This window comes from Cavia porcellus, unplaced genomic scaffold (genome assembly GCF_034190915.1).
Source record: "Cavia porcellus strain 051 isolate PalLab524CR breed Dunkin Hartley unplaced genomic scaffold, mCavPor4.1 scaffold_7, whole genome shotgun sequence".
Taxonomy (NCBI): Eukaryota; Metazoa; Chordata; class Mammalia; order Rodentia; family Caviidae; genus Cavia; species Cavia porcellus.
In genome coordinates this window covers 29,034,627-29,146,761 of record NW_026947490.1, presented here as the reverse complement: position 1 = coordinate 29,146,761, position 112,135 = coordinate 29,034,627, and the positions used below count along the sequence as shown (strand labels likewise).

General features: G+C 51.8%; 10 protein-coding genes and 1 long non-coding RNA gene across 20 annotated transcripts; 10 read left to right on the top strand and 1 right to left on the bottom strand.

Annotated features, from left to right (window-relative positions):
• The first annotated feature begins 13,007 nt into the window (after positions 1-13,007).
• Positions 13,008-22,519, top strand: LOC100715391 (cytoplasmic tRNA 2-thiolation protein 1). The gene is given in 9 exon segments (XM_063254028.1): positions 13,008-13,126; positions 16,540-16,637; positions 17,087-17,268; positions 17,270-17,502; positions 17,504-17,557; positions 20,395-20,522; positions 20,525-20,630; positions 20,632-20,702; positions 20,705-22,519. Coding segments are annotated over 9 exon segments (1,242 nt in total). The 3' UTR covers positions 20,956-22,519.
• Positions 22,520-23,374: 855 nt separating this feature from the next.
• Positions 23,375-27,461, top strand: LOC134477081 (uncharacterized). The gene is made up of 3 exons (XM_063254027.1): positions 23,375-24,036; positions 27,034-27,090; positions 27,247-27,461. Exons 1-3 carry the CDS (start codon positions 23,375-23,377, stop codon positions 27,431-27,433), a joined length of 906 nt encoding a protein of 301 aa, XP_063110097.1. The 3' UTR covers positions 27,434-27,461.
• Positions 27,462-30,450: 2,989 nt separating this feature from the next.
• Klk14 (kallikrein related peptidase 14) lies at positions 30,451-34,986 on the top strand. Its single transcript, XM_003465400.4, has 5 exons — positions 30,451-30,950; positions 31,707-31,878; positions 33,472-33,725; positions 33,929-34,065; positions 34,571-34,986. Exons 1-5 carry the CDS (start codon positions 30,911-30,913, stop codon positions 34,727-34,729), a joined length of 762 nt encoding a protein of 253 aa, XP_003465448.3. The 5' UTR covers positions 30,451-30,910; the 3' UTR covers positions 34,730-34,986.
• A 10,939-nt stretch (positions 34,987-45,925) lies between these two features.
• Positions 45,926-54,758, top strand: LOC100715865 (kallikrein-13). The gene is made up of 6 exons (XM_003465471.5): positions 45,926-46,079; positions 46,594-46,680; positions 51,370-51,559; positions 51,872-52,140; positions 53,000-53,136; positions 54,451-54,758. The coding sequence occupies exons 2-6, from the start codon at positions 46,629-46,631 to the stop codon at positions 54,637-54,639; spliced, it is 837 nt and encodes a 278-aa protein (XP_003465519.2). The 5' UTR covers positions 45,926-46,079; positions 46,594-46,628; the 3' UTR covers positions 54,640-54,758.
• Positions 54,759-60,074: 5,316 nt separating this feature from the next.
• Positions 60,075-90,468, bottom strand: LOC111755541 (uncharacterized). Of its 5 annotated transcripts, XR_010048695.1 has the most exons (10): positions 90,175-90,468; positions 88,589-88,753; positions 87,732-87,798; positions 87,306-87,485; positions 82,104-82,294; positions 73,143-73,187; positions 65,090-65,278; positions 62,066-62,181; positions 61,169-61,280; positions 60,075-60,640 (listed from the first exon to the last, which is right to left on the bottom strand). It is a non-coding gene; the product is annotated as an uncharacterized LOC111755541 (long non-coding RNA). The 5 variants fall into 5 exon arrangements; XR_010048694.1 differs by lacking the exons at positions 62,066-62,181; positions 82,104-82,294 and having other exon boundaries at positions 90,175-90,461; XR_002790099.2 differs by lacking the exons at positions 62,066-62,181; positions 87,306-87,485; positions 87,732-87,798; positions 88,589-88,753; positions 90,175-90,468 and adding an exon at positions 84,400-84,538.
• On the top strand, positions 71,963-76,199 carry Klk12 (kallikrein related peptidase 12). 2 transcript variants are annotated; one of them, XM_003465472.3, is made up of 6 exons: positions 71,963-72,363; positions 72,484-72,538; positions 72,893-73,052; positions 73,797-74,056; positions 74,799-74,932; positions 75,866-76,199. In XM_003465472.3, the coding sequence occupies exons 1-6, from the start codon at positions 72,346-72,348 to the stop codon at positions 76,019-76,021; spliced, it is 783 nt and encodes a 260-aa protein (XP_003465520.2). In that variant the 5' UTR covers positions 71,963-72,345; the 3' UTR covers positions 76,022-76,199. The 2 variants fall into 2 exon arrangements, with proteins under 2 accessions (XP_003465520.2, XP_063109285.1); XM_063253215.1 differs by lacking the exons at positions 71,963-72,363; positions 72,484-72,538; positions 73,797-74,056 and having other exon boundaries at positions 72,926-73,052.
• Positions 77,100-81,465, top strand: Klk11 (kallikrein related peptidase 11). 3 transcript variants are annotated; one of them, XM_023563169.2, is made up of 6 exons: positions 77,100-77,352; positions 78,972-79,037; positions 79,362-79,518; positions 79,836-80,101; positions 80,584-80,717; positions 81,023-81,465. In XM_023563169.2, exons 1-6 carry the CDS (start codon positions 77,292-77,294, stop codon positions 81,173-81,175), a joined length of 837 nt encoding a protein of 278 aa, XP_023418937.2. In that variant the 5' UTR covers positions 77,100-77,291; the 3' UTR covers positions 81,176-81,465. The 3 variants fall into 3 exon arrangements, with proteins under 3 accessions (XP_023418937.2, XP_063109283.1, XP_063109284.1); XM_063253213.1 differs by lacking the exon at positions 77,100-77,352 and adding an exon at positions 77,390-77,972; XM_063253214.1 differs by lacking the exon at positions 77,100-77,352 and adding an exon at positions 78,009-78,157.
• Positions 82,850-86,620, top strand: Klk10 (kallikrein related peptidase 10). Its single transcript, XM_003465474.5, has 6 exons — positions 82,850-83,002; positions 83,476-83,575; positions 84,415-84,604; positions 85,182-85,456; positions 85,591-85,724; positions 86,146-86,620. The coding sequence occupies exons 2-6, from the start codon at positions 83,485-83,487 to the stop codon at positions 86,296-86,298; spliced, it is 843 nt and encodes a 280-aa protein (XP_003465522.1). The 5' UTR covers positions 82,850-83,002; positions 83,476-83,484; the 3' UTR covers positions 86,299-86,620.
• Klk9 (kallikrein related peptidase 9) lies at positions 89,428-95,306 on the top strand. The gene is made up of 5 exons (XM_013147868.2): positions 89,428-89,917; positions 90,087-90,243; positions 92,360-92,625; positions 93,707-93,843; positions 94,640-95,306. Exons 1-5 carry the CDS (start codon positions 89,809-89,811, stop codon positions 94,796-94,798), a joined length of 828 nt encoding a protein of 275 aa, XP_013003322.2. The 5' UTR covers positions 89,428-89,808; the 3' UTR covers positions 94,799-95,306.
• A 545-nt stretch (positions 95,307-95,851) lies between these two features.
• LOC100716239 (kallikrein-8) lies at positions 95,852-100,203 on the top strand. Of its 2 annotated transcripts, none has more exons than XM_023563167.2 (6): positions 95,852-95,981; positions 96,299-96,479; positions 96,882-97,041; positions 97,197-97,453; positions 98,772-98,905; positions 100,003-100,203. In XM_023563167.2, the coding sequence occupies exons 2-6, from the start codon at positions 96,410-96,412 to the stop codon at positions 100,156-100,158; spliced, it is 777 nt and encodes a 258-aa protein (XP_023418935.1). In that variant the 5' UTR covers positions 95,852-95,981; positions 96,299-96,409; the 3' UTR covers positions 100,159-100,203. The 2 variants fall into 2 exon arrangements, with proteins under 2 accessions (XP_023418935.1, XP_023418936.1); XM_023563168.2 differs by having other exon boundaries at positions 95,853-95,981; positions 96,337-96,479.
• Positions 100,204-102,925: 2,722 nt separating this feature from the next.
• On the top strand, positions 102,926-109,749 carry Klk7 (kallikrein related peptidase 7). 2 transcript variants are annotated; one of them, XM_063253210.1, is made up of 6 exons: positions 102,926-102,957; positions 106,402-106,583; positions 106,881-107,034; positions 107,119-107,366; positions 107,522-107,658; positions 108,996-109,749. In XM_063253210.1, the coding sequence occupies exons 1-6, from the start codon at positions 102,941-102,943 to the stop codon at positions 109,149-109,151; spliced, it is 894 nt and encodes a 297-aa protein (XP_063109280.1). In that variant the 5' UTR covers positions 102,926-102,940; the 3' UTR covers positions 109,152-109,749. The 2 variants fall into 2 exon arrangements, with proteins under 2 accessions (XP_063109280.1, XP_023418989.2); XM_023563221.2 differs by lacking the exon at positions 102,926-102,957 and adding an exon at positions 105,906-106,108.
• The last annotated feature ends 2,386 nt before the right edge of the window (positions 109,750-112,135 follow it).

The window sequence follows — 112,135 nt, the reverse complement described above, 5'->3', positions numbered from 1 at the left end:
CACTCAAAGTAAGCACTATGTTGACTGCTGTTATCACTGATTGGATTTGTCTGTTTCTTCCTTTGATGTAATTTCAAATATTCAGCCTGTGCTTTATGTGTCTGGCTTCTTGTGCACAATCTATTTGCTTACATAATATGAGTGGGTGGATAATGGGTGGACGTGTGTGTGAATTCTCATGGTTGTGTCCTGTATCAGTGATTTGTTTCTCGATTGAAAGAATTTCACTACATTCATATATTATATTCAATCCTTCTAATCAAATGGACTTTTGAGTTACTACCAATCTGAGAGTTTAAGGAGAGTGCTGGCATAAACACTTCCAGTTTATCTATACAGTTGTGTTAGATACGTTGCTCTTCGGGTTTTAATAATTATCTCTGTGTATCACATGTCATATTCTGTGGAGCTCAGTGTTGAACACAAGACTTCTTCCGTCCTAGGGAACAACTCCTACTGAGCTGCCTCCCCAGTCCTATTATGAAAACTTTAATTCCCAATAAATTCAACTCAAAGTAGTATTATAAAAGTGGGTGGACTCTGTTAAGCCTCTAGTATAGATCCAATGAAAAGTGAGACTTCTCTGAAGCACTTTTCGTGGATTTTGGCTACATATTAGAGTGTAGCTGTGAAAACTCTCAAGGTTATCTTAGCCAGATTTTTCCCCATAGTCTGACTGGAGGACAACTAAGTATTCAGAATTGAGAAAATAATTAGTCTCACCCAAAAGTCTTTATTTTCCTGTGTACCTGACCTTAGTTAGCAGTGTTTTAGTAATGATGTTATTGAATCTCCAATTTGGACATTGACAGTGAAACTTTATCACTGTTCCTTTAATACACTTCATAGGCATTGCTAATATCCAGATCAGTGACAGCATGACCTGACTAAGTAATGGATCAGAAACCAGCATATCCTGAATGTGTGTATGCGTGTGTGCATGTGTGTGTGTGCGTGTGTGCGTGTGTGTGTGTGTGTGTGTGTGTGTGTGTGTGTGTGTATTTCCCAGCTTAGAAAGCAGAAGGTGGAACATAGAGAGGGTGACTGCCTTTTCAGTCTTCAATCTATTAGTGCAGAATTATTGAAATATTTCTCCTAAACTCTACCTTTCCATTATTACAAGAATTCTCTTGTAGTAATTTATAGCCCAATAACTATGAAGATGTGCCCTATATGAATCAGTGTTTGAAGGATTCCTTTCCCTTGAGGTTCCCTGGGCTCCTCTCAAGCACAGGACAGAGGCTCTGGGAGAATCCTCACTGATACCTGTCTTTGGGGTTACTTCCTGCTAATGCTACTGTCCAGCAAGGCCCCCATACCTCATCTTGTGACAGCAAAGAGAATTCAACTAGAACTTCTGAATTGGCTGTGATTTGATCCCAAATATTTGTGGATTAAAAACCTGAAAGTGTGGGAGAAAGACTTCCCTTTTCTGACCACATTATTCCACACAGAGAGCTTGGCAATCCAGCTCTGCCTCAGATCAGTAGACAGCACCCTCCTAGAAGCCCAAAAGTAGGAAAAACCTTGACTTCTTCTACAATTTTTATAAAAGGTAAGGATGATTTGAGGAAATCAGGATCTGGCACAGATACATAATAATTTCTTCTCCAGAAGAAGTGGTGGAATGAATGATAGACTTCCCATTTCTGCTTCCCACAGCAACTAAACAGCTAAGATGGTAAGATCTGGATTTCCCCCGGTGGCTCACCTCAGTCTGGTCCACAGGAACCAAGCATTAACATGGAGCACAACCCTGGGTTCCACAAACACATCCCTTACTTTTCTAACATCAATTTATACTTTAGCATAATAGTAGCCAGCTGTGTATCTCAGCAATGGCCTGAGGGACACAGGAAGCAATTTTTGTGTTCTCCCATATTGTACAATGAAAGGCAAGGTGTGTGCACATGTGCAAATGTGTTAAACTAGGATTTATACTCACTTGTGCCTCCATCTAACAGATTTGGTGCATGCTTCTGGGAGGGTGCTGTCTACCTGAACATCACAGAGACACACACATATCACTCTAAGATTTGCTTTTTAAAATGAGTTTTCTTTTGATTTTTCTGGTAGAAGTTCCCCAAATCAGTACATAGCACATGAAAAAATAAGACCTGCAAGTTTTGGAGGAGGTCAAGTTGAATCATCCCGGGTCAGGGATATACCTCAGTGGCACAGTGCCTCTCTGGCCAGCAGCAGGTAATGAGTTCAATTACTGGTACCAAAACAAAACAATGAATTACTCATAGATGATGAAGATGATCCACTATGGTGAAATACATGTTTTCATAAAGAGGAGTGGTGTGTATGTATTATGATGATGATGATGATGATGATGATAGTGATGATGATGACTTTGATGTTGGCCATGTGAGCCAAAGTTTCTGTGACATTGAAATGGAACAAGAGTTGAGTGATACAGGCACAGGGAATGCTGACCTCCTTGATTCAAATGATAAAGATAATGTGAATATGTATTGGAGTAGTTGGAATGTTGAAAAATTGTCATTCAACCTAATAGAAGGATGGAAAGTTAGAACTAGGTTTAAAAATATAGTAAGGGTCTTGGCAGGTGTGAAACATTGGATAAATGTCAACACATTCAGTGTTGTAATAAATGAATGAATTGTAATAAATGAATAAATTGTAATAAATGAAATACTACAAGATTCTGTAAAATGTGCAAAGGTTGGTATACAAATAAAATGTTCCATATGCACCCATAGCCATATTCAAACATGTGTTCATTATAACCTCTCACTAGCCGAATTGAAAGCATTGATAGGTCTAATATACTTAGCAGGAATTTCTCATGGTAATCAGAGAAATTAAAGAACTGATGGAAAGGCAATGGGTCAGAATATGGTATAAAAATTTATGTCCTTATAAATGTGAGCATTTATTATGGTTGATTTAGAAATTTATCCTAGAACTCAACCATCACTTCTTTATTCATATAATAATACTCTAAATGTTGTTGCTTCCATCTCTCAAACTAATTGGAATGTGAAATTCAACAATTGATTTACCAGTTTCCATTGATGTTACATTTCTTGTCAGAGCACAACTTGATGGACATGGAAACTGTACTCAGGAACAAAGAAGAAATTCCAAATGAAATGCTGCAATTTAAAATACAAAATTCTATCTCATACAATCTTTGTATTTCACAAAGACATACATTACCTTTTATATGGCAAAGAAAAACAAACTGGTACTGCTGATGTTAATATTCCACTGTGATGGAAATTCTGATAGAGATACCTTGGCAAAATAGAAGCCTAAGATGGAAACGTTGTACACCACCACCAAAGGTGGAATAGATACTGTTGATGAGTTATGTAGTAACTAGGATGTCACTCAAAACACAAAGCATTGGCCAATGATCCAAAACTTGTGTGACATAAAAAGTTTGATAGTTTACAAAGGACATAAGAAGTGTAAGATGCCATGGAGAAATTTTCTTTGAGGATTGGGACTGGAACTCATAAGGGATCATTTACAGCAGTGGAAATACAAAATATTTCTTCCTAGGGATCTACACAAAAAATGTGGACCACATTGGTGAACTGACAGGTGAACAGGCAGGTATAGCATCCCAAAGACCTACTACAGCAACAGGAATAAAAAGATGTCAAATGTTCCCAACAAGACAAGAAAACAGAACATTTATACCCTCAATGTGATCAAACTTGTGTATAGAACATGTCATTTTCATGTGTGAAGACTGCCTTGGGTGTGACAGTTGAAGCAAAGCTTATTTCTCTGGGAGACTTTTGTTTGTGCTGATACTGTAACTCACATAGGGTATTTCTGACATGATCTCTTAAGTTTTGTAACCAACTACACAGCCGATACGAAAATGTTGATGCTTATTCTAAATATGCAATACATATTAAATATTTAGTCCTCTGTTTCACTGATGTTTCATGCTCCTGTTAACTACACATTGCATACCACAATAAGAACTGCCTGAAAAAACAGAAAGACAAGCAAGATCTCAAGTATTTCCTGCATAAAATGCCAAGAAAGCAAAACACTAGTGCTTGTGTAAGCAATTTGTGTGTATGGAATGTGATTTTTGTAGTGTGTGAAGACTGCTTTAGTGTCATAACTGAAGTAAAGATTATTTTTTTGTAGAGTGCTATTGGTACTCATTTAGCAATTTATTTTGGTTGTTAATTTTTAGACTTTGTACACCCAAACCAGTCAATGTTGAAATTTTTGATGATTTTTTATAAACACTCTATAAATATTATAAATTCAAGTTTTATGCAATTATTTTCCCTGTTAAGCACTCACTATTTAATATAACTCAATAATTAAAATTAATAAATCATCAAAAGTAATGGCTTAAAGAATAAATGTGAGTTTGACACACCCATGGTTATGGGCCTTCATGACAAAAAATATGTTCCATGCCTATTCTAAGCCCAGAGCTTGCCTTGGAATCCCTCCTGCACTCAGGGTCATTGAAAACCAGACCTTCCACTTATAGAAGACACTGAGCTGGACCACAGAATTTCCAGAACAACATTTATAGTAGCTAACAACCAATTTGCAGGACAATGGAGTACAGACATAGAAATGAGATTTCTGCCTAATTCCTTCATTTTCTACGATGTGGCAAAACCTCTCTTCCTCCCAAACTCATGTTGAACCAAGTGCATGCAATGGACATCAAGATGCCTCAGGGTATAAGGAGTAACTGTCTTTCCAGGGCCTCTACAACACCTCATCAGCTCCTAATGTTGGGATGGTGATCTCCACTGTGCAGAACCAGCGTTGCTGGAGTCCTGAACTCAAATATTACCCAGCTCTGCAGAGGGTAAGATCCCACATGCAGAGCCATATCTTGGGCCCAAGGACACCCTAATAAACTGGACTCCAGCAAATTTCTTCACTGCCAGAGACTCTGTGATTTGGGAACAGGCAGCCCTATTCTCCCATGATCTGAGCTTCTCTAATGCTCCTCTGATTTCCTGGCTCATCCTAGGGCTCTTATGATGTCTAGATGTCCCTCCTTGTTTAAGGGCAGTGAGTTTGTGACATATAAAACTGAAGGTGCCACTAGAAACTAAGAGTGAAAAATGATACCAGGACATTTGGGCCATATATACAAAACCTGAGAACTAAAATAACAAAAGATTCGTGGTGGAGGACCTTAGTTTCCAGAATTGATGATGACAATGGTAACAAACATTTGTAGACCTTATTTACTGAATTTTACATCTAAGGAGAGTTCTCTAAAATATACTTTTTGAAAAGACTTTTTCAAAGTTGATACTTGCAACTTACATTCTTTCAGTAGACAGACCCAGGAGAGCTGAGCTGATGCTCCCTTATTCTTGAGGGTCAGCTGGGTACCCGGTCTGTTTCTTGGACACAAGATCACCTGCTGTACATGTGACAGGGCATGATATCATCACAGTGAAGTCCTGTTTCCAGAGCCAAGAGATTTCAATGACCAATTTAAGCCACTTATACCTTCTGGACTTTTTTGGGGCGTGGAGATCATTTTTTCTATTGGATATAATGTTTTTTGTCCTATTTTACTTTTCTCAAGAATTATTCAGCCTTCCAAAGGCATATTCCATTTCTTTACAGGAAGGGTATTAATTTTAATTAGTTTCCTAGATAAGGCTATCATTTATTTTGCTTTCACTTTTTCTTGAATGAAAAGTACTACAACCTTATCAACTGTGGACTTAGTCAGCTTTTCCTGTTCTTATTTGGAAACTGCAATAAACAAGCTCTACAGAACAAAGCCCAGGAGGGCTCATGTCTCCAATTAGGACTATTAAATATTGCAGGACCTCATTTCAGAGCAACTTCATTCCTCAGCCAATTTCCCATTAGAACAAAGTTTACCCAAGAACCCTGCCTGCTTAGTGTCTGTGTACCATGAGGTATTTGAAAGGGGGATTGTAACCTAGGTTTTGTTTCTGTTTGAAAGGCCAAGTGCATTGAATTTCTACTTCCAGCTAGGACCTCATTTAATCAAGCCACTTTCTTCCAATCACCACCTTTTTAATTCCTGAAATAACACATAAGAAGAAGGTATACAGTATTCTGGAAATCTGAGAATTATGGTTGCTTTCCTGCATCTTGTTTATTTTCTTATTGAAAACTCAACAAATGCTCCAGACTTATATGCTAATATGTTGATCACATATTAGTTGGCACAACATTTAGTTTATTTTGAGAAAGAGAATTTTACCAAAGGACTCTGAGGTTTCCCACATTTCTAACAACAGTAGAAAGATCTATAGAGAAGGACAGTCTTCTCTTTCTCTTGGACACTTGCTCATCTTCCTGGGTAAACACAGGTGTCAAGTGCTATCCTGGATGAAGAAAACTAAAGAACATATCTTCACAGTGTAGCACAGATAAGGCAAAGATTTGGTTTGTGAGTGGGCAGTTAGGAAGCATCATCCAGAGTCCTAGTGACGGGCAAAGCACAGACTGGACAACATCAGAGTAGGTGTCCATTTCCTTCCCTTATGAGTTCAAAAATAGTTAATTCAGGAAGGAGAGCTTTGGAATAGACAGTAGTTTTCAGCCTGTCATGACAATGAAGGAATTAATGGGATCTAGAAATCAATGGTCTACAGTTTCAGGTTGAAGAGTAGCATTGGTCTCTAACATGGGACATATAGATTGGGCTCTTAAATTGGAAAGTTCTCCCTGTGCAATGAGATAAGACAAACCTCAGGGAGCAGAGGAGTGGAGGCAGATAGGCTGACAGGATCCCAGAGTAAAAGTCTGAGAAGAGAAAGAGGATAGAACATGACCTGGAGCAGGGCTACCGGGATGTTGGAAGAGGAAGCTAACTGAGCCATTTTCTGGAAGGGACATCTGCAAGATTCATTGTTCCGTGGGTGTGGTGGGTGTGGGACAGATGTCTGTGTGATACTGGGGATCTTCCTTTGGATAAGTATTCCAGTATCAAGAGGTAAAAGTGTAGTTGTGTGGGGCTCCCAGAAGATGGGAAAATAGGTTTGAAAACCATCAGGACAGAATAATAAGAAGCAATGAAAGGAGAAAAGGAAGAGTCAGGTTTGAGCTGCGAAAACTCACACACAACTGGCTCCTGAAGTGGGAGGAACAAGAGGTAAACATGGAGGTAAATATGATCTTTCCCTGCTCTGGGAGATGGTACAAAGGTCTGGCAGCGAGAGGGTGCATTCTCATCTCCAACCTCAAGGCTCCAGAAGTCATGAAACTCAGCAACATTAGGGGAACTTCCCTGCTGAGATGAACTGTTCCAGTTCTTTCTCCCGACAAAGACACAGAACTCTAAGACCTGATCTGATGTGACCTTGAGAGCCAGGCAACATGAAAAATCTCCAGGGATTAGAAGCAGGAGTAAAAGCAGGGCCCTGTGGACTTAGATCAGATCTGAGCCATGACATCCATAGCTGTCAGACACAAAGGGCCAACGCGGTAAGATTACAAACTAACCCATTCCCAAGTGCTGCCCATGGTTGATTATCACTCAAAGATTTCCGGTCATGTCCAGTGAGATCCTACTTCCCTTTGCATTGGACCATGTAGTACTTCTCTATCCACTGCTTACAGTTTTCAGAGGTTTCAGACCATAGGCAGCTGGATCCACGGCATGGTGGCCTGGCCATGGGGTTATGGCAGAAGCCAAACAGTTAGAACATGGCAGCAAGAAGCAGGACCAATCAAGGGAAGAGGGGGGATATAGATTGTTCCTAGCCACACCCATGACCTACCTCTTCCCACCAGGCTCTACCTGCAAACCTCACACCCAGCTATATACCCATCAGTGGACCAATCCAGTCATTAGTACCACACATCTGTGTTCCAGTCACCTTCACCAGAGCATGCTGTCAGTGTGTGCTGATCACAGTGACACTGATATCAAGCATTTTGGAGTTTCTGTTGGGAGCTAGGATTCTTCCTGGAAATGTCATAAAAGGTTCTTACAGGGGAGAATTTGACAACCACTGTAAAACATGAGATGATCACTAGAAGGGAGACTTCTCTGGCATGGGCTTGTAAGTGTGAAAGCTCCAAGTGATCAACACTCTCACTGTAGACAGTGTACTAATAACCTCCTGATAGCTAGTAAATTACCTCTAGACTAAAAGATTTAAAACAATATTTTATCTCATGGTTTCTAGGGCTCTGAATTCAAAGTGTGACTCATCTGAGCCTTTGGCACAGATCTTCTTACAGGCTGTACTCACTTTGTCAAGGCTGTCAAGCAACAGTTCTTGAGAGCAGTTGTGTGAGAGCCTCATTTTCTCACTGGTTGGTGGTTCAGGACTGCCCTCAATTCCTGCAAATATAGCCCTCTCCAAAAAGGCAGCTCACAGCATAATCTGCCTTCATTAAAATGGAAAGCAAGAGAAACACAGGACAAAAATCAGGCTTCTACTCTGTGATAGTGATGGTAGAATTTGTCACTTTTAACATTTTAATTATGTTTTCCTCATTAGAAGCAAGTCAGTAGACTAATCTCACACGAGCAGGAGGAAGATACACAAGATCATGGCTGTGGTTTGTCCCCCAAGGGCTCACATGTTGAGTGTTTTGTCCCTGTATTTTGATGTCATAGATGTGGGGACCTTAAGCAAATGGGGCCTAGGTGAGATTGCTCCTTCAAAAGAAACCAACAGATATTACTGGGCCTCAGTTAGTTCTCAGAAGAATGAATCGTTACAGTCTGAGTCCATCCTAAGTTTGTGGCTTCTTCTGCATATGGCCAGTTCTTTTAAATATTTTTCACTATTAGTGACTCACCCAAAAGTCCCTCATCAAAGACCAAAGAGATGCTGCTGCTAAACTTTAGACTTTTATCCTCTAAAACTCTGTGCCAAATACACTTACTTTCTAATGAACCACCCAACCTCAGGTATTTTGTTGCAGCAATAGAGATTTGAATTACAAACATGATTATTAAGGGTTAGAGACTGAGGCCCAAATTATTCTGCTTTCCACAATCAGGAATAAACAGTAAGACACTGTCCCTGGATGGAGGGTGGGCATGCAGTGGGCTGAGGGCAAATGGCAGTGGAACACTGGTAAGGAATTGTATATGCACCTATACCTATACCTGTAGAGTCCAAATTAACAAGTATTGTAGTCAAACTTTGCATGGAAAAAAGTTATATAGGACACAGAATTTATTATATTATTCCATAATGGTCACCCAAAGACCCAAATACAAAAGAAAGAGTGCAGGAAATCTGTCCACACATTAAGACCCAAAGAATCCAGCTGAGAATCTGAGTACCATGGCAACCTCCTGCATGAGTCCAGCTGAAGACCTAGAGCCCATGACAATACCCCCCATGAGTCCAACTGGAGGCTAGAGCCCAGAACAATGTCTCATGCTGTGGTGGATTGATAACTGGTGCTCAAGTTGTAACACCAGCTGAGCAGAATCGTCTGTGTCATGATCTGTATTGGGAAGTCCCAAAGGTCAGCAGTAGAAGCCGGAAAGTCTGTGCCAGAGGGATGAAGGATCTGTGCCAGGGGGTTGAGGATACTGCACTTGAGTGAAGAAGTGATGCTCAAATTAAGGATAAGAGTGTCCCCAAAAAGTACCATAGCCATCCTCGGCAACATTGAAGTCATGAGCTCCTCCAAAGATGAGAACATTCAAGTTCATGTTAAGAAGCCAGCATGACAAGCTTCTCCAGGAGATTTAATAGCACACATCCTACCCTCTGTAGCCAAAAAGTGATGCTCAAAGTAAGGACCAGAGAGCCTCCAACATGACCCACAGCCATTCTCAGAGAAAACAAGGTCCCAAGCTCCTATGACAATGAGAACAGCCAAGTTCAAATCAGGAAAGAAGCTCAGCAAGCTCCTCCAAGAACCAACTGCAAAGGGAAAACCAACACCAGAGAGAACAACAGTCAGAAGAACCCACAATGCTAAGCTTTTCCTCTCTGGGTCTCCTTTTCATCTTGGAAACAATCCTCAGGTGCGACATTCATAGCCTGCACCATGACGATTCTGCTCAGCTGGTGTTACAACTTGAGCACCAGTTATCAATCCACCACAGCAAGCCAGGGAAAGTGGTGGGAGTATAATAATCCAAGGCAGGGCTGGAAGACAACAGAGTGACAGGAAAGGAAAAAAAAAAAAAACACCCTGAGGTTTTTTTCTTTGTTGTTAATGACCTAGGATTATGATTTTGATTATGTAATATGATGACCCTTTGCTAAAACCATTAGCCCTAATCATGATTAGGACAAACACAGAACATCCTGTGAGCACACAGAAATCCCTAAGGAAACCCACAGATGCAGTTTACAGGGGAGGAAAGGTTTGTTCTGAGTTTATAAGAAATATGGCAGACTATGTAAGTGAAGTCAGGAGATAAGGAGGTCACCAAGGTCAGACAACGGGATAGAAGAGTAGAGACACAACATCTATCCTTGTGTCATTTATTGTGACTACACAAGAGGCAGGTTTGGGGTCCAGAACTTTGCCTTAACCAAAGTGAGAGGCTTCTTTGGGCCCTATCACTGGGGTGCTTTCCTGGGGTGGGAATCATGATCTGACTCCAGTGATGGAAAGCGACCTGCAGACTCTTGTGTACGATTCCTGATGGGATTATGGAATTCACACCTGGTTTGCCAGGCATGAAAGCTTAAGCCAGCTCGGCTGGTCAGGGCACCAGGTGCAGCCAGCTCCTTAAGAGTTCTTCATGAGAGGCCAAGAGTCAGGGTCAGAAAGTCCCTGCTTCTCAGACAAGGGCAAGGACTTGAGACACCAGTGAGGAGAGTGGAGGAGAAAGGAGAAAGGAGAAGGAAGATGAAAGAGGAAGAGGGAGCAGATGTAAAAACAGGGAAGAGGAGCAGGGAAAGAAGTGTGGCTCAGATCCGCAGAACCCAGCACAGCCAGAAGCCCATTCCCAGAAGCAAGGCATCCTAGCCCCATCCTTCACTTCCTCTGGACAGAAAAGGTCAAAGGAAAGCATAGCACCAGATAGTTGGGGAGTTTCTGATAGGCTTCTGTTGAACTTGCAACTTTGTGCTTGCCAGGAAGGCACTTACAACCACTGAGCTAAATCCCGTAAGTTAGGGACTTCTTTAAAAAGATCTTCCATCGTGCTTTAGTAACATCCAGTAAATTATATATATTCAAAGTCTACAATTTGTTTCTGATTTACATACATACAGGAAGTCATTTTCATGAACAAGATGATGAAGATACCCATCATGCCCCAAAAGCTTTCTCATGCCCTTGGCAATCCTTTTCTCCTGCTTCCTCCCCACCCTAGTCCCAGGCATCTCCTGCTGGCTTGCACAGCACCCTGGGTTGTATGCTCTCCATACAGTGTAGGCTTTTCGTCTGGGTTTTTCCACTCAGCATAATTATTTTTAGATACTCAAATTGGAGCACATGTCCGCACTTTGTTCCTTTTTTCTTGCTAAATCCCGCTGATGGACACACACAGCTTCCTCTGTGGCTGTATGTATGGGTCATTCTCAGCTTGGGCTATCTATGTTCTATAAATATTAACATACAAACATATGCTCTCCTTTCCCCCGGGTAAATACCAAGGACAAGGACTTACAACTAGTAAGGGCAAGCATGTGCTCAGATATTAAGAGATTGCCAAACTGTCATGCCCAGGGATTACACAGCTGTGCATCCTCACCAGGAGTGTGAGGAATTCCAGATGCTCCTGCAACCTCTCCAGCACAGCACGCCTGCTCTTTCACTCCAGACCTTCTTCTTTTGTGTTACCTCACTGGTGAGTTTTTGCGCTTCTCATCTTCATGTACTTATTTGGCATCTGCATGCCTTTGGTAGTGTCTCTTTAAGTCACTGGCCCACTTCCACATATTGCATTTTTTCTGACTGTTTCTTTGTCCTGTTGAGTTTTTTTCCTAGTACTGCAGACAGAAAGAAGACACTCTACAGTAAAGGCAAACCCCTTTTAAACTGCTTTTGAGACAGTCTCATTAACATGCCCAGGCTGACCACCAACTTCCCATCATCCTGGTACGGATTTCCGAGTAGCTTGCATTGCAGGTGTGATCTACCAGGTCCAACTCTTGAGTGCTTATATATTTATTTATAGAATATATACATATATATTCTATATGGCAAGTTTATATTCTCTGTAAATATACATCTACACATACATATGGACATAATGCTATCACATATTTTGGGTATATCTCTATATACATTCTGTACATTCTATACCAGTCAAACTTTTCTTCCAGACCATGGCTGGGGCTAGTGAATTCTACACTGCCATTTTCATCCCCAGTTTGTAACCCTGCAGCTGTGCATTCTCAGGGCTGAAGATCAGGACACATCTGGGCCAGGGTCCAGTTCACCTGGCCTAGTGCTGCATGCAGCTGACACAGAGCAGCCACAGACCTGGGTCTCCATGGTGGGAATGGCTGAGATGTTTCACTCGACTTGAGGCCTTTGTCCAGATTCAGAGAGTAGTGGGGTGAGAAGCCAAAATATCCTGTCCCTCCCTCCCTGCCACGGCCCAGGCTGGCTTCTCTGCCCCTTCCTCAGCCCAAATTGGCTCCCTTACTCTGAACTCAGAGTCTCAAAACTTTACACCCAGGAAGACATGCACAATTTGACAGCTGTAAGGAAGCCCACACATTCTTTTGGTCTTGCCTGAGTGGTGAGAACCCTTGGGGCCCATCAAGATGGACAGAGATAAGAACTTCAGAGTGCAGTTCCTTGGCACTGAAGCCTGAACCAGACCCAAGAGAGATCTACAAAACCAGACTAGAAGGTAGCTGGAAGAGAAGTGGACCTGGGACAAAACAAGGACAGCATGAGCACACTACAGGGACACACACACACACACACCTCTTTCCTCTGTGTCAGATAATGCTGAGCTCAGTATGTGACCCCTTCCATGGCAGTTTATCCAGGGCAGTTTCTATCCATGGGATGATACTAAGAGCGTTATGACAAGGACCAGATGCAGGGTGCAGTCTTCAGACATGTGAGATGCTGTGGAGAACAAAGCCTCCATGGACAAGAGAGACACAGAGACCCAGCAAGACTTCACCACACCGTGGTCAACTGCTCAGGAGTCTGACCCCCATCTACCTGACCCCTACAAAGGGCAGGGAATGTTGAGGACGGAAAGGTGAGTAGGGCTTCCATTGCACACTGAGAGGTTTGACTTTACCCTGAGAGCACTCATGAAAGACATTCCGAAGGGCAGAGACCATGTTAGATCTGGGTACACTATGGCAAAGACTCGGGGTTGGGGGTTAGGAATGGGGGCATTGGAGGAAGAGAAGCCAAAGAAATCTTTGGTTCTTCCTCTTGGATGTCAGGGTCTACAGGGTCTCTGATAAACGAAGACTGGTCTCACCTCTCGGCCATCTTGGTCCCCACTTCCCTTTAATGTGCAGGGATCGTGCAGTAGCCTCACTCCCATCCATAGGTCTGAGCAGCGGGCCTCACCTGCACTCATTCCCCAGAGCCAAGACCTGTGCAGGAAAACCACACCCCGAGTCGCTGACAGCTGACTCACACACAGAATCCCTTCACCCCACCAAGCTCCCTCTCCCAGGGCTACCAGCCTGAGCACACTGCTACCACCCTGCCGCAGGGGGCCTGCCCTGAGCCAAATCCCTTCACTCGCCAACTTCTTGTCCTAACCGCAAACCCGCCTCAAAGGGCAGAAATCACATACTAGTCTACACTAGTCCCACAAAAATAGGAAACCAGCACGCTGCAACAACCTCCGAGGGATCCAGGGATCCAGTGTGGTGACACTAAGCTACCATAGCAACCACAGTACAAACAATGCCGTCACGCCTCACGCCCCTGCGCAGCCTCCAAAAAACTACAGCCGCATGCAGAGGGAAACCAGGGAATGCATGGGTTGCTGGGAGTCGTAGGCCAACCAGACTGACAGCCACAGTGGTTCCAGAGGGGCTGTTGCATTCTGGGAGTCGTAGGCAGAGCAGACCCAAGGCCTTGTGGGAGTCGTAGTCTGAGCCACTTCCGTGTCCGGGGACTTTTTGAGCTGTATTCCGCCCAGATGAGTCCGCCCCACGTGGGTCGCTGCACGCACCGCGTTCTGTTGTGCCGTTGCCTTGGGAAAACTGAAGGTCTCTGTGGAGTGGTGACACTCATCTCTGTGCTTTCCAGTGCCTACGGCCCACACGCTTCTGGTCTCTTGCTAGGGTACCCTCTTCTCCCTTTTCTGGATAAGAGCATCCGCCTGACCCTGACCCCCCAGTGGGTACATCTGAGAGCCCCTTCACCCGCTCTAGAGCCTCTGTCCTGATGGAGCCACCTCGCACTGTCTTCATGACATGGCTGTAGGCTGGAGGCGACCGTAGGTTCTGTGTCATGTCTGCACACAGGCTAACTATTCCTTCATCGCTGATACCTACAGAACCCAGGCTCCGTGCAGCCCAGGTCATCTTTCCCTGCCTGCTGCCACAGCCTGCGCGCTGCCCTCCTGTTTCTTCTGCCTTTCCCCACACAGAAGCTTACAGAACTTTAAAAATCTGTCAAATCTCATTATATCTCTGCTCCACACCTTACCAGGGAAACTGTCACCCTCTGAATAAAAGTGAAATTCAAAATCATAGTCTGTGAGGCTCTGTCAACATGTACATGTACATGTACAGTCTAATCTCCTGTCAAGTCTTCCCTCTCTGAGGATATGGACTCCTCAAGATTGGGTGACCAAAGATTCACAGGGTGATAACTGAGTGCAGACTAACTTATATCCTGTGCTGCAAAGTGGCGGGTGGAGATCGTGGCTGCTCTGAAGACCAGAGAACAGCTGGATAAGAACAGGATTCTGCAGTGAGAGGGTGACACAGATCAGGCTAGAGCATCTTGAAAACAGGGCCCTCAGGAGGGATCCCCAGTGGGTTATTTGGAGGATGAGGCTGTGACTGCATCTGAGGACCTTAGTTCGGTCACCCATGAATGACAGAAGGTGCTGAGTGGGACCTGAGGACATAAAGAGTGTTTCACAAAAGGTAGTGAGCTGAAGGATGGACTCAGGACCTTGTGCTTGACAGGCAGACCCTGTGCCACTGAGCTACAGCCCTGGCCCTAGATAAACACTTAGGACATGTGGGGAGGTGGAGTCCAAAGCCAAGGGGAGGGGAAAGGGCTTCAGGGACACTGCTCAGCACTGATGGACGTGCTTGATGGTCATGTGCTGCCTGCTGTATCACCCGGAGGGGACAGTGCTCCGGGCAGAGGCAGGCATACTCCTTGTGTCCTTGAGAGCAGAGACTATTGTGACTGAGAGGCTGAGGTCAGATAAAAGGAGCCAGAATGCCTGGGGCCTCGTGGAGCATTCACATTTGCTACCATGAGATGAGATCCATAGACTCATGTCACATGAAGAAACGCTGTGTAGAGGAGAGGAAGTGGAGGCCAGATCAGTGAGGTCCTCCCTGCAGTGGTCTGGGAGAGAGGTTAGCAGTGAGGATGGCGTGCTTGGCTTCTGTTCTGCTTTAAAGGTACAGAGAGGATCTGCCACCTTCTCTCTGACAATCCAGGACTTAAGTTGTGAGGATGCCCCTACAGAAAAGGTCACAACTTGACCTTGAAATTTGGAGTCACCCACGGGGGAGTGAGGGAGTAGTGAGAGAGAAAAGAGTCCCAGATCCCCAGGCTTCTGGCCTGAAAAACTGAAGAGTGGAGGTCCCTTTTACTGCAAAAGTCCTTTGGTTAAAGGAATCAGGGACTTGGGGCTGGCCCTTGGCCTTGTGGAAGTTACTGGCAGTAAATGCTAACTTCTAAAATCACAGGACAGAGGGAGCAGGTGCTCCTGAGTTGAGGTGTGAGCAAACGTGGCAAACCCTAGCTGGTCAGTGAGGGCTACTGCAGTAGTCCAAGCTGGCTATCATGGTAGCCTGGGTAGGAGACTGTGCCCAGGGAGATTTTACGGGTTCCCCAGGCAGGCAGGATCAAGGAAAGTGTGGAAGGCTGGTGTCACTGCTGGGGTAGAGAGGGATGAGGCAGGAAAAGGGGCGAGCTCCACCGGTGTGATGGGCCCTTCCATGTCACCATGGGGACAGAGAAACTTGTGCGCCTAAACAGGCAGAGGCCGACTGGAGGTAGAGCTGAGTCCCCTGCCCCGGTGTCTCTGGAGAACGTGATCACCTGCCTGTCAGAAGAATGGGTAGGGCCCATTCCCAGAGACAGCAGCCTCCCCCACAGTGAATCCCTTTGATCTTCCAGGTTTACCCACCTCCTCCCACCCCAAACAGGCGCAGACCCCTGGCCACCCTCTGGCCTTAGAGTCGCTGACCCTTGTCTCCTGAGCCTGACCCACCCAGAGATCCACAGCACAGACAGCCACCCTGTCCCTCAAGTCAGGGCTGTGCAAGGTGCGAGTGGTCCTTAAAGGCACCCTCATCCCTCTAGAGAGGACGGACTAAAAGGTTCTTGCCCTAGAGTAAATTACTGTTCGGTTATGGTGGTGGTCTAACCTAGCCGAAGCCAAAGCGGGAACGCCTACCACTTCCTGCTTCTTCCTCGGCCATAATTGTAACTCCCCTACTTTTTGCGCAGAAAGAAAATTCCAATCAGCTCCTTGCGCCTCATCAGTGCCCGTCCTAAGCGCCACCCCCGGTCAGAGGTTATATGTAGATCCCGTACCCCACGTTCAGGTAGAAGTGGGGTACCCTGATACAGAATGTGCGCATGCTCCAGCTCTGGACCAGCTATGGTCATGGATTCCTCTCCGCATCCTTGGAATAAAGGCTATTTTTTACTTTGTATTCTCTCTTTTATCGTGCCGAGAACTCTTACATGGACCTAATTCTGAGTGTTACCTGCTCGTCTCCTCTCCTGAAACCACCTCTGCTTTTGGTGCCTTAGGGGTACAATCTGAGAAGTCTTCCCGGAGATGGATGGTGGTGTCCCTCATCGTAACCCAGACAGAAACTTCCAGTCCTGTTCAGGACGAGGCTCCTACCCGTGCGACGCTGACCCCCTCTGCTCCTCATGGAGGCGCCATCCGCACAGCCTCCCCGCAGTCAGGGCACCGAACATCACCCGCTTCCCCCCACCTCTCTCCCGTCCAGGAGACGCCACCCCGTGACTCCGTGACCCGGAGATGCCCGCCCGACCTGTGCTTCCTGCCACGCGGCGCGCGCCGCCCTCCGCCGCCCGCGCTCAGGGCAGGCGCTGTGCGGCCCCCGCTTCTGCGCCGCCTTCGGGGCCGAGGTGCTGCACATGGTGGTCGCGGGCCACCTGCTGCCACCTGGCGCCGTGGTGGTCGTGAGCGCCTCTGGGGGTCAAGGACTCCACTGAGCTGGCGCACGTGCTGCGGGAGCTGGCGCCGCGCCTGGGCCTCACACTGCGCCTCCTGGCGGTGGACCAGGGCATCGGCGGCTACCGGGACGCGGCGCTGGCGACCGTGCGGCGCCAGGCGGCGCGCTGGGGCCTGCGGCTCACCGTCGTAGCCTACGAGGACTTCTTTGGGGGCTGGACGATGGACACAGTGGCCCGCAGCACGGCCGCACCGTGTGCAGATGCTGCGGCGTGGAGCGCTAGGAGAGGGGGCGCGTCTCGTGGGAGCCACTAGGTGTCTTGACCAATGAGCGAAGGCGCGGCAGAGGGGAGAAACCCGCCGATGGGGCGCATGTGCGGCGGAAGGGAGGGCGCTGGGGCGCATGTCCAAGAGGTGAGCCAAGAGACCCTGTCCAGGGCCCAAATGGGGTACCCTGATACAGAATATGCGCATGCTCCATGTTACTGAAGAACATTCATGGGGCTGAAGCTCAGCCTGGAAAGTTCCCAGTCCTAGGACATCGTGGCACCAGGTGGAGCATTATTGCATTATTGGGTCTGGCCGCCACTCTGGGCTGCGTGCACTGACAAAGGAGTCGGTTTCTGAGATTTAGATCTTTGGTCCTTTATACTTATTTTTAGTTGTTTCCAACATTCTGGGTTCTTTCTCATCCTTTCTTTCAATATATTACATGTCTCCCCCATGCCAGATGCAAACTATGACTATAGCAAATTTCTTACACTGTCTTCACTTCTGTTTTCTTATCCCTAAAATAGGAATGTTAGCCCCGTGTGGTGGTGCGTATCTGTAATCTCAGCACTGAAGGAGGCTGTGGCAAGAGGATTCTGAGATTGAGCCCAACCTGGGCAGTTTAGGGACTTAGAAAGACCTTGTCTCAAAAAATAAAATAGCCTAGAATGTACCTCAATGTGAAGGCTCTTAGAAGGAGGGGGACAGGTATATTAATGACACCTAAATGATTATGACAGACCAGTTAGGAGTAAACAATGTGCACATGTATGTGTATAAGTCATTTGTGGGCGTAAATATAGATACTTTCATTATAGTTACGCTGCATATAAAGTATACATACAATGATATATATTACATATATATGTGGTGGTAGAGTCATCCTTGTGCTTGGGCCAAACATACAATTGTGCACAATTCCTACTTTTGCACATTTCTCACATACAAAATTACAAATGATCATAAATGTTACTGAAGAACATTCATGGGCAGTGTATGTAACAAGAGGACTTTATGACATGAGAGGGAGTGAGAAGTCCTGGAATCTGAAGGCTGGAGGTGAAAGGGAAGAGTTGTAGTGGAGGAAGCTAGTGAAGCCAGCTTGGGATGCCCGGAGAAGTCCAGTGTGGCTAGAACCCAGAAAGAAAGGGCAGAGGAAGCTGGAGATGCAGGAAGAGTGCCATCCTTACCCTCTGGGCAGTGGGGAATCTGGGGAAAGTGAAGTCTTTGAAAAACTCACCAGCGCTGCAGTGAGGAACCTGCATTAAAGAGGCGAGACAGAGCCAAGGAGACCAGTTAAGAGGCAGCACTGTCACAGGGATGGCAGCAGGAAACCAGCTGGCACATCAACACCCCGAGGGGTACGCAAGCCCAGGAACCTCTGTGTTTCTCCTCCCACTGTGCCGGGGCGTGGACTCAGGATGGCAGGCTGAGCCTGATTCACTGCTTTAGCATACTGTTTGCTCTGCATGTGGACACATCCCTGAACCTCTCTGGGCCTTTGAGTTCTCTGATGGAAAATAGAAGAATAATCCTTTCCATGTAAGGGTGGTTAGTGTGGAAGAACAAAAAGTTGCCTTGGGCCTTCAAATTAATTAGAATCACTTATTAATTATGTTTTAAAGATAATGAAAGCGTCTAGAAAAATCCCTAACTTGTAAAGATGATTCTTATCCTCTGTGTATACAATGTTTTCAAAGGCATTTTGCAATCATTATGCTAATTATCGAGCTCATAAGTGGGTTTGTAATGACAGGGTATGGAACAGACCCAGCCTCCTGTGAGTAATGCAGTTTGTAACCTGAAGTCACCAGGCTCTCGGACAGTAAACATCTAGCCAGACATAGTTTCTGGGAACAAAGACACCTGCTCCCAAGGTCCTGGGCCTTGGCAGGTACCTTTAGAAAGTAACTATTACTTCAAACAAAATTATAGCAAAGTTCTTGGTGGGTTTTGCCTCATGAACTGGGGCTTCTCAACTTAAGCACCTTTGGGGCCAGGTTAATGGGGGGGGGGGCTGTACTGTGCACCGCAGGATTTTAGCAGCATCCTTGATGTACACTACTTACTAGAACCCTCCCCCACACTTCCACCCCACTCCTACCCTCCCCCACATCGTGACAACTCTAAATGTCTCTCTAGGTATTGCTAAGGCTGGTTAGGCAAAATTACCCCTACTTGACAACCACTGATACAAACTCAAATGCAACTTGAAGAGATACAGAGTTGGACTTAGTTTCCATTTTAGTCAACAAAAATAACAACACTGTGTGGCCAGAGTCACTGAGTCAGGCATGACTGGTTTTATGTTGGTGCTGTGACAAATTACTTTGTAGTTTGTGGTAGTTAGAGATCAGGCAAGGTTCTCTGCCTGGGCTAAGGGGTCAGCAGGGTCGATGTCCTGCAGGAGGCCCTAGGGAAAAGGCTTCCCTGACATTCCTTCCTCCAGAGGCCACTGCATTCCCTGGCTCCTGGCCATTCCTCCACCTTCAGAGCCTGCCCTGGGTGTGGAGTCCTCATGGTACAGTGCTCCAGACCCTGCTCCTGCCCTCCCATCTGCCATCCTGACTGCCACCTCCCTCTAACACTGCAGGGAGCTTCGTGATTGTGCGGCACCCGCCCAAGTCATTTGAGGTTCTCTCCCTGTACAAGTCAGCTGCCCCCCCCCCCAATTCCATCTGCAGCCTCAACCCTCCCACCCTAACCCTGTAACCCAACACGGGCACAGCTTCCCGCGATTAGGAGGGCCGCTGGGGCTGGGCCTACAGGAGCACAGGGCTTGATGCCACAGGCGGTGCTCGCTGTCCCCCTGCAGCCCCGCTGGCTGCCCCGCGGTGCCCTTTTGGAGGCGGGGTCTGGGGTCGGGGTCCGGGCCGCAGCAGTTCTCACCCTGTCTCCCCCACAGGCCACAATGACGTCGTAGCCGAGATGGTGCTCATGAACTTTCTGCGCGGAGAAGCGGCGCGGCTGGCCCGGGGCGGGGGCCTGGGCTCGGCGGGCGAGGGGGGCGCGCTCCCCGCTGCCGCCCGCTGCAGTTCGCCTGGCAGAAGGAGGTGGTGCTGTACGCGCACTCCCGCCGTCTGGACTACTTCTCCGAGGGGTGCGTGTACGCGCCTCGGGCCCACGGCGGCGCTGGACCTGGTGCACTCGGCTGAGCGCAGGGCGCTGGCCCCGGCCGTGCGTCCACCACGGCCTGCTCCCGCTGCGGGGTGCTGGCCAGCCGCGCGCTCTGCCAGGCCTGCGCGCTGTTGGACGGCCTGGCCCGCGGCCGGCCCCGCCTGGCCAAGGGTGACTGCAAGCACGAGCGGGGTAGGGGAATGAGGGACCACGGAGCCGCGCCCAGGCGGCCTCCAGGCCACCGCCTTCGAGGACCCGGGCCCCGCTCCCGGACAACGAGGGAACCTCGCTACCTTGGCCCGAGGGGACAGCACCGCACGACCTGAACCCGGAAAGGCAGCTGCCTACTGAGGGGCCCGGGCCCTGTCAGCAGCGTGAGCCCGGTGATCCCTGCTTGCAGCTGAGATCGGCGAGGTCACCAACGGGGCGGACGTAGGGCCTTCACGGTCACCGTCCACCATCTCCCTGCCTAGCCCAGCTCCAGCTCCAGCCCCAGCCCCAGCCACAACCCCAGCCCCAGTTCCTGCAGCCCCATACCGCCCCTCACCCCTCTCCACTTCCTGTGCGGCAGCCTGGGACTCCTAACTGAGCTAGGCCTTCCCACCTGGCTCCAGAGCACCCGGGTATTACTGGGTCCCCCTCCCCATGCTGCCCTCACCCCTCCCCAACGGACCGCCCTGCCACATCTCTGTCGTGGCCCAGTGAGGCTGGCAGGCACCCAGGCTTTGGGCTTCTTCGGAAGCAGAGGCTAGTGAGCCTGGGCTGCTGACCTAAGCTTTTGATCTTCCGCGTTCCCTGAAAAAAATCTCAAATCCTGCATCCCGGCTTTTTTGGGAGGACTGAGGTCCTGAATAAACGGTGGTCCAGCCGGCCGTCCACACGAAGGTCCGGCCGCCAGAGGGCTCCTGGTCAGAGGGTTGCGGTCCAGGGGTCCAGAAGGTGAGGCCGCGTGGCTTCCTGCCTGACTCCTGGGGAGACTTCAGTGATGGGGACCCCTCTGCAGGGTTTGCCGCGCTGGCCCCCTGACCACGAGTGCCCTCGCTTTCCCATCTCCCTGGACTCTTAGGGACCTCCTGGAAAGAAGCTTTTCTTGATGCGGTCCTCTCACCTCATGCAGCCCTTGGTGGGGGGCTCCCCCCGGCCCCCAGCCCTTCTGCCTGGCTTGACCGCGTGGCCCGCGCTTTTCAGTGTTGTTCTATCCAAACGAACTGATGCCCGAAGGCAATCACCAGATCGCTTCCCATCAGATAGTATCTTGTCAGTCATCAAGAAATACTTGCTCACCCTAAAGGCTTTTCTGGACATCGTTCTTTTTAAACTTTTCTGGAGCCTGCAGTCCTGCAGCTTAGAGGTAAAAAATATACAGCGCCAGGTGATGAGAAACCACATAAGGGGGAAGGTGGTGCTCTTGTAGTTTGGAGGCCAAGACATCTTTGAGAATGTGACTTTTAGGCAGACACGGAAGAAAAAGGTCATTAGCCTTTACGGAGAGCTTGTGTCAACAGAGACCACGAGCCCAGCTGGAGAAAGGAGACAACATGGAGGACAGTAAAGAGCTACCAACGTTAGGTTAGGGTTAGGCTCTTGGTCAGCAGTACAGGAGGTGAGACCTTGAAGCTTCCGGCCTGACCAGTGGAAAGACTCTGCGATCTCAGCCTCCACCCTGGAACCCACCAGGTCTGCCTGGAAGTCTTCTGGAACTCCATTCCCTTTCTGTCCTGGACAGTGGACACGCCAAACTCCAGCCTGTCTCCTGTCCTCACTGGGAGGCCATCCATACTCCTTGGTACCCTGTTTGCTAATTAGATTGGGCTGGAGGGCATAGGTTGGTGCTCTACCAATCCCTGTATTATCTCAGGGTTAGAGTGTTGTCAGCTTTTCACTCAACAAACATCCATGAAACGCGTCTATTGTGTATTTTGAGATAGTCTTGATAAATTGCCTAGGTTGGACTTGAACATACAATCTTCTTGCCGCAGCCTCCCAGGCGCTAAGCCCGGGTCTTGGATTTTATTCTAAACCTGATGTGTCCAATTTCAATTTTTACACTTACTCAGGATGCTGTGAGGAGAATGGGCTGTAGGGGGCGCAAGGCGATTTGCTCGATGGTCCGGAAGGATGCTTGTTGGGCCGGCACGGTCAGCCTGTGCTCGGTGATGTGAGTCTGATGAAGGACAGGCGTGTGGCCCAGAGAGATGAGGTAACTTCCCCAAGATCACACAGAAGCGCGCCAGGGAGGGAGCAGGGGCTCTAGACCCTTCTGCTTTGCCTCTTGCCAGAAGCCAGAAGACCTAGGTTCTTGCTGCAGATGTGTCGCTGAGTCACAGCGTGGCTGGACACGGGGACCTTGTCGTTTGGGAGCTCGGGAGAGGGCCTGGCACTGAGTTCCTCCCACCGCCACCTCCATGCAGGGAACCCAGCCCGTGGCTCGCTAAGTCTAAGTTTCCCTGCTGGGTTCGAACTCGCAGTCCTCCTGCCTCAGCCTCCCTCAGTGCTCGAGTTAGGCCAGTACCAAGGGGCCCTGCTGGCCCTTTTTTTATTAACCCTTTACCTTCCTTGGGCGACCCTGAGAAGCTGCTGTTCTCGGACGTGGCCACTAGGGGCCGCTGTGCAGCAGCTGGCCCGTGACAGCAGGGCTTCCAAGCCTAAAAGGGAGCCCCGAGTCCCCGGCCCCTCCTGGACCCCTAGCCAGGCCCCAGGAGACGGAGACTCGGGTCAGCAGAGCTCCTAAGGATCCACGGAGACATGGGCGCTCTTTTACCTGGACGGTCTGGTGTTCATGTATTCAACACACACCAGTCTGGTGCAATTTGTGATAGCAGTGAACGAAACATACACAAAACCCGCCCTCGCCAGAGGTCTGAAAACACGAGGGGAAGCAGCATATGCGGCAGGGAAGGCGGCGGCGAGCACGGACTGGAGCGTGTTGTGTGCATTCGCAGAGAGTGGCAGGCCCAGGAGAAGGCCTGTGCGCAGAGCAGGGCCGCGGGAGGAGCCTTCCTAGAAGGGCCAGCGTGTGCAGTGGGTCGGAGGGGAGGCCGGAGCAGGAGGGTTCCCAGGCCTGCCTGGGGTCTGAGAGCGGTGGAACGTGCAGGCTTTCGGAGGAGAGGAAAGATTAGGATCACGGCTTTCTTCACACCACAGACACTTCCTGCTGCCTCCCAGCGCCAGGCCCTGCGGAGCAGCGATGGGGAAACAGCTGAGTCAGCCGCGTCCCTGCCCTCCATGGGCTTCCTGTCTGGTGCAGGAGGCGGCACGGACACTGGCAAGTCGGGACCACAGGGCTACGTGCCGCAGAGGGCTAGGAAGGACACGGGGGAGCCCGGAGGTGGGGCGCCCGGCCCGGCGGGGTGCGTCACGGATGCTTCCTGGAAGAGGTGTTGTTTAAGCCGAGACCCAGGAGATGAGTAAGAGCTCGCTGGGGAGGGGACAGAAGTGTCAGGCAGGGAAGGGCAGGCGGAGGCCTTGGGCAGGGGCCGCAGTGCCGGGCGCTCAGACTCCACCAGGGCAGGGGTCCCCGAAGGACTCAGCAGGCAGTGGCCAGTGCTGCATGGCTAGGGCCGTGGGGTGGGGAAAAGCCCGGGCACGACCTGAGTGCTCCCCAAGAGCTCCCCAAGAGCTGGTAATGGAAGCCCTACCTGAGCGTAAAAAGAGGAAGCCATAATATGTCGCCTAAGCAAGCCAAGGGAGACTTCCCCTGACCTGAGGCAGAGGCTGCTGTGACCCCGGAGAGGCGAGGGTAGGGGAGGCTGTGGCTGAGGCCTGCAATCACAGGAACCCCCTGCAGGGACCCAGAGGCCTCCCTGCTGCTACAAGACTAATGTACTGATTAGGAAAACAATTATTAATATATGGTCGTGAAAGTGTAGTAGTTCTTCTATAATAGGGGAAGAAGCATCTTGGAAACCTAATTCATAAGGGCAGGCCATAAAGATATATAGGGGTTAGCCATGCTGGCCATGGCAGAAGGTCTGTGAAACACCAGCATTCCCCACAGCCTCTCAGAGGCCAAGCTGGGAGAGCTGGACTCCTCCCCCCCCCACACACACACACCTCTGGGTGCTGCCTTGGGCTGGGTGACTGGAAGTTCTGGGGGGAAGCAGCCGTGCCAGGCCCTGGACACCCGCAGCACAGTGGTGCAGGTGGGCACTCCCAGCTCCCCAGCCCCATAACATTCTAAAGGCCTTCATAAAGCCCTGGTGAGAGAGACACTGCCTCTCCCGTGGACGTTTGCCGAGGCCCAGGGTACAGGATAGTTCTGTGCAAATCCCTGCCCTGTCAGAACTGACACGGAGCTGCGGGGCACAGAAGTGTAATAAGAGCAACTGAATTAAACCTGAGGGATGTCCAGCGGCACAAGAGCCACAGAGCGAAAAACTCAACAAAGAAATGAATTTCAGAATAAAGTAAGTCACAGGAAGCAAACCAGCCAGGGCTGAGACAGGAAATAGAAGACCTGAGAAGGTGTGAGCAGGGCAAACTTCAAGCTGAGATCTGAAGGAGGGTGACAGGCAGAGTGGTGGGAAGTGAGCCCAGGCAGCCAAGATGGCACAGACAAAGGCCCTGAGGCAGGAAGTCACCTAGCAGATGGCGAAAATCAGGTGCCCAGGGGTCGGGGTGTGGTTTTTGGTTTCTGATGGCAAGGTGAGGTTGGAAAAACAGATGGGTGCCAGGCACAGTTGCTCGGGGGCCTTTGGTTTTATGACAGCACAGTGGGGACTCTGATGGGTTTCATGCAGGCTTCAGGGGGATGCTGCAGTGGATTTCAGACCTTACGGAGTGCAGACTGGGCTCTCCTGGGGAGGGAGAGCCGGAGGCACGGAGTGTGGAAACATCAGGGAGACCCACTCAGCTGTTGTCACACCTGCGCAGGCGCACAGCTAGCGCACGGTGGTGGTGAGGGTGACACACGCATGGCAGGGAGAGGGTGGATTCTCTGTTGTCTTTCCAGGAGCTACGGTGACAGGAACTGTCAAATGGGAGGCAGGCGGGAGCGGGGCAGGAGTCGGGCCGCTCCTGGGGTTCGAAGTCAGCCCCCAGGGACCACAGGAACAGAACTGGAGTCAGCGGGTCTGAGAGGGAGAAGCCCCAGGGGCCCACACGGAGGCTGCCTGGCGGGTCGCAGGGTGGAGACTGACTCATACACTGCTGAGCAGTGACCACAGAGCCGCCTGGGACCCCTGGCACAGAGGCATCCAGGCAGGAGGGCTGGGGTTCGCACCCCGGCACTGCCCTCACTCACCCAGCTGCAGTGGGCGTCCCCCTCCTGGCCATCCTCATCTGGGAGCTGGCGTCCTGCATTATCTTGCAGGCTGAACTGGGGCATAGCACAGGGCGAGTCCTAAAATACCACCACCCCAGACTCCCGGGAGCCAGGGAAGACAGAGGGGCATCTGTCAGCTCCTCCCACATGTCCTCTTCCTGCACACTCTGCCCCAGGGGCCAGGGCTCCATCAGGGGATACTGCTGGGAGTTTAGCACCCAGATGATCTGGGTTCAAGTCCTGGCTCTGCCTCTTGCACAAGCTGCTTCTGATAAGACCGATTCCTCCAGGTACCCAGGAGCCCTGGACCTCCTCGGACTTCCCCGAGGCTCCAGTGCCCCCGTGTGCCCGGCCCTTGGCCACTTGCCCTTTACTGTGCACAGAGACACAGGCAGTCAGGAGCCCCTAAGAAAAGGGCACTCCCAGCTCCCCCAGCCCCATAACATCCTAAAGGCCTGCGACCACTGCCCCCGCCCCACCCCGCCCGTTCCCACGGTCCCACCCACCGCTTGTCTCCACCGCTGAAACCACAGAGCCCCACAGCCCACTCCCTGACCACAGCCTCCCGTGCGTCTGACGCTGTGGGTGGCGCTGCCCTTCCTGTCACTCCACCCCAAAGACACTGGCCTCCCCTGCAGCCTCCCCGCCAAGCAGCCCCCACCCCGCATCCTCTGCTTCCCTCTGACTGTCCTCAGCCAGCCTCCCTGCCTGCCAGGGACTCATCTGCCTCCACCCGGGCTGCCTGAGCAAATTGATCAACACGGGGCCTCCCTGCAGGATGGTGCCCTTCAGAAGCCTCTGTGCCTGCTCCATGTCCTTAGCCTCCCGAGTCCCCACCTGCCCGGGTGGCCCCTGAGTTCAGCAAGCTGCCGCCTCACAGGAGAAAACAGAAACGACTGGACGGCCCGGACTGCCTGCCCCTGACTCACACCCACATCCACACCACCCTTTCCTCCTTCCTTCCTGCAACAATGCAGGAGGTGTCTTCGCCCTTTGCTGCTAATCCCACCTCAGAGGCTGCACCCCCGCCCCATCTCCAGAGGGGCCAGGAGCTGCTGCCTGGGCTGGGATCCGGGCCACCTCTCATCCTTGTGCAACCTGGTGAATGACCTAACCGCATCTTGGCTTCCTGTCCGTACAGCGAGGGCCACAGAGTAACTTGGGGCCGCCTGAGTTCTCACGCCACCTGGGAAGGATGGTGAGTTTATTTATCTGTCACGCGTTGAAATCCTGTTAGACGCATGCAAGCAAGTGCATGCCTCAGAACCCAGAGAAGAAAGGCTTGGGGTGGCTGTGGAGTTTGCATGCTGCCTCCTGCCAAGGGACCCTGGACAAGCCACTTCCTCCTTTTCAGTCTCAGTTTCCCAGTCTGTGCAGTGAGGACCCCACAGTGCCTGTCCCGTGAAACCAGACTTCCTGTGACCTCAGTGTCTTCATCTTCCACACTACAACAGCCACACAGGATCAGCCCAGGACTCACTGGAGCCCCCGTACTGTGGAGTCCTCAGGGACTCCCTTTGCTAAGCCCTGGTAACAAGTGACATTATATACTATATTCATTTTTTTATATTTTTGGTCTGTTTTGTTCATTAGTGTTTTCCCAATAACTAGAAACATGGTAGATGGATGGGTGGGTGGATGGATGGCTGGATGGGTGGGGTGAATAGATGGATGGATGGATGGATGGATGGATGGGTAGATGGATGGATAGATGGGTGGATTGATGCATGGATGGGTGGGTGGATAGATGGATGGGTGGGTGGGTACATAGTAGGTACACAATAAATATTGATTGAAAGGAGGAAGGGAAAGAAAAGTAAAGTAGATAGGAAAGAGGAAGTCAAAGAGGGAGGGAGCAAGCTAATCCATACAAACAATGTAGCTGGATAAACAAAAGGTGGTATGTCCACACAGGGAATATTACTCAGCCCTTTAAAAGGAAAACATTCAGATAAGTGCTACAGCCGGGGTGAATCATGAGAACATTATGCTAAGTAACATAAGCCAGACAGGAAAGGAGAAATATGATCCCTGTCACATAGGTTACCCGGAGGTACCGAGTCCATAGAGAAGGAAGTGGCTCCTGGGGTCCAGAGGAAGGAAGCAGAAAGTGGTGGGCCAGCGGATGCAGAGTTTCAAGGGGGACTGTGGGAAAGCTTTGGGAGGTGCACGGTAGCCATGGCAGCATGTTGAGGAGAAAGTGCTTAGTCCCACTGGCCTGCACTGAAGATGGATAAGGTCATAAATGTGCATGTGTTTTACACAGCAAGCAGCCATGAAAAAGAACACCTCACCAGGGCCTGGCTGCGCAAAGCGCTCAGGAAGCAGGAAAGTTTGTGTCCACGGTGATGCCACCAACCACTATCCCCACCCAGCCTCCAAGTCCGGACCTGAGCCCCCAGGGACAGCCTCACGGGCTCTTCCCTCCCTCCACCCTCACCTCAGTGCAGAACGCCCCCTGCTGTATCTCCACCGAACTGGTCCCAGCCCCTTCTCTGCCCGTACTCTGAACACCGGCTCCCAGCTCCTACAAAGTCCTTTGCTTCTTCCTGCTCTGTTTATACCACCTTGGCAAACTCCTATTCACCTGCAGCACTTTGGAGCCTTTTCTCCCTGCCCAGGGGCTCATTCAGGCCCAGGATGCTGGACGGAGTCTCGAGTTGCTGCCTCAGCTGTGATACCGCAGTTTGTGGAGGGGAGGGCTGTGGCCATGTGTTCATTCTTTCCTTCAGCTCTGCATTGAATGCCCACATCCCAGCTAAGAGGACCCCATCCTACAGGCCGGTAGAGAGGTGTGTGGAACACCTCGGAGTTCAGCATCTGGGGGAAGAGGAGTGAGGAGCCCAGCTGTGGCTGCAGAAGTGTCACCAGCCTGTCCTGGACACCTCTGGGCTCACCAGGGATTCCCTGGAGCTCAGTGTGTTCTAGGAAACAGAATTCTATTTTCTTTTGAGTTAATTAGAGACTCACCTGAAGTCACATGTATAGGACAGGGAGTCTGATGTGCCCTTCCACACCTTCCCCGAAGGGGGACATCTTGTATATGCAAACCAGGAAGGCCGTGTGGCTGCCACGCTGTCACCTGGACTGCAGGTTTCACCCCACAGTCACCATTTAGAGGTGGCCATTTGCGTATGCACATGCACCCACGGATATAGAATTCATGTCACCTCATCTCAGTGTGGGTTCTGATAACCACCACCTTTACATCGAGACCCAGGACTCCCCACGTGTGGCAGTGCACCCCTGCCATCCCAGAAGTCTGGGAGGCTGAGGCAGGAGGACCCCAAATTTGAGTGCAGCCTGAACAACTTAGCCTCGAGCCAAGACCTTGCCTCGAAATATATAAACATAGCAATGCATTCATTACAAAAAAAAAAAAAGAAATATATAAACAAATAGGGTGAGGGATGTAGCTCAGTGTGCAGGGATCCACCCCCAGTACCACACACACACACACACACACACACACACACACACTCCCTCACACAGGACCCATCCTACAGGTCAGCTTGCTCGTGCCACCTTATTCATCCCTGTGTTCCCAGAGGATTTTTTAGGGAGGCTGAGGTGCCTGGGCAAACAAAATCTTGGGCTGCAGGCACAGTCTAGTAGGAAAGTAGCTGGGAACTGTCCCAGGGCAGGTGAGGCAGAGGGCAGGCGGAAGCCTTCTGAGTCACCGCGTGGTCCAGGTCCAGGGCTGCCAAGGCCCAGGGACAAATTATAATCATTAGGGAATTGAAGAGGCTGGGGGAGGGGCTGTGGACAGCAGGCCATCCCCAAAGTCCGGATAGAACCCTCAGTCCCAGGGCCCCCGCCCACAGGCAGACTGGACCCCTTCCCACCTCAGCCAGCCAGCCCCTGATGTGTCTGGGTCTCCACCCCCACTCCCTAGGTCTCTGTACCCAGGTCTCCCTGTCTCTGGGTCTTCAGCTCTGCCTCAGCCTGTGCACCCGGTTCCTCTGCACCCCAATGCAGGGCCCTGGCTAGGGGCCTCCAGTCCCAGTGCTGCCTCTCCTCCCCCTGCTGAGGCCCCTGCTCTGCACCTCTCAGGACTATGAGGACCCCAACCCCAGGGCCTCCTGCCCATCTCCCACCTGTCCCTTCCTGGGCTGCGTCTCTCCCTCTGTGGTGACCGCCCCTCAGCTCTTCTGTCTGTGTCTCCATCCTTGGAACCACTGCTCCTTGAGCCTCCCTGGGGTCACCTGCCTGTCTTGTCCCCTTCCCCTTTCTCCCATCCATCACCAGTTCCTTCCCTGCCTGCCCCGTTCCATCACCTCTGCCGCCATCTTGGTGGGGCGGCCACATCCCCACCCCCGCCTCTCTCTCCTCCCGCCCATCCATGCCACCTCTCCATGTGTCTCTGGGCTGCCTCTTCCCTGTGTCTCACTTTTCATCTACATTCTCTTCCCCTCTTTCCCCACCTCTCCCTCCCCTGTATGCCCCTCACTTCAGTCTTTCCACCTTCATGTTTTACTTCCCCTCTGCCCCCCAGCCTCTCCCTCTCCTTCCTCTGAGCCCCCACCCCAATTTCATCAGTCCACCCCCCAATCTACACCACCCTGGAAGGGCACCCTCTCCTGTCCACCCAGCTCCAGGGTCATCCTTCCCAGATTCCTTCTAGATTATAGCATCTTTCAAGGGCGGGTTCTTGTTAATGACTATGACCACTTCTCTGACCAGAAAGGGGTGGAAAGGTGAAGGAGGCAGGAGTCCTGGCAGGGAAACGAGACCATAAAAGTGGGGTGTCAGAAGGGCAGTGGGGGGCAGGGCCAGCTGCCCAGACTGGGGATAAAAGCCTTTGCTGACTTGACTAGGAAGTGGCACCACCTCTAGCTCCTTCGTGAGCCTGCCCAGCACCCTCCCTCCAGACCTCACGCTCGCAGCCTCCAGCCCCATGTCCCTGAGGGTCTGGGTCTCCGCGTGAGTGGCTGTCTCACTGCCTCAGCCCCTGGCTGTGTGGTGGCTTCCATCTGACCCGCTGTCTCTCTGCACCTGCAACCCCAGCCAGCCCCAGAATGCTGCTTCTATTCTCCGCACTCCAAGTCCTGGCTGTAGGTAAGAGGACAGTGGGGGTGCCGGGCGACAGCCCCTGGGAAGTGGTGTTGAGAGGCTTTGGAGTGAGGCTGCTCAGGGGCAGCCTGCAGAGAAAGAGGGGGTAGTGTGGGCTGGAGGCTGAAGGTCCAAGTCATGCAGATGGTAGGAAGTGGTGGGTTTGGGGACAGAGGCCATGGCAGGAGACTTGGAAGATATATAAGCAAGCAGGGAAGCCCCCAGGGCCCTGTGTGGGTCCTATCAGCACAGCGGACCCCAGAGCTCTCCTCCAGCAGATCAGGGAAGAAATAATACAGGAAATACAGCAAAGGTGAGAAGGGGTGAGGCTGGCGGGGCTGTGGTGGTGTGCAGTGGGTGGAGGAAGTCAGGATCAGATCGCCCATCCTGCAGAGCCAGGGGGCCTGGAGAGGCTGGGGAGGAGGCGGGAGCTCCCCGGGCATGGTGGGGAAGGGCCGCAGGGGGCACGTGGCATGCTGAGAAGTGAGGCCAGAAAGAACTCGTGGCAGCATTCTGCGGCTGTGGGTATAATATTAGATGCCATGGAAGTGACTTGAGGGAGAGGTCAAAACGCTCCCTGCCTGTCTTAGGGCAATCGTGGGGAGATGTTGCCTCCATGGTACACTGGTGGGGAAGGAAGAGCACAGTGGGAGAAGGGCTAGACGGGAAGCAAGGGAGCTCGTCCACAGGGCCTTCTGCTGCACTGGGGACAGACAGCGTTTGCTCACCTGCTCTCCCCGTCCCATCCCTGTCTGCTCCTAGCCATGGCCCAGAGCCCAGAGAACGACAACAAGATAATTGGCGGCTACACCTGCATCCAGAACTCCCAGCCCTGGCAGGTGGCTCTTCTGGCTGGGGCTGGACGGCAGTTTCTGTGTGGTGGGGTCCTGTTGTCAGACCAGTGGGTCATCACTGCCGCTCACTGTGCCCGCCCGTGAGTGCCCCCTGCCCCATTTTATGCCATGTGGGTTCTAGAATCTGTGGAGCCCCGGAGTTCAGCTGAGAACCTAGAGCCTGGTAGAACCCAGCATCGTAGCTGGCTCTTGGTTTCTGATCTAGAGAAGATCCTAGAGAGAAAGATCAGCTCAGAATGTAGAATTCAGCCTGTCAATCTTCAGCTCAGTTTAGATTCTGAAAACCAGTCATCACCTAGGAACCCATAAGCTGGTTTAGAGTTTACGCATACCTGGAGATCCCTCCACACGGAGACTTAGAGCAGCCCACCCCAGATTGACCATAGAATTCAGGCACAGTCTCCATTCAGAAACTCAGACCACTACCTAGAACCCAGCCTCCAGATCAGAAAATACTGTCTAGACATAAATCAGAACTGGTGGAACATGTGATGGTAAGATTAGAGCCAAAACCCGCAGCCCCTTCCAGATTCCAGGCTTAACTTAAAATCTAGTCTACAGCTCCTCTTGGACAAGTCAGAACCAGACTCGAATCCAGAGTTTAAGTGCCAGAACTCAGGTGATAAGAACCCGGAGCCCCTCCCAGATTTGAGGCTCAAGCTTAGAACCCAGGCCCTAGGTTTAAAAGTCAAAATCCAGAGTAGAGCCCATCCAGTGTCTATAAATTAGACCAGTGCCCCAGACTGAAGTTCAACCTAGAACCTAGAGACTGCAGCTCAGTGCAGACTCTCGAATAGAAAGCCCAGGTAAATTTACTCTCCAGATCCTTGAATTCCCATCATAACCTAGAGCTCCATCTGGAACAGTGAGCCCGCCTAAGGTCAAAAGCTCAGACCAAGAGCCCAGATTATAACCTGTGTCATTCAGCCTGAAACAATCTGTCCTAGAAAGAAGAGCCATCAACCCAGCTAGATCACAGATTCCAAGCCACCTAGACCTACAAAACCTAGACTATAAAAACTTCCTCGAGACCCCAGAGTTCAACCTATAAGTGAGCTCACCTGGTCCCCAGAACCTATGAGTTCAGCTCACAATCTCCTGCTCGTGCGGAATCTCTATACTATCCTGTAACCAACAGCTCACACCAGAATCTAAAACCCAAACCCAAGGCACAGTGCAGAGCTTAAACTCAAGCCCCCAGCCATCCTGAAATAGAAAGCTCCCCTCAGAATCTAGAAACCATGCCGTAATACACAGGTGACCTCGAATCCCCATGCTAACCTAGAGTCAGAACTGGGAATGGCTAGAACTGAAGCCCAAGGAAGTATCAGATTGGAGCTGACTCCATAATATTGACACTGGTTTAGAGCCTGGAGTCACAACCTAGGGGTCTCATTTAGAACTCAGAGCGTAGAACTTGGGGCTCTGGAATTGAATCAGGAATGCCAGCCATCACTTTACACCTAAGCAAAGAGCCAGAGCACAGCCTGAGAAGGGGTCCCTGGATGAGGTTGGGCTCAGAGGGGATGTGTTGGCCCAAGAGAAAGTGTCAGAGCCCAGAGAGGGAGGAAGACCAGACAGGGGGAAAACTCATCACCTGGGGAAGGGGATAGGCTCGGGAGGGGTCCCCAGCTCAGACCTAAGCAGCATTTCTCTTGGGGGACGTGGGCCAGGATCCTTTATGTCGCCGTGGGCAAGCACAACCTGAGGAGGTGGGAAGCCACCCAGCAGATACTGCCCGTGCAGCGCCAGGTGCCACACCCCGGCTACAACGCCAGGACCCACAACAACGACCTCATGCTGCTGCGACTGAGGCAGCCTTTGAGGATCGGGAGGGCAGTGAGGCCCATCCCCCTGGCCCAGTCCTGCGCTAGCAAAGGGACTCCCTGCCTAGTATCCGGCTGGGGCACCATATCCAGCCCTATCGGTAATGACTGCTAAATCCTGGAAGGAGAGGCCTAGACCCACGGGAATGAGGGAGGAAGCCTGAGGGAGGAGGCCAGGCCCGACCCCGGGGCCTGAGCAGGGGAGGCCATGCCCTAGAGCCTGAGTCTGAGGAAGGGGGCTGGACTCCTGGGTCTTAAGGGAAGGCAGATTGGAGTCATGACCCCTGAAACTCCCTTCCTTCAGCCAGGTACCCCAATGCTCTGCAGTGCGTGAATATCAACATCATGTCGGATCAACAGTGCCAGCAGGCCTATCCTGGCGCCATCACTGCTGGCATGGTCTGCGCCGGAGTCCCCCAGGGCGGCAAGGACTCTTGTCAGGTGAGGCCAGGGTGGGAGCTGATGAGAGGTCGTTTGGGGCAAGGTCTTCAGTACCAAAGGAGCTCAGGAGAGGAAAAGCAGGTGAGGTGGTAACCCCAGGGACAGAGAATGACAGCCCTGTGCCCTTCGGACTTGAGTTCTTTAGGCCTTAGTTCCTGGCCCTAGGGAAACGGCACCCCTTAGGGTTGGTGGAGTTACACAGCAGTCCATGGCAAGGGTGTGGAGCGGAGCCCTCAGTGGGGGAATTGGGAAAACTGTGCTGGGACCTCTGGAAAGCTGAGTGCATCTCTGAGAGAGGCAGAGAAGGGGAGAAGTGAAAAAGACACAAAGATGGGGAGAGCCCTGTGAGACCCCAGGGACAGAGACTAGCCCAGGGCCTGGGAGACAGAGGACCCTCAAAGGCCTTCTCCAGCTGGCTCAGAGCCGGGCATGGTGGTATCTCTGCCTACCTCCTCCGCCTCCACACCTGTACTCCATCTCTGTCCCTTCCCCTTCTCCTCCTCAGGGTGACTCTGGGGGACCCCTCGTGTGTGGAGGAAAGCTCCAGGGCCTCGTGTCCTGGGGGATGGAACGCTGCGCCCTGACTGGTTACCCAGGGGTCTACACCAACCTGTGCAAGTACAGGAGCTGGATCCAGAGAACAATGCAGGGTCAGCGACCATAGAGTCACTGCTGGCCAGCTGGCCCAGCCCTCCTCCCTCAGACCCAGGGGTCCAGCCCCGCACCCTGACCCTCACTCCAGGCACCACCCCTCTTCCCAGGGCAGCTGTTCAGTTTTCTCTCCCCTCGTTCACAGTGTCACTGTCATTACTCAGGACCCCCTTGGGCACAGAGAGGAGGAGGTCTTCATACCCATAAGAAGACAATTCTCAAAGTTCTTACCATCTCTGAAAATCAAACAAACAATAAAAGCCATACAACCCCGAACTCCACTCCCTTTTCTCTCAGCTCCCTGGAGGGGCTTGTGTACCGAGGCCCCCGGCTCCTGGGGTCCAGCCACCCGCTCTGCACGTGCCCGCTGCCTCGGGGTGGGACCCTTGGGCCTCCTCTCTCTCCACTGAGCTTCAGACGAGGAGCTGCTGCGTTTCCTGGGAAGCTGTGCCAAGTCCCGGGAAAGGTTCTCTCTTATTCTTTTACTTCCATCCTCCATTCCTACTCCTCCTCCCCGCAGCAAGGAGACACCAGCGGACATGATTCTGCGCATTCCAGGAAAACAGGCAGGGCCCGCTGAGTCGTTTCCATGGCATACAGACTCACTGTTAGGAATCTCAATCTCATTCCTACTTTCACAGTCAGGGAAAATGCCAGGCAGGGATCAGTCTCTTTGCTAAGCACCTCCCAGGTGTGGTCCTCAGAACTAGAGGGACAGCCACAAACAGGTCATGCAGAGTCCCTGCCCTCAGTGATCCAGGATCCTGGCAGAAGCAGTGGTGCATGCCAACACTCTGGGAAGCTGAGGCAGGAGGGTCTCAAGTGGAATAGTTGGGTCAAGTGGGTCCAGTTTTAGATTTCTGAGGACTCTCCATAGTGATTTCGACAGTGGCATACCAGGGTACATTCCCACCAAGTACAGGAGGTTTTATTCTTATTTTAAAAATGTGATGTCAGCACTCTTTATTATTTGATGTCTTGGTGATAACCATAGCTATTCCTCTGATAGGTGTCTTCCCAAAGTTAAAAGCATCACATTGGAGTGATCCATGCATGCCCACGTTTATAGCAGCACAACACATAACAGCTAAATCTTGGATGTGACCCAATACGCCCATTGATAGATGAATGGGTAAAGAAGATGTGGTATTTATGCACAGTAGAGTACCACTCCACAATAAAAGAAGGATACACTTGAGCCATCTGTAGGAACATGAATGCACCTTGAGACCATAATACTAAGTGAAATAAATCAAACACATCAGCTTACTCTAGGTAAGATGGTTTCTCTTCTGCAAGAAACTCAGATTTTAAATAAAGAACAAAATAAAAGGTAGATAATAGGAAGTAGGAGCTATATCTTTCTCAAACAGGAAGGGAATCAAGAGATAGAGGGAAGGGAGGAAAAGGGAAACAGAAGGAATTAAAGGCGTGTTATATATGTGCACCATCTCCACACAAGGAAATTACCCATCATCTATTTTATTAGCACATGTGCTAATAAAAAAAGTCAAATATGATATTTTTAAGATGGAAGATCACAAGTTCAAGCTCAACCTGGGAAGCTTAGCAACTCAGCAAGACCTTGTCTCACAATAAAATTAAAATACAAAACAAAATTGTTGGCAGGGATCTAGCTCAGCGGCATAAGCACCTGCCTGGCAAGCCCTAGGTCGTGAGTTCAATCCCCGGTACCAAAATAAAATTGTATGGAGGTATAGCTCAGGGAGAAAACCTTGGGTTCAGTCCCCAGTACCACACACACACACACACCGAAAACACTGAGTATGCCACAGGGTGAACAGAAGAGCAAAAACCAAACACACAGTTTAAAAGTAAAGCAGAGTCCCCAGGAGTAAAAAGGCCTTGAACTTCGACCGGGCAGACCTAGGCACACCATGGCGGACTCATGGGAGCTTATACAACACCTCCTGGCAAATCTTCAGGAGTTTTAACAGCCACTTGCTAAATCCAGGCACTATTAAAAGTTAAATTCTTCAAACTCACAGTTAAGCGCTTTAACAGTACAATCAGTAAGTCCACGGTGTGCTTGAGACCAGCTTGGGCTACACAGCGAGACCTTGTCTCCAACAAACCAAGCAACCAGCAAACACCTTGGTGGACACTACTGATGCCACTTGCCAGTGTGACCCTGGATGCCTCTGCAGGGGACGGTGACGTCTCTGTGTCTATCCCTAACTTGTTTACTTAACAGCACAGCGTTTGGATGTAGGAGGTTGTGTGGCCTCGTGTCCTGTGGGGGACCCTCGGCACTGGAGCTCTGAGGCAGCGGGAGGGGGACCCGTGTCACTAGAGGAGCACAAAAGGTCCCCACTACCTTCCAGGTTCTGGGAGGTACCACTGTGGTTTCTCAGGTGTGACACAAGTGACATCGTGCAGTATTTCTATCCGTGTCAACTTACTCCACTTAATAGGACGGCCTCCATGTTGTCACTAATGAAAAGACTTCCCCTTTTTCCTCCCCCTCTTTCTCCTCCTCCTCACCAAGTCTCTAATGGCCCAGGCTAGCCTCAAAATTGCAGTCCTCCTGCCTCAGCCACCCAGAGTGCTGGGGCTCCAGGCGTGCACCACCTCCTGGCTCTTCCCTAAGGCTGAGGGACCCTGCACCACGCACCTGGACGTCCTCTGCCCACCCAGCCTCTGTCAGAGGCTTAGATCACATCCCTCCGTCCACTCTTGAGACTTTCGCAGCAGCGAATGTGAGAATGCGGGGATCTCTTGGAGACACTGATTTTGTTTCCAAACCCAGAGGTGGGACTGCTGAATCATGTGGTGGCTCTGTTTTTAATTTGTCGAAGAGCTTCCATAGTGCTTCCCATAATGAGGGCATTTATTTACAGTCCCCCCACCCTGACAGTGTACAATGGCTGCCTCTTCTTCACGTCCTTCCTGACACTTGTCCTCGGTTATCTGCTCCGTACCAGTTCTCCCAACAGGTGTTAATTTACATTTACCTGATGATTTATTGCTAAGGAATACTTAGCACTGTTTTTGTAGTATTAGGGAAGCAGGGTCTCCTACATGTTAGGCAAGCGCTCTACCACTGTGCCAGATCCCCGGCCCTGTTTGCTTTTATTTGGAGACAAGGCCTTGCTAAATTGTCCAGGCTAAGCTCAAACTTGTAATCCTCCTGGCTCAGCCTCCCACATAGCTGGAGTTAAAGACATGCACCATGCTTCCTAGCTCTTGTGTATCTTTCCAGATACCTCTTAGGCATTTGTTTGTTTGTCTGTTTGTTTTGAGCAGGGTCATGCTGTGTAGCCCAGGCAGCTTCAAATTCACAATGACCCTCCTGCCTCAGCCTCCTGAGTTCTGGGTGTGCCACCGTGCTCAGCTCTGTCGTGTATGTGTGTGTGTGTGTGTGTGTGTGTGTGTGTGTGTACTTCCACAGACATTTTAGGATTATTTTTCTATTTCTGTGAAAAAAATGTTGTTGAAATTTAGATAGGAATTACATTGGATTTATAAATCACTCAAATTGGTATGGATATCTTAACAGCATTATGTCTTGAGGTCCATGAACACAGAATATCTTTCCATTTATTTGTGTCATGTCAAGTTCTTTCCTTTTTTTTTTGTACCAGAACTCGAACTCAGAACCTTACACTTGCCAGGCAGGTGCTTATGCTGCTGAGCTATATCCTTGGCCCTTTGATTTGTTCCATCAGTGTTTTAGCTGGATATGGTGGCACACAACTATAATCCGAGAACTCTGGGTAGCTGAGGCAGGAGGATCACAAGTTCAAGCCAAGCCTGGACAACTTGGCTATTTAGCAATGTCTTATCTTAAAATAAAAATTTAAAAACAGATGGGCTATCTATCTCAGTGTGAAGGTCCTGGATTCAATCCAAAAAAAGTTCTGTAGTTTTGTGTACAACTCTTTTACCTAACTGGATAAATTTATTCCCAGGTATTTCATTATTTCTAGTACTATTATAAGTGAATTTTTATTCTTATTTTCTTTCTGATATTTTGTTGTTAGTGTATAGAAACACAACTGATTTTTGTGTGTTAATTTCATAACATTAAACTTTACTGAGTTCAATTACTAGTTCTCATGATGTTTTTGGTGGATGCCTCAGGATTTTCTGTACATTAGATCATGTCAAGACCCAGGCATGGTGGTGAGAGCCCATAATCTCAGCACTGGGGAGGCTGAGTCAGGAGAATTGCAAGTTTGAGATCTGCAGAGGCCATCTCACATCTTTATTTCCCATTTGAATGTCCTTTATTTCTTTGTCCTGCTAGTAATTTCTCTTCTGGGGCTTCTACTGCATTCAGCAGAAGCAGAGAGAGTGAGTGTCTTAGAGAAAAAGCTTTGAACTTTTCACCACAGAGTGTGTTAGCTATGGGCTTATCACAGACGACCTTTATTATACTGAGATACATTCTTTCTGCACCTGCCTACTGAGTCTCTCTGGTGAAAGAATGTTGCATTTTTCAGGTGGTTTCTTGCATTTATTGAAATGAGCATCTTCCCCTTATCCTTTGTTCTCTTTATATGTTGTATCCATTGTGGATTTGTCTATAGGAACCAATCTTAGTCTCCAGTGATAAACCTCACTTGACTGGGAGGTATGACCTCTTTTCTTCTCTCTCTCTCTCTCTTTTTTCTTTTTGCTTCTTTTGAAACAGGGACTTGTGTAGTTCAGGGTGGCCTTGAACTCACCATTTAGCCCAGGTTGGCCTTGAACTTGCAGTGATCCTCCTGCCTCAGCCTCCTGAGTGCTGGAATTATAGATGTGCACCACTATGCCTGGCTGATTCTTTTAATACGCTGTTGAACCCAGTGTTTTGGTATTTCATTGAGGATTTTGCACATGTATTTATCAAGGACACTGGCTGATAATTTTCTTACTGTATGGTGAACATGTCTGAGTTTGTGGAGCTCGCACTCCCTGTGTCAGGAACACAGACACCACAATGTCTCTCACAAGTGGCAGCTGTACAGGCCCTGTGGGGAAAGGAGGCAAAAGAGTGTACCCCTGGGCCCTGAAGAGATGATACAACCCAAGCTGGAAATGGTAGAGTCACTTATAATCACAGCACTCTGGGAGGCTGAGGTAGGAAAATCCCATATTAAAGCCCAGCCTGGTCGATTTAGAAACTCAGTAAGACTCTTCCTCAAAAAAAAAAAAAAAAAAATTAAAGAGCTGAGGTTGTACCTCAGTGTGCAAAAGGCCATGCTATACCCGTCTGCCTGCATCCTTCTATAAGGCTAAAGAAATGTAGATGGTTTATGTTAAAAATTAACCCAGTTTGCAACTTGCCAATCCAGCTAGGATGGTTGAGTACCATTTTTTATAATTTTCGTGTTGTTACCAGTACATGTTTGCAATACGTGGAGCTGGAACATGCATGTAACACGTTCCTTTGTCTTTTTTTTTTTTGTACTGGAGATCAAACTCACAACCTCGCGCTTGCCAGGCAGGCGCTTATGTCACTGAGCTAAATCCCTTGCCCTAACCCTTTCACGTTTTGAAAATTCCTGACATTGGGGAGCATCTCACAACCAATTGAGCGTGAGAGCTTGATGACACACCTTGGCATCATGCCCTGGTTAAACTGGCAGCTTCTTTCTCTGTGGTGTGCGAAACAATAGCTCAAATACAATCGACAGCATTTATAAAGTCAGTGGGATAAGGTGCAAAAGAAGTTACATGTTTAGAGCACATTAAGTGGTTGCTCAGATTTCTCCAGGTGCTCTTTTAACGATCTACCTGCCCTGCTATTCCCTATCTTGTTTACTGCTTCTGACTGACACAGAGTCCTACAGACGTGTGCTGTCTGATATGGTAGCCACTAGGCTTATCTATCATGTGTGTCATCCCGTATTTCAGGGGCTCACTAATTATAGGTGCCTCATGGCGGCCCTGTTGGACCATGGCATGCTGAAAGTATGTACGCACTGTCTCTGGAAGTTCTACCAGCAGAACCGCTCTGGGTTATTCCCTGGCTTCTCACAGTGTGGTCCGGGGAGCATCATGGGAATTCTCTAGAGTGGACTAGAAAGAAAGAGACTCAGATCCAGATCAACCAAGTCAAAACCCACATTATCATAAGATGCCCACATGACCCCATGCCCATTAAAGTCTGAGAAGCACCACACCGTGGGGTCCATCCATCCTGTCGAATGACCCATTCTCCTAACAGGCACCTACGTTCCCCCATTACTCAAGCAACAGTGCGGTGATTTCTTCTCCAGGTACCACGTATGCACCTCAAAAGACTCTGAAATATCCACATGGACAGAGACCACTGAGCCAAAGGCCTGCTTTTAATCCGTGTCACCAAATACTGTTCAGTTTTTGTCTAGAAGGGTTCCTCTGTCCACACACCCTCAACAGTGTCCGTAGTTCACTCGTTCATTTAGCATGTGTTGCCTCCCTGTGTGCACTAGATACTGTTCTAGAAACCAAACGGTAAATCACCTCTGCCCCTGTCCCAGGGACACACCTTATAGAGAGAAGGGAGACAAGAAACAAGTACCACATAGAGTATGAGAATGAGAGAAAAGGCCACAGAGAAAAAATAAAGCAGAGGGTAGAGAAAGTCGGAGGAGCGCTGCAAGTTTATCGACAGCCCAGCAGGCCTGGGTTATCCAAATCCCACACACTGCAAAAAAGCCTTGGCCCTTACTCACATCCTGGAAGATAAACCCTAAGTGTTTGTGTACTCTGCCTGCTGACGGTATTTTTGTTTCCTCGGAGGCCTTTGGCCATGCCAAAATGTGACTTAACTGTGGGGACCTGGAGATGTGCATCAATTTGGCTTCTGGAGGACCTAGAGCCATTTAGGGAGGCAGCCCAGCCTGCACGACCAGCTCCGGAGAACGGTCCTGAGTAAGGCCTAAGCGGGCTCCTCTGGTTGGTACTCTAAAGACACCATTGCTGGGGGAGGGAAGGCCTGCTGCTCCCGTGAGTCTCCAGATGAGACAGTTGGGAGAGCATACCTGGTGTCTCCGAGAGTTGGTTCATACACCTTTTTCCCTTGCTAATTTTAATCTGCATCCTTTCACTGTAATAAAGCAAAACTATGAGAACAGCAGGTTTTTGGAGTTTCTTGAGTCCGTTCAGTGAACCCTTGAAACTGTTCTGGGGACCCCTGACTACCTGGACAAGAAAGTCTTGATTGAAAAGGCAACAGGAACAAGAGGAGTCATGCAGGTGCTGAGAAGGAGGCCCTAGATAGTGACAAAGGAAGGTACGAGTGCTCCAAGAGGGAAGCGTGCCCGGCATGAGACGGGAGGAGGAGAGGAGAGGGTGGGTGACGGCCTTCCAAACAGGGGCCTGGTGATACAGGACCTAACACACCCACAGGAAAACAGGACCTTCATTCTGAGTGATGTGGGAACCGCTGTAGGTGTAAGGAGAGCTGTGGCTTACATCTTGAAAAGTCACTCTGGCTGCTGTGTTAGTTCAGGCAGATGGCAACCCAGATTGAAATCTTGGAATAACCCACCTGAGACAGAAGGGAACACAGGGACAAGCACGAGCGACAGTGAAAAGTGGTCACTCCCTGGGTTGATTTTGGAAAGAGCACTGAACAGGGTCTGTAACAAAATGGAGGTGAGTTATACGCAAAGGAATTTCAGCGTGACCCCAGGGTTTTGGCCAGGCAATAAAGGATGGTTTGACCACCTACTACAAAATAAATACCGTAAGCAGAGCACATCTGGAATGTGAAAGGGGCGGAGAGCAGGAGTTTGGTATGAACATCACGACGCTGAGTAGGCAGTTGGATGCTAAATCGAAAGTTCGAGAGCAAGGTCTGGTGGGAGACATTAAATACGGGAGTCGTCAGCATACAGGTGGTGTTTAAAGCCACACGACCAATGAGATCACCAAAGGAGGGAGTGAGTGTAGAGAGAAGAGGCCCAAGGACCAAGCCTTGGGGTACTCCACTATGGAGAAACTGGGGAGATGGGGAGAAACCAGTTCCAGGCATGGATGAGGAGCAGCCGGTGAGTTATGAGGGAAGCCAGGAGACCATATTGTCCCAGGAGACAGGAAGAAACCCTGAGAAGGAACAGATACTCGTTAAATGCTGCTGCTAAACAAGTAAGAGGACCGGTGAGGGGCCAGCCTTGGACTCGGCCACGTGGAGTCCCTGGTCCCCTTAGCAGGGGTGCAATTGGTGGAGTCATAGAAGAGGTGCAGGGAGGGTGGGAGGAGAGGAGATGCAGGCTGGGAGGCTTAGAAAAAGGAACAGACAGAGCAGGCAAGGGTGGGCCAGGAGCACAAGGAAAGCTTGTGATTGTTTTCAATTATTGTTCTTTTATTGAAAGCTGGGAGACATGGCAGCATGGTGGGGTTCTCACGGGACACTCACAGGAGGACGGAGCAGTGGGTGACACTGGTGAGCAGCAGCTGTGGTGGACACCTCGGGAGGCTGGAGGGGTAGGCAGCGGCATAACAGGACATCTCATCTGGAGAGATGAGCGAGGAGGGAGGTGTGGGCACAGGTGCAGGTAGATGACAAACTGACCTTCATCTCTGCCACTCTGGAGGGTGAAGAGTGGGGTGTCATTGCTGCATAAGGGCACCCAACTAACCCAGCTCTGAAGAAGAATCCTCGAGCACCCATCCCTCTGGGGGCCCAGTTTCCGCCTGGCCAGCACAGCCTCTCTGACTCTGTGTGTTCCCCCATTGGTCTTCATCTACATCCTCCTGTCCTCTCCCACCCGCCCTGCCTTCTGGTCTCTGTGTCTTGCCCCTTTCGGGTTTTCTGTGTCTCCCCCTCCCTTCATGTTTACAGTTGGGGGGCCATCCTCAGGCCTGGGTGTGGGGCCAGCTTTCCCGTCCCAGCCCGCACTTCCAACCAGAACTTCCAGTTTCTGCTTAACAAAGAATCCCAGTTTGAAGCCAAGAGAGGGTGGGGCCTGGCACCGTGGCTGCCTCCATCTCCAATTTGGCTTCTCCAACAAATGCCTCTGTGGCCCTCGGTGCATGCCAGGATCTCTCTAAGCACCTTTAGGAGTCAGTTCCTTGACTCCTTTTCTGTGAGGTGGGTGCCATGGATAAAGCCACTTTACAGATGGGGACACCAAGGCTCAGGGCGACCACTGCACCCTGAGAACTGCACTCCGAGCTCCAGAGTCTGAGCTCTGAACCGTGCACAGCACCTGCCGCCTTCTTTAGCCCTTTCTTCTTCTTTCTCCAGCCCTGCTCTCTGTAAAGCTCAATCTAGGAGAGAGGATACTTGGCTTCGGTGCAGTTCCTGTGTGACTTTCAGCCCTGGGCTTCCTGCCACCAGGTTAATCAAGTGAGGGGGCGGAAGGCACCCTGACCTCAGGCCAGTGGAGCCAACCAGACTCACCAGAGGTAACCCCCAACAGCAACACTGACCCTGCCCTCACCCCGCAGCACATGCTAGAACCAGCCACCCCAGCCGGGTCCCAGCCCTTCCCAAGTGAGAAAGCCTTTCTCCAAGCACAAGTCCAGGTCACCAGAGGGCACAGGTACCCCGAGTGCCCACACAAGCCCATCACCTCACTTCACCCTGCTTCCTCCCTCAGGCTACCCCACCTGTTCCAGCTCCACTCAAAATGATGAGCTGTCAGTGCCTGCCCTGGGCTCTGCCCTGTGAGGCAGTGGGGGCCGGTGGGCAAGGACAGTAGCTTCTGTCGTGTCGAGAGGAATGCAGTGGGTCCCTCAAACCTCTCCCCACCCTCAGCCTCACATCCAGTCCTTGTCATCCTCACCCCCATGGTCACCCCCTCGATGCCTCATCTTATATCCAAACCCAGTAACAGGACCCATCAATGACCTTGTTCCTATGTCTCCCATCCACCACCAAACACTCTCCCCAAGTCAGCTCCACTGCCATCTGGAACCCCACGCCTCTCCTCGCTCAACTCACTGCATTCCCTGTGCCAACCTGCTGTGACCCTAACCACAGTGCACTCAATTCCTGTGAAAACCCAACTTCTAGTCCCAGGGAAAGACAGAAATCCGCCCAGCGTGGAAAATGGGGGGAGAAGGAGGGACCCTCTTGGATTTTTCTGGAGTTTCTGCCTCTTTTGACTTACTGTCTTTGAACTAATGGGCAACTTTTAAATGGTAGACAGTTGATAGCAAGGCAAATAATTCAAAACCACACGGTGAATTTTGTCAGTGGAAGGACAGTTACTCTCCTTGTCCCTGTGTGTGAAAAACCACCCTGGACCTGTCTCTGTAAATTCATTGCAGTATTCCTGATCGCCTTCCGGAATGTTGCTGTTTGTACCCTCTTACCGGTTAGACACTTATGAATGAGTCAAAATAAAATCTTTGACCTGTTCGTTCTACGTATGTTGGAGACTCACAGGTAGACTTTTTCCAAAAAGCATTTTTTAGCACCAGATTTGATCCTGGCCTGCAGCTCCTAACCCTCCAGTGTGGACCTCACCAGTTGCACTGTGAACTCTCGGCCTCCTCCACCTCTGCCCCTCGTTTATCCCTGCCCCTCATTTTCGTGATGGGCTCTCTTTCCAAATTTCATCCAGTCCCCAAGTGTGGCCTCCTGCCAGATGCTGACCCCACCTTGGTGGCTCTTAATCCTTAATCCTACCCCCTCCACCTGCTGGGATTAAGGGGGAGCCCCACCCAATCACAGTTCCAGAAGGCCTAGTCATTCCCCAAACACCACCCCTTCCTCCTTCCTCTTCCCCACCGCCACCCCAGCCCACGGACTCTCTTCCGGGCTGACTCCAGACTCCGTTCCTAAGGGGCTGTGTTGTCCCCGGGAGCCCAACCCCTGTCCCCTGCAAGCGTAAGACCGGCGGTCCTCCTCTGCACCTTGGAGCCTGTTCCCTTCTTGGCCTGATGGCTGAGGAGCAGGAAGATGCATGTGGGCATCTCTGTGAATTTCAGAAGAGAAAGGGCTGGCGGTAGTTTAGGAAGTGGACCCTGGATGCGCCCTCCAGGAGCTCTTGTATGTAGAGTACGCATTGTGCATACTTTGGAGAGGAGGGGAGGACACGAGATGGAAATAAACTTAATTTAGCACTGGCCAAAGGGTTTCAGACGGAAATGGATTTGTTTTCCCCTTCCCCTTGGTTGGGTCCTGGTGCTCAGAAAGTTCAATACGGGTTCAACAAGAGCTTGGGCGGAGCCAGATCCGGGTCCCAGCACCTCCTAGTAGCTCCGCCCCCAGCGAGCAAGGGAAGGCAGAGCCCAGACAGGGGGGGGTGTCTGTGGACCGCCTGCTGAGCCATTGGGGGTGGAGAGGGGAGCCAGCCACCGGGAAATGCTGGGCGCGCTGGGGGAGGGCATTAAGGGGTTAAAAGCCATGGGTCGAGGCTGAGGTAGTAAGCAGCTGGCTGCTGAGGTTGTGACCGCCGCCAGGACCCCTCACTCAGGTAGGGTCGCCGGGAAGGCGGGAGTTTTGGAGAAAGGGGGGGGGGGGATTGAGGGACGGGAGGGGCAAGGAGGGGGCATAGGGAGGACCCGGAATCCCCAAGGTGTGAGAAGCACAGGAACAGAGACCTACAGAGATGGAGGAGGATGCAAGGTGCAGAGTGATCAGAAATTTAGGGGAGCTCTGGGGCCCCCGGAAGGGGGCATTGGGGTCCGAACTGGAGAATACAGGGCAGCTCACAAGTGCAGCATGCACGGTGAACCCCTTTTCTGGAGGAAAGAGGAGGAGCGCTTAGCCTACTTGGGCTAGGGGCAGCCAGCAGGAGCCTGGAGGTGCACGCTGGGATCCCTCCCCAAGAATGGAGTGGGGGGAGGGGTCGGTTCTAGGGTTAGGGTTTCCACGCAAAACCAGCACAAGTGGAGGGGAGGCTGAAGACTGGAACCCACAGGTGCAGCGAATTTAAGACCTGGGGCTTCTGGGGTCACCGCCCAACACACCCCTTGACCTTCTCCCAGGTCCTGCCCACCCTGACCCCCGCACCGGAGCTGCCATGTGGCCCCTGGCCGCTGCCGTCGCCTGCCTGACCGTGGCCTTGTCAGGAGGTAGGTATGCACGGGGGCGGAGGCGCGGTGGCCACTCACACCGCGGTGGGAAGGGTCAGGCCAGGCGAGGGGGTGTGGGTCCCTGAGCTCCGCCTCCACCCACTCTACTCGGCCAGCAGCGTGACGACCCAGGAGCTTCCTCCTGTCCCTGTGTGACCTGGTTTCCCGCCTGGGGTCAGCCCAGTGACCCCAGTCCTTGCCTTCTGACCCCAGGGGTGGCCCAGCTCCAAGGCGCCCCTGCTTCAGGTCCAGCGACACCCCCGCAACATCCCCTCTCCGGTCTCCTTCCCCCGGGGTCAGGGGCTCAGAGAGGGACACGAGGGCTGAGGTGACTTTTGAGCCAGTGACTTAGCTCCCTTGTGCCTACAAAGTTTCCTTTTATAAACTGGGACAGATCTCTGCGTGGTTACCACCAAGAGCCGCTGTAAATGGGGAAATGGGGACACGGAGCTTGGACCCTGGGGTTACATCCCAAGACCTTTTGGGTGTCCTCCCTGAATCCTGGGGATGACCCCTACCCAGGATTTGCCCCCAAGGAGTTGTGTTTTCTTCACCGTGAAGTCCTCCTCCCCGCCTCTGCGGCAAGTTCTATGCAAACCCCACTCACGCAGCACGCGTTCATTCATTCCCAGAACAGCTGCTGAGCCCCCGGCGCCGCGCTGTGCTGCGTTCTACACGCGCTGAGACGCAGTCCCTGCCCTCAGCACCCAGCGCCTAGCTAGGAGGGATGCATACATTATTCAAACAATTACTCAGATAATTAGCTCACAGTTAATTACCACTGTGAAGTAAGACGAGGGCTGAGGAGCCACGCCAGGCGCTGAGACGCAATGGCCACGCTCACCCTGCAGAGATCCCGAGGATTTCGCTCTTGAGCCGAGGGCCGGAGGAGGGGTTCCGCGGGTGCCTGGCACCCAGACCTTCCTCGCCTGTGGGTGGGGTTGGCTTCTCTCTCTTGGCGACACTCCCAGGACTCACACTCATGCTCCCTCTGGGTGCCACACCCCAGGATTAGGAGCCCCACATGCTTCATCTTGTGGGATCCTCCGCAGCGATGAGGTAGGTCCTCTGTACCCCAGTTTCACGCTGAGAAGCCCAAGACTGGCAGGCAGAAGGTCCTGCCCCACACACTTGGGCCGGGCTGGGTCAGGGCTATAATCCAGGTTATGTATGCACCCTGTCCGGATCCTGGATTTACGGCTCTGAAAACTGTGCTCATAAATGTTGGCTTAATGAGCTTCTTAAACTCAGGTCTTTTTTTAAAAAAACTGAAACAAAAGCCCATTAAAAAGTGAAGTTATTTGCCAGGCGTGGTGGTGCAGACCTGTGAGCCTAACACTCAGCGAGGCTGAGGCAGGATAACATATTCAAAGCCAAACCAGGCAGATGAGCAATTTAACAAGATCCTGTCTCAAAGTAAAAACAGAAACAAAAGCCCTGATGAGGTAGCTCAGTATGAAGGCCCTGGGTTCAAACCCTAGCATTGCAAAAATTAAATAGAAAGATGCTGAGCTAGATGATAGATAAATACATGATAGATGATGATGATAGATAGATAGATAGATAGTGGCTGCACAATACAAACAAAACAATATGTTGATTGGGCTGAGTCCCTTGAAATTGTGGAAAGTGACCCCTTTGACCTCTGTAAAGTAGCCACTCTAGGTGATTCCACTGTAAATACCAAGCTGCCTGCCGAGGGCTTCTGCTTCCTTTTAAAAGTGAGCTCAGTGAGAATCAGAGAGGGTAACCGGCACAGATGACTGGCATCACCACAAGACGTTTGAGGACTGTGTGGCTGAAACTCTGAGCTTGCAATTCAGTGTCACTTATACCCCACCTCTAAAGTGATCACCCACCCCTGCTCCATGATTCCTGCGCAAGGTTTTAAAATCTGTGGGGCCAGTTGCAATGTTCAGCTGTGAGTAAGGAAGCCCCCGGGGAGAAGGAACCTCCCTTGATTGCAGCTAATCACCCCTAAGGACTTCGCTCTTACAGAAAGTGGAGCCCCTGCCAGCTGCTGCAGTGCATGCAGGTTTGAGATGCAGGGTCTTTTTGAGACGGTTCTCGTGTCTCATTATGCAGTTCAGGCTGGCCTTGAGCTCACTTTGTAGCCCAGGCTGGTCTTGAACTTGCAACAATCCTCCCACCTCAGCCTCCCGAGTGCTGGGATTACAGGCGTGACCCACCACGCCCGGCTGAAATCCAGGTTCTTACTGAGTCCTGCAACCGCCCCTGAGTGATAAACTGGACCCTCAGCCCTCTGGACCCAAAGTCCTCCAACCTTGGGTTCAGCTAACTGCGGGCCAAAAACATTCAGAAGGACACTGCATCTGCTCTGAACCTGCAGATTTTTCTTGTCCTGATTCCCTAAACACAGCACAACTATGTGCGTGATGTTTGGCATTTTATTAAGTACTGTAAGTCATCTGGAGACAATTTATCCCACTGGAGGGTTGTGCGGGTGATATGTAAGTACCTCACCATTGTGTATGAGGAGCTCTAGCATCTCTGGATTTTGGTGTCTGAGCCAGAACCAGTTCCCCACGAATGCTGAGGGACCAGTGTACTCTTCTTATTTGACAACTGGGGAAACTGAGGCTGGTAACTTGTACAAGGCTGCATGGTAAGGATTCAGCCAATTCAGGACTAGATTTTCTGTTACACTACTGTGCTGGCGATGCCAAGTATGGTGCCTGGCATACACATGGCTTATTGAGCTCCTTGTGTGCCAGGTACTGGTCCTAGCACTGTGGCTCTGAGTTAAGTAATCAGGGTGCCTGTTGTCTGGAGTATACAGCCAGGGTGGGGAGACTGTTTTAAGGAGAACGAGTAATAGTGATCACTGTGCTGATGAAAGTCGTTAGGGGTGTCACAAGGTGCACCTGGGGCCCAGGGACAGGGGCAACACCGACCAGGTGATGAAGAAGAGGGGAAATCTGAGCTGAGCTGTCATCAAAGAGGACCTAGATATGTGACTTTAGATTCGGGGTGCTGTGCAGTAGGACCTCACATGTCTCTGTCTCACCACCAGGTACAGCAGCCACTGGGCTCAAATGCCTAGGACATTTGAGCATTTGAAACATGGCTGGTATTACCGAAGTACTGTTTTTAATTTAACCTAACATTCTTCTAGCTAATTTAAATATTAGAGTCCTGTATAGCTAGTGGCTACCCTACAGAACAGCAAAGAGCAAATACAAGTCCAAGGGCCTCGTATGTGTTTTCTGTTGTTGTTGCTTTTATTTTTGTTTTTGAGACAGGATTTCACTATGCAGTTCAGGCTGCCCTTGAATTCACTTGGTAGCCCAGGCTGGCCTCGAGCTCGCAGCAGTCTGCCTGTCTCAGCCTCCAAAGTGTTAGGATTACACGTGTGCACCACCATGCCCAGTTTTGGTATGTTTGAAGAGCAGGCGAGTGAGGCTGGAACACAGTGAGCCAGAGGTAGGGGAGGTAGACAGAGGCTGCCAGGTGATGTAGGGTCCTGCAGACTTCAGAAAGGCTTTTGGGTTTTGTTTCAAAAGAAGTCAAATCTGGCAAATGTGTTGTTTAACTGTCTCATTCCACAATTCCTTAGGCTGCTTTGAGAAACCTGGATTTAAGGGATATAAAAGTGAAAGCATTTATATTGCTGTTGCAATCATTCATAGTGGGGAGACAGGACACGAGCCAAGACGGTGGCATGGAGCTGGAGCTAACTGGACACAGCAGCTAAAATGAACAGGAGTCCTTGATCGGGAGTGAATAGGAAAGAAGGGGAAGTGAAGATTATTCCTAACTCAAAACCTAGGTGGATGATTGAAAGGAGTAGTTTGGGTTGAGAAAAATCAAGGTAGGGGCAAAATATTTGAAGATATATGGAAGGCATCCAAGTTGATAGGGTTTGGATTTTCAGCTGGAAAAAAGAATTCGGGAGATGTGAATTTGGGAGTGGTTGACTTTTGGGTGTTATTTAGAGCCATAGAGGCACAAGTAAACATGGTTGGATGGATGGATGGATGGATGGATGGATGGATGGATGGATGGATGGATAAATGGATAGGTGGATGGATAAATGGATGGGTAGATAAAAGAATGGATGGATGGATGGATGGATGGATGGGCAAAAAATGGAAGGATGGATGGATGGATAAGTGGATGGATGGATGGATAAATGGATGGGTAGATGAATGGATGGATGGGTGAGTGGATAAATGGATGGGTGGGTGGATAAATGAATGGATGGAAGGATAAATGGATGAATGGATGGGTGGATAAGTGAATGGATGGATAAATGAGTGAATGGATGGATGAATGGATAGATGGATGATGGATGGATGGATGGATGGATGGATGGATGGATGGAGGCTACCAAGTGGATATACAGGGCCACCTCCTGAAGTCTGTTTCCATAATGGAATGACATAGAATATGGAGGCGGAAGTCAAGCTTCTGTTTCCTATCACAAATGTCTTCATCTCATGTCTTCTCACAGTTCACATTGCAGGGTTTGGCACTCCTGTAGGAAAGAAAAAATCCTTTTTTCTGATTCGTTCCACTGGATAGAAAGTGGCAACTCCCAGAGGCTACCAAATGAGTCATCGGCTTCCTGCCACCCAGACCCATAGTGTGACCCTTTCTCCAGTGCAGGGACCACAACTCTAGCCTTCTCCTCACCCTGATTCTCTAACAGTTCCTCTTCTTTACCAGGCATCTCTCGGGAGTATCCCAAGATACTGAATGGCACCAATGGGACCAGTGGGTTTCTACCTGGTGGCTACACCTGCCTCCCCCATTCCCAGCCCTGGCAAGTGGCCCTGCTGGTGAAGGGGCGGCTCCTCTGTGGCGGAGTCCTGGTCCACCCGAAATGGGTCCTCACTGCTGCACACTGCTTGAAAGTGTACGTAGGCTCTGGGGCGTGGGGTTGGGATGAATGGGCCCTGGCACTGGGGGGCGTGAACTGGACCAGGGAAGAGGCTGGAGTGAGGGCTGGCTTGGGCGTGGGTTCAAGCATGGGGCTTGGAGTGGACACACAGGGGATATGGCAATAGGGTTGAAGATCTTATGGGGCTGGAGTTGAGGGTGGGATGAGACATGTGTTTGGAGAGGAGGCCCGTCAAGGCGGAAAGAGGTTAGACAGGGATAAGAAGAGACAGGACTGGGCAAGACACAGGCTTCACTCTCCCCTAACCACCTCCTTCCTGCCCCGCAGCGGGTACACAGTTCACCTAGGCAAGCATGTCCTGGGGCGCGTGGAGACCCACGAGCAGGTGAGGGCGGTGGCCCGCTCTGTCCCCCACCCCAAATACCAGGTCAGCCCCACCCACCTGAACCACGACAACGACATCATGCTGCTGGAGCTGGAGACCCCGGTCCAGCTGACAGGCCACATCCGCACCCTGCCCCTTTCCCGCAGTGACTGCCTGCCGCCCGGTACCTGCTGTCGGGTGTCGGGCTGGGGCACCACCACCAGCCCGCAGGGTATGTGATGAGCTCGTACTGGTGCCGGGGCCTCTTAGAGAGGGGTCGAGAACTGGGAGGAAAGCGGGGAGGAGGAGCCCCTGGGAGACACAGACGTAGGCGTATGTAGAGGGACATGTTTGCCGTCATAAATACACGCACATTGATGCAGAAACAAACAGAAACGTGTAATCCAATGTCTGTTAATAGTATTGCATATTAAATATATAATTACAAGTCATATAAATTGTCTTCTAAATTATAAGTCATAGGTTTAAATAAATTATATAAGAATATTATATAATATAGTGTTTATGATCTATAAAGACACTATATAAATATATAATTTATAATACATTTAAACTATAAATATATATTACAAAATAATTTAACATGTTAACCTATGTGTACTTAGTAACGCATAGACATAAACAAGTGTATCCTCTGTGTAAATTGTGCGTACACAAGTACCATAGCAACAAGCGCCCTTTGTAACTCCTTAGCACCCCTCTCCCTCCTCATCTCTTTCCGTGCCTCTGGCACTCCGTGCCCAACCCTCTGACCCTTGCTCCCCGCCTCCAGCTCCCCATCTCTTACCACCAGTGTCTTCCCATTTCTGTTTCTTCCGGCTCTGCCTCCCCAGCTTTCTCCCCTCTCTCCTGGCCCACCTCCCAGCACACGCCCAGCTCTCCCCATCCTCCCCTCCACCTCCCGCCTCCCTCTCCCTGCACCGCTGTCTCCGTATTTCTGGCTCTTCCATCGCTTTCCCCAGTTACGCATCCATCTCTTCCCCTCTCTCCCTTGTCACTGCCGGATCTCTTAACCTCCACCCCACACCCAACCCAGGACAGACGTCCTCAGACCTCTCTCTGCTCCACAGTGAGCTACCCCAAAACCCTGCAGTGTGCGAACATCCCGCTACGCTCAGATGAGGAGTGCCGCCATGTCTATCCGGGCAAGATCACTACCAACATGCTGTGCGCTGGCACCAAAGAGGGGGGGAAAGACTCCTGCGAGGTGAGACCAGATGTTGCGGGCTTTCTCTGCCAGGACAGGAAGCCAGAGTGGCAGTGGGGCAGCTGTCGGAGGGAAGGGTTTCCTCCTAGCCCAATCTGGGGTGGGGGGTGTTGTCCTCTTGTATAAGAGTATGAAGACCAGAAAGCCAGTGCCAGAGATGGAAAATGGAATTCATCTTGAGCTCCAGCTTTGATGGAGCGGCTACCCACATCTCTGTGTTGAGAGGCCTGAAGGTTGGATTCCTTCACCTGCCAGTGATGGAAACCCAACTCCACTGTCAAAAGTAAAACACAGCAACAAAAACCCTGGTACTCGTATTGAAAATGCAGAGGTGATGGTTTCAGGTGCAGAGGGATCCAGGTGTACAGGTCATATTTTAGGAACTCTGTGTCTTTTTACCTCTGCTTTTCTCCTCTGTTTGGGCTTCATTCTCAACCGGGCTCCTCACCAACAGCCCAGAGCTCACCCCTGTCCTGTAAGCAATGCTACTGGAAAGAGAGAACGTCTCTTTTCTAAGAATTTACACAATGTCTTGAGTGTGATTCTCATTAGGCTGATCTGAGTCACGCGTACTGAACCATCACTCTGGCCTCAGCTGTGGGATTCTCTGAGACTCATGATGGATGCTGGGACTATGGGAGCCACAGTTGGGGACCACTGCACGGATTGAGAGGGGGAGGGGTCATTCCCCAAATGGAAAACTCAGCAAGTTATTTACTAAAGGAAATGTATGCTACAAGCACACTGAACAAGCTACAACCCATAGTGAAGGCTTCTGTATTTCGTTCAGTGGGGAAAACCACAATTTTGAGAGAATGCCATGTGCTGTGCTCAATTAGTGATGTCTGCTTGGACCAGGGAGAGGTGAAGAACATGTGCATCCAACACAGTCCGCATCCAGTGCGTTAACTCAGTAACTAGATGGCACAAAGGAGCCATCAAGTCGGAACAGGGCCAGCTGGTGGGGAGCTGGGGGTACAAGCTGGGATTTAGTTCCCAGAAACTAAGATGGGTATGAATTGTCACTACTTTCAAAGAGATCGAGGAATGGAGGAAAATAGAGAGTCGTGAAGGTCAGGCCCTCACCCCTGGGTCCATCTCTGCTGTTCTGTTCTTTTCCTGTTTCTCTCTGTGGTTTTATCTTTCTCATCTCTCGCTGTCTCTGTTCTCTCACACAACCTCTGCCTTGCTGAGTCGCCATCTATCTGACTCTGTCTGTCGGCATGTCTCTCCCCATCTTTCACTCTCTCCCTCCATCTCTGCCTTTATTTAGCCCCGACAAAGACCCCACCTCTCTCTCTCTCTCTCTCTCAGGGTGACTCCGGGGGCCCACTGGTCTGCAACAACACACTCCATGGCATCATCTCCTGGGGAGACTTCCCATGCGGACAACCCAACCGGCCTGGCGTCTACACTCGAGTTTCCCGATATGTCTCGTGGATCCACGAAACAATCAAAGATCACAAAACCCGGGAGCAGAAACGGACAAAGTCTACACAATAAAAGCTGGGTTGATTTACCTCCTTTCCACTTCCCACCGCACCCTCCTCACTTCGCTGGGCTCTTCTCTGTCCTTCCCAAAGTGTCCTGCTGGAATCACAATATATAACCTCAGCATGCTCCGTTCTAGCTGCCTTCTATGTTTCAAAAGCATTCAGCCACCAGCTTGTAGTCTCTAGATGTTGCGAGTGAAAGCCCCCAATTTTCTGAGTGTCCCAACCCAGACTATACCCTAGATTCCCCCAAACCACTCACTGTGGCCACCATAAACCAAGATGAGCACCCACACGTTCTATCTCTGGCAAGCATCTCAAATCCTTCCACCAACCGTCCTCAAGGTGGCACTGGGGATTGAACCCAGGGCTCGTGCTTACTCAGCGAATGCTCTACCACTAAGCTACACACCCCGAGAAATATTCCAGTCTGAACAGATCTTCGATGACATCCAGAAACTCTCCAAATATTTATTCACTGCCAATATTCTAGGTCCTGCTATGTTGGGCCTTCATGGAGGTTCTGGACTCCCGTGATGTTCCATCATGAAAATCTCTGGTCCAGAATGTTCTCCCCAACAGCAGCCTGTGCACCTCTGAACGATTGTCACAGCTAACTGTGGATCTTCAGAATAGTTCATCCTCCCACTACTCTGGGGCACATAGACCTCTCAACCCCACCCACCTCCCACATCCCCTTTCTCTGAGCCCCATTCCCACTAACATCACTGTCACTCTGGTCTCTACAATAACACAGATCAGTGTCCCAAGGGGCCTCTGTCTTGGATTGCAATCACTGATCACTGAGCTGCACCCCAGAAATAACATCCACCCAGTATTCTGTCCTGTGTCTATCTCAGTCTTGTTTCTCCCCCAGAAAGATCCCTGTCCAGTGTTTCTTGCTATTACATCTTTGCCCATCAACCCAAACATAATGGCTGAGTTCTTAGCTGCTGGAGTCTCTGCTGAACACAAGCCCTTGCCTTGAGCTTCCTCATCTGTAAAAAGGGCTCACATTCACCCTCATACCATCGTGGCTCACAAACACAGATCCGCTGAGTGTTCATGAAGATTTCACGCCTTTATTTTTCTCCGGCAATATTTTTTCAAGCTGACCACGTATGGCACCTTCCCAGGTGTTTATTTACTCAGCTGAAACTGGTTGCTAGCATCATTCAGCCCTCCAAGAGACAAAGGCAGAATGTGGTGACTTAAACCGACAGAAATGTCCATGTTGGTAGAGCTGACATGCGTTTTGGAGAGAAATTGTGAAAACAAAGAATAAAGAGATAGGTTGTCAGGCAGCGACACAAGCTGTGACAGGCCACTCCTTGACAGGGCCACTCACCTGGTGTCATCATCAGCAGAGTTATGCTTGCTGCCCTTCCCTCCCTAATCCTCTTGCAAGGCCGAGGTCCCCTCCCTTTTTTGCCCAACATTGTAGATTCTAGAGAGCAGCCCCACCTAACCGGTGCAGATGTCAACTGCTCAATCTGCCTGCGGACTGACAGGAGCCAGCGCATCTGGCGGCCTTCGTAACGCCCCTCCTGCGTCTCCAGTTCTACGACTGTGTCCATCTGGGAACCACGGGAGCCAGCCCCAGGAGGGTGAGGTCCACTGCCATGTTTCGGAGAAGGAAAAGGACGCGTGTGTCATGGCGACAAAGACCCCACTGGGTGCATAACCCTGTGGCCCTGCTGGGCTTCCTCCCCACAGAGGCCCGCCTCTATGGTACCCTTCACCCCTGTGGGAGCTTTGAGGAATAGCTTCTCTGGCCTCTTCTGGGCTGACTGCACAAAACTGATTTCCTTCTACCAACTCTTGTCTCCAGGGTTTTGGCCCTTGAGCGGTGGGCAGCCTGTGCTTATCCTTGTAACAAAGTCAGGAAAGGAAAGGGAAGGGAAGGGGGAAAGGAAAAAGGAAAGGAAAGGAAAAGAGGGGAGAAAGGAAGAAAGAAAAAAGAGGGTGGGGATTTAGCTCAGTGGCATAAACACCCACCCGGCAAGTGCAAGGTCATGAGTTTGATACACAGTACCAAAAGAAAGAACGAAAGAAAAAAGGAAAGAAAGCGTGGAGAGGCAGCAGGAATGAAGGGTAGGGAGCAGTGGGTAGGGGACAGGAGCGTGGCAATGCTTTTTAAACAGGACACTCACACAAGAGGGTTAAAGAGACAATTTAAAGAAAAAGAGCCAGCTACATGTTAGCAGCAGATCAGCACCCAAAGCAGCCAGTATAACAAATGCAAAGGCCCTAGAGCCTGTACAGTGTATGTGAAGCTCAGTGAAGAGGTCGGTGTGGCTGCGTCTGTGTGCACACAGAGGGGAGGATGGGCGCTAAGGCAGGAAAGGCAGTGGAGCCAGCTGTGGTCTTATCACCAAGAAGGACAGACTGGACCTGCTATTTACTAGAGTGGGAAAAACAGGTTTGGGGGAAAGAATAGTAGTTTTTAAACTGAAAGTAAACTTGATCCTTGGGGGAACTTCCAGCAAATAAAGCCACAGAGTGAGTGAGAACATGATGGCTGCTCTGTGAGGTAACAGCAAGGACACTCATTTCCCTGGGGGTATAAACAAGGTTTTATGTCAGGGATTCAGGAGGAGGCGGTTTTGAGCAGAGCAGAGATATCACAGGAATGAGGTCTGTGCTGCTCACTGCTCAGAGGCCAATAACTGGGAGCCAAGAGCTGGTGGCAGGCATCGGGGTTACTAGAGGGCTGGCACTGAGGCAGATGCAGAAAGTGGCATCTCCAAAGCGCCGTCCTGGGGTGCCCCTGGCTGCACAGGGCTTCTATGGGGAGAGGAAGGAGGCACCAGGAGCTAAGGGCGGGAAGGTTATGTGCTGAGCGGGGTCTGCCAGTGTGCACCTCCTTTTTTTCTCCCAAGCTTAGATCCTGTTTTGGCTTAAAACAGATGGATTCTTTTTCTGCAAATTAGATCTCACAGCAATTTGCATGCACAGAAGGAAAAGCTGAGGAGAGGTGTTACAGAAGTCACCGATGCGATGTCCCGTCCACAAGCTAAAGAGGGTTTACCAGTTAACCCTGCAGGTTGGCTTCCCTTTAGAATGCAGAATGCTGGTAAAAGGAGGGGGACGTGGGGATAACTGCACAGGATCAGGGAAGACAAAGCGAGCGGGAAGTGAAAGCAGCTCCAGAAAAGCCATCTGTACAGTTGCGGGGAACGTCTTGGAGGAAGCGGCCTGTGACCAAAGAAAGACTCCTACATGGAGAGCAGCCAGTCAGGGGCTCAGCTCTGCCACGGAGACACGGGAAGTCTCGGGCTCCCTAAGTGGGCTGAGAGAAGCTGCAGCAAGGACCAGGACCCTGGGCGGGGCGGGGGGGGAGTGGCGGGGAAGGACCTGCTGAGGAAAAAGTCAGGGTGACACTGGGCACAGAGCAGCAGCTCACGGGACCGGGCTGAGCCCTGCCCTGGCACCAATCTCCCGACACCCGAGCGTGCACGGGGCCGGGCACCTCATGTGCATCTCCTGACATGAGAAGCCGAGGCCAGTGCCCAATGCCAGTCTAAAGAAAGAGATCCAGCGGGACCCCCTGGGTCCACTGTCGAAGAGGACACAAGAGGACGGTGGCGAGCCACTGCACCACTGGCCCCAGCTCCCTGGGCGAATCTTCTCGGTTCCTCCAAAGCGCTCTTTCCTCCCCAGGCACTCCTTTTGCTTTTCTTTTTCTTTCCGCCCCAGAATAAACATTGGACTTTCTCCTTCACCAGCTGTCCTGACCAGTTCATTGGACAGCTGGGTAAGAACCTGGGGAAAATATTGCTGGCCAGGACTCTGCCTGGAGACAGTATTGGGATACGCTGTAGCTCTGTCGCTGGTTCCTAAGCACCTGCTCTTTCCAGGATGACTAGAGCAGTAAAAATATCTTCATTAAAATGTCTGGTCCTTGGCTTCTGAAGCCACCTCAGAAGAGCTTCACAGCGGAAAGGGGAAGCGCGGCCTTTTCCCTTGACAAGCCCTTGCCAACACCCCCGGATGTGGAGATGCTTTCTTCATATGCTTCAGCAGCACCAGGGAGAGAGTACAGAGCTTATGCACTGAGTGCATCCTCAGGTTTTTGCTGGTTTTGCTTTTGTTTTTGTTTTTCGAGACAGCATCTCCCTAAATCTCTGAATTACCCTGGCTGAATTCAAACTCGGACCCTCCTGCCTGACCTTTCTAGAATGCTGGGATTATAAGTGTATGCTACCATGCTTGGCTCTGGATGGATACCAACAAGGTGGGCTTCTTTGGTTTTTCCTTTTGTTTTGCTTCATTTTAGCTTTTGGAATGTCCCTAGAAAGCCAGATGGGGAAGGCTGGCTGCCAGAGGAGCCAGCGACCTGCACCCCAGGGAGGACTGGGGTTGCATGGAGCAGAGAGCCTGCAAGGGAAGTCGGCCCCCACCCTGTAATGAATGATTTGATCAATTGTGCTAAGATAATGAATTTCAATAAGACCCCACAAGAATGAGTACAGAGAACTTGCAGGTAGCTGGGCATGTGGAGGTGCCCAAACAGGTGACTAGGAATATATTCCTGTCTGGAAAGGGGTGCACCCCAGTTCTACCGGGATGGATGCCCCTGAGCTCAGGATCCTTCCAAATCTCACCCAATATGTCTCCTCATCTGGCTGCTGATCTGTGTGTGTCCTTTAAAGTACCCTTTAAACTTGCTCCCCTGGGGCCTGTGAGCTACTCTAACGAATGAACAGGACCTCAGTAGGGTCCTATAATGTATGGCCAGCTGGTCAGAAGAACAGGTACAACAGCAGCTGCCTCATGGGAAGTAGGGACACTCTTGGGGACTGAGCCCTCACCAGGTGGAATCGGACGCTGTTTCCAGGTAGCAGACACCAGACACCAGATTGGGTACAAAGACACCCAGCCAATGTCTGCCGCAGAATTAGCTGCTTCCTTGCTGGTGAGCAGAAGTCTCCACAACCTTTGAGGTCAGAGAAGTCCTTTGTGTTGGTGGTTGCTGAGCAGAAAGGAGGAGAGACCGAGTCCGGTCTCCCCCTTTTGAATGAGATGAGCAGCAAATGGAGTGTTCCTAAGCTGTGCTAAGGGGATTCAGTGCATTGAGCGGCCCTGAGGAGTGAGGAACAGGGGAGGAACCCTACCCGGGATGGTGTCATCACACTGGCTCCTGCTGGGTGAGGGGTACAGATGAGGAGCTGGAGGTGGTAGAGGCTGGGAGATAACCCAGGAGCCTGCTGCAGTCATCGGGTGACAAGGCCAGGGCGTGGGGCAGAGCAGGTGAATTAGAAAAGTTTTGCAGTAACAGCAAAGATATGTTGTTGAGTTTCTGCAAGCCACAGGCAACAGATCAAATACATATCGCATGAGTATTTTTGTTGAAAAATACCTCACTTAACAGACGCCATTATTCATTCACATTGGCCTCACAGCAAGAGGCACCACAGCTGTCTGAACAAAGCTTGTGTAGCGTGTGTCTCTCTGCTGACCACAGCAGTCTCTCTGTTCTTTATTGTTGGATGTATTTGAAATGCATCATAATTCACTTACCCTGGGGGACTGGAGCACATTCACACTGCCGCTGGATTCTTTGTCCTGCTCCTTCCACAACCCTCCTATCTCCCCCCATCCCAACCAGAACCTCCGCACCATGCTGAGGCTCCCCGCAAAAGTGCAAAAATGTGGAAAGCTTGTCATCCAGGAGACCAGGTAAAGGACACACGTTGCAGGACGACACTTGAGATGAGGAGGCCCATAAAACCCTCAAGATTGCCCTTGCAGGGGCAACCTTTGTCTTTATGGAGTTGGTAAATTTGAAAAGACAGAATGAATGGATAAGAATCTTATCCAAGTGAAAGTCAGGGATGAGTACTCCATCATCTCTGGATTCCAGAGGGAAACGTGGCAGCCCAGTCTTCAGTGCTTTCCTGTTCCGCATCCTCAGATTCAACCAATCCCAAGTTCAAAATAACTGGAAAGAAGATCTCCTGTCCCGAACACATACAGAGTGTGCTCTTAGTTTTGCTGTCAGGAAACACCTGTAAAGAAAACTTGTTACAGAGATGGGTGTAGCTCAGCAGCAGACTGCACAGCACACAGAGCCCTAGGTTTGATCTCGAGCACCGAAAACAACACACAATATAACACCTACTTACATAGGTTAACCTTGCATGGGGTATTTATAAGTTATCTAGAGGTGTGTAGAGTACACTTCAGGTGATCATAGCTACACCGCTCTATAGAAAGGACCATCGCTTGTACAGATTTGGCACCTGTCAGGGTCCTGTGGCCGATCCCCTTGGATAGGGAAGGATGACTAACTTAATGGTCAAAGGAGGGTGGGACTAGAAAGATCTGGTTTTACTGCTTTATCTATTGGGATCCTCAATTCCATCACCTCTCCTAACAGGAACTACTGCATAGGGCTTTCAGGAAGACTGAGTGAAACACTGGTGACTTAAAGCTCTAAGCACAGGTATCTCTGCTTCCAGAACCCTCCGTGGAGGAACATGGCAAGAGTAGGGAGAGGGTGCAGATGCCAGGGGGCAGACTGGGTCTCATCCCACCTGTCGCTCACTGGGCTGTGTCACCTCAGAGTCACTTGCTGTGTCGGGGCCTCGGCTTCTCCATCATCCAGTGGGTGTAAAACAGGTACTTAACACCATGTGGTTTTAACACCTAAAAGCAAAAGGCCAGACACAGAGAGCTCAAAACAAGCCACATAAACAAGCTGTTCCAGCTCCAAGGAGGCAAGGGGCCCAGGCCAGACGGACAGACAAGTTGCTAGGCAGCGGTGTTGAAACTGACATCCTCCTTCTGAGTGCATAAATAAACGTGCTGCCGAGGCTGAGCAGTTCCTTCCCTCCCATCAGGAGAGAGGGCTCCCCTGACCCCAGTTTTTGTCTTTTCTTTATTTCTCATCCTCTCACCATCCTTCTGCCTACGAACATCTAGAGCTGCAGCTGGTTACTACACAACATGAGTGGGAGATAATAACAGAGGTCATTTTTGCAACTGACAGATGAGTTTTAAAGCATCAGAAGGGCCGGAGATTTAGCTCAGTGGTTCAAGCACCTGCCTGGTAAGTGCAAGATCATGAGTTCCATCCCTGGTACCAAACAAATAAATAGTCAGAAGGACTAATCTAAAGGTAGAGAACTGTTCAGTGTGACTATATCAAAGATAAGCATTTGCCCATGAGAGAAGACTCCATGGGCAGACTAAATGGATGGGGACAGGTAAAAGATCCTGCAAATAAATGACAAAAGGAAAGAAAGGATATGAACAGGTGGTTTACAGAGAAATGCCCAAAATACTCATATGAAAAATGCCCAGTCATTATTTATCTTAGAATTGCACCCACAAATAGTGTATCATGTTGTATTTGTTAGATGAATATTTTAAAACTTCAAAGTTAAATAACCCCATATTAGCAGGGACAGAGAACTCTGGAATCCCCATACCCAGCTGGTGTGATCAGATCACTGCTGTCATTTGGGAAAGTAGCAGACCATTCCTTGGTTGATTTAAGTATGGACAATCCTCAGTTTGCAGTGGTTCAGGTTAGAAATCTTCTGTCCTATGATGGTGCAAAAGTGATAGAGTTCAGTGGGAACTGCACTGTGGATTCTCCCGGGCTAGCACTCAGCAGTAAAACTGTCTCTCACGATGCTGGAAAGCTCCCAGTCAGCCCTGGGAGCAGAGGGGTGCTGGGGTAGGTGTGCTGAGCACATTCTCAGTGTTTCAGTTTATGACGGGTTTCTCATACCACTAATAAGCCGAGCTTCTATGCATTCATGTCCGTGAACCCAGAAGCCCCGCTCCTGGGTGTCCACCAAGGGACCATGGTTATACAGGTCACGAAAAGGAAACCAGAAGTGAGGGCTGCAGTCTTTATCGCTGTGGGGGAAATCTGCAGGCTCCTTCATGGGAAAGGATTGGGGAGGTCTGTTGGGAATCCATAATGGGAAGATGTGGCATTTAAAAGAACAAACTAGCCAGGCGTGGTGGCAGACTCCTGTAATCCCAGCACTCAGGAGACTGAAACAGCAGGATTGTCTTGGTTACTTTTCTCTCATTCATGGGACAAATTACCTGACACCCAAAGGAAGGAAGGAAAGGTTTATTTATCTCACTATTTGTGGAGGTTTCAGTCCATAATCAGCTGACTAAGGCAGGGTGGCATGGCACAGGGGCAACATTTCAAGGCAGCAGCCAGTAAAAGCAGCCAGAGCAAAAAGAGGGGAGAACAAGCCTCTTCTCCTCCTTCTCCCTTATACTGCATGCAGACCACCCCTCTCCCCCACCCCTATCCTCTAGGGCAGATTTAGCACTCACAAAATCACTTATGACCTCCTGTTGCACAGGATGCTTACACAGTAAGGAGGTTGGCTCCCTGCTGAATCTCTTAGTTAAACTTCTAAACTTCTCAAGTTGATACAATGTATCAACCTTAACAAGGCTCACTGCAAGTTTAAGACCAGGGTAGGCTACAGAGTGAGCCAGAGGCCAGCTTGAACCAGGTAGCAAGACCCTGTCTCAAAAAGACCAAAAAAAAAAAAAAGCTACATGTGCACAGACAACATGACTCAAATTGTAAAGTTGCAATGCCGGACACTACCGTGGGGAAGCATACAGAACTGTGGCAGTGGGACATGGGCCAACCTCTGCAAGAAAACATCTGGTGACTTCTTATATAGTTAAACATACATCTCTCATAGGATCCTGCAATTTCACTCCTGGGTGTTTACCTAAGAGAAATGAAAACATATGTCCACACAATGGTCGGAAAAGTATTCACAGCAGCATTGTTTATAAGCGCCAGAAACTGGAAACCACCCAGATGTCCAACAACTGGTGAAGGAAAGAACAAGTGTGGGAGAGCCAGGCAATGGAATGTGCTCTGCGGCAGGAAAGAATAACTGTGGACAGACAGGGCAGAAACCGGGGTGAAACTGGCGCACGTGGTGCTGATGAAAGCTGCCAAGCATCCACAGGAAGTTCAGTGCAAAGCCACTGTGGCAGGATATGGTCAGTGGTTGCGCAGGACCAGGGAGGGCAGGCGGCGTGTGCAAAGAGGCACAAGGCAGTGAAAACACAGAGAGCGGGAGGAGGAGACTTGTGCCTGTCTTGATACAAAGGTGGTTATGTGATTGCAACCAATTTCCGAGATCCACTAACATGGATGCTAAAATGGGTAAAACAGTAACCTACCAAAATGAAAAATAAAAAGTAGAGTGTCAATGGAAAAAAAAAGACACAGGAAGAGCTATGCACCGTATACCATTGACAGAAAAATAAAATATATGCACATGAAAACACAATGCAGCTTCTAGAAATGTCTGTTTGTCATTCTTTATGACTGAGTAGTACTCATTGGGTGCACCTTGAGAACGCGCTCGTGGTGAAATAAATCTAACACACATGTGTAAGTATCACACTGTTTCTCTGGTGTGGGAAACCAAAAGTGTAAATCAGGACCAAAATGTGTACTAGGTGTTATTAGGAATAAAATGCTCAAGTGGGAAGGGGTACTAAGGAGGGATGAGGGGGGTAGGAAGAAGAAAAAAGAAACAAAGAATGGAAAGAAGCGAGATACAGAAACAAAGCCTTGTGAATAAGGAGGGGAAGTGGGGTGGCAGGGAGTGTAGGGAATGTGGAAAGAATTAAGATCCATCATGTACAGGTGCAAACTTCCCGCGATGAGCATGATCACTATATACATCCAAAATGTACGAATAAGCTTAATTTAAAAAAAAACACTACAACCCCTAAGGACATACAATAAAAAATAAAAGAAAATAGATCTCCAAGGTTGTGAATGCACTAGATGCCACAGTATTAGACCCCTTAAATAGCTAATCATCTATGAGGACTTCAGAGCCCAAAACAAATTGCAACAATCAATGTCACAACAAAAGACACGTAATAACAAAGATAACAGCAAAGGATCTCAAACACAACAGCGAGGACACACAATGACAATAGCCAATGAAAACAACTGAAAAGCACAGCGGACACATTATTAATAAAAATAACAGCAAAAGCTACACAGTGATCAAGATAATGTCAGAAGGAAACAGGAATCAAAGGAACAAAGGAGGAAGGCAAGGTCCTACCCTCATCAGTAATGACACTGCACCACCAGCTAACTTGACTGTCTTTGCCTGAGCTCAAGCACTACATTTTGTAGTAATACTAGTAATAATAACAGCAGTAGTAGTTGGTGGTGCTGGCAGGTAAACCCAGGGCCTAGCACATGCGAAGAAAGCTCTTTATCTCTAAATTCTCTCCAGGCCTTTTTAATTTTTATTTTGAGACAGGGTCTTGCTAGGTTGCCCAGGCTGGCCTCAAAAAATTAGCAATCCTCCTGCCTCCACCTCCCGATGAGTAGCTGGGATTAGGAGCATGCACCACCACACTTGGCTTGGTAAACATTTTTAAATCAAAATAAATAACCCGCTCTAGAGAGCTTTGGGGAGGATTACCTGGATTACCGTGTGGACATCCGGAGAACGCCTTGTGCGGAGCGCATGCATAATAAGTGGTAGCTGTCAAAGTCACCGCGAGGGCACTACGTGCACCTGCTGGTGACATAATTGTTCCCAGCACCACAGCCAAGGGCCGTGAGTGACAGCTGGAGATTTGAGAGTAGGAGGCAGCCGCCCAAAGCCTTCCTGTGGAACAGAAAATAATGACATAGCTGAGCTGGAGCTGCTGACTTCCAACACCTTAATTGAGGAAAGCCAGCCAGCAGGCGAGGCCTGGGCTTCCTCCCTCCTCCCTGACTGGGATTTCATAGCCACCTGCCCTCCTCTTCCTGTTTTCGCCCAGGGGACTTTTTCAGAACAATGGGAGCCTGTGTAGGGAAGGAATCCGGACAGCAGGATAGGACTGGGCCTCCCAGTGGGGCTTGGTCCAAGGGACAGTCCAGTCATGAGGTCCGGGCAGGTCTCCAAGTCGCCCAGCACAGGAGAGTGCACCTCACTCTCCCTCAATGCTATTCCAGTGAAATGTCGCCCTCCCCATTTTATAGGAGTACGGATCTAGATGGAGGGAGGCCGGTAGTGATTTCCCCCACTCAGGTTGAGGGGGAACCCCTTTCCAAACACCCTCTGGACTTCATCTCAGCCACCATGCCACCGGGAGACCTGCGTGAGGGACTCGGTTGGACTTTCCCTGTTAGCAGGGGCGGAAAGGCCATGTTTCACCACGTGTGGTGGTGCATACCTGTACCCTGGCATCCTGGGGTGCCGAGGCAGAAGGGTTGCAAGTTCTAACAGCCCAGGCAATCTAACACTTACAAGAACCTGTCTCAAAAAATAAAGCTTTGACAAGGACAGGGCATGGAACTCAGCACAAGGGCCCGGGTCTCCAGGCAGAGAGGTCGCAAGGTCAGGTGAGGAAGGCCGGGGTCACAGGGCCTTGAGGAGCCCAGGAGCCAGGTGAAGATTTCCAGAGGACAACATTGCTAGGTCCAGAGGGCCGTGTGGCCTTTCTGCCTGCCTAGAACAGGCTTAGATGCGAAATGGACGCCACTCCCCAAAGGGCTGTGCCATCTCTAGGGTGACCACACAGCTGACCCCAAGGAACAACCAAGATCCCTTTGTCCTCCTCTCCCCTGCTGGGTGCGGTTCTTGGGCCCTGCTGCTGCGGGGAGGGGGGGGCATGCTCCTGTTGTGGCTGCAAAGACCTCAGTGATTCAGGCAGAGGTTTAAGACAGGGAGTCCTTGCTTGGCGTTTGCGGACAGGGGCTCCTGGGTGTGGGACTCAGCAGGGACCTCCGTGTACCTCACGGGAGTCACAGGTTTGGGCAGCACTATGGGTCAGGGGCACTACTCCCCTTCCTGTGGGACCCCTGGGGGCGAGCGCTGCTCTATGACTCGAGGCTCAGCAGATCATGGTCAGGCTGTGGAAGGACAGTGCAGGGTGGGAGCCGGGGACACACTCCTAAGTGAGCTGGCCTCTGTCACAATACAGATCCCATCGTTCAGAGTGGGGGCCAGGGCATCTGCAGTGCCCGAATGGTCCTTAATTTAACTCTGACCTAAGTCCAACATATTCAAACTCAAAAAGCCAGCACTGGGTCTTGGGGGTGTGGGGGATCTGATCATGGAAATTCTGATCCATGGCTCTCTGGAGGAAAAAGAAGTCTAAAACAACTATAGTGTAGGAAAAAGCTCTCTGTTCCAAGTACATCCAATAACAACATAATTTCAGACGGGGGAGGAGTTCAAGAAGCCTGTGATTTAGTATGGCAGTCACTGTGTACAATAGTGTATTGTACACCCCCAAAATAGCCAACAGGAGACTCACCACAAAAAAATGACAAGTCTGTGAGGTGATACGTGTAGTACTCAGCTCGATTTAGCCATCCACAATGTATGGCTGTTTCAGAACATCACAGAGTCCACCATAAGCAATCTTTATCTGCTATTTACAAATTTTAAAAATTAAAAACAAAAACTGGATATGGAGAGAGACAGAGAGACAGAGACAGAAAGAGACAGAGACAGACAGAGACAGAGAGAGACAGACAGAGAGACAGAGAGGACACTAAAACAGACACACAGTGTAGCCCTACTGAAAATTCAAACTTTTCTAGAAGAATTTACAGAACAAACCAGACATGACGGAGCCTGCCGGTGATCCCAGAAGAACACTGGGAGCTGAAACAGGACAGCAAGATTGAGACAAGCTTGAGCAAAATACTGATTTTGTAAAACTCTATATCCAAACGAAAAATTTAAAAAAGGGGGCCAAGAATGTTTCTCAATGCAAAGGCCCTGGGTTCAATCTGTGATACCACATGTAATTTTTTTCTTTTTAATATAACTAAAAATTCAAGATCCAGCCCAGTATAGTGGCGCACATCTATAATCTCAGCACTCAGGGGAGCCAAGATAGGAAGATCAGAAATTCAAAACCTGCCTGGCCAATTTAGTCGCTGACTCAAAAAAAATTAAATTAAATTAAATTAAAAGGACTAGGGATGTGCTCAGGGTGAAGTCACACACACACACACACACACACACTTTCAAGATCACCCACTGACTGGTCTGAATGAACCACACGTCAAATCTTAAATAATAATGACCTGAGCAATACTGAGGCTCGAGTTCCCCTTTGACCCAGGGAGCCTACGAAATGCAGGCCAGTTGTTCCCTGCACTCCCAAGAGAGTCCTTGAACACACAGCAGCCGGCAGATGTCACTGCCAGGACCCCACCTAAGCTCCCCATACACATCCCCTGTCAGGATGGGCACTGTGCCCCGCGGAAAGCACATGAAAATCACACTGCATCCATGCGTTTACTTCAGCCAAACACGATGGGGTTGTCAGCCTCCACACCTCCCTTGGAAGAGCTGATGGGGTTCAGGGTCCGGGAGGACCGAACCCACACTCGGCTCCCACTCAGGAGATGGGGCAGCTCCTCCATGTGCCAGCCCTGTCCGGTCTGCTCCTAAACCTCAGGAGCACAAGTGGCTCTCTGTGGTGCCATGTGGCAGCCCTGGCACGGCAGCTGCCAACGTGTCCCATCCCTGCCCGTTAACAGCAACAGCCACAGCTGCAGTCAGCCTGCTCTGAAAGGGCTCTGTGTGCCTGACACCAGTGCTCTGGGCCCCTCCAGCCCGGCCCTCACACGATATCTGCAGGTATAAGGACGCGAAGGTGGAATTGCCTCTCCACCCCACGGTAGTGCCTGCAGTCCACACCTCCTCCAGGACCTCCTGTAAGGAAAGCCATGCCTCCAACAGCGTGGGAAAGTATAATAAATGTGTGGAGCACAACTCTGTATGACCCACGGGGCTTCGGACATGAAGATCCCCTGCAGGGCATGGGAAGCACATGGCTGTGTTTCCAGTTACACGAGAGGCTAAGGCAGGGGGATTGCAAGTCCCAGGGCAGGCTGGGCGATTTACTGATACTTTGCCTAGGGAAGTAGCTTGGTGCTTGCTGGGTTCAATCCTGAGTACTACAAAAGAAAGGAAAGAAACAAAGGGAAGGCAAGAAAAAGAGAGAAAGAATGAATGAAAGGAAAGAAGGAAGGAAGGAAGGAAGGAAGGAAGGAAGGAAGGAAGGAAGGAAGGAAGGAAGGAAGGAAAGAAAGAAAGAAAGAAAGAAAGAAAGAAAGAAAGAAAGAAAGAAAGACAAAGACGCAAAAGACCCAGGAAGGTCTGTCTGTCTAAGCATGCTCTATGCTGTGCATACGATGACAAAATCAACTCACAACGGGTCCGGCAGGAGTATCCCAATGGTGACTCGATCAATGCACGACTGTTTCCAGTGCACCCCAACTCCGTGCTCTGGGGTGTCGCATTCTGAGTCTAACACAGTCGTGACACTCATTTCTCTGGAAGCAGATATGAGACCGTGTGGTTGGAGCAGAGCTGGGCAGTTACAGCGGTGACAGGCACTCCTGTCCAGGAGATCCCGCTGCTGCTCTCCTCAGGATGTAACACACATACCCACCAAAGGGCCTGCGCAAAGGACCTGGCCAGCAGGGGGCTGTTGTCCTCTGGGAGGATCTCAAGTGTGAGCCCAGCCCGGGCAACTGAGGGAGGACAAATGAACAGAAGGGCTGGGGATGGAGCCCAGTGTAAAGACCCTGGGTTCAATCCATCGGCCTTAGTGCACACAGAGCACACGTTGATTTCTTGAAAATTATTCGGTAAAATCAGAGCATTCCCCACCCCACCGGGACTCTTTGGCAAGATTTAAAGCAAACCCAGCAAACACACACGGTAGGCCTCCGGCTTCTGGAAGCAATGTAGTCATCATCTACAAATGCGATGCAAGCCCATGTAGGCTGTTACTAGGAAATCGGCCCTCGCATCTGTCCAAATAGCAACGCCGCAAGAACCCCAACCACGCCCCAGAGACCCTGCCTTGGGAGGGGCTCTGGCCACCTCTCGCCATGGCTCCCCACAATGGCTGCAGTTGTTGGTGGCTTCTGATGCCAGCGCCCACCCCCTGGGCCCTGCTGTAGGCAGGAAGAGGCAGCCCCAGCACCCACCCAGGGCCTCCCAGAAAACACAGGCTCAGCATTGCAACCTCTGTCCCCAGCTGCCGGCTCTGCCTGGAGTCCCGGAGTCAACACCCCACACAGGCAGCACAGCGCTGCAACCTTCTTAATCCAGCATGGAGCTGAATTGAGCCCTCCGGCAGGTCTCACCTGCAGGACAGAGTGATAGCCCGATCCTCAGTTCCTGTGGATGCCAGATGCCCCTGGATGTCCTGGGGTTTAACTGAGTGAACAATGATACAAGGTGGCAGCCAGGACTTTGTGGACAACATCTCCACCATCCCCAGTGTGGGACTTTGGGGACAGCCTCTGCTTTTCACACTTTAGCCAGGTCATGCCTGGTGAACAGGGCTCAGTGCACAGGCTGGACATCAGGCATGTCAGTGGCCACTGCTCAGTGACCCCTGACAATTACCAAACATCCTGGACTGTAACACACGATCTTCCCACTTGAACCTGGCCAGGGAAGCCCCATTATCCCTTATCCAGAGCCACCCAATCTGCAGGAAGTGACAGTGGGGTCCCCTGGCTTCACAGGTGTCCCTCACATTGATCAGCCTGACACACATCTGCAAACACAGAAGCTGTGACAAGTGGAGACGGCCCCTCTCCCTTCTGAGACCTCCATGCTGCTGGCAGTAACCAGGGAGGGCACCCTCGTCTCCTTAGGAGGCTGTGGTGGCCCTCAGGCAGGCACCTGATGGGATGGACACCTTCTGTGCTAAACGTGGGCTTCACAACTCACAGAGTATCACGCTGCTTAGTACACACATCCTCACCCAGTGCAGTGCCACATGCTACCTGTTGGTCATCAGCCAGGTCCAAGTGGATTATCAGAAAGAGCTGACCTTGGCTGGGGATTTAGCTCAGAGGCCTAAGTGCCTGCCTTGCAAGTGCAAGGTCAAGAGTTCAACCCCTGGTACAAAAAAAAAAAGAGTTGACCTCTGATAACATATATATATTTTTTGTCTTTTTCCTTTTTATCGGTACCAGGGATCGAACTCACGACTGCCTGCTTGCAAGGCAGGCACTTATGCCGCTGAGCTTAATCCCCAGCCCCTACCTCTGATAACATATTAAAGTCTCTCGTTCCCTCTTCTCTTCCTCCCCGAGCTGTTAGGCAGAGGGTTTCTTTGGGGAGCGATGAAAATATTCTGGAAGTAGATGTCATGATTGTACAGCTTTGTGAAACTGCGATTGTGGCGGAAGTCATTGGATTGAGTTTAAACTGGTTAAAATGCAAATTTTATGGGGAAGGCAGATAGGAAAAAAGAGAAAAAGAGAAGGAGAGAGAGAGGAGACAGAGAGAGAGAGAGAGAGAAATGTAGTCTGATAAACACATAGCTTTAGCTTTTTCTAATATTTTAGGATCAGAAAACAGCCCACTATAAATCTGAATTTCCAGCTTCCCTGAGAAAGTCAGACGATTTGGCAGCATGGGCCTGGCACTGTCCAGCAGGGTGGCTTGCCAAGGATGAAGGGTGAATTTTATTGCATGTAAATTAGAGTGCAATAAAGCTGATTTTTTTTAAATCCACAAAAAGGGAAGGGTGAGTTAGGTGATTTCTAGAACAAATCAAACGCTGAAGTTTTATCACTGCAAAAAAACTGGGGGATGGGGTAGGGGGACACAGACACAAGGAAAAGGTGAAAGATGACATCCAGATGGGGTGGTGGCCTCCTGTTCCTGCATCTCTGGGTGCCTTTCTCCCATCCGCCTCCTGAGGTCTCTTCTATTCCTTTCTCCCCACTTTTTTCAACATGAGAGGAAAACTCAGAAAAACTGGAAGAGGCTTCTTTCACCCCTTAGTAATTCTCCTGTTTCTCTCCTTCTTCTCCTCCCTCTCTCCTCTCTCTCCATCCCTGCCATTTCTATTTCCCTCATCTCTCTTTTTTCCTTCTGCGGGTTTTATTTAAGCAATGGAAGCTCTTGTGCAAAGCAAAGCTTTCACGGAATTGCACGAATCCAATTTATACTGGTGTGTATGTGACTGTATGCGTGAGGGGGGCCTGCCAGGGTGAGCAGAGTTCACTGTGCCTTTAAAAGCTCAGTCAGAGCCAGGCTTTCAGGGAACCCCACTGGAGAACCCTCCCTGCCCCTCCCTAAGCAAGCACTAAGCCAAAATCTCTCCCTTCCTCTTCTTGGCTCCCCGTTCTCTGTGTGGGAGAACCTACACCTACACCTCGCCCCACTCCTGCAGCCTCTCCTTCCTCCTGCTCCTCCCTGTCCCTGGTCACTGGGGTGGTCCCACCCTCTCTGTGCATCCTTGCTGGAGTGGGGATTAGGGACCTAGCTCCACAGTCACCCTGAGTCATCACTCAGGCTGCACGCTGGTCACAGAGGAGGGGATTGGGAGTGGGGCTGTGTCTCCCCACCCTGGTCTTCTCCCTCCCCTCTCCATTGAGCCATGGAGCTCAGTTAGAGTCAGAAAAGAGCTCCTGTGGGATCAGAGCCTGCCCCACCCCTGTCCTTCTGGTCCCCTTCCCTCAACCCGGAAATTGGACGGGCTGGTGCAGCAAGAGCTAAAAGCCTTGCCAGCCCGGGGCCTGGAGCAGCAGGCAGACAGGAGGAAAGGGGACAGGTAGGGCAGCATGTCAGCTGGCAGAGGTGCCAGGTGGACAGTGGGAGAGCTGGCTGGAACCGTGGCCTGCAGGTAGGTGGACAGAGAGATTGCCGAGAGGCAGACGGGCTGAGCCCACACGATACACAAAGAGGACATGACAGACAGATGCAAGGTGAGCAGGGGCAGATGCTGGCAAGCGGGGAAAGGTGGGGGAGGATGAGGCTTCAGAGAGAGGAAGGGAAGGCAGAGGTGGGGACGGGGCCGATCCCTGAGATTCTTCGCCTCTCCCTAGACCTTGGAGGTGGCTGCCATGAGGCTTGGCGTCTTTTCCTTCCTGTGTGTTCTTGGTGAGTTCTGTGGACAGCGAGAAGCCAGGACCAGGGCTGGGTTCCCCATCACCACCCCAAGGAGGCTTCCACCTCCCAGTCCAGCTTGACTTCAGCCCAGTCCTAGGGATGGGAAAGGGGATCCCTCTGCCTGCCCGTCCCCAGCGGCCGGGGCTGTCTGCCTGTACCCTGGTCCATCGCACCTTCTGCCCCTTTACTTTCTCTCCAGGGATCTCTTCTCCCAGTTTCTTTCTCTCCGGGTCACTCTGGTGTCCCTCTCTCCCTCCCTCCCTTCATCTCTGTTTCTCTCCTCCTGTCTCCAGCCAACAATCTTTCTTTCTGTCCGACCCCATATCTGGCCTGTTTCCCTGCCAGGTCTCAGCTGGGCAGACAAAGAGAAGATCTTTGATGGTGTTGAATGTGCCCCCAACTCACAGCCCTGGCAGGTGGGGCTGTTTGAGGGCACCAGCCTGCGCTGTGGGGGGGTCCTCATCCACCCCAGGTGGGTGCTCACTGCAGCGCACTGCAGCAGCAGGTAAGGACCCGAGTGGGGGTGGAGGTGAGGTGCAGGTGGAGGTGGAGGTGGAGCTGGAGGTGGAGGAGGTGGTTGGGAGGCATCACTCACCTGATAGGATTTGGGGTGCTGATGCTGAGGTGTAAGAAGCCGGCCCTGCAACAAGAGAGTCTGAGGTTAGACCAGGACTCCAACTTCCTCAAGAGTAGGCTTGGGTGGGAGGAGGACCTCCCTGGGAGTGCCCTGGAAGCTGCCCACCTGTGCCTCGCATTTCCTCATGTGCCCTCCCTTCCCTGTGTGGCATCTGTCACCAGCCCCAGCAAGGCCTCGACCTGGGCTGGACCCAGTCAGGAACTACAGCTATCAGTTCTCTCGGCCAGTTCCGAGGTCTGCGGCTATGAGGTTTTTTATGAAAAGGAAAATCTGGCCTAAAGGGGCAGGGAGGCTTGGAGACAGGGACGCAGCAGGGCAGAGAGGCCGTTCCCTCCTCACCGGCTCGGCCAGCAGTGACGGCCACGCTTGCTCCGTGCTGGCGGTGAGCAAGGTAGATGTTCCTGCCCTGCTGAGCCCCACTGTACATAGAAAGATGCCCCTGCACGCAGGGGACCCTCGAGAGCAAAGAGCAAGGGACAGAGACCCAAAGCCAGAGGAGAGACTCCTGTGGAGAGTGTCGTTAACAGAGCATGGATACCAAGGTGCAGGCAGCAGAGAGGCCAGGGCCCAGGGACTGCAACTGCCCCTGCCGCCTGCTACCACTGCCCCTAGCAGGTACTGGGTGCGCCTGGGGGAGCACAGCCTCAGCAGGCTGGACTGGACGGAGCAGATCCGGCGCAGCGGCCTCTCCGTGACCCATCCCGACTACCGGGGATCACAACGGAGCCACGAGCACGACCTCCGGCTCCTGCGGCTGCGCACGCCCGCACGCCTGACCCTCAGCGTCCAGCCGCTGCCCCTGCCCAGCACTTGCGCGACCGCTGGCACCAACTGCCAGATCTCGGGCTGGGGTACCACCAACCGACCATGGGGTAAGGGACCTGGGTGCGGCGAGTGGCAGGGGCTGTGAGGAACGGTCCAGAGCCAGGACAGCTGGAGGACGGAGGCGGTGGGCTCGAGGTGGGAGACCGTAGTGGGCAAAACGCTAAAGGGCCTGTGTATGAGGTCAGAACAGAGGTCAGAGTGGAGTCAGGGCAAAGATCACACAGAGATAGGCTCGGGGTCACGGGCTCAGCGATTAGAGGTCCCTGGAGCTCTAGGCTCAGGGTTACAGGTTCAGGGGTTAAAGGTCACTGGAGCTCTAGGCATGGAAGCCAGGTGTTAGAATCACCATGTGGTTAGAATCCGAAATTAAAATCTGGAATTGGATCGCACATCTGAGATTAGAAGTCAGAGTCTGGGCTGTGGGGCCAGAGGTTCATGGAGTCTGGGATCAAATAAACAATGATCATAAGACACTTTGGAGCTGGGACACAGGAGATGAAGGCTTAGGATCCAGGTTAGGGTGAGCACTAGGACACCGGAGCAGAAGATGGAACCAGGACAGAGAGGTGAGAAGATTAAAGGTCAAAGGCCAAGGGAACCTGGCCAATGATGGGGGAGGGGCAGGAGTCACTAGGAAACTGAGGGGTAAACCTGAAAGCCAGGGCTTTTAGGATTGCAGTGTAGGATGGTGGGGCAAGGTATAGAATAGATGGGGTTTCCCTGCGAAGAGAGCTGTGGCCTCAAAATGGGGAGCTCTGGGACCCTGGAGCATCTGCCTTTCATCCCCAGATCCCTTCCCAGACCGGCTTCAGTGCCTCAACCTCTCCATTGTCTCCACCAACGCCTGCCAAGCCGTGTTCCCCGGGAGAATCACGGACAACATGGTGTGTGCAGGCGGTGTGGCTGGGAAGGATGCCTGCCAGGTGAGTTAGTGCAGGTGGGGCCCTGCCACCTAGACAGGAAATGAGGGGCGCAGCAGGAAAGGGAAAGACCGGGAGGAAGCAGGAGGGGAGCTGATGGAAGATGAACCAGGTAAGGCAGGGGACAGGGAGAGAAATGGGGTGAGAAAGGAGGGCGGGCTCAGAATAAGGATGGAGAGAGACAGAGGAAGACGGAAGAGGGGGCAGAGGAGGAAAGGAGGGTAGGGAGCACAGAGAAAGGGCAGGGAAGAAACCAAAGGACAAAGGACGAAGGATGAAGGAGGGCTAAGAACTGTCCAGACTTGGAGCTCAGACAGGGTCTCCCTTGTTTCTGGGGCACTGCATCTTCTGCATACCATCCCAGGCTGAGAGAGACTTGGGGACACTAATGGGAAGGGCCAGTAGACTTTGGTTCTACGTTCCTTCCCTCGTGGGCCCCCCAGAAAGGTGGCTGCTTTATTCTACTGGCCGGGGACATAACCACTAGTACCTAAGAGAATCTATGCTCACATGGAATCCCACCCTTCTCTTCTGGGATTGGTCATTGGTGATGCGTGCTCTCCCCCCATTGGCCAGAGTCCCAGTCACTTTCCTTGATCGAACCTTCTGTCCTTATGGAGTCCCGCCCTCCAACCCTGGGACTGGTCAGAATTGATGGGGCTCTCTTCCTGCCATTGGTCAGAGTCCCTGCCATTTCCTGACAGAAACTGCTTCCCTTTCCTTAGAGTCCTACCCTCCTTCAAAGGGATTGGCCCGTAGGGATGTATATTGTTTTCTATTGGCCAACCATTCCCATTGGCCTCGAGAAGGGACCCTGCGCTGTGTTCACGGCTTCCAAGCCCAGACTTGCAGCCATCATCCTGGAAGCCTAGGAGGGGACTGGAACAAGACTTCTCCTTTATTCATGCAACTCTCCTTTTCCTTCTGTCTTTTCAGGGAGACTCTGGGGGCCCGCTGGTGTGTGGGGGAGTCCTTCAGGGTCTGGTGTCCTGGGGGTCTGTGGAGCCTTGTGGGCAAAAAGGCATCCCGGGGGTCTACACCTTTGTGTGCAAATACGTGGACTGGATCCGGATGATCATAAGGAACAACTGAGCCACTTCCTCCATCTTCACCCTTCAAAACGGGTGGCCCTCAGCACAGACACCCAACTCCCTCACCACGTTCACTGTAGCTGGTTCAGGGAACCTCTTAGAACTCTCCTTCCCTTCTGGGACCCGTGCCGGGATTGGAAGTCTGTGTGGAATAAAGGCACCATTACTGAAGGAGGGGACATGTCTGTCTGCTTGACGTCCTTACACTGTGGGAGACCAGAGGGAAGGTCCCTGGCTCCCTGGCCTAGAGGTATCAAAACAGACATCAGAGAGGGCAGGAACTGTCCCTTAGGAATCCCCTAGGAATGAAGAAGGGAAAATTACTATGACAAGAAAAACAAGGGCCCACTTTCTCCATTGGCCCTGAAAGAAATGGCACCCAGAGCACAGGAGCTTTACGGTGACCTGTAAAGCACTGGGAGGAGAAGAAAAGACCATGGGCTCCAAAATACTAGATGAAAACCGCAAAATCGAAATGCACAACCATTTAATGCCATGTCCATAAAGCAAAACGCTTTCTGCACCATCCGGTTGCAGACCAACTCTGTCATGTTGAGCTCATGTTATCCTTTCTGTGGGATGTCAAGCTGTTCTCAGACATCTGCGATGACCTGGGATGTGAGATGGTCTTAGAAAACAACAGAATATAGCCTGAGTCTTTTTTGTTTTTTCTTATTGCTGTACTGAGGATTGAACCCATGGCTTTTGCACTGAGCTACATTCTCAGCTTTTTTTTCTTCAGTGAAGAAAAATTTTCCAGGCTAGGTTCAAACTTGTAATCCCCTTGCATCAGCCTCCCAGATTGCTAGGATTACAGGTATCCACCACCACGACCAACGTCAGTCTAGGTCGTAAAAGGGTCCTGCCTTCTCTAAGGATCTGTCTCCACCATCTCCCTCCACAAACTGAGGAGAAAACACCTCCCTCTGAAGGAGTGGGGGTGATCCCCTGGCAGTGCTGCTGAGCACCGCTGTGCTGGGCTCCTCCCTAGAATCCTCAGGTCACCTCCCACCCCACCCCAAGGCAGGGCTGTCACCCCCATGGAGCAGATGAAGAAACTGAGCCTCACGGGGTGGAGTCCCTCAGCCCACGTCACAGAGGAAGAGGCAGAACCAGGGTTGGAGGCCAGGGTTGGCTGCTACCGGGACCTGGTCCTACCCTGCCTTGTTGCACATCTGGTTAGGGGAGAGAGGAGAGGACGAGATCGGAAAGAGATCTGGCTGAAAACAAACCAGCTGGGAGCACAGGGGATCCGCAGCTGGGTTTTGCAGATGAGGAAACTGAGGTGGCTCGAGGGCTGGAAGTCATCGGGCTCAGGTTATCCAGCACTGAGTAAGTGTCATGGCTGGCTTTGGACTCTGAGAGCCACCATCGCAGGCCTGGGCAGCGGGAGGCGGGGTGAAGAGGGAAGGTCAGCAGACAAGAGAGCTCCAGAGGTGCCCTGGGACCAGCCCCTGTAGAGGGCTCCCCTCCCTTCCAGGGCCTTGGCTCCCACAGGCTCGGACTTGCCTCCCCCCACCCTCCTGTCCTGCCCCTTCACCTGGCAGTAGCCCCACCTCTGGGCCACCCATTTCCCCCCAGTCTCTGGAAAGGAAAAGGGAGGTATCCAGAGGGGCCCAGGCACCCAGGAGGCGTTGAGCTGTGAGGAGGGAAGCGAGAGAAGAAACAGAGAGAGAGAGAGAGAGAGAGAGAGAAGAGAGGAGAGAGATGAGACAGAGAAAGACAGAGAGCATTAGAGAAGAAAGACTAAAAGCAATGGGTGAGATCGAGGAGGGCACAGAGGGACAGAACCCTACAGACAGGAAGAGGAAAGCCACACATGCACACACACACATGTGCACACGCGCGCAGAAGCACAGGCCCACAGAGAATGACAGAGACAGACCCAGGGAAGGAAGGGCACACGCTCACGAAGGGAACATGGAGGCTCAGAGGGCTTGGAGAGGTGACAGGTAGGTGGGCAGTGCCCCAAGATGGCCTCCCACACCCTGCCCCCAGGGACATGAGGCAGGGCTTGGAGGCCAGTCATCCTGGCCAGCCCAGGGCCACCCCCTGCCTGTCTGCCTGGTGCCTGGTGCTCCGACCCAGCCTGCCACAGCTGCCACCACCGGGCCCCAGAGCCCCAGCCCCAGAGCCTGTGAGTGACTTGGGGTGGGAAGGGAAGGCCCCTTGTGGAGCCAGCCAGTCTTCCTCTGCCTCAGCTCCTCTTCCTCTGCCTCCCTCCCTCTGACCTGCTCAGCTTGGGCGGGGAGGTCTCTGTCTCTGCCTCTCTCATTTCCAGTCTTGCAGCCCCCAACCTTTATGACCTCTTACTCCAGCTTCAGTCGCTAAGTACAGCCCTTCCTTCACCTTCACCCCCACGCCCGCTGCCCAGGGCAGCTGAGGACACCGGCCCTCCCCTGGCCAGCCCCGCCCTGCCCTGACAGGCTGCCTTCCCAAGACACAGGGGTTCAGCAGGAAAGGAGGGCACAGGACCTCATCCCCCAGAGTCCCCTTCTTCCACAGTGGGAGACAGATCTCAAAGACTTCATAACACCCTGCTGTTGGGACAACAGAGATGGGATGGTTACCAAGTGGGGCCTGGCTCTCCTGGTCCTCCCAAACCCAAGCAGCAGGAGTGGGAAGGAAGAAAAACATTCTCCAAATGCCCTGGGCTCCTGCCTGCAGCCCGTGCCTTGGCCCCAGCTGAAACCTTTCCCCACAGTGTGCGCAGCTCCTTGGCTTACCAGAAGCCTCAAGCTGGGACCCAGCCCCCCTCCAAGACCACGCTGGAAGCCAAGGGCTGGGAGTACGGTGTGCTGAGGACCAGGAGGTTCCCCAGAGCTTGTTTCTCCTGGGAAAAGCAGGCAGGGGTAGGGAAGAGTGGGGAGCAGAAGGATAAGGGAGAGGTCACAAGGCAGCCCCAGGTCTCCTCTTAAAGTAACTGGGTCCCTGTCTCTTCTTGTTCCCAGAGACCTGCCCTGTCCCCTTCCAGGCCATGAGGATTCTACGATTGATCACGCTTGCTCTGGTGACAGGTACGGGAGTGCTAGGGACAGAGGGGCTGGATGTTGTGGCAGATGTCAACCCTTCAGACGTCAGAACCACAGGGGGAAGTATAGGCAGTCCCAGAGGCGTGACCGTAGGAGCTGGGAGGTGGGGACGGGAACCCAGGACAGTGGCCTCTGGCCCATCCGTGTCACTTCAGTCCTTTAAAACAGGACCCATGCGTATGACAATCCTGGTGCAACCCCAGACTGCGACTCACACCACTATCCTCTGTCCCCATATTTCTAGGGATTTTCCCCCACTCCGCCTACCTCTTCCCATGCCTGAGCCCCTCTTTCGCTCCACCCCCCTAGGGCATGTAGGGGCAGAGACCAGGATCATCAAGGGTCACCCGTGCTCTCCTCACTCCCAGCCCTGGCAGGTGGCCCTGTTCCAGAAGACACGGCTGCTCTGCGGGGCAACCCTCATCGCGCCCAGCTGGCTCCTGACAGCAGCCCACTGCTACAAGCCGTGGGTGCGGGGGCTGGGGTGGTGTTGGGGAGGGGGGGCACGCAGGGAGGGTTTGGAGGTGGGGGTGGTAGCATGGGTGTCAGGACAGGGCTGGAATTGCAGGTGGAGGGGTGGGTGTGTGATGCTGGCGCTAGGAGGGGGCTGGGGATTGAGGGAGGGTGGGGACACAGTATGAAAAGGGGCTCCAGTGAGAGATGGGCTGGCAGTGAAATTACATCACTCCATTCCTGAAGGTGTCTTTCATCATCTCCTTCCCCACCCCACCCCACGTCTCCCCCAACCTTTCCACCTCTGATGGTCTATCTCTCCCTCTGCAGTGACTACGTGGCCCTCCTGGGAGAGTACGACCTGCATCGTGAGGATGGCTATGAGCAGAGGCAAAAGGCCACCAAGTCCTTCCGCCACCCAGGCTTCAACGACAGCCTCCCCAACAAAGATCACCGCAATGACATCATGCTAATAAAGCTGCCCAAAGCAGCCACCATCACCCGGGCCGTGCGACCCCTCGCCCTGCCGTCCCAATGCGTCTCCCCCGGCACCAACTGCCTCATTTCTGGCTGGGGCACCATTTCCAGCCCCCAGTGTAGGGCAACACAGAGGGGGTGGGAGGGGTGGAAGGTTATGAGGATGGACGAACCTCCAGAGATGAGAGCAACACAAGAGGAGTTCCCCGGGGTCTCAAGGGGGACCTGGTGAAAGAAAGAGCAGGAATTCAGGGCTGGGGAGGGTGAAGACTGAAGTCTGGGCTGGGAACAGACAGACGTGACAGGTCACCCCAGATCTTTCACCCACAAGTTGTAGGATCATAGACAAGAGTGCCGCCTTTGTGAACCTGTGTTCTCTATAAAATGGGAATGCCCACACCCACCTGTCAGGGCTGCATTAGTGATAAGGAGGGAGAAATTTACTCAGTGGCATCATTGTTGCCATTGTCACAGGCAGACAGGTGTGCTGACTGCACATACACAGGACCAGGCCCTCCCAGGTGCTGAGCAGCAGCACATCGCGCGTGCGGGGGCAGGGAGGCCGGGGGCACCTTCCCACACAGCCCTCCTGTTTCCACAGTGCGACTGCCCAAAATCTTGCGCTGTGCCAACATCTCCATCATCAAGCACGAGGAGTGTGAGCGTGCCTACCCCAGCAACATCACAGACACCATGGTGTGCGCCAGCGTGCAAGAGGGCAAGGACTCCTGCCAGGTCAGGGGGCCCGGCTCTCCCACCTCCAGGGCACCTTCACTGACATCCACAGTCCACCCGCTGACCCAACTCGGCCCACCCCCTCCCTGCCGCTAACCCCACCTCCATCCCCAGCTGCCACTGCTGACTTTATAAAACTTCCGGCCCCCTATCTACCCCCATTTCCAACCCAAGCATCCCCTATGTTTGACCCTAACCCTACCCTTATTCCCCAGGGGTCCCACTGACAGTCCCACTCCCTGTGGCTTCCTTCACACTGTGGCCCCCTCTGCTCTGACTGGTTCTCTCTCTCTCCTCCTGCCCAGGGCGACTCTGGGGGCCCTCTGGTCTGTAACGGGTCTCTTCAGGGCATTATCTCCTGGGGCCAGGACCCATGTGCAGTTTCCAGAAAGCCCGGTGTCTACACAAAGGTCTGCAAGTATGTGGACTGGATTCAGAAGACCATACGCAACAATTAGCAGGACTACACACACGGTCGAGAGCTCAGTGTGTTGAAGTCTGCTCCTTCTTGTACCAAACTCTAAGACCCTTCCATCATGTCCTTTGGACCGCCTTCGTTAATCGAGGTACTACAGCTTCATAATCAGCTTTGGGTTTGGAATCAGAATCCTGAGTTCAAGTCCTGACTCGGACTATCTTGTCACTCTGGAAATGACCATAAAACTGTTTCGTCTCCTGTTTTATCCCCGATCCCAAAACCTTCTTTGCAAAGGCTGAAGTTTCAATAAATATTTGAAGAATGAATGAATCCACTGAGTCCTTAGTATGTGCCAAGTCTTGGTTCCCAGAGCTTTTAAGTGCATCGATCAACTTAATCCTCACTAAACCCTATGGGGTTAGTATGATGAGACCATTTTACAGATGAAGGAAACCGAGGTATAGAAAGTGAAGTCACGTGACCATGCTCACACAGCCAGAGTGGAAGAGCACGGATTCAAACAAGGTGTTTTTGATACTGCCGTGATCAAGGCTCAGTTTCATTACCTGTAAACTTGTCCATGAAGTTATGACAATACGGAAGATCAATCGGTCCCCATATGGGAAGACATTGTAAAAGGGAGCTATCCACGTTATTCTCCAGCCTTCATGAGAGGGAGTTCACTGAGACCTGTGCTGGCCAATATGATCGATTCTAGCCACAGGTAGCTATTTAAATTAAAATGAAGTGAAAGGGGAAATGCAATCCCTCCGTCACTCTTTTCAAATGCTCTAAAGCCACGTGTTAGATGGTCCGCACAGACACCACCACTGTTGCAAAGTTTGATTGCACAGGACCAAGCCAGACCACCTCTGAATTGAATTCTCTACAGACACGATATCCCATACACATATACACACACACACACACAAACCAGATCTCAGGATCTTTTCCAGGGGGTTGCTCACCTTGCGGGAAAGAAGCTCAGGGCCTAGCGCTGGAACTAGGGCCTTTGGGTCCTTAGGTGGACCGGCTGTGTGACCTCTTATGAGTCACTGTCCTCTGTGAGCTTCCTCACTTGAAATGAGGGAGTTGGCCAGCGTGAGGTGGATGCCCCTTGCAGACTGGGCCTCCTGTGATTCATGGGCCTGTGTGTCACCTGGAGACACACAGATGGCAGTGAGATGGCCACATAGGGTATGACACAGAGCCACAACCCCAAAACGCTCATGAGAGTCAGTCCCCAGACACAAGGCAGAGTCCACCAGTGCTCCAACCCTGCAAGGGAGGTGAGAGGTGGGGGTCAAGTCACAGAGCACCCACAACTTGCCTCTTTCCTGTAGTGCTGTCTTGGCCTTGTTTTCTTTCTGCCCCCAAATTGTCAGTCTCCCCTTCCCAGTTGGTCTCCTTCAATATCTCCCTCCTTTTTTCCCTTCCACTCAGCCATGCTAGGCATGCATTTCCCTGTTTATTTTTCCTCTTATCTCCTACCACCCAGGCTCCTTAGGGGCCTACTCCCTCCCACATACACACCTGGAAAGACTTCTTGAAATAGGAGAGAGAAAACCTAGTTATCCAGTTCCACAAAGGATGTTTGGGGCACTGGGTGAAGCCTGTATTCCAGGGCCTCTCCCAAGGCAGGAATCTGGGGCCCAGGTTGGATGCCAGCCCCACCCATGATTTAATTAGCGAGAGAGAAAGGGAGGGAGTGAACCCCAGGTGGGAGGGAGGGGAAGCTTCCGGGATCTTCAGGGTTAAAAGAGAAGGTCGGGCCAGGGGTCCCCGGGCAGAGGACTCTGGCAGCCCACACAGCAGGGCAGAGGCATCTCTCCAAGTCTCCTCCCTCCTGGCTACTGGTGACTTTCAGGTGAAGGGGGATGCACCCCACCCCGGTTAGGGTGGGTGGACAGGATGGGTGGGAACCCTCAGGCCACCCATGGGAAGGAACCCTGTTTGAGCTCCAATTGTCATATTTGAGGGATGGGAAAGTCCCCAGCTGTGAGGTTTGGGAAAAAGCTTCCAGGAGCTCAGAGCCTAGGTTCCCCCACCCCATCTGGAAAAGAGAATGACCCTGGCTGGCAACACAGCGCGACTAGCAACCAGGGTCACCTGTGCCCGCAGAACACACGCCTGGGGCGCAGGGAGGCCAAAAAGAAGCCAGTTGGGCATCATTAGGGTAACTGCACCCATCAGGGCTGTTCTAGCCCATTGTCCCTGCAATGGTCTCCTGCAGCTCAATCAAGATCCCCGAAAACTGGGCTGGCCCAGGCCCGGCGGGTGGGACTAGGGTCATCTGTTTTACACACACACACCCTGCTTTTGCCCCCCCCCCCCGCTCAGGTCCTTGCCATGAGACCCCTGCACCTCCACCTCTCTGCCACCTCTGGCGCCTGGGCCTTGATGAAGCTCCTGTTTCCACTACTGATGGTGCAACTCTGGGGTGAGCCGAAGCACAAGGGGCAGCGAGAGGCGCCAAGACCGCGGGTGGAGAAGGCCAGATCACCAACCCCGTCACGTCCATCTTTCCCCTTGCAACTCCAGCCCCCACCCAGCGTTCTGGAGTTGGGGGTCCCGGCGTTCTTCCTTGCCTTTCTCCCAGCCTTGTCCCTGGGCGTCCCGCCCGGTTCCAGCCCCATCCCCTTTACACCTCCAGGATGGCAACTTTCCTCTCTCCTCGCCAGATTCCTTCTCTCCTTTACTCCACACTCTGCCCTACTTTATCCCAGTCTTACCGTTTTTTGCCCTCGCCCCTTTTCCAATCCTGTATGAATATTCCTAACCTTTCTCTCCCACTGCTTGGTCTCTCGCCACGCCCCATAACCGTACAAGCGGGTTTTAGCCACGCATCCTTAGAGACTCTCACATATTGCCCCCCCCCCTGCGTTCTCGCCCCGCCCACGTCCAGGGTACTTCCGCCCCTTAGCATCCTGGCCACGCCCCTCACTGCCCAGCGGTGTCTGGCCACGCCCCCTCTGCGTTCTCGCCCCGCCCCTCACCTGTCCGCCTCGTTGTGTCTCCGCCCCTTTAGCGCCCCACTGTTTCTCCCCAACCTCCCTGCGGCTCTTCGCCCACCTGTTCGCTCTCTCTCGGTGCTGTCCGTCCCTGCCTCTTGGCGGTCACGCCCTGCTTCCTCGCCCACTGCTACTTTCACTCCATTCAAACAGTTCCCCTACTTCCCTCCTCCCGGCCTCGCCCGCATCCCGTCCAGCCCGATGGCCAGGACCCCAACCCCAGCCCTTTGCCCTGTCTACTTTCATCGCTGACCCCCGTTTTTTCCAGTCGCGGACGCGCAGCTGCCTGAAAACCTGACGGCCGTGGACATCAAGGACTCCAGCTCTGGTGAAGTCCTGTGTCCGCACGGCTCGCAGCCCTGGCAGGTCTCCCTCTTCAATGGCCTCAGATTCCACTGCGCGGGCGTGCTGGTGGACCCCAGCTGGGTGCTCACAGCTGCGCACTGCTCGAACAACAAGTACGGAGCCCTCCTCCGGGATGCACGGAGGGGGTGGGGTTGGCAGCCCGGTGAAGGCGGGAAGGGCCTGGGCACTGGGACTCTCTGAGCTCAGGATGGCGATGGCCAGGGTAGAGGCCTTCCCTTAACCCTAACGCTAACCCCCGCCTTAGGGTAGGAGCGGATAGGAGAGGCAGGGCATCTGCTCTGGCCGCTAGGGGGCAGTGTGATCCTTCTCGAAGTTCTGGGCCCTTCCTGTCTAAGCGATTCCCTGCTGGTCCCATTGAGCAGTATATAGGTGTATGCAACGCACAGAAATCAGTCAGCTGTGGTGGAGAATTTAGAAAAGAAAATGGGTGCCTCAGGTGTCCCCAGCAGGGAGGAGGGGCAAGATGTCATTATAGAAACAGGAAAGGTTGAGCTCCCTCCAGAAGTCCATGCATCCCCCACAGCTCACGCAGGACCCTTCCTTCCATATTCAGGACTCCCTTCTCCAACCCCTTTCCCTCAGACTCCTCCTGTCTCCCTGCCTGGGACTCACTCGGTTCTGCCCAGTCTGCATGAATGTTCCACCTCCTTGTGGCTCTTCTTTCCCCAGGCCACTGTGGGCTCGAGTTGGGGATGACCACCTGCTGCTTCTCCAGGGGGAGCAGCTCCGGCGGACCACTAAGGCCTTTATTCACCCCAAGTACCACCAAGGCTCAGGCCCCATCCTGCCCAGGCGGACAGATGATCATGACCTCATGCTGCTGAAGCTGGGCAGCCCTGTGGTGTTGGGGTCTCGCGCCCAGACCCTGCGGCTGCCCTCCAGCTGCACCAGCCCGGGAGAGAGCTGCCACGTGGCCGGCTGGGGGACCACAGCCTCTCGAAGAGGCAAGACTGGGGCCTGGATGCCCGGGTCTAAGGGAGGAGGCCTGGGGCCTGGGAGGGACAAGCTTGCATTTGGGATCGAACAGTCCCAGAGGATGGTGCTGGCCCCAGAGTGACCTGGCATTTTCTCCCCTCAGTGAAGTACAACAGGGCCCTGAGCTGTTCCAGGGTCACTCTCCTGAGCCCCAGAGAGTGTGAGGTCTTCTACCCCGGAGTCCTCACCAACAACATGATCTGTGCCGGGATGGACCAGGGCCAGGACCCCTGCCAGGTAGAGATGGGCCGAAGTATTTCTGACTCATGGAAGGAGAAGAGGGCGAGAGAGGGCGACGTGGGAAGGAGACACCCTGCCTCTGCCCCTAGCTCCACCCCCCAGCCACACCCCAACCCTAGCCCCTCCTCTTCCCAGTCCTCAACTCCCTTCCCACCCTTAAGCGGTTCCTAACCCACATATCCCTGTCTCCGGATCCCTCTGCATCCTGTATCTACCAGGAGCCACACTCCCTAGTACCTCCCCACACCCGCATGCTCCCCCGCAGCATGCACACCTCAAAGTCCCCTCCATGCCATCCCAGTGCACCCCGACACCATGCCTCTTTCCCCACTGTTTTCCCCACCCTACTCCTGTCCTCCTGCCTCTCAGACCCCAAGGTGACAAAGCTCACACTTTGGTCTCTTCCTCCACCCCCCAGAGTGACTCTGGTGGCCCCCTTGTGTGTGACGAGACCTTGCAAGGCATCCTTTCCTGGGGTGCTTACCCCTGCGGCTCTGCCCAGCACCCGGCTGTCTACACCCGGATCTGCAAATACATCGGCTGGATCCAGAAAATCATCCACTCCAACTGACCAGGACCCCTGACACCTGCCTCCCTGCCCTCTCCATCCCAGTCCCTGAATACCTGTCACCACTCACCCTCTTCCCTCGACCCCTCCCTGTCCTCTTCAGTGCTCACACCACAGCCTACGTGCAGAAAGCAGCGGAAAAATTTTGCTCCAGCAAGGAAGCTAGTGTAGTCACTCAGTCTCTAAGAGATGCTATCACTATCCACCCCACCAGGCTTCCTGAACCACTTCCTGCTGTGTGACCTGCTCTGGGCCTTGATTTTCCCACCTGTAAAATGGGGACAAATGAAGTGCCTATCTTGGACATATTTCAAGGAGATAACGATGTAATGTGTGTGTGACTCTTTCTGGTCATTGTCATGTAAGCCTGAACTCAGTGACTGGTGAGCCCAGCTGAACACTGCCTCCCCTTATGATCACTTCTTGGTTCAGGCGTGATGATTGTATCCGAGATGAGATGGCCTCCAACCCCATCTCCAGGGAGATTTGTATTCCCCATTCCCCTCCCAGGCCTCAGGAAGCACCTTTTACTGACTTCCTCCTTTCCTCCCACTGCTCCCCATTTCTGGGTCCACCCAACACCAGTTCCTCCAGTGGTGACACAGCTAGGCGGGTGTGAGTCACCTTGTGCATTCTCTACCTGCACGGGACCACAGGAACTCGGGGAAACCCATCCTGCCTCCAAAATCAGAGAGGGGGAGCCTCGGTCATGGCGTCCCTGCCCAGATGCCTCCCTGTGAAGTTTCCGGGAACCCTTTGGTTGGCTTTGAGATCGTTGTCCTGAAAGCTTAGGAGAGAGTGTTCTTCTCTCGCTGAAATCACATCTGTGCAAACATTTCCAGCTGGCCTGGGAGTGTTAGACACAATCCAGGCAAAGCTAGTGGGCACTGGGCGTGTCCACTTAGCCTGGACTCTGGAGCAGGACCCAAGCTGGACATAGGCATCACCCAAAGCTTTCGGGAGCTCAAGCCCCTTTCAATTCCCGCCCTCCTCGCGCCCCCACTCTGCACCTGGCTGCATGGAAGTGGGTGCAGCAAGGTCCCTGGCTCCCGGAGCCCACAGATGGGCGGGTGAGGTCTGGACCCAGGCATTGGTATCCGGCTCCCTTCAATTCAGTTGGTTCATCGCCATCACGCCTTGTAAGCACACCCAGGAAATGTCAGCCTGGTCTCTCAGGTGAGGTCATCAGCCTAGGACCAGAAAGAAGCAATGTAGGTGGGAACTCCCTTGGGGACTCATGTGTAAGTCCCGTTCACCGATGTGTTGTGAGTCATGTCCTCTGCCTGGCACCCCAGATGGGTCCCACCAGCTCCTACCCTCGGGAAGCTGCTTGTCAGGTACAGGAGAAAATGGGCAGGCCTGTCCCTCAAATACAGCCACATAGGGTCCGTGAGGACGGGCCCAGGTACTCGCTCACTGGATTTCTAATCACTTACCTGACTGGCAGGTGCAGAAGCCACTTGGCACATTTTTTAATGAACCGGTCACACAAGCCACTCAGCCCTGCAGCAGAAAAGGAGATTTAGGTGCAGCACAGAGAGCCCAGAAACTCTGCCTGAAGGGAACTGGGAAGGCTTTTCACATAAAGGGACACTCATGTGGGGTTTTAAAAGATAAATAGGAGCCAGGCACAGCACTGAATGCCCGAAACCTCAGGACTCTGGGAAGCTGTGGCAGGAGGGCGGCATGTCTGAACCCAGTTCGGGGAATTTAGCAAGATCCAATCTCCAAAAATAAACAGGCTGGGGATGTAGCTCTGTCAAAGGCCCTAGTATTGAGCCCTGGTATTGCTAATTCAATCAAATTTTTGAAAATTTAAAAATAGAAGATGCACATGAGTTCACCAGCCAGAGAAGGAAATGCATTTCTCAGTTGTCCTGTGACCTTGCACCCCTGACTTGCCTCCGTTGCCCCCTCTGTGAAATGGGAACCGCTGCTCGGTCAGAGTCTCATGAAGCTAAGGAGATGCTTCCTATCACCTACACATGTGACACCAGGCACAGGGAAAACCATCGGTGAAGGCAGCTCCTAAAATGCCTTCCGAAGCAGCAGGTGTCACCTAGCACACAGTGGACATCCAGTCGCCGGCTGCGCCTGCTGCCTGCTGTGGGAAAGGCAGCCCGGGGACCGATGGGGGGGAGGGGGCACCTTGACAGAATACTGAGCACGCAGCTGGCACTGTCATAAGTGCATCATGTGTGTGAATTCAATCAGTCCCCTCGTCCCTGGTTATCCCTGCCACGCAGCAGATGGAGAAGTGGGGGAATCCAATGATTTGGCCGAGGTCACACACATCATCTGTGCCCACACTGAGATGACAGGCAGACAGGCCAGGTCCAGCGATGGTGCTTTCAGCCACAGCACCCTTGTGGGGGCGCTTTCTTGAGAATCAAGTTGGCAAGCAGTGGAAATCTGGAAGAAGGTTTTGATTGCCCAAGGGAGGCAAAGGTCGATTTTTCTAGGAGAAATCAGAGAAGACATCTCAGAAACGGAGCATTTATGTTGGGTCTTGAAGGATGGAGAGGAGTTTGCGCGCGTGCGTGCGCGCACACACACACACACACACGCATACACATACACATGCACACACAAGGCCATTAAAAAAGACGTTCACTCATTCAACGAACATGTTCAGAGGAATCTCGGGAGCCCAGCCCAGAACTGAGTGATCCTGGGGACATGGAGTGAGTCAGACCTGGGCTTGGCTCTCTAGGGGCTGCTCCTCTGGTGAGAAGGAGCAATGGGAAGAGGAAGGGAAGATGGGGTGATAGGAAGGACATGGGGGAGGGGAGAGGTGGCAGGGAGAATCAGCACAAAGGTCCCTGGGACTTGGCAAGGGAGAGGGGCAGGGTGCTCTTTCCTTCAGGTGGGGCACCCCCGCCTTTAGGGGTGGGGCTAAGCGGAAGGGGACAGGTTGTGACAGGAGTGGGTTAATCCAATGGGACCAGGTTTCCCAACACTGCGGGAGAGGAAGGGGCCCAAGCCCCAGGGCGGGAAGGGTTTATCCCCCATACAGCTCCCTGCCTGCGCTTCCTCCTCCTCACCTGGGTCCTTCTGGGTCTCCACCTGCCTCCCGTAGGCCTCCTCCTCTCTGAGCGGATCTCTCCCATCTCTACTTGCTCTCTAGGGGACTCCCTGCACCCCTTTACCCTGGTCTGTTAAGTTGGCCAGGCACCCTCCCCTTCGCCCGGAGTAACCCTGTCCCCATCCTAGGACGCCCCGTTTGGGGTGCTCCTCCTCCTCCAGGCCATAAAAGATCCAGGACCCAGACCCTGTAGCCTGAGGTCAGGGAAACTGGGGGCACCCATAGCCTCTGCATACCCCATCTCTCCTTTGGTTCTGCTCCCGCCAGGCAGGGCCAGCTCATCCCCACAGAGGCTCCTCCCAGTCAGGGGGTCCCTTGCACCCACCTCCCCTCCCAGGCCTCCATCAGCCCTGGGGCTTCCCCTCCCCGGGGACATTTCTCAACCCTGCTTAATCACTGGGGCGGCCTCAGGGAGGAGGAAGCCATGCATGGCTTACCATAAAGAAGGCTCATACCAAGCCTGGCTGAGAGGCCAGCACTCAGAGGCCATGAAGCTGGGATTTGGATTCACCTGGGTTCTGCTCTCCCTCCTGGCTGGTGAGTCCCCACCCTGCCGCGGCCCCTCTGGGTCAGCTGTCCCCCACCAGGCGGCACACCACCCTTGCCCTGGCCTTCTCCACATCCTGCCCTCTGCGCTTCTCAGTATCCGGCCCTGGGCTCTCCCCGCCTGCTCACCACCCGCGCCTCTGCCCTCACCCCACTCCAGGGCATAGCTGGGCGGACACTCGGGCCATTGGAGCCAAGGAATGTCCCCGCAACTCACAGCCCTGGCAGGCCGGCCTTTTCTTCCTCACCCGGCTCTTCTGTGGGGCGACGCTGATCAGTGACCGCTGGCTGCTCACAGCTGCCCACTGCCGCAAGCCGTGAGTACCGGAGGGGCTGCCCCAGGCAGCGGGCAGGGATCCAGGTGAGGGGAATGGGGGGGGGCTTCCTGGTTAGAGGGAGAAGGAGCTGCAGGCAGGAAAAGCAGATGGCACACACCAGCTCTGGGTCACCAAGAGTGACCTTCCCGAATTTCAGAATTCCAGATCTTCAAATATCTGGGTCTAAGAATTCTGAGAGTTTGCAAGCCTTCTTCTGGTTGGAAGTTGAGCTATTAAACTCCGAGTCTCTGACCATGAGAAGACGGGAATTATAGAGTCCTAAGATCTGGGGCCATTAAATCCTGGAATCATACATTCAGTGAGTACAAGAATAATCTTAGTGTCGGGATCGGTGCTGCCGAAGGGAAGTGTAAGACTACTCACCACTGTGAGCTAAAGTTTTCTAGGAGGACTGAAAGTTCCAGCCCAGTCAGGGCAATGTAATTATTAAAACTAATGTAATAATAGACTCAAAATACTGTTTTAACACGTAACTATTTTTAAATAGCTATGAATGGCATAGTTATCTTTTACTTTGTAAGACTTCAAAATCCAGCATGAATTTCATCCACAGGTCAATCTGAATGTGGACTAACCGCATTTGAGGTGCTCACTGTCTGTCCTGGCAAGCACAATCCTAGAATCTCAGTTTCAGAGTGTTCTTGGTTCGCTGAATGTAGACACCTGTAGTCTCAGAATCTTTGATTCACAATATTGTCATCCATAGAATTGTAGAACTTTGACAGAATTCTGGATGGTCTTCAGAAGCATGCAGAATCTGCTGATGCTCTATGCTCCAGAATTATGTAATTCCAATCTTAAAAACTAGGAAGTTTTAATTTGGAGAGTCATAAAGTTTTAAATTACTTGAAGTCTAGACTCTAAATTTTATAAAATGATAGGTTTATTGGATTTCCATAATGGTAAAATTTTAGTCTTTTTGTCCCAGAATATTGGAACCCTAAACTCTTTAAGTATTAGACTTAATGCAGATAATTTTAAACTCTTAGATATTTTGAGCCAGAGAAATATAGGTGTTAGAGCCTTGGATCCATAAAATTCTCAAATTTGAACTTCTTAGAATTTAAGAGTCATATATTCTGGAGTGTTGGAATTTTAGAATTCTCAAAGCTTAGATTCTGGGTATTCTAACAGAATCAGAATCCACATGAAACATGTATCCTTTCTGTATTATCTCCTAATTGAGGGCCACTCATGCTGTTCTAATATGCGTCCATTCAAGGATACAGCACAAATGCTGGTTCAGGATGCTGGATGGGAATTTCCCATCATGCACAGCTCCCTGATCTCATTTAACACTGCAGGCTGGATGAACAGTTTTTAGATTTAGTTCCAAAGACAAAAGAGGAGAGGAGGAGAGATATGGAGATGAAGGAAGTCAGAGGCTGAAATGTGAGTAGAAGGGGTCACTTCCCCAGCCCTGAGGCAAGATCTTGAGGGTGCCAAAGACAGAGAAGAAAAGTAACATCTCATTTTCAGTCATTAGCCTGGTGCCTGATGCAGAGCTCACAGGGTGGGAAATGGACGTGTAGACCCCAGAAGGCCCCCAACTGTTCAGAGAAAAATACATGGGCTGAGACTGAAGCAAATGGGCTTTAGTTAGATCTGCAGAAGCCGTGCCTGGGTAAGTGAAGGATGAGAGAAATAAAAAAGCCCAGGGTTACAGATGAACCCCAATGAGGGGATTTTCCATATCCCAACCCCTTCCACACACACCAGCCCCAAAGCATCCTCAGAGTCACTCCCACAGAAGCCACCAGCCTTGTGGGGCAGGGGTGGGGTTGTTATTGTGTGATAGGTGGGGCCCCCACAGGCCCAAAAGGTCCCCAGGGAACCCAGGTCACTACTGAGACTCCGGACTGGGCAGCATAGCAGGAAGCTCACTTTGCATCATGGTAAATTAAGGATGAATGCTTAGCAGGGAAAGCTACACAGGCAAGGCAGACAAGAAGTCAGAGAGGGGAGCAGGGACCCAGAGAGGGCGTGTGGCATTTGGAAGACCACACACCACCCTGATGGTCAGGAAAAAAAAGCCTGGGCTCAGAAGTCTCCAGCCCCCCTTCCCAGGCCTGACCCCTGCAGTCTGTCCCTGCAGGTACCTGTGGGTCCGTCTCGGGGAGCACCACCTCTGGCAGTGGGAAGGCCCAGAGCAGCTGTTTCGGGTCACAGACTTCTTCCCCCACCCCGGGTTCAACAGCGACCTCAGCGCCAACGACCACAACCATGACATCATGCTGATCCGGCTGCCCAGGCGCGTGAGTCTGGGGCCTGTCGTGCAGCCCCTCAACATCAGCAGGACCTGCGTCTCCCCGGGCACCAAGTGCCTCATCTCAGGCTGGGGAGCGGTGTCCAGTCCCAAGGGTATGGCCTTGTCAATGACACATTCCCTGTGACTCTGCCCAGGGTTTATTCTCTCTCCTCCCCCCTCTGTATCCACGTCTCAAATGCCAGAAACCTTAAGATACATCACTTTTATGAACTGCTAAAAGTGGTGGTGGGCTTCCATGGCAGCATGACACCACTGACCGGAAGACACATCTGGACTTTCGAGATGCTTAAATGTGAATCTCAGAATTGGGACAAAGAGTGTCTCTCACTGTCTGATGTCAGCAATCTGCTGGCCGACCAGTGTGAGTTTTCAGACTTTAAATAGGAAATCTAGGGGCTGGGGATTTAGCTCAGCGGCATAAGCGCCTGCCTTGTGAGCAGGCAGCCGTGAGTTCAATCCCTGGTACCGATAAAAACAAAAAAGACCAAAAAAAACAAAAAAACAAAAAAAAAAAACAAAAAGAAAATCTAAGTGGGCTGCTGGTGATACCTAAAACCTGGGGCATCTTATGGAAAAGCCAGGTTTCTGGCTATTTTTTTAGAAATTCCCAAAATGGCAACTCCTGGGAAGCCAATAGAGACTGACACCTTTCCATTGGATTCAGGTCCAGGGTTCCTGGTCGGCTCACCCTGCCACCTGCTGGCTGACCACGCTGTTTATCCAGAAAGCACCTGGATGCACCTGCATTGGCAGTTATGCAGCACAGAGATGCATCCCTAATTCTGTCTCTGTGGAATGTGCTGCACCTGTCTGTCTATATCCAGTACCCCCATCTCTCCACCCCATCAGTGATCATTCACCCCTTTATTGCAGTGTCCTCCCCAGCTTGATACCCCTGAGTCTGTTTCCCACGTTTCTCCATTGTGTCCTCTGAGCGTCTTTCCCTTTAAGAGGTCTGTTCTGCATGTGAGCCTACCAGTGCCTCTTCTCTCTTCTCTGCAACTTTCTGTTTTCCTCTTGCTTTTCTGGCCCTCTCTGCCTTCTTCTGTCCTTCTGCTACTCTTTCATGCTGTAACTATGTCTTTCCTCTACCCAGGGAAAGGGAGGGTGCAGAGAGGAGGGTTGCAGAGGTGGGGGGACAGCCACTGATCCTCTGTGACTTCCCCCCCACAGTGCGGTTCCCACTCACCCTGCAGTGTGCCAACATCAGCATTCTGGAGCCCATCTTCTGTCACCTGGCATATCCAGGTCACATCTCAGACAACATGATCTGTGCAGGCCGGTGGGAAGGGGGCCTGGGCTCCTGCCAGGTAAGACCGTGCTGTGGGGAGGGGATTGGGGTGGTGGAGGATACTGGGCCTTGGAGGAGGAGGGGGCTGGAAGCCTAGACTCTTGGATCTGAAACAGGATGGGCCTGGGGTATGCTTTTACTCCTGCGTCTGAGGGAGAAGAGACCGGAGAACCACGCCCCTGGCTGCTGGGGAGGAGCACGTGACCTGTGCACAAGGGGTGACTAAAAAATACAGTGAAGGTTTACATTAAGATACTCATTATAGTAAAAGACACAGGGCGATGAAATGCCTTCCAAACAGGTCCCCTTGCTTCAAATACACCTATCTATCCCAAGGTTCTTGCCACTTTCTGAAGCAGTTCTGGAGGGCCTCAGTGCTGGAGATGCTCTTTGCTGAATGTCTTTACAAGAAATGATCCAAAATAAGGCGAATGCTCCGCCAAGGCCATCCAAAGAAAAGCAGGCTCACAAGAATTTAGCGTGTCCTCACCCACAGGTTCACCGGCTCTGGCACCATTTGACTTCCAATGAGCATGAAAGATAAACATTTTGAATTGAATCAGGCCATCAAGGCAGCCAGGAGAACACAATTAAAGACACTCATGAGAGAGCACTTACAGAACTGCTTCAGAAAGTGGCAAGTGCCATGGGATAAGTGTGTTGCTAGTGAAGGGGAACATATTGAGGGTGATTCACAGTAATACGCCTTTTCCTGTAATAAAAGCTTTAAATTTTCACTGTACATTTGGATCGCACCTCGTAACAGTGTCTCATAGACCGACCTAACCGTTTCTCTGCTCTTCTCCCGTGCACAGGGTGACTCTGGAGGTCCCTTGGTTTGCGACGGCGCCCTGGCGGGTGTGGTGTCTGGGGGTGGTGAGCCCTGCTCCAGACCCCGACGACCCACCGTCTACACTCGCATTTGCCACTATCACGACTGGATCAGGAAAACCATGAAGGAAAACAGTCCGTAAGGAGTCACTGCAGGGCTAGGTCGCAGCAGTCTCTGCACGGAACCTCCGGTTGCCTGGGAGACCAAACTCTGAACACTCAGGCTCCGGCCTGATGCTGCCCTCCAGGGCATAGCCACGCCCCCTCAGAGTGTGGCCAGGCCCCGCCCCAGGGCGACACCAATCATTGGCACCACCTCCTGGAACTGTCCAACTGCGGCTCCGCCCCGAGGATCACGCCTACCAAATAGCCCGCCCTCTAACTTTGTCCAATAGGACTTCTCTGGACAAACTCATTTAGCCACGCCTCCTCTGCTAGAGGCCCCGTCCCGTGACGTCAGAACGAGACAGCTCCGCCCAACTGGAACTTGGCCAGGGTCGGCTCCGCCTCTCGCGGCCCGTCCCTGGGCGTGTCCTGGGTTTGAATCTCGCGCGGGGACTTCAGGAGGAGTAGCCGGGGTGCGACTCGAAGCTGTTACGCGCCAATAGGCAATTTTACAATAAATGCGCCTTTTTTCGGCCTGGCCTGCGCTGTGAATGGAAGGCGCCGAGTAGGGGGTGGAGGGCGGGCGGAGGATTTGGTGCCCCCTCTTCCCGCGTGAGTCCCGCCTGCCGTCTGGCCCCATCACCTCTATTGCAACAAAGCCCTTGAACCCTGATGGGGCTGATCCCGCCACTCCCCGGGCAAGGGGAAACCAGGTCACGGTGCCTCCCAAACCTGCCTTCCCAGATCCCTCACCTCGGAGGCGGGCGGACCGGGTCCGCCCTCGGAGGACTCGCCTTTTTGTCATTTCGGGTTATTGGCAGCAGCCCCCTCCTTCCCCGAGATCCGGCTCCCTGCCCTTGCTCCCAAAGGACGTAAGAGTTCCACCCCCATCCCCCACCCACCTCAGGCCCAGGGCTCCAGACCCCAAACCTCCTCCCCCAGCCCCAGGCTCCGTGCCCAGCTATTTCCCGGGGAGCCCGGCTCCGAGCCCTCCCCCCTCTTACCTCGGAGTCTAAGACCCCGTCCCCTCCTCCGCTTTGCACAGACTCCCGGGCATCTCTGCCGCTTCCCGGCTCGGGAGCGGGAGGAGGCGGGGAAGAGGCGGGGACTCCCGGTTAAAAAGCTGCAGACGCGTGCACCGGGCGGGCGGGCAGCAGCGGAGGACTGGCCTCTTCCTCAGAGTCGGGATCAGTATTGGACCCCGCCCCCGGATCCTGGAAGGTGAGGTGGGAGGTGTCGGACGCCAGCGTCAGGCTCGGGGACCCTTGGTTCCTCCCCAAGCCACAGGACCCGAGCCTCAAACCCCATCTCCCTCGACACCAAACCACACGACCCAAGCGCCCCCTCTGTCGTCCTCTGTCCATCTGTCCCCAGACCCTGCACTCCGAGACTCAGTTACCTGCTCTCCTGGCAGTTAGGAGACATCCCCCCCTACCCCCGGTCACCCGCTGTCACCCCCACACTTAGATGCGACGACAGGGCTCCCATCCCCTTCTGCCTCAAAACCCAGAACCTCGATCCTCATCTCCCTCCCGCAGGACCCACAACAGCTCCGGGAATTCTGCTCTTTCCTCAGCCCCGAACCCGGAGCAAGAAGTCCCGAAACCCCTTCCGACTCCGCCCCACCCTCTCCAGCCCTGGACCCCACCATGGGACGTCCCTTGCCCTGTGCAGGCCTGATGTGGGCGGTCCTGCTCCTGCTGCTGGCCTCCTGGGCAGGTGAGGGGCGGCAGGGGCGGACACAGAGGGAGCAGGGTGTTGGGGACCCTGGGTGCACCCGTGGAGGGGTGGGCGGCACGCAGTGGCCAGGGAGGGGGTGCGCAGCCTGTGGCTGGGGCTCTGTGAGAGATGGAGGGAGTGGGAGTCCGTGTCAGAGGAAGGGTGGCACAGGAGCTGCGAGGGGATGCTGCCAGGGTGTGTGTGCTGCGTGGGCGATGACTCGCGGGCTCCCGTGGGTCCATGTCTGTGTCTCAGTGGCCCTGTTTGGCTGCCAGGTCCGGGACAGGAGGGTGCGGAATCATGCAGAGTTCTAGCCCTCGGTTCCTTTGAATCCCCGGGGGTCTTCCGGGCCCTGGCACTGTCCCTGAGGGTGACAACCCAGCCCTCTCCCTCCTGCTGCAGGGCGCACCGAGGCGCAGGAGAGCAAGGTCCTGCAGGGCCATGAGTGTGAGGCTCACTCCCAGCCCTGGCAGACGGCCTTGTTCCAGGGTCAGCGACTGCTCTGCGGGGGTGTCCTAGTAGATCCCATGTGGGTTCTCTCTGCAGCCCACTGTAAAAAAATGTAAGTGGATGTTGGGGCTGTGGTGTACTTGAGGAGGTGGGGGAGAGGGTGGAGGCCTCAGCTCCCAAAAGAGAAAGCTGGATCCTGAGGTCTGGGGGAGGTCTAAGTCCTTATGGGGTAGGGGCTAACTCCCAGGCTCTTCCAACCGTTTCCAGAAAGTACACAGTGCGGCTGGGAGATCACAGCCTGCTGAGTAAACCAGATCAAGAGATTTCTGTGGCTCGGTCCATCCAGCACCCCTGCTTCAACCACAGCAATAATGAGGACCACAGTCACGACCTGATGCTCATTCGACTAAGCAAGCAGGCGGCCCTGGGACCCAAAGTGAAGCCCATCAACCTGGCGAAGCAATGCGCCAGAGTAGGCCAGAAGTGTACCATATCGGGCTGGGGCACCGTCACCAGCCCCAGAGGTAGAGGGCTCAGCCACCCCTAGGAGGGAGAGGAGGAGCTGGTTGGCCCAGTGGACCCCAAGCCAATGACAAACTTGGTTCTACCAGAAGACAAGGAAGGGAAAGTGATTGAGAGATTAGGCTTCACCCGGGGGTGAGACCCAAAAGGCGGTCAGGAGTAGGGAAGGATTGGAGGGACTCAACACCATCAAGAAGGCGTCTAGAGAATCCCTCTCTTGGATGGGTAGCGCTGTCCTAGGAGAACACTCATTACACAGCCTTTTAGAGTTTTTAACAGGCCGAGGGTGTGTGGACTCCTTGGGGGTTCAGGAAAAAGGACTTCTAAGCCCCTTCTGTCCTTGAACCCAGGATCCTGGCCCTGTGCCCTCTGCTCTTTGACCCAAGAGTCCACCCTTCCTAGCTCAGGACACGGGAGTCCAGGTCCCCAACTCCCTTCTCTGGACCTCCTTTGAAGTAATCCCTTGGAGACTTCAGAGTCTAGACAAGCCCTCATGTTACTTTGTGGTGGAAAAAATGAAGCTGAGCACACAGGCAGAAGGGCTCCCCAGATGTGAGTCCCTGCTCGCCCTGCTCCTGCTGGTAGTGAGGCGGTGTATTGCTGTCGAACACAGCTGCTCGTGATATAGGTGGACCTGTTCAAGCTCTGCCCCTTCTCCCCCGGGGAGCCCCTCCTCATCTCCCAACCTCACTTTCCTCTGCCAGTTGAAACTGTCTGGTTGGTCTTTGTTTGTTTGTTTTTTGTACTGGGACTCAAACTCAAGATCTCACATTTGCCAGGCAGGCACTGTGCTACTGAGCTATATCCCCAGCTCTCCATGAAAATTAATAAGAGGATTAATTCCACTTTCAGTAATTAAGTCAATCCTTATTTACCAAGCACCTAGCATGCTTCAGTCACAAAGTCTCTGTCCTAATGGGGTCACATACAAAGTGAAGAAAATAGACCATAAACAAATACATAAAGCAAAACATTAGATAGAGTTCAGCACTACCATAAGCTATGTGGCGGGCATAGACAAGACAGGGGTAGAAGACAGTGTTTTAATTGGAGTCGTAGCTTCTGGAAGCTTCTAGGAAGTGACATTTGGAAGAAGGAGGATCAGTTGGAAATTGAGAATGTAGTGGTCTGAGGGCAGGGTTGTTAGAAGGAGAGGGTCAGCAGTGACACAAGGGGCCACTTCCAAGTCTCTCCCCAGGGGCACACGAAGCTCTGCTTGGTGTGAGGAAAACTGATGCCCCCTGGGAAATGTGCCAAGCTCGGGGTGGGCAGAGGGAAATGGCAGCCAGACAGAGGTGGACACAAACTCTTGCTCCTCAGAGAACTTCCCGGACACCCTCAACTGCGCAGAGGTGGAGATCTTCTCCCAGAAGAAGTGTGAGGAGGCCTACCCGGGCAAGGTTAACGACGGCATGATCTGTGCAGGCAACAGCAACGGGGCCGACACCTGCCAGGTGAGTGACTTCCAAAATCCTCCCCTCCCATCCTGCACCTGTCCGGTAGAGCCTTGGGTCTTGGGGAGGAGTCCTTGGGAAGGTTAACCCTTGAGGTTACTGACCTCAGAGGGTTAGTAGCCAGAGAGGTTGGTCCTCTCCCTATGAGTGGAGTCAGGTCCAGAAGAAGCCACTGCTTCCCCTGAAGACCACATAGGATAGGCCCCAGAGCATGGATTATCAGTGTCATCTTCTCATGGGATGAGAGGCAGAGAGGCAGGGTGACCTCGGAGGAGAGTCTGCATTTGGAGGCTAGGCGAGCTGCCTGCCCAGATCTCCTACCTGCAATCTGTGCCCACGCCACCACTGGCCAGGAAGCCAGCCACCTCTGTTAGCCTCTAGGTGATGGGCTCCTTGGGAAGTAATGCTGCCTCACCAGCAGGCCGGGGAGCCTATCGGTGTGCCCCTCGGGAGACTCTCTCCCCTTCCCTTGAGATCCGTAATAGGTACACTGTTCTCCTTCCTGTCCGCCTGTCACTTGGGTCTGGTGTCCCCTGGCTTTGTCCCTTTCATTAAAACTCCACCCCGTCATTAATGATCCATCCCTGGAGACAGTGCCTTCTTCCTCATTGGCCAAGAATGGATTCATTTCCATCAGTGATTCTGCTGTGAAAGCAGAAATCTCTCCGTTCTTTCATAAAGGCAGTGGGCTCTTCACAGAGATTCTTTTGTTGTCCCTTGGGGATCTGGGGTGATGAGTGTGTCCGTGTTACCACAAGAGCTCTGCTCCTTTCTCCCATGCCTGGTACTGGAATACGAAAGAAACATCCTCTCAGTTCTCTCCCTGTAATCCCCACAGTCTTCCCTCTGGCTTGCACCCTGAGGACTTCATTCACTCTCTTCCATCGCTGGTCTGGATTCCCACCATCCCCCTTACACACTCAGTCTGCATCTTGTGTACATTAGAGGCCCCACCTTCTCACTTCTGATTGGTTTCAGGGGGCAATGCTTTTATCCTCATTGGCTGCAGGGGGACCAATCACCTTAAAGAGCTAATATAAATGCTAAGAGCAACAGGAAGAAAGTTTGGACACTTGCTCTCTACCCATCCCCTTCAGGGCGATTCTGGAGGTCCACTGGTGTGTGGTGGAGTCCTCCAGGGCATCACATCCTGGGGCTCAGACCCCTGCGGGCGGCCCAAGAAGCCTGGTGTCTATACCAACATCTGCCGCTACCTCAACTGGATCAAGAAGACCATGGGCAACAGGAGCTGATTGCGAAAAGTCCGCGGGTCTCTCAATAAACAGCCCCCCTGCTGCCTCCTTGTCTGTCTATTAGCCCGGTGGGGAGGGGCGAATCAGAAGAGGCTGCATCTTGGTGTCTGACTTGGTGGCACATCTAAAAGACCAGGACCCCACTGGATTCTTGGCCAGAGCCAGTACCGAAAATAACTCTCCTCACTCCTTTTTCTTTTTTTGAAAGACTTGAGCAAGTGGGAGGATTGTTTTAGGCAGGAAAGGATATTCGAATATCCAGGAGACCAGTCTGTGAAAAGCAGTCTTGAAAAGGTTTTTGTTTAGTTTTTCTGAGAAGCCTAAATGTTAAAAGATTTTGGGGAGTTCCTCCCCACTTTTTCCCCCTGGTTGTGCATTAGAAGCATGCAGTAAATACTGACAAATCAACACTCATAAAATCAACAAACAGATAAGAAAATCATACTTTGAGACTCCTTCAAAGTCTAAAAAAATTTTTTTCACAGTTTATCAGCTATCTGGGGGTATCTGGTGATATCAATGGAAAAAATGAGCATTGTGTCCATATGAAAGTGTGGGACGAAAGGCATTTGGGGATGTTGTCAATACAGCAAAGCAAAAATTTAACATAAATTTCCTTGGGAGTAGACACTCTGCTAGGATTTCTCAGAGTATTGCATATTCTTACAAAGGACTGATTTAAACCCAGACTGGGCAGTTTAGTGAGAACCTGTCTCCAAATAAAAAGGGCTGGGAGTGTAATTCAATGGTAAAACACCCTTAGGTTTAATCCTCAGTATTGCAGAAGAGAGAGAAAGAGACAGAAACACAGAGACAGAAAGACAAAAGAACATGGTTGGTCCAGCTCATGTTTTCTCACTCGGCCACATCATGGGTCACTGAGTGGCCAATTGTTTGATTGTGTTCTGGTCAGGTGACAATCTGAGCCAATCATTGGCCATTTGAAATCATGTGATATGAAACACAGCTGCCTAAGGTTATGAGAAGGCCATTCTCCACCAGGGATGTTGGATGTGTGAGACGCTTTGTCCAAATCAGTCTCCAGCTCTGACTGCCCAGCTTGATCAAGGATCTACCAATTGTTGCTAGGGAGAAAATATGGATCTTGATGGCTTGAGCTGAATAAAATGGGTAGGTGGGATTGAACAATCATAATGGACAGTCTCACTGGAACTACAGGAAATGAGGAAGCATCTCCCCAAAAGAAGTGCAGCATTGTTCTTCAAGGAAGGGGGAAGGGAATCCAGTAAGTCAAAAACAATGGACCATCAGAACCCAGAGGCTGAGTTAGGAGGTGCCAGAGCCATTGTGTCCCGGATCCCTTAGGGTAGGGCACAGCTGCCAGGATGGTCGGATGCCAGTACTCATGTGTGCTCATGAGCTAGAGGGTGAGTCATCAGACAAAGGTTTAGTACACGAATCTGAGGGTGAGGGAGGTATGAAGCCGGGTGTCTGGGTGGGACTTAGTCATAGGACACAAGGAGAAGGAATTTAGGATCTCATCGACGTAGGGGCCAAGCGTCATTAACAGGCCCAGGGAATGCAGCATTTAGAGTCTGCTTTGAGGCAAATGAGATTCAAGGCATGTGAGGGTGAAGGGGAACTTCCGAGTGCATGCGTGCGTGCACATGCATATACATGTGCACATGTGTGTGCATATGCGTGTGTGCGCATGTGCGGTGCTAATACTAGGGGCTTTTGTATTCCCGGGATTCAGATTCTGACCCTTCATCCTCCTGAGCTATGCAATTTTGCTCAAGTGATCTAATCTCTCTTAAACTTCTGTTTCCTCGTCTATATGACAACCCTTACTTGGGCAGATGTGGGGAACAGCAGAGATGAGATCTGAGAAGCATCTGTCACCACTGTGCAGATGAACAAGAACTGGAAACTGCTTTACTCATCAGCTGCTGGAGTTAGGACGCTAGTGTTAGTGCCCAATGTGTGCCCCTCAGTCTTCCACCCATAGTTTGTATAATTCTGTCAACTGCCTCAAGGAGCAGGCTTCACTCTCTTCTACCTTAGAGAAGGACTGTAGACTCAGAAAAACCAAGTCACAGGATGGGCAACAAACCTAGACTGGACTGATAGAGGGGACACTCTTTCTACCCTAGCCCGAGGCAGAAAGGCTCAGAGATCAAAGCAGGACTAGTGGATCCGTGGGTGCCAGAGGCTTGCAAACCAGTATCTACTTAGGTTCCTCCTATGTTTTCCAGTCTGAGCTGGGTGTTGAATAGTGAATGCCTTTACTCAAGAAGACCAGGTTTTAGCAACAGAGCCAGATTAAATACTTAGGACCAAAACTCTCAGAGTGACAGATAGGCAAAACACATCTGAAGACCTGGGAGTGATAACAAACTCTTTTCCCTTTCTAGCCGAAAACTAAAGGTGATTTGAGGACTGAGGTTGAAAAAAACCAGAGGTGAAGATTCAGGCAGAAGATAACAAACTGGCTGTCCTGTGAAAACTCCTCCCTTTGCAACCAGAAAGGAAAGCTGTCTGTTTGTAGGTCAGGGAGCTCTCAGATCACATAACCATTTCTGGGGGCCATCTCTGTTTCTGGGTAAGGTGACACCCTTCAGATCCAGGGTCCCATTGTGGAACTGGCAAGGCCAGGGGTCTGAGTTTGGGGATCTGATTTTGGCCTTGAGGGTAAGTGGCATCAGGTTTATTGACTTAGCTTAAACTTAGCATGGGATCCACATTAGAATGATGTTGGATGGATTTGTATTACAGTTCATGTGAAATAAAAGGTCAACACTGTGTGAGGTGGATTGGAGAAATGAAGGTGGAATGCAGGTAAGTTGGTGATGGAAATAAAATTGGAATTTTAGTAGAAATTGGCTTGGAAATAAGAATAGGGATGATTCTGGATGGCCACAGGGGATGAGTTTACAGGTAGGAATCAGTGTGGGCCTCCTGCAGTATGACAGGAATGGAGCCAGAAGTCTGTGCTGTCTGTGAGATACTTTGGGGACTGAGATGGATACTCCGTTTTGAGTCAAGGCTCAGTTTGACTTACAGTGAGGAGGTCAGGGTCAGATCGAGAGTCAGAGTTGAGCTTAGTGGAAGTTGGATCCTAGCCTAAACTCCAGCTGAGGTCTGGGTGTAGGTATATATTGGAGTTGGTCAAGAGTGAAGGCAGCATTTGGGGTTAACACTAGGCACCAGTTAAAGCTTGGGGTTAAGCCTAGGGCCATGTCAAGATTTGTGTAGGAGGGCATTAGAGGTATGCATGAGATCAGGCCCTGAGGTCTTCCTGCCCTTCTGAGAAACAGCCGGCCACACCTGATCATGTCACATCCATGACTGGCACCACCACCCCCAGTGAGAACCAAAAGCCTCAGCATCTCCTTCTGTCTCCCCACCTCTCCATCCACTCCAGAACCACAGCCTGTGGATTATCTCTCTGCCGCATAATCAGAGCCCACAGCACGTATCTCCACCTCCCAGGGCCCTTATCCAACTCATCATCACCCTCTATCTGATGACTACTTCTTCGTGGTCTGCAACATCTTCCTGTCTTCCCAGACCCCTCCCTATAGAGCAGCCAGAGTGCTAAGCTATTTCCCTGAGTCCACAACGCTCTTCTTCGCCAGCAGGGTGCGGTCAGCTCACCCTGTGCTCTGAAAGGCACTCGGTGGTCTGGATCCAGGCTGCATCCACACAGCCCAAAGCTGGGGCCTCTGCGCACACGGTCTCCCCTATGCTGTGCCCTTCTCGTGTCTCCTACACTCTAATGCTTTCTGTGCTTCCAGCTTTCCGTTCATTGTCGCTTCCTGGGTCCCCACTGCCTGGCAGAGCTTCAGAATCCCCTGCACCCCTTTCAGAATCTCCTCCAGGGCCCCTTTCATGGCTATGATTTTATACCTGCTTATTCGATTATCGTTGTTTTTCACAAGCTTGTCAGCAATCTGAGAAAAGGGACTCTACCCAGATTTAAGCATCACTGTGTCCTCAGCGTCTCACCCAGCCTGTCACCCAGACGGTGCTCAGTACGATACTCACTAAACACAGCACAGAACCAGCCCTGAGCCTGGGGTGGGAGTCAGTCTGGGAGATTCGGCCAGCACTGGAGGGATATTGGCCTTTTTCACTGCTATGGCTTCAAGATGAGGATTCAAGGGAGACCCGGATTTGGATTCATGGTTCCCGATCTTATGTGGGATCTGAGTTGGGACTTGGGTGTTAGTAAGGATGAGTGTGGTGGTAAGGACCAAACTCAATCATAGAGAGGAAGCCTGGAAGAGCCACAGGATGAGACCATTCCGTGGTTGGGTGATTTACCAGTGCAACATCATCATCAGAGACCCAGGTGATCATCCCTGTCTTTGGCCATCTGCAGTATTTTGACTCACACCACCATCTACCTCCCCTCATGGTACCAGGAAAGCAGCCACAGTGCCAGAATTTGCATCCAGAAGGGACACCATGTAGCAGAAGACATAAAAATCCTTCCAGTGACACTGGAGATAGGAAATTCATTCTCAGAAACACCCAGTGGTCTTTTCTTCACTTGCCATTGGCGCAAAAGGCCTCACGTGTCCACCCCTAAACCAATCACATGACTCCTGCACTTAGCTCATTCAGCCTTAGGGTTATGATGAGAATAAAAGGTTATGCAAGGAGGAGGATTTAGCTCAGTGGCATAAGTACCTGCCTGGCAAGCATGAGGTCATGAGTTCGATCCCCAGTCCTTGAAATCAGGTGAGAGGGAGATGTAAAGGAGTGAGTGTTTGGGTGGGCAGCAAGAATATCTCTCCTGGTCAAATTAGGAGTGGAAGATGCCCCCAAGATCCAGAGTGGTTCCTGGCACCCAATGGACACTCAGCGGATATTTCTGAGATTGACATGGTGAGGAAAGATGAATGGACGTCTCATCCCTGTTACAACCAAAACTTCCCCAATGACCCTCCCCATTTAAGGTGGATTACATCAGCCACAACCCTAACACTATAATATGAAATATTACACAACATTCAACAGGAAGGGGAAATGATCAAAATGTCAGGGGAAAATGTTGCAGATATTTTAAAAGGAAAAAAAAAATTAAAAGCCAAACATGGTGACACACATCTGTAATCCCCAGCACTCTGGGAGACTGAAGCAGTAGAATCACAAATTTGAGTCCAACCTGGACAATGTAGTGACTTAGCAGGACTTTATCTCAAAATTTTTAAGAAGCACTGGGAATATAACTCTGTATCAAGGCCCTGGGTTTGGCATCCACTACTAAAAGAAAAAAATCCTATTATATAATAATATTTAGTAAAGACACTATTGTTATCAATACATAATGTAGAGATAAACCTGTGGATGATATGATCAGAAATACACCTGAAAACACAGGCTGATAACAGCGTGAAGCAGGTGGAGCTAAGGAAAACACCGTTTTTTTCACCGTACTCTTCTTCATTATACCTGGGCAGGGGTTCAGGCTCAAAGGCAGGAGGGATAAAACCCATATAAGCCCCACAGACTGGTCTGAATTAGGGTGTGGAGTCCAGCTCACCTCTAAGAGGAGCCCAGGGCAGGAGAATGGTCCAAGGGAGGGGCCACAGAAGAACCAGCATCTGCTCCAGCCCTTTCCGAGTCGCTTTCCTGCCCTTCAAGCTGGAGCACCTGGTCCTCCCCCGTGCAAGCCTGACCTCCAGAGCCAGAATGTATGTGGGTGAGCAAGGCGGGTGCCGCCCGACCTGGCGACCTGGCTTCAAGAAGAAGGGTGGAGAGAGTGGGGTGGCAGCAATTGCTTTGGCTGCCTCAGGGGTTCAGATAACCAGAGCCAGTAGAAAGAGGTGTCCAAGCTCCAGCTCTACCTGCACCACCCCAGGGCCTGAGGGAGGAGGAAGGAGGAGGCGCAGGTGATATAAGAGGACCGCCCTGCACAGGGCTGCACACTTGTCCTTGCCTGGACAGGAGCGCAGACCATAGCCCAGGCTGCTGCCACCAGGTAAGAAGGGACTGCACTAGGGCAGGGGCTACAGGAGGGAAGCTGGGGGAGGGCAGGGGTGCTACTGGCCCTGGCCTCCTGGTTAGAGTGAGAAGTCACTCACAGGCAGCCCTTAGAGGAGAAGAGAAAGGCTCCATACTTACAGTCTGAAAGGACAGGAGAGGGATAGGGGGTAGGGACTGAGGACCGAGGTCCACACCTCTGCATCTGAGGGAGAAGGCTGAGGGCCTGCGCTGAGGACAGAGGAGTCCAGACTGAGTTTTCCATCCTGAGTTTCCCACTTCCTGCTGCAGGACTTGCCTGGCTGCCCCGGAGAGACTTGGAGGCACCATGGCAGGACCCCGTTTCCTGCCCCTACTGCTTCTCCTGCTGAGCTCAGCCCTGGTAACTGCCGAGTGGGGGCCTGAAGATGCTCCCTGGGTCCATTCTGATGGTCACACTCAGTATGGAGACCGTGAGACCCAAGACGGAGACCGTGAGTCTGTGCCTTCCCTCCTGGACAGCTTCCAGCCAAGAAGGGCTGGGCTGGGCAGTTCCACTCCCTCTCTGGGCTTCTCTCTGCCTCCTTCATCTCTGCCTACCCCAAGCCCTGCCTCTGCTGGTGAGAGGTCTCCACCAGTCCTCCGCCCGGCCCCAGGGGGTCCTCCTCAGAGCTTTGGCCCCCTGGTCCCTCCATGCCCGACTGTCACTTTCTCTCCTCTCTTCTCCACTGTGGCCTCTGCCTCTCCACCTCATGCTGGCTACCCACAAGCGTCTCTGTGTCCCTAAACAGGCAATGGTGATGGGACCAGGATTATCAATGGTGACCCGTGCAAAGAAGGCTCCAACCCCTGGCAGGTGGCCCTACTCAAAGGCAACCAGCTGCACTGCGGCGGGGTGCTAGTGGACAGGCGCTGGGTGCTCACGGCCGCCCACTGCAAGATGGGGTAGGTGGTGCCCGAGGCCGGGTGGGCAAGGTAGGGAGCCAGTGTCCTCTCTCTCTCTGAATGTTGCTGCCTTCTCCCTGCCAGCCAGTACGTTGTGCATCTGGGTAGTGACAAGCTCGGTGACAGGAGAGCTCAGAAGATTAAGGCCACACAGTCATTCCGCCACCCACACTACTCCACGCAGACTCACGAGAATGACATCATGCTGGTGCGGCTGGACAGTCCAGCCAGGATGTCATCCCGCGTGAAAGCCGCCAAACTGCCCACCCGCTGTGAACCCGCAGGCACCTCCTGTTCCATCTCCGGCTGGGGCACCACCACCAGCCCTCAAGGTGACACCACCTGGCTGGCTCAGGGTCTGGGCCCAGTCTCCACCCTCAGACCCTCACCCCTGAGTGTCCAGTCCCGCAGCCCCGCGGTACACGGGCCACCCTCTCCCTGCATGTCCCGGGCCTCTGAGTGACAGCCCTCCTTGCCTGTCCTGCAGTGACCTTCCCCGCCGAACTCATGTGTGCCGATGTGAACCTCGTCGCCTCCAGTGAATGCAAAAAGGTGTACAAGGAGCTGCTGGGAAAATCCATGCTGTGTGCTGGCGTCAAGGACTCCAAGACCAACACCTGCAACGTGAGCCTCCCCTCCCCCGCCTGTCTCTGCTCTCCACCCCTGGCCACCGAGCCTGACTGGCAGGCCTGGCCTTGCTGTCCTTTCCAGACTCTGCTTCCTCCTGAGTCCCTCCCCGCTAGGCAGCAGCAGGGGCAGGAGCACAGCAGGAGCCGAGGAGGCTCTGGGCATGGGGTTCACGTGACTGAAAGCAGGAATGGAACTGGGGGCACCAAGAACCCAGGGGTGGAGATAAACTACATTCTGGGCTTTTTCCTCTGGTACGGGGATGAAGCCCAGGGCCACTGCACTGAGCTATATCCCAGTCCTTATCTTTTTACTTTGAATCAGGGTCTCATTAAGTTGCTAAGTTGACTAGGCTAGCCCCACACTTGCAATCCTCCTGCATCAGCCTCCCAAGGGTGGGGATTACAGGTGTGTGCCCCCACGTCCAGCTACATTTAACTTCTAAATCACTGCACTGAAGTGTTATTTATTGTGGATACTAAGGCTCTTCTGTGTGACATGAATGTCACAGTCGTTGCTCTGCTCCTGGCAGTGGGATTGTCTCTTCCACTCCTCTTTGGTCCCACTTCTCTACTTGTGGTCTCCCCTCTGCCTCTGCGCATCTTTGCCATACCTTTCTCTTTATGCCGAATTCCACTTCACTCTTTCCCTCTTTGTTGTCTCTGAAAGTTGGTGTTTCCCCCACCATGTCTCTGCCCACTAAAGGAAGCAGGTAGGGTCTGCTAGGGATGAGGGATTAGAGAAAAGTGCCTGTCCTGGGAGAAAGGCAGGGAGGGTGCATTGTGAACACGGTGTGGTGGCCCACAGTCTCACTCAGAAGCTCCAATGCTCAGTTTAATGCCCTCCTATTACTGCCTCAAAGTCCTTAGTGGTTTTGGGACAAGGTAGTGTGTATTTTTTGCTAGGAGCTCCGAAATGATGTCATTGCACCTAGCCTTGGCCTCCAAGATCACCCTGCCCTCCCCCTTTCATGCACAAAGGACCCACATCCACCCTTTGGGGAGGTTGCTCTTTCTCTACTGGCTGGGACAGAATCTTTAACCCAAGAATTTTATACTGAAAATGAACCATGACTGAGTCTCTGGAAGCCCCACCCCTGTCCTGTGATCATTTCCATTGGCCAGAACTCAACTAATGTCTTCAAAGATCTGGTTGGTCCATTCCAAGATAATATCAAGTCATGCTTTTCCATTGGTTCCTAAAGACAATGAGTCTTTTCTCATTGGCCAAGGTGTCCTGGAAGGATAAACACTAAACTGCGGGAATGTATAAGTCTGAGTTGGGGCCAGAGGGTTTGCCATAAAGCCAAAACTGATCTGCTGTGCTCCCTGCAGGGTGACTCAGGGGGACCGCTGATGTGCAAAGGTACCGTGCAAGGTATTGTGTCCTGGGGAACTTTCCCTTGCGGCAAACCCAACGAACCAGGCGTCTACACCCAAGTGTGCAAGTATTCTAACTGGGTGAAAGAGACCATGAGAAAACATCGCTAGTGCACCACCAAGAGTCAGCTCCAGGCTCCCAGCAGGACACACGGAAATAAGGACGTCGGTGACCTCTAAAGTCCTGTCTGATTTTATCTTTCCTCAGAATGTATTAAAACCTCAAAAAAGCAAAGACCTAAAGCCAAAACAAGTAAAGAAAAAAAAAAACCCTAAGTGCGATGGAAAACGTGGCTGAGACAGCACTGTCAAATCTTGGAGCTGGGAATTCACTGGGTCTCCAAGCAGGGGTTTCTTGTCATGAATGGAGGCCACCTTGCACTGCCCTTGACCCGGTCATTCTAATGCTAGGAAGAGAGAACTAAAAAAACAAAGAAAGGTACCAAAGGTGGAGCAAGAGAGTTGAGTTGGTTACACTATTTATTGTAGCAGAAGAACTAGGGAAACCTGTTCCTGAGCAAGTGAATTGTTTAAAGGACAGATCAATGTGTTCAAAGTTACAAGGAGGACAGTGTAAGACCTAGACAGCAATGTGAGTGCCACATGTGCTCATGCTATGCAGTGTTACATGGAACAAGGAAGCCACAAAAGAAAAAAGTATGCGATCTTGTAAATGATACACTCAGAATAAAATTGGACAGAATATGGACTGGATGTGCATGTGGTGTTGGCCTTAGGCGTCTCCTACTTCACACTGTGGTTATCATAGATTTGCACTTTGCTATCTGGAAAAGTGAAGGAGGGAAAGCTCTGGGCATCCGAGAAGGATGCAGGGAGGAGACCCTTGACTGGGTGAGGTCACAAAGAAATTGCATCCTGCATTGAGCCTGGAGCCACCTCACTGTTCTGTGATGTGTCTGTCTCTGTTCCTGGGTCTCAGTTTTCCTCATCTGTGAAATAGGAGGAAAAAAGAGGAGGAAAGGGGAAGAGAGAGGAGGTGAGGGGAAAGGTATGCCTGCCACATGGCCATGCTGTGAGAGTATTTCTAAGTACCTCACAGGTGACAAACAGGAGCAGGGTGGGGAGCAGCAGGTGGACAGGGCACTAGGGACCTGGAGGGTCCACAGAAAGTCAGCCACCAGGGTCCCAAGATCAGAGGAAGGTGGTGGCTGGGAAGTGGGGGAAGAGGGGATTTTGGAAGGGAAGAAGGAGGAGTCCGCTGTGACTCAGAGCCTGGCCACAATCAGAGGTCTCTGGGAGTCACATCACACACACGGTCAACACAGGGACCCACTCCCATGCAGGGCCTGTCATTCCTACCTGGGATTCCCACTTGTCTCCAGAAAGCCCTCCCCACCATCAGCTAATCTCTCCCAGATCTCCCTGGACCTCCCCTCCTCTCTGGCCTTAATGCCACAGAGTCTGCAGCTGCTGATCCCAGGCACGAGTGACACTAAAACCCTGAAAAGCCCAACCTTGCCACTCGGATCTGGGTTCTAGGCCCACAGCACTTCCTTTTTCTAGACATCAGTGTCTAGGCCCCTGTTCCTGGTTTCTGTGGGCCTTTTTAACGTTTAAAGAATGTCACAGAACTGTGCCTTACTTCCCATGAAGCTCGATCAACTTCTCTCTCCCCTGCTAGGACCTCACATCAAAATTCGATATTTGTACAATAAAACTGTACAAAGTCACAAGACAGGACAGCCGTGCTAATCCAAGCTGCAGCTCCTGGTCCTCTTTATTGTACAAGTCCCAGGTGGCTTGGCTCACAATGACCCGAGCCGTACGCAGACTGAAAACTCTAACCTCGTTTCCAGTTTCACTTCCAACTGCAGCCCTTGCATGCTAGCTGCTTGTGTGTGTGCGTGTGTGTGCACACACACGCACACGCACAGTGAGAGGGGCACCACGCACTCCTCACCCAGCACTTTCTGTGTGCTAATCATTTTCTATACCACTGAGCCACGCCCCAGTCCCACTACGTCACTTCCTGTTTCTTCATCTTGAAAATGTGAGAGAAACCACCTATTTCACAGGCTTATTATGAAGATCAATTAATATACAGAAAGTACTGGACCACTGACCCAGAATAAGCCTGCAGCGAATATCAGCTCTCATTGTTTACAGCTTCTGGCGTCTTTCTTGTTTACACTCTCATGAAATTTCCTTACGAGGGCTGGGGATTTAGCTCAGCAGCATAAGCGCCTGCCTTGCAAATGACAGGTCATGAGTTCAATCCCTGGTACCAAAAAAAACAAAAAAATTTCCTTGTGAAATTAGGTCTACACTGGAGGCTTTTGCTAAGCAAGTCAATTGGGAGGCAAATGCCTGGTAAGGGAGCACTCGCAGCCTGTGGAGATGGCAAGACCGTGGCAGTCTGTCCAATGTCACTGGTAAGTGGGTGGAGTTGTGGGCTTTGTCCTCATTCTTGGCAATTCCTCCACTCCCTCATGTTCTTCCACCTTCCTCCTTTCCCCACACTGCTCTCAGCAATTCCTCCTGCTCCATCCACCTCGAGTTGGTAGTGAGATAAGCCCAGGGGGTCACCAAGAGATGAGCCGCATCCCAGGCCACATTGGAAGCTGAGTTCCAATTCAGGCTTTCCCACCAGTCCCTGAGACTGGGCCAAGACCTGCAAGCAAGTACACAGGCAAGGCTCACTGGGGATATCTGAAGGGAGCTGGCACTGATGGAGAGAGGGATCAAGCTGCTCTCCAAAGGGGGAGAGCAAGCTTTCACTGATCTCTTGGGTTGTGCTCAAGCCCAATCAGTTTCCACTGGCCAGGGGCACAGCTCCAAAAGATGTTCCTTCTTGTGTAAGATTTGGACCATGGGGCAGTCACAGTCAGCTTGTCTGAACTTTCACGTAGCTGGCCCATCATACAGGCAGAACGTAACAGCCTCCTGCACCCGGGCCCTGGGACAGGGTCAAAGAACGTCAGGTGCTCAGGCTCTCACGGCAGTTGAAGAAACACCAGGGTGGACACAGAAAACAGAAAGGACAGAGAGAAAAGAAAACACATAATGCAAGCAACACACCTGCATTGCAGCTCTGAGCAGAATCTGAGCGGAGGTTAGGCAGCAAGGGGAGAGAC

Coding starts and splice junctions, on each gene's coding strand:
- Klk12 (XM_003465472.3), top strand. Junction 73,053..73,796: donor GCAGCGCACTGCAGCAGCAG/GTAAGGACCCGA, acceptor CACTGCCCCTAG/CAGGTACTGGGTGCGCCTGG. Junction 74,933..75,865: donor CTGGGAAGGATGCCTGCCAG/GTGAGTTAGTGC, acceptor CTGTCTTTTCAG/GGAGACTCTGGGGGCCCGCT.
- Klk10 (XM_003465474.5), top strand. CDS start 83,485: ATGAGACCCCTGCACCTCCACCTCTCTGCCACCTCTGGCGCCTGGGCC. Junction 83,576..84,414: donor ACTGATGGTGCAACTCTGGG/GTGAGCCGAAGC, acceptor CGTTTTTTCCAG/TCGCGGACGCGCAGCTGCCT. Junction 85,457..85,590: donor GACCACAGCCTCTCGAAGAG/GCAAGACTGGGG, acceptor TTCTCCCCTCAG/TGAAGTACAACAGGGCCCTG.
- Klk14 (XM_003465400.4), top strand. CDS start 30,911: ATGCTGCTTCTATTCTCCGCACTCCAAGTCCTGGCTGTAG. Junction 31,879..33,471: donor GCCGCTCACTGTGCCCGCCC/GTGAGTGCCCCC, acceptor GACGTGGGCCAG/GATCCTTTATGTCGCCGTGG. Junction 33,726..33,928: donor CACCATATCCAGCCCTATCG/GTAATGACTGCT, acceptor CCCTTCCTTCAG/CCAGGTACCCCAATGCTCTG.
- LOC100716239 (XM_023563167.2), top strand. CDS start 96,410: ATGGGACGTCCCTTGCCCTGTGCAGGCCTGATGTGGGCGGTCCTGCTC. Junction 96,480..96,881: donor GCTGCTGGCCTCCTGGGCAG/GTGAGGGGCGGC, acceptor CTCCTGCTGCAG/GGCGCACCGAGGCGCAGGAG. Junction 98,906..100,002: donor ACGGGGCCGACACCTGCCAG/GTGAGTGACTTC, acceptor CATCCCCTTCAG/GGCGATTCTGGAGGTCCACT.
- LOC100715865 (XM_003465471.5), top strand. CDS start 46,629: ATGTGGCCCCTGGCCGCTGCCGTCGCCTGCCTGACCGTGGCCTTGTCA. Junction 46,681..51,369: donor GACCGTGGCCTTGTCAGGAG/GTAGGTATGCAC, acceptor CTTCTTTACCAG/GCATCTCTCGGGAGTATCCC. Junction 53,137..54,450: donor GGGGGAAAGACTCCTGCGAG/GTGAGACCAGAT, acceptor TCTCTCTCTCAG/GGTGACTCCGGGGGCCCACT.
- LOC134477081 (XM_063254027.1), top strand. CDS start 23,375: ATGGGCGCTCTTTTACCTGGACGGTCTGGTGTTCATGTATTCAACACA. Junction 24,037..27,033: donor AGCCGAGACCCAGGAGATGA/GTAAGAGCTCGC, acceptor CTGTCCGTACAG/CGAGGGCCACAGAGTAACTT. Junction 27,091..27,246: donor CACGCCACCTGGGAAGGATG/GTGAGTTTATTT, acceptor CCTCCTTTTCAG/TCTCAGTTTCCCAGTCTGTG.
- Klk7 (XM_063253210.1), top strand. Junction 107,367..107,521: donor CACCACCACCAGCCCTCAAG/GTGACACCACCT, acceptor CCTGTCCTGCAG/TGACCTTCCCCGCCGAACTC. Junction 107,659..108,995: donor CCAAGACCAACACCTGCAAC/GTGAGCCTCCCC, acceptor TGCTCCCTGCAG/GGTGACTCAGGGGGACCGCT.
- Klk9 (XM_013147868.2), top strand. CDS start 89,809: ATGGCTTACCATAAAGAAGGCTCATACCAAGCCTGGCTGAGAGGCCAG. Junction 89,918..90,086: donor TCTGCTCTCCCTCCTGGCTG/GTGAGTCCCCAC, acceptor ACCCCACTCCAG/GGCATAGCTGGGCGGACACT. Junction 93,844..94,639: donor GGGGCCTGGGCTCCTGCCAG/GTAAGACCGTGC, acceptor TCCCGTGCACAG/GGTGACTCTGGAGGTCCCTT.
- Klk11 (XM_063253213.1), top strand. CDS start 77,840: ATGCACACACACACATGTGCACACGCGCGCAGAAGCACAGGCCCACAG. Junction 77,973..78,971: donor AGGGCTTGGAGAGGTGACAG/GTAGGTGGGCAG, acceptor TCTTGTTCCCAG/AGACCTGCCCTGTCCCCTTC. Junction 80,102..80,583: donor CACCATTTCCAGCCCCCAGT/GTAGGGCAACAC, acceptor CTGTTTCCACAG/TGCGACTGCCCAAAATCTTG.